General features: G+C 40.9%; 2 protein-coding genes across 6 annotated transcripts; one reads left to right on the top strand and one right to left on the bottom strand.

Moving 5' to 3' along the window:
* The first annotated feature begins 27590 nt into the window (after positions 1–27590).
* On the top strand, positions 27591–101029 carry WASF3 (WASP family member 3). 4 transcript variants are annotated; one of them, XM_071553533.1, is made up of 10 exons: positions 27591–27658; positions 49052–49145; positions 73467–73609; positions 80924–81058; positions 84481–84634; positions 85519–85636; positions 92389–92564; positions 95151–95414; positions 97023–97393; positions 98445–101029. In XM_071553533.1, exons 3-10 carry the CDS (start codon positions 73477–73479, stop codon positions 98600–98602), a joined length of 1509 nt encoding a protein of 502 aa, XP_071409634.1. In that variant the 5' UTR covers positions 27591–27658; positions 49052–49145; positions 73467–73476; the 3' UTR covers positions 98603–101029. The 4 variants fall into 4 exon arrangements, with proteins under 4 accessions (XP_071409634.1, XP_071409653.1, XP_071409645.1 ...); XM_071553544.1 differs by lacking the exon at positions 27591–27658 and adding an exon at positions 30454–30522; XM_071553560.1 differs by lacking the exons at positions 27591–27658; positions 92389–92564 and adding exons at positions 40357–40421; positions 94314–94480.
* A 32925-nt stretch (positions 101030–133954) lies between these two features.
* GPR12 (G protein-coupled receptor 12) lies at positions 133955–135883 on the bottom strand. 2 transcript variants are annotated; one of them, XM_071571252.1, is made up of 2 exons: positions 135796–135883; positions 133955–135208 (listed from the first exon to the last, which is right to left on the bottom strand). In XM_071571252.1, exon 2 carries the CDS (start codon positions 135191–135193, stop codon positions 134189–134191), a length of 1005 nt encoding a protein of 334 aa, XP_071427353.1. In that variant the 5' UTR covers positions 135194–135208; positions 135796–135883; the 3' UTR covers positions 133955–134188. The 2 variants fall into 2 exon arrangements, with proteins under 2 accessions (XP_071427353.1, XP_071427345.1); XM_071571244.1 differs by having other exon boundaries at positions 133955–135205; positions 135796–135876.
* Between the last annotated feature and the right edge of the window lie 8296 nt (positions 135884–144179).

Below are 144179 nucleotides of genomic sequence, written 5' to 3'. Positions count from 1 at the left end.
GTCCAACACATGGTGGCCACTTCTGCTCCTCCTGTGCCCTGGCACTTTCAGCAAATACTTTCAGCCACAAAAAGTCTTGCTGGAGGCTGCTGTTGGCTCCTTGGCTTTGTGGAATGTGTATGGCATCCCAAGGCATTAGGCAGAAAGCAGAGGGAAGGAGAGTAGCCTGCTGTGAGAGGTTTCAGTGGAATCCCCTCAGCATCTTTGCTGAGCCAAGGGTTTGGGCCTGCCAGACCTTTGCAGGGAGGCAGAAAGGCAATAGGAACTCAAGGGATGTCAGAGAAAGTCGGTGGGCAGGCACCAAGCAAGAAAGTCTCTTGCCAGTAAACCTGTGGGTTGGTCTCCAGCAAAAGAGTCAGGAGCAGGGAAACATTTGAGGGTGGGACTGCAAGGAGAGAGTGGAGCAGGTCTCTGGTAGGTTTCGTCTCCCCACATTCCTGTTACCACTTGCAGCAGGTCCTGGACAGTGAGAGATGAAGCAGTGATGATGATGCAGCCCTTCAGTTTAACATCGAGCACTTGCAGGAGGGGGAAGGATTCCCTCTCCCAGATCTCAGAGGGCATCATGTCAAAGCAAATTTGCTCAGGGGGATGAAGGCAAACTCATATATTTCTTCTAGGGGCTTCATGGAACCCTGCAGGTCCTACATGATGCAGTGGAGGTGGCAGAGGCCAGAGACACCAGCACCAGGACATCACCCACAGGATTTCACAGCTCAGCTGTTACACCTTAAGAAAGAACAATGAAGGAAAACAGCAAATGAGGCTTGACTGAGGCAGCAGGACAGATGGAAATAATCAGCAGTGACAGTGTGGCCTCAGCTTTCTCCTTCCCTGAGGTAACAGTGAGAGCCATCAGCTACAAGTATTCCCCAAGATCTTTGGCTGTCAGAAGTGGTGACCCCTTGGGAAAATTAAGTAGTTCAGTAGTCACCAACTTGTCAGTCAAGGGAGATTTTTATACCACTTCCCCAGTGCTGCTTGATGTCCTTTGCTTCTGCAAGATCAGGAACAGAGCAACTCCAGGATGGGCCCAGGAACAGCTGCTCTCCAGGCAGGACATCAGATGGGATGTCTAAGACAGCAGGAAAGAGACAGGCAGCTTCCCCTGGCTCTTTCTTAAGGCAGGACAAGGGAACAGGAACTGTAGCTATATTTTGCCAAAAGGTAGGATTTTATGTGGGATCTTCCAAAGGCTCTCACAGAGAAGAAATTCACCAGGACACTCCCCATGTGCTTTGCAGAACATGCTGTTAATCTCTTCGGCTCCTCAGATTGCTCTCCAAATGGTTTTCATCTCTCTGCAGAAGTCTCACTAGGTCACTGGAAGTTTCTGCATCATCATGCTGTGAACAAACCACGAAAGGAGAGGCCTGCACTTGCCTTCCCTTTATGGCCAGGAAGTCAGAGTTGTGAGCATTTGTTCTGTAGAGTTAAAAGCCATCATCCCCAAGGCAGCTCCATTTCTAGCATGCTGCTGGAGAAAGTGGCTGAGTGAGCAGCCTACCAGAGAGTTTCCCAAAAGGTAGGGTCACCCTGTTCCTAGTGAGCACCTGCCTAGGTCAGAGATCCTTTGCATTACACACTTTGTCAGAGCACAGCTGCTTTTCCAAAGAGCTGGTGTTAACATCATCTTCTGTTTTCTTCTTGTATTTCTTTCTCAGATCCCTTCTGAAAAAAAAACCAAACCCCCAAAACCAAAACAACAACAACCCCCACAAACCAAACCACACCAACCAAACAAAACAAATCCCAAACAACAAACAAAAAAATGTAACCCCCAAAAAGCCCCAAACCTTGAAACAAACACCCCAAAACCAAGCCACCCTAAACTTCATCATGTTAAATGCTATATGATATCAAATGCAGAGTTGCTTCCCCTGCTCAGGTGCTTGCAGTCAGTGTACATGAAAGCAACAACACATGGTTGTGATCAAGAGCCTCACTGAAGAGCCAGGAACCTGTGGGCCATTAGTGGGGCTATCTGGGAGCTGACAGCAATGCCACATTTCTCTCCCAGAAACACATGGTTCCCCAAGGCACACAGACAAGATAGAATTACTGGTCCAAACCCTGGAAAGGACTAGCTGAGGGCAGCAAAGTGAGAGGGAGCAAAGCCTGCTTTGAGCAGGGCCTGCTTTGTCTTTTTGCAGAAAATTGAATAATTTTGATGGAGGACAAGAGGGTGATCGATGCTTTGGTGCAGACAGGCAGAGCACTCATGTAGAGCTCTAGCACCACTTCTCTCTGACAAAGAAGGGGGACCTGCCCAGAGCCCACACAGATTAAAAAAATCTTAAATTCAGTATCCATCGCCTTTTGATATTGAACTTCTTATTCAATGTAGATTAATTTCTCATGATGTTTTGCACCCAAAGAAATTAATTTTCTTTTTATGAAAATATTTTCCTTATAACTTTCAGAGGGCTATCTGTTGAAATATCTCTTTTCCAACAAAAAAATAGGGTTGGGTGACAAATGTCTACCCAGAAATATAAGGGAATGAGAAATCAATACTTCCTCACCAGGCTGTAGTGTCCAAATCGAATTCTTCTTCCCAGCTGTGCCCTTGGCCCAGTTAAGGAATGATGGGAGCTGCTCAATAGTCTGTCAGCTGGACTGGGGCTCTGGTGAGCCTGGGCTTCATCACATCTCCATGAGGAAACAGTCAGCTTTGCACTTGCTTGAGAGCCATGAAGTGCATGAGGGCTTAAATTCATCCTCACTTCATCTGCCACTGCCACCCTCATGCAGGTGCCCTTTATTGCCATGGTCAGATATCAACTATCACACTTTAGGGCTGTTCCCCACAAAGAATGCAGTGTATCACCTTCTGGGAGGGAAACAGCTGCTTTGTCAAGCTTTGAAATTTGAGAATTGTTTGATTGCCTGAAACTCCCCCTAAAATACAGAGAAAGCTGCTCGGAGGAGTGTTTAGGGTGTTCTCAGGATTCATGGAAAGGTCCATGTAGCTTATCAGGAGAATCGTTTTTTTTTTTAAAGCTTGCTTCTGATCCAAAACAGAAAAACAGTGCAGACACATCCTTTGCAACTGCCAAGCATCCAGCATATCCAAGCTAATATCTACTGTGTCTACATTCTCAAAAGCCGGAGACTGCCTTGACTACAAAGGCAGAGCAGGCACCTTGCTTGCAGGTGGATCCTTGCCGGGGACCCAGATGCCATGCTACTCCACCATCCTGCACACCCTTGCACTCTGTGTCCCTGCACACACCTCAGTCCAGATCTGCTTTCAACTCCTCCTTTTGTGCACCCACAACTTTCACAGAGAATACACCAAAGCTGTGTGTCTGCAGGGATGCAAAATCAGAATTAAACACATTCTTCAACCCTCTGAAGACACCACACTGTGCCTGTGCAAGGCCACTGGAGTCCTTCCAGATGAGCTGATCTCTCCAGGATGTTTTTTCTTGCCTCCATTCTCTTCATTTCCCATTGGCAAAGGACATTATTCTAAATGAAGCTATTTGAGCCTTTCACAGTCCCAAACTGTGGCTATGATTAGACAATAGGTAGGTCCTTATCTCCCCTAGACAGCGTCAGCTTCTCTTATGTTGTCTCTTTGGAGAGATTCATAGATACAAGCTGGTCTGTGTCCCCAGAGAAACATCACGAGATGCTACTCTCTCCCTGTGATGGTCACGTAGCCCAGTGAGTAGGGCAGCCCCATGTTGCAGAGCAGGTCACAGGCTTTTGTAGGAGCTGAACAATAACTGTGTCTGGAGCAGCCATAACCCGTCTGGAGCCTGTGTTTGCTTTTTTAGCTGTAGCAGCAGCTGTGTAACAACCAAGTGGGCATTGCATCATTGTCTGAGCTTTAGCTTTGCTTTGTGCAAATGTGTGCAACACCTACTGCTCTCCGACATGTGGTACATTGTCATGGATCTCTGCACTGGGAGAATTTCCTATGATCCCATTTTGCTATACAACTGTTTTACTTTGTGCATGTGCTGGGTGTTCATCTCTATAGCAAATGCAATGCAGAAGTGATCCCTAGAAGAGAGTTCAGGTCAGTGATAGAAAAGTTTTTAGTTAAATGTGCTTGTAGACAAAGACAAATGAAGGACACTCTCTGGAGTCCATTAATTTACAGCATTATGTCATCTAAAGACTGCAGTACACAAGTACTGTCCAAATGTTCTCAGCATTTCAGCCTCAGAGCACTGCAGTTTTGCTTTGGTTAAGAAAAAGCCATCTCTTTAGTACTGCTGTCTGCTAACAAGGCTTCTGCTACTGCTCAAATTTGGGCAATCTAATTATGCATGCCTTTTGTTTGAAAGTTTATTTAACTAGCAAGTCAGAGCTTCCTTTCAGAGTGTTTGAATGGTATCTCTTGAAGAGGTCAAGGGAGGAAATGTGAGATAATAGAGCAAAAACCAAATCAGAATCAGCAGCTTTCAAGTGCATCCAGGGGTTACAGTGGCTTGAGCCTGATTTGGGAACCAAGGAATTTCTCAGTAGCCTGAAACTGATGTAGTAAAAGAGACAAAGATATGGGAGGGAGCTTATGAATAGAAACAATAGGTGCTGCAGTGGCTGCTGATAATATCTTTGCAGAATTAGGACTTTATTATTCCTGGTGCTCAATGCTTTTTTCGTCTGAAGAAGCTATTCTATGTATTTATTCACTTAAAGTTACAGCCTTGCTGTTGGAATGAACTTTTAGCTCGACCATGGAGTATAACGCACCATACTGGTCGTGTAGCCCCTTTCTATTACTAACATGGGTGTAAACATCTGAGTGCTGTTAAATTGCAGATGCATTGCTCAGACTAAGAGCTAGGAGGGAATTTCACAGCCATTAGCCAGCCTACTGAAACCAAAGCAGTAAAACTCACCCAGGCACTCACAGCCTATAATTCTCCGAGTGGCATGTTATCCCAGGGAATTTATACACATTTACCAGGGAGGTGTCAGTCAGGAAATTTATTGTGTCTTTTAAAACCAGCCTTTGCAAAACACAGTTATTTCTCTCTGTCAATGTGCAGAGAACTGGGGCACAGTCGGATGGTGCTGCAGGAGCTCATCGTTGCTGCAACAATACTCTGCTCCCTTTCTGCCTCCTCTCTGTCCTCCCTGAGGATGGATTGTCTCCATCCTTCCTTCCCCAGGATCCATCACTCTCCTGTGCCCTCACAGAGCCCATTAACCCCAGTAGGACAGCAGGAAAACATTCCCTGCTTGTTTTGCCTGTGCAGACTAACTGGCAAATGGGGAGCCAAGGCCTGGGTGTCTGACCCATTTCATACCATCATTTTCAGCCAAAGTGACCTAGAGATTTCACCCTGAGGTGATAGCCAAAGCTGACCCATGTTTATTCAGCTGGTTAATTCTCCTCCCCAGTAAAGCTTTCTGGCCACAGCCCATTGATATTATTTGGGTTGCTACATGCTATCAGGAAGGAAAACAAGTCCTTCAGAAGCAATGCTGTGCTGATTGTGACATTTGCTGGAGACAGAAGGACAGAAAAAAGGCAATATTTAAGTGGTCATCTGGGCTGCAAATAGGCAGCTAAGTATGAGTTTCACCATCTTTTTTTCTGTGATCAATTACAGGAAAATTATATCATAGCAATGTATTACATTATGGTGTCCAGAGACCAGGGAAAAGACTGTCTACAGATATTTAAGGTGGTGCTAAATTCAGTCTGATGCCTAAATACTCTCCTCAGCATTTGCCTTTTACCTCTGACTCGAGTCCTGATGTCTATAGATCAGCACTATATAAATCAGACTGCTGGTCGCTGCTTCTGGATCATGGAGTCTGACACCGTGATGGTGGGATAGTGCCTTCAGCCCTTTCTTTTGAGAGCAGGCATACGTCTTAGGTAAGAGAAACTAAGCAAATGGACACATTGTGTTGCAGGGCTGAGATTAAAATGGTGTTAATGCTTTGCTGGCAATTTAGTTGGCAATCTTCTAACAGAAACCTAAACTTATCTCTTGATGGTTAAATGGGCCTTTGTCTTACCAGCAGTGTCTGTGTTTTACTCTTGAGGTGGGCTCAGAGGAGGAGCCTGGTAAGGTGAGGGTGGGGTGCTCATCTGCACGTATCACAGATGCCTAACAAAGAGAGGAGAGATATGAGACAGCCTTCACCCTGAGATGCAATCAGGTCCCTCACAAAATATTGGGAAAAGGCTGTTCTTAGGGATGGTATCTCTTAATGCTGAGTTCTGGTAGTAATCTGACCTCAGTAAGCAGAAGCAACATCTGTCCCACCCTTTCTTCCCCTCTAGGGACTAGTAACTGAAGTGTGTCCCATTGTTAACAGCAAACCTGAAGCATCACCCCATCTAATCACGTCACCCCATGTTCTCAGTCATGCTGCCACAAGCCAGCAGCCCTGTGAAAGCCAGGTCTTCCAAAAGCTCTCCCCTGTACAGCCCAACCTCAGCAATGTGCTGGGTGCCATTTCAGGGGTCAGTCTGTGCTCCACTGAGAGCTCATGTCTCATCCTAGAGCTGCAGCTGCAATCACGTGGGAGAGGGAAGTCATGGCTTGTTGGTTGGACCGCATGTGGCCAGACATGCAAAGATGAGAGTAAAGACAGTAAATATTATGCAACTGGTATTTAATGTGTTATTCGTATGGGTTCCATGATGTCTTCTGGGGCTCCCTTCTGCTGTGGAGCTCTTAGCTAAATAAGGAAAGCTGGGTAATATCTAGACTATAAGGGCTGCCAATACAGGCCTTGCTGCCCAAACGTGCCTCTTACCTACACAGTTGCATGTGCCACAAATCCCTGAAAATCAGAGATACCACTTCCTGAAGAAATCAAAGTAAAATTTATATTTTAGAATACTCTAGGAGTTCAATAAAGCATATTGTACTTAAGAAATTACTTTAGTATGTAAATACTAATACTAAAAAAGTAAAAAAAGTCACACAGAGAACACTTATTATGTCTGTTACATTGCACTGAGATAGGGCCTAGCTAAAACCTCTGCTAGATTCACTCCTGGCAGATCACACAAAAATTATCAACTGAAATGCATTTAGAAAAAAAAGATTCATCCAAAGAACTGCTCTGAAAATACAACTTTTTCTCAACCAGTCTTACTCGTATTTTTATTTAAAACCATGATCTATCTACCAAAGCATTTGGAGAACTTTATAATAATGATTAACTATGAACTACTTTTTAGTTATTTCACCTCTCTATTTAACACCATTAGGATCACGTTAGCTTTACAAAACCTTACCAAAATTGCTCTTGAAAAATATATCCAAACTCACAAATACTATACCAGCTTGACTCCCTAGTCTAAGTTCATTCCACTTTAAAGGATTTATCAGATCACCAGCTTTTACTGACCTAGTGTTCAATTAAATATGGATAATGATTGGTATGAAAAATGTGTATCAATCATATTCCTGTTTCTGTTTTCTTTTGATATATATTACCAGAGTTAGAAAAACTTTTCTTGGCTGGACAGAGGCCATGATTTGGGTCAGTTCTCCAGGGAGCAGAAATGGATCTAGCCTGCAAGACTCCTATCTCACCACACTAATGTAGGAAGAAAGACATGGGATATAAAGATTGGGCTATAGTATAAAGTGGGTTTATAAACAGGGTGAAACAAAGACTCTTCAAAAGGCACTGGATATTATTTCTCTAGAGGAAACATTCATCCCAGATGGGGAAAGGAAACAATCATACTGGAACACAGAAGAGGAAAAGCTTAACCATTTACATATAACACTCTAGAGGATGCATTGGGTACGGGTAAAATGCAGAAATACAGCAACAATCTGTGAGCCATGTGCAGTGTCACAGATCCTAAGCAATTGCATGTGATCTGTGAATAATAGCTCTGCAGCAGAGCTGAGCACTCCCTCTTCCTCAGGAGGCCCTTGGTGACACTAATGAATGTTTCTGGAAGGAGTCATTGATGGGCAAACTCAACAAGGCCAATATCACAAATCAAAATAAATCTGGTTTTCACAAATCTAAATCCTACGTAGATTTGACCAGTATCATAATTTGAAGCAGATCTCAGCCTCTAGCCTAAAGAAACAGCAAATGTGTCTGCTTTGAGTTTTGCCTGAATGATTCTGTGCAGTGACTCTCAGTGTATCCCCCACCTCCCTCCTTAGAGGTAAGAGATGGGGTGTGTCTTACCTGGCAAAACAGTAAAGTGCAAATTCTTTACCAGAGACATTGCCTACTGGTGGGCAAGGGTGCACCTCCCCAGTCCATTCAAGGCTAACACAGATTACATACTCATAGCTGAGCCTCAGACCTCTTTGGGTAAAGCCCATCCTTTTAATCCAAATCATCTTCAGTTTTATCAGGAAAAAAAATCAGATATCTGGAACAGAAAAGTTCATTTTGAAACAATAAATTGCAGTCTCTGTTTGCTAAAGCTATTTATATTGTAACTTGAAGGACGGCATACAACAGATTTGAGTCACTGGTGAACAGCTGAGTTATAAAATTACTAATCTAAGGCCTAATTACACTGACAGTTTATTATGTCAAGTTGTATTAACCATGTGGTGTTTATTTGTTGCCTGACACAAACAAGAAGGATCTTTCCTGGCACCACCCACTCATTCCTTGTATTTACTGCCACTAGGGACTTAAAGAAAAGCTGCAGTAATAAAATTTTAAATATTCTTACAGTAATCTCTTGCTTGAGGGGCTAATGCTACTAAACACAGAAGGCTTTGTAAAGCATTGTGTGTAATGAAGGATGAGCTACATGAACAAAATTGAATGAACAATACCATTGTTACAAATTGCAAACTTCTTCAGAGTGATGTTTGGCAGTAAATTGCAGGCTGTCTGTGACTTCCTTTCTGCAGCTGTGAGACATTTACCATCAGAACATGCAACCTTAAATTAAAGGGCATAAGAAAGTTGGGAAACACATGGAAAATGCATGCATAGCATAAAGGCATATACACTGTGCATAGGAAATTGGTCTCCTGTCCCCAGCACTGTACTTTCCTCACTGAAATTCCTCTTTAATTCACTTCTTTGCCAAAGGATTTAGGCGCTAATCTGACGATGAAAACTTTTTTAATATATTTTCATAATTACACTTTTTTTTTTCAAAAACAACCTAAAAATCTATGCAGCAGTTAGATTGGACAGTCTTCTCTTCAGGGAATATCCTGTCTCTCTGAGACATTCTTTCGTTTCTTTCACCAATACCCTCTCCAGTGTGTCTGTACCCTGAGGTTTTGTTCCTTGTTGGACTTTCAGAGGCATTGAATTCCCACTAGAGCTGCTAATATTGAGTGAGATTTGCAGGCAGCAACTTTGGAAATTCAGTGGATTATCTCAGTGATAACAGAGGGAAATGTTGACATTTTGCCTCCTAAATTCATCAATTTCATCAGAGATCTGGAAATTTCTGAGCAAATGTTGGAAGCGCTGAAATAACCAAGGGGGAAACTGCTCCAGGTACTCAGTAGTAGAGGGAAGAATATCCCAAGGAGTATGGTGTAGCTTCAGAAAGGCTGTACTTCTATCTAGATGCTCAAATCCCTTTGAAACTCCAGGTCACTGGCCTCATTTCTTGGTGATGCTGCACCTGCTTTAAATTGCTCTCCTCAGGAAAAACGACCATAAAACCAGAATAGTTAAGAGCTGACTCTGCCTCTGTGGGCAAGAAACAAGGATAATGGATCCTACATGTCCCATATCAGCTGGGGCTTTCTTTTGCATTGTGATGCTTGGCTAAAGACCATCTTAATACAGTGCTACAGCCCCTTTTGTACAGTGCTAAACCAAACCTCATTCCGTCCTACTCAGGAAAGCACACTCAAACACAAAGCATATTGCTGCTAGGCGTTGGTTAGAATTATCTGCATGCACTGCAGAGTCATGGAAAAACAAGGTTTGTTACAGGAACCGGAAGTCCTTTATACCAGGGCGTTATGTAGGGCCTCAGTGAAGCTGCTACTCTGGCTGAGTGACTGTAAATGGGTGCTCTGCAACTGCTGAGCATCTCTTTCTCACTCTTACTCACATAGCTCTGGGAAAATGGTGATAGTGTTAGTGTCTTCAGATGCCTGGTGTGTGTAGCTGTTAACAGAGAGACAAATCAAGAAATTCCTTAAGTCCCCAAAGTATTGTGGATTTATTGAACATGTTAACCTCAAAATCTTGTTATAGACAAAAAGAAAACACACTGTGTAGAGCTAAGAATCTACTGTTAGGATAAATGAAATATAAATGATCTGATCAAACAATTTTTATTAATCCAGACCTAATTATTATAGAAAAGAAAGGAAAAAAACCCCAAGAATACTACTATAGAAAAATTTTCAGTAATAACAACACAGTTAAAATTGTTATATCTGCTCCTATTTTCTGGTCCTTCTTCCAGTGTTTTGCAACCCCTTCCACTGCCCTTCTGGGTGCTCAGATTGATGGCTACAGACCAAGGGGATATGGAGAAGGCAACAGCATCTCTGAGTACCTTGTCAGGTTGACAGTTTCTTCATCTCCACAGGAGCCAGTTGGGATAATTTCTGTAAGTTTTCCCATTTGGTTCACACCTCGTTTTACCACTCTGCATTGCAACCAAAATGCTTACGTAGAAACTTTTACTTCTATTAGATACATCTTCTTTGCTCTGCTTGCTACCCCTGAAACATGCTTTGTTCAGCTCCCAGATCTTAATTTCTTTAATTGGCCACTGGTGAGTTGTTTCCAGCCCTGAACTCTGCCAGGTCAGCCTCTGCCCCTTTTCTTATCATCCTGTTCCTGTATGCCGTGTCCTGTGCCTCGACATTCAAGGCCTCTGCTATCATGCCCAGCCTGCCTTCCTCTACAACATCTCGTTGTGTTTAGACATGAAGGCTTCATTCTGCATGGAAGAGCTCTTTGTTGCTACTGTCAATGTAAACATTATGGTTCAAGCAAAAGGCAAACTAACCATGCATAGCTGCCAGGTCATTAGGAAAAAAAATAAAAAGCAGATACAGCTAATTACCCTTAAAACAAAGCTCTAGGCAGGTTAAGAAAAGCTCAGATAAAAGAAGTGTGATGAACCTCAGCCCTGAGACCTTGCAAACTCAGCACTGCATGTAAGGGGCCATTATGAGCAGTGGCAGTGCCCTGGTCACAGGGCTATGGGTGCTGGTACTTCAAATGTTTAAGCCTCTCAGGAAAGCTTAGCACTTGTGACTCAGTCTTCATCCTCAGCTGTATCGTGCTTTGTGACAAATGGGCAAGCTCTCAACTTCTCAGCACTTCTTGCTTTCTGCCACGATCTGCTGCCTTCAGCCTTGCTGGAAAGACAATTATTCTTGTGGTTAATACCAGGCTTGCTTCCTTGGCCGTTCCCCTTTTCCCCTGGCTGGCCTCGTACCACTGGCTCACCTCTCTCTCCTTGCTAATCTCAGCCTCTGCTCCCTGTGGCGGCATCTGATAGCCCAAAGGATGTGCTGTGATGACTGCAGGCATTTCCATGTGAACTGCATCCACAGCCATCCCAAACCCAGGCTCCTTGGAGAGCCAAGCAAAGTAAAATAGCTCAGACCACATGTGGAGCTGAAAGACTCCCTCACTCCTTGCAGATATATGGGGCAGGGACCAGAACGGGGCTTCAACTTCAGACTAGAAAGATCCTTGCAGATTGTGTCTAGGAAAAGTTAAAGAAGAAAATAAAAACGGAGGTTGAGCTAATTTGACACCCTCACTCTCACTCTGTGTTGGCCTCTTCCCAGCAAAAGCTGATGATTGGGACCAGCCAGCTGCACAAACAGCTGTATCCCACACAGATATATAATAATAGCCAGCTAACAATGATACATTAAAAGGACGAATTTTATGGTTAGACACCGAAGAATCCATTAAATCTTTCCAAGATGAAAATGTGTTAGCAGTATATAAAAAATCCAAAGAGGAAGGAATAAGAAATAGATTAATCATTAAAGTGCTGAAACTGTAGAGAAGAAGAGCAAAAAAGCAGATGTCTTACCAGCAGAAAATGTAGCTGATGAACAAAAATGAGAAAAGGTTATTATCTTATCCATTGATTTTCATTTTTAAAACATCTAGCTCAAAGTTTTTATCAGTGTTTGAATACAGGAGTTAAGACAGTACCACTGGAGATCTTGAGGTAGAAATACAAGTGCCCAGGAGGTCTAGACAACAATAGAAGAGTTAATAAAGAAGTAAAGGCCTCTAGGGCAGTCTCAGCTCAGGTCAGACTAGCTCTTCTGCAACAGGTACAGAAATGGCAACAAAGGTTAAAAAAAATCTGATTCAAATACTGCATTTAAAAATTCATGGGACCTTCAGCAGTGGCTGAGGACAGACATTATGCAGGTGAAAAAGGCTTCTGGGAACCTCTGGAAATGTTTGTTAGAGGTTAGAATATGACCTTTTATTCAAGTTACTTGTGGAAACCTGTCTCACTAAAACCCAGCACTCAGAAGGGCTGGCTGAAACACAAATATTTCCCCTTCTCAGCTGGTCATGTAGTTCTTAGTGACAGAGTAGGTTAAGCTTTGCAAGTGTTGTGTTGGCAAGGAAGAAATTGCCAAATGCTGTGGGGATCACTCCAGGTTTCAGGAGTTGGCAGTCAGCTGTGCTGTGCCTGAGAGATGGACTTTCTAATACTTTATGCTGGGAATGTTGGAAATATTTTTGGACACAGATGGGTAAGTCCACCTTGTGCTTCTGCCCACGGCAACCTGCAGCACAGCCAGGTCATGTCTGTGGGGTGGGAAGGGAAGCTCTATTCAGCCCTTTCTGAGGGATGCTGGCAGTGAGAGGGGACTTGGGTGGCAGGGAGTGAGGCACTCTGCTGAAGACAAAAATAAATCTTGAAAGAGAAGGTAATTATGGACCTAAATGGGTAGGAGTGATCTGGGCCTGTGTTGTGCTGTCTTGGAAAACTTTCAAAACCTTTTTAAGCAATTGGCATGAAGGTTTCTGCTGGCTATGAAAATGTCTTTTGAGAATCATCTTCCATTTGTACTTTTACAATTCATGCTTTTAATGTTGAAAGTGCAGGCTTGCTTGACAGCCTGAGATAATGGACCAGGCAACATCTATTCCTGCCCTGCAAGTGTCATTCCTACCTCAGAGAGAAGCGTCTTGGGGTGAAAAAGCAGGTCTGTTCATAAGGCTGTTCCTATCCTTTGCATTGCTGCTGCCCAAGTATAAAATGAATCTGGGTTGTTGTAGTGGCTCTGATCCCAATATCTGTTGAGAAGGAGCTGCCCATGGCAAACAAGCGAATTTCACACTGATACAGTGAGGTTAGATAACTATCCTTCTTGGCTGCATTGCAATCACAGCCATGACCATGAGGCAGGAAGTATTTTCACTGAGAAGGCATTGTGTGTATGGTACACTTTACACAAGTTTCTGCTCCACTGAAGCAGATGGGAGTTCAGCATGGAAATGAGAGCTCCTCTGAATAAAGATGGATTTCACTGACTAGTTCAGTGCCTCTGAAAATGGAAATCTAGCTATGGAAGACCACAGACTTCATCCTCTATTTCTTTCTTGATGCCTTGCATCACTTAGAATTTGGAAAGTTGTCTTCATGAGTCACCATGAGAACTATCAGCATCCTGGAGCTGAGGAACGGAGTCATGTTCCAGCACCCTCCATGCTGGCACCACAGCGTGAGCACAAGGCTTCCTCATGCTGCAGCAGTCTCAAGGTGTTGACTTGGTGCCTGAGACAGCTGAAGATATATCAGAGTAGGCCTGAGGCTCCACTCAACTTCAGTGATGTTTTTAGGTAGCTCGGCTCCTTCTGTACTCAGTGGAGGAAGAGCAGGACAGTAAGTCAGACCCCTGCTCTGGCTCAGTTGCAGGAGATGCTGGTGTTTCTCCAGGACACTAATCAGACAAGCTAACTGATTGAGTTGCCTAAAACTGGTTTCAGCATCCCTCCTGTGCACCCAGATGTGCTCCTGTGCCAAGCCCAGCTTGAATAAACTGGACCTAGATACTCCACTAGCAATCCTTTAAGCTTTCCAATCTTCTCTTTTGAATGTACTGTATTTTTAGTACTATAAAGATAGTATATAATTCAGTGCATATGTTTTGGGAGTGGGGAGTCTGTGAGAATGCCAAGCAAATCAACAAAGGTTTAGCACATCGTTATTCATTGTTGTGATGCTAGGAGGCATTTATGTACGCCCTTTAGTGGGGAGAGAAAAAAAACAGAGGAAAGCTGTTATATGTGCAGTAAAATTTGATTTGAGAAATAGAGTTTGCATCTGAATTGCATGAAGTCTATTAAAATTTTGGTCTTCTTCAGACTAATAGGATTATGCCATTCCCAAACTGACTGTTTCCAAGCAACGATGCAGATCCTAGTATGTGTTTGCTTATCTCTTTAGTTTGCTGCTAAACCAAAGAAGCTTCCAAAGATAGCTGCAAAACTGATGGTATCAGGTGTTATACATAATTTCAAGAGATTGTTTTGAAAAGATGATCCATTTATCTTCTCTTTGGAAGCAGAAAGAGTGCATTGGGTCTTATGTAAGGCAATGGGCAAATGATTTTTATTTAATTTTTTTAGTAAAGGAAATTACCTGCACTGTCACCAGCACAGCATGCTCCAGCATGTCATTTTCATTTGTACACAAACATCTTACTGTGTTCAGGGGGAACTGCATTCTCTGAGGAACAAACCCTAAGTGGTAGCTACAAGTAGTGCTGCAAGCCTTCAGAAATTGAAGTTCCACAAGGCTTCTCAAATGCCCTCAAGCATGGCCATCTAAAGGGCCAAACCTTCCCTGCTTTACTAATTAAAAGCCTTCTTCATGTATTATAAAGGAATGCTATATAGTCTGTATACTAAATAATAAATAGCCAGTTGCAAATGACGTTGACATTTTGTATTCAAAACTGTCCAAATTGTGTGGAGATTTTGTAAGGTGCATTAAGAGGAGATCAGACTATTTTATCTCTTCTCTGGATGTTTTTGGACTTGATGACATCATGGGATAAATATGAGCTAGGAATCTATGTTTACTCCTCTGGCATTCAAAAAGGCTGCTTAAAGAACTCTGTTGCTAAATTTCATTAATGCATTTTCTGTATAGTAAGAAAATAGTGCATTTATACATAATTTAATATGAAGAAATGGCTTTGTAGAGTTCTCTGACAGCTGCATAAAGAATATAGTGCAGCTCTGTGGACATCTGAATTTCTCAGAAGAGAAACACATCAGCTATTTAGCAGTGTAAAGCAACAAAGCACAAAGTTTAGGACTGGAAGTGAAAAATACTATTATAGGTAGAAATTTTAGAAGGAATTTATTGTGGCAGAATGTAATTACCCAGCTGGATGGAGTGCTGTGATTTATGTTTGTGCCCCTGTAAAGTGCTTTGAGATGATTAATAACCAGCTCAGTCCTTTAAACTCATAACAACACTTCTGGCACAATAGCACTGTAATGATCTGTCACTCCAGCTATTGTGTTACTGGCTACATAAGACCCCTGCATTAAGCAAGCACAGAGTCTTATGGCTGGTGAATAGGTAGATGTAGCTCCCTTACTATTTGCATTGCAGTGTTACCAGAGATCTAGTAAGAGCTCAGAGCTCTGGTGGGCTAGGCGCTGAGCAGTATTTGAAATGAAAGATGGCTTTCCCTTTCAGAGTTCACAATTTAATTATGTGATGAGAATCAATAGATAGAGGAGAAAAGGAGGGCTGAATCATAGCAGTTTGCACTTCATATAATAAACACCAGCCAGAGTCCATCATCTGTCTGCATCTCTTCCAAGATACACTATTTGATGGAAAATGAAATTATCTTGCGCACAAGTTGAAGGCAGATAATTTCTTCTCATTTGTACATCAGCAGCAGCCAACAATCAGCTGAGGTTGTGCTGTTCAAAGTTTGACTTCCCAATGAGTTGCAGTCAAGATAAGTAAAATATAGAGAGAGCTCCTGAAAAGGTCATGTACGATGTTATGGTATCCACCTTAGTTTGGCTTCCTGAGTTTTTAAAGGAATGCCCTAGTTCAGCAGGTGGGACAAGTTTATCACTGTGTGGGGGTGATCAAAGCTATGTATTCTACCCCCTCTAGTCATTTCCCAAGAACAATGGACCATTTGCAGCAGTTGCCCAGGGCACACCTGACCCCTCAGGGTGTGAGCTGGGTGTGAAAGACACCTGTGAGATAAGACCTGAGATAACTCCCTTCCAGGGAGTCTTTAGCACCTTCACACCCAGCCTGAGGGGGCATGTCTGCTAATGGGCCACCAACGATTCCAAAATACCCCCTGACTCACAGAGTGAGATCACCCCTTGTGTGACTCCCTGCCCTGGGGGAGGCACTGGGTGCTCCCACCTGGACCTGGGGGTACATATCTTGGGGGAAGAAGACCTCAGGTGTCACTTGTTGGATTGAGAGGAGGACCAAAACCTCAACAGGAGGAGACCATCACTTTCAACCAGCCTGCGACCACCACTCTCCACCAGACTGCAACCATCATCTGCACCAACAGGTTTTCCACTTTGGACTTGGGGGAACCACATAGGGTTCAGCACAGGGGCTAACAAACCCCTTTGTGCTTGTGCCCCAGAGGTCTGGGTTATACTTCTGGGGTTTTGTGGGTTAAAACCAATTTTTCTCTTTGTGCCATTGCATTTATTGTAATATTGTTATTAAATTGTGACTCTGATTTATAATCTCTTTTGTGTTGAGTTCATTTCTCCTGCTGGTTTACCTTTAAACCAGCACAAGGAATTAGAGCAGTGAGGAAAAGGCAACGAGGCTGGAGCATTTTCTGTTCCATGTCTGGTTTAATGGCAGTGCACAACGACTGAAAAGAAAAACAAAGTGAGAGAGATGATGCACAAAAATGAGAATATGGTGGAGTAGAGGGAAGTAGAGATTGATGTAAGGAGTGTGAGGCTGAGATGAAGACTTTGCAGGGGATTGTGAGAAGACTATGAGCAGAGATTGAGTGTCCCAAGGGAAATAAACAGTGTAATGATACCTAGTGTTTGACAGTCATTGAAAACTGTTTCTTGCACTTGTTTAAGCCAACGTGGCTGCCTTGGCCTCGAAGCTGGCACTTGCCATGCTGAACAACAGGACTTATTATTTACAAGCAAAATTACATGGTTTCTGAAAGAAGCGATAATGTGTTCAGGATTTCCATCATGGCAGTGAAAGAAAATATTTGTCAGATAAACAATACAGTAGAAGAAGCAGGAAAAATTTTGCTGTAAAATTTATATTTTTTTATAAAATCTCCAAGATCAAATGTGATCTCTCTGGCACTGAAAAGAGGAAAGGGTTATACTGAAAAAAGTACCTGGATTTACACCATCATAACGGAGGAAAATTTGACTGATGTTCTCCTCCTCAGGAAGGCCATAGTTTTGAGGAACTCTGTGATTAGAATAGTCCAGAACCAGTTTTATTTTGTGCATGACTTTGACCCATACTTCCTCTCTTGGCTGAAGCACATACTGCTCTTTTTCACTTCCTTATTTTTGTGCTCTGCTTGTGTTGAGGTCTCCTCTCTCCTCCTCCTCCTGTTCCTTTGCAAGACTGCCAGGCTCTGAGATATGCAGCAATAAAAAATTTAAAAAAAAAAGAAAAAGAAAAGAAAAGAAAAGAAAAGAAATAAAACTGACAACCAATTCCACATTGCCCTTTTCAAAAGGGCAAGAGAAGTTATGGAAACTACGGTGCAATGCTGGCATTAAACACATGCAGCAAAGACAGACGTGTCTCGCCAAGCCTTGCTGCCCCTCCTGGCTGGCTGCCAGGCTGGCCCCGGGGGACGGGGGTGGCACTCTCAGAGGTCTGCCCGTCCCAGTCCAGCCCTGCCCGTCCCAATCCAGCCCTGCCCTCCGTCTCTGCCAGTGCGCCCTGTCCATGGTGCTGAGCGGCGGTGCCCCTCGCTCCGCGCCCCTTGCCCGCGCCGTCGGCAGGGAAAACACTTTCCCTTCGGGTTCCGAAGGCTTCCACCTTGAATTGCTGCTGCCTCTGCGGTGCAACAGATGTTTGCCAGCCTGGATTTTCCTTTTTGAGCCACCCTAAGAAGGCAGGGAGATTAATTAAAGCCAGGGTCCCCACAGGTGAATTGGCTCTCCATGTGCTCAGGAGGCTCCTCCACTTTCCCAGATTGTATCTTTGTCAGTTCCTTGCACAGGCGAGAGCATTAGATCAACACCGAAAATGCCTTCTGCTTTGATTTGTTTATGTGTTTACTTTTAATTTTTAAGATAACTACAGAAATAATGAGAAACAGCAGGGAATGAGAAACTGATTGAGATTGATCGTTTTGTGTATTTGGCTTGTGATGACCTTTGGGGAAAGTGGGTATTTAATTTTTACTCATGTTGTAAAGGCACAGACAAAGTCCTGACCTTTCTGATCCGGGGTGACCACTATGAGCATCCCACTGAGAATTAATTACAATTGCCTGGAGCGCCTCCAAGCAGCATTTATTAGAGCACTGTAAATGTGGTAAAAGCGATCAGTGTGCCTGGGAGAAGCCATTCCATGTGACTGCTGTGATATCTGAGAGAAGCTCAGACTTGTCCGTTTGTTGTTTTGTTTTGCTGTTCGTTAACAAGACCGAAATGGGAGAGACAGCCTTAGAACTCCAGGGCAAGCATTTCCCATCATTCTGCTCTCCACATAGATACTTTTGTGTTAGATTAAGGCACAATAGATAGAACCAGACAGAACAAAAATCAAACATCTCCCCAAGAGACAGGGCATGGTGCAATTCTCTGAGTGTACAAAGCACAATACAACAGCTTCTTCTAGTAGCCTCCTAGAAATGTAAAGTGGAAGTGAACAGAACACTTGACACAAGAGCTCTGTACAAGGAAGTACTTAAAACTCAAGGTATGCTATGATGCATTGTACTTCAGCATCCAGCACAAAACTGGGACTGTTACTCACATGGGACCTTGAAGTCCTTTTCCCCAGAGAGCAGCCTAAAAATGGAAGATTAATTACACATTAAAAGCATAGGTAGAAATATTTTCTATGAGATATGATGATTTTGTCTCTGCCAAAAGGACTGGAATTTAATAAGAAGGTTTAAATACAGGTTGTAAAACCAACAATTTTTTGTTTTGTTGAGAAAGATTTAATTGGGAATGATGATGAAAAAGCTAGAAATATGGATTAACCTAAAATGGAAAGGGCAGCCAAGTTGGAGCAGATGGCTTTTTCTTGTTCTTTAAGTGCCTTATAATGAGGAAAATATGCTATGTAATGACAGTTGTTTCTAAACTGACTTTTTTTTTTTCCTGGCTGGGGGAATGTGTATGAGATGTGGTTTCCCATGCAGCATTGGTTGAAAAAGGAGAATAAAAAAGACATAGCTGCAGACAGTCTGTATTGAACTGGTTTTGTTCCGGAGTTCCGGAGCTCAGTTTGATGTATGATAGGAAAGACAGCCATCTCCTATTCCGGCTAAAACCAAATGAGCAAATAGCCTCTATTTCTCCTTTCTGTCTCGCCTCCCTGAGCATCTACATTGTATAAAGGCTCTGGTGCTCTCTTCCTCCCACAGAGTCTCCCAATAGCCCTTTCTGTGGGTTGACCAAGATTTCTTTATTCTGAGATTTTTGTTCTATCTTGCTGTAGTTGCTGTTATGTCTCTCCAGTATCACTTAAGAATTCCTCTTCTAATGCTGTTATCCAAACAATAGGTTTTCCTACAACTGAAAATCTGCTGCTAGGATTTCCTTTAAATCTCCCCCTCATTCTCTTTTTTGATTCCTTCCCATCCAAAATGGGACTGGGGGGTGGAGGAGGAGGGAGAGAGTGGAAGAAAACAGCAGAGACAGGCTATTCTATATGACATATGCTCGATTTCCTAGCAAGGCTTAATTACCACTGGGAGTTAGCACTGCTGTTCGTTTTGACACAGCATGCACTCAGAGTGCAGTGCAATGCCTCTTGCCTATTCCAGTTTGCACGCACATGGATAAGATTTGATTGCACGTTGGGGCACATGTATATGAATTGTATATGAGAATGGAGACTGTAAGCATCTCCCCTGAAGCCTGTAGGCATCCTCGCAGCTTTCAGGCAGGCTTAAGACCCACAGAAAATGATACTTTTCATGCTCTTTTCATATAAGGTTTCACCCTGCAAAGAAATGAGTATGCTGATCCAGAAAGTACAGGTGGAACTTTTAAACCTCCATATAGCTGAACCAAAAAGTCCTACAATAACACAAAGGCGAGAGAGCCTTCCTGGACTGAGCTCATGAGTGATATCTGAAGGGACTTGTGCTTCATGCTTCATGGGCACACAAGTCTAATTGGGGACAACAGTAAGCTTAGGATATAATGTCCAAAACGGAAACCCATCATGGCGATTGCTCTTCAACTTTGCATAAAGACATGAGCGTTATGCTTTGAGGAAGAGCATGATTTCCCTTGCTTTTGAATCTAAAAAGGAGCTAAACCGAATTAGCTCTAGCCAAAAAAAATAAAGGGTAGAAAATTCATGTGTTGAAGCTATGTTGTTAAGGACAATAAAGAGTAAGCATCAAAAAGGTATTTGATAGATATAGCACTCTCAAACTTCATTACAAAGAAAGATAGTAATTTTCCAGATCAATCAAAGTGATGTTGACCCTCAGTCATGTGAGCAAACACTCAAATACAAATTATTTACTGATGCTCAGAATCTGAGGATGTTCTATGAAAATTCAGCTTTTGCCTACCTGGTATCCAAAATGCCCAACTTCCATTGTCAATTCTGAAATACTCATTGGTGTCTCTTGTGCAAATATAAGTGTTCCAGACTTGATACAAGAGAGAAGTAATCAAATTTAATATAAACATGAATTTTAAGGAAATGTTTTAACTTCAGCACCCTTGGTATAGATAGAGGTTTTTAACTTTGCTATGATGCTCTTTTAAGAAGCTGAAGCAGATTGTTTGGAAAGCAGTAATCAAATCATTGCAAAGTTTCACTACTACAATGGAAAATTGCCGGCTGAGATACTCCAGGGATGTGTCCTGAGTTTGGTAATGTTTTGTATTCACTTCAGTGATCTGGAAGATGAAGTAGAAAGTATGTTTAGCACATTTGCAGAGGTCACAAACCTGGTGGAGTAGCAATCAAAGTGATCCTGACAAATGGGACAGCTGGCCAAAAAAACTAGGATGAACTTACTTCAAAGAGGAGAATGCAAGGTCTGCACTTAATCTGGAAAAATCAAGTGCATTAACACAGAATGGGAAACAGCTGACTAGGCAGAAGTTTTGCTGAAAAAGATGTTGAGGTTACAGTGACTCACAAGTGGGATACGTATCAAAAATGTCATACTATTACAGTAAAAGCAAACATGCAGCTTTGCTACTGAGGGCTGTGTGTCTAGTTCTGTGCAGTGAACTTCAGTAAACATGGAGCCAATTCAAAAGAAAGAAAGGAAAATGACCAGAGAATTAGAAAACATCCAATGAGGCAAGAATGAAAGAGGTAGGGAGGGGGGTAATTTATTTAATTAATTACTGGAGAGACATGAGAAGCTTTCAAACAATCACAGGTTGTAATCCATTCTCCATGTCCATTGTGGATATCAAGAGAAAAGAATGTGCTAAAATGGAAGAGTTACACTAGACAATAGTAAAAGGTTTCTGACAATAGACACTAGGCAAGAATGCAGGAGGAAATTGTGAAATTCCCTGCTTTAGATTAAATACCTTAAAATAATTAGGCAGATATCAGTCCATAACCATCTCTCTCATTTATGCAGACTTGGCACAGGAGGATGGATTAAGATATCTCTTGCTATCATTTTGCTCCTGTTTTCCATGTCTCTATCACTACTCTCCCAATTTAATTTTAGTGTGAACTTTTCTATTTGCAGTTAATTTACATATATTTTTGAAAGGTGGTCTCCATAAAAATCCATCTCACCTCTGAGATTCATGCATTTAATTTTGTTCTGGTGCTTTTCAACCTTTACCTCCATACCTTAATTTCAGCTTTTCCCACTCTAGGACACTATATGTCAAGTCCACTGGGTAAGCCTAACTGGTGATCCATCTGTGTCTAGCAGCTGGAGTCAGCGAGTTGGAGAGTGGCATCTCAACTGGAAAATATGCCCCTTTATGAGGCAAAGAGAAAGTCTCACTGGCCTTGTGGTGCTCCTCTGCCATATAACAGGATATAACAGCACACTTATCATCAGACTCTTAAGAGGAAGCCTTGTACAATGGGCCATGGAAAGTTCAAAAGCATTTTGTACTCATTGTTGTGCAAACCTGTACACATATTTTGTCCCTGCCATCTAAATGGCTGTGCATATAGAGAAGTTGAGTTTGGTGAGGCAGACACTGAAGTCCTTAATTAAGCTGTTCCCATGACAGCTTTGCTCTGATGAGATATGTATACCTGCATGGTTGAAAGAGTGGCATATTTTTATATTTTATATATATATTTTTTTTTACTGTACTCTCTGTGTTTGTTTGCTATGTAATATGCCTCCTAACAATTCTAGGAGCATACTTGTTATTGACACTCACTATGATTTTTATAATTGAATAAAAAATATGGAAAATAATGTAATGTAACTAATCCTTTAATCAGAGCCATCCCCTTAACTTTTCTTCCCTTACCCTACCTTACATCCCAGGGTGCAGCTAATGTCTGTCCAATGAGGTGGGACACTGCTGGGACATTCCAAGATCTTGAAAAAGACTGGGTTTGGCTCTGAACTTTTGCACATTTTGAATGCGTCATTCAAAGTACCTTCATATCTAAGGCAAATCACAGAGGCTCAAACATAAGCCAAAGCCACACATTGGTCTGATAGGTTACCTTCCTGCTCTGGTTGTGTTTAACTATGCCCCCGCCTTTCCCTAAGTGGGAGATGTTAACGGAGTACAACACTGAGGCACTCACTCTTTCCTATGGACAAAGAGAGGTTTCTAAAGGGACATGAGGAAGCTAGACGATAACCTCTTGCTGAAAGTCAGTGGAAAATGGATGGTTGTAAACTGTGTTCCTAAATTTACCCTTGATACTATGAGAGAGACAATTCAGGTGGAGCAAGGCTACTAATAACTGTTGGACATCAGGCTGGGAGCAATCCAACATAGTTATCATGAATCTTTCAATGTCCATGTCTGCTTATGGGCTCAGTAGAGTGAGAATGCAGCTAGGGACTTCCCAGAATGCAGCTGCATAAATTCTCTGACACAGAACAACATGTTGCTATTCCTTACCCTTTTATTTTTATCCAGGAAAGCCTTTTTTACTTATATAAGCGATATCTTTTCCCCCTTGACATTATACCTCAGTTATGATTGGTGGCCATAATACAACAAGGCACAGATGTTTAGAAAAGGACTGCTGGGTCTGTAAAAAGTACGTAGTGAATCCAGAGAGGAGAAATAAAATTTGGCTCATCCTTAGCTCATGGAAAAGTGTTTGGTAAAGTATGCTTTGAAACATTTCACACAGTCCTTTTTGCAGAAACCCAACTATCCTTGTGATCTTCCCTTTCCCTTCCCCTTCTCTTTCCTCTCCTCCCCCTTTTCCTTCCCCTTCTCTCCATACTCCTGGTTCTTGATTCTTAGCTTCATCCCATTAGGCCTAGTTGTACTCTGCACTGTACTGTATCAACAGTGTATAACTAAATATAGCTTTCTGTACACAATTTTAAAATTTCTTCAGGAACTTGTAATCATGTCTTGAACTTGGAATAATGTCTTTCCTGAGTTTATTTTTATAAAGGGAGCTTGTTCAACTGGCAATACTGTAAAACCATTCAGTGACTATGTCCACTCCCACTACAGATCACCAGTCCTTGCATCCCAGGATGTCCTGTTACACTGCCCTCCCAAAATGTCAGAGCCAGCAAACCGAAACAAGTGTTTTGCATAGCAAATAGTTTTTATGACTTACAGTTAATGGACCTTACTATTAATTGGTAGAATTACAACTCCTGTTTAGTTGATGAAAGTGGCTGTCTTGAAAAGTTATTAGGCTTCCTTTTGTTCTTGCTTCCCTGCATTTTTTTTCTCAAGATTGATTACACAGTGGCTCTCTGAACATATATTGAATGTTTCCTTTGAGGATCTACTTGCATCTTGGTTTCATATTCTTTGTTAGTCTTTCAGTATTTCAGCAATCTAGGGATATTAGAGGAAAAATGATAAAAAAAAAACAAAATAGTTAGTAGTCTCAGTAAAGTATTCCTGAAAAATATAAATAGTATGGTAATATCAATAACATTTAAAATATGAATAGTATGAGAAATACATACATAGCCTTATCAAGGCTAAATAATTTTGTGATAATGGAAAAAAACCTCCATTAACAGAGATGTAGAAATGCATGAAGGATCTGAGTTTGTGCAATGCCTGTATGTGCTAGCTGTCCTAAATCAATTACCTCAGTCAAAACCTGGTTCCCCTTTCTCTGGGATGTGGCTGCGGCTGGAAGGAAAGCAATTTATTTCAAAAGCTGATTGAGCAAGAAACTCTGCAGGGGCCTATCAATGTACCATTAATAATCAGAGATGCTGTAATGATTATTGGTGGCATTGTAAATCATTTGCATAACACTACTTATTTTAACATTATTCAGCAACTTCGTGTTTTCTGAAGGAGAAAAGGTTTCTGTATCATGAAATACGCTCTCCAACAGGAAGCAACAAGCTGTATAACAGTCTTTCAAAATACTGTTTCTCCTTATGCTGTATATTTTTTTTTCTGGGGAAATTAACTGTTCAAGAAAAGGAGGTCCCTATAAATTTGATCTAAATCAGTGATATTATAAGCAGAGACTAAGAAAATGTCATGCTCACTTCTACTAACTCATCTTGGCTTCGACCTCCAGCGACCCTCCCTTTTCATTACTCTCTCAAGTCTGATTCTTCCTCCAAGTGAAATTAACAGAAGATCAGTCCTGGACATCTCTTGGTGTGCCAATCCAAACCTGCATCTACTGCCTTCAGAGAGCTTTTCTGAAGCATGATTTAACTTAAAAATAATATTGGTTCAGACAAAAGCTGATTCCATTCCTTGCATTTAATTTAACCACCAGTTCTCTTAATGAAAACTCAATAGAGATTCAGTGCAAGTTGTTTGGCAGATTTGCTTTATTTGCAAATTCAAAGGCAAGGTCAACACAGCAGTAATAAAGCTGTGCCTAAGTTCCTTTTTTTACAAGATGCAGATACAATTAAAAATAGCATAAAAAGTGTCATGAATACAGAGGAGAAAAATGAAAGCTAAAAGGGAATGCAGGAGCCTGGGAAGCAGCTGGAACGAAATAAATGTTAATTAATACCTTGCATCGCACAGGCTATTTACTTGTATTGATGGTGCAGAAAAAAGTACTGGTAGAGATAGGTCTGCTTGAAACTAATATTTTTCAAAATCAAGCTCCCATTTTCAGCATAAAAAAGTACCACTGAATGAGCATGAATTCAGCTGCATTTTAACCATACCAGGTCATTTCCTCTCTGTTTTATTTTACAGTCTCCGAAGAATTTCCTCTTGCTGCGTATGTGTTTTAGGGAAAATACTCTCAATTTGAATAAAGAATTACTTTTTCTGAAAACCTAGACACTATTTTCCTCTTATGATTTTTGTCACACTGAACCCTTATGCTGAGTAAAAAGCCTGCTGCTTCTTTCTTTTAGGGTTATGTTACTTAATGACTTCTATTTGCTTTGCTAGAGATCATAAAACTGTCACCATCTGCACTTCAAAGCTGGCTTGTTGCTTTTTGCCATGTAACCTTGAGTCATTACAGCAGTGGCTCTCAGCTGTTGCTTCTTACCATGACCAAGATCAGTACCTTAAATACAAATAATTTTTCTGAAAATTATAGCAGTACTGCATATTATTTCTGTGAAAAGGAGGTGCTTGTGAGTCCACAACTTTGCTGCAAGACAAAATGTGGGTAACTGAAGACAGGGGTACAATTTCTCCCAGTCCCTCCCAGTCTAGTCCAATTCCCTCCCAGTCCCTCCCAGTTTGTCCCAGTCCCTCCCAGTCCGCCCCAATCCCCTCCCAGTCTTCCCCAGTATCCCTAATGCCCTCTCAGTTCCTCCCAGTCCCCCCAATCCCTTCCCAGTCCTTCCCAGTTTGTCCCAGTCCCCACAATCCCTTCCCAGTCCACTCCAAGTCCCTCCCATCCCTTCCCAGTCCTTCCCAGTTTGTCCCAGTCCCCACAGTCCCTTCCCAGTCCACTCCCAGTCCCTCCCAGTTTTGGGTTTGAGTTCAGTAAAGTTTTGGTTGCCAAAGATGATTGATGTGAGATGGCATTGAATAACCTCTACATCAATATCTATATTTATTCAATATTATTTCACAGGGGTGACCTCTCGGGGTCCAAGTGTCTGCAGCAGAGCAGCCTGAGCCTCCCTTGATGTGGACAGACTGCTGAGCTGGTTAGATTGGCTGCTCATCGTCCTGGTGCGCTCTTCTATTTGGTGCTCATCTCTAGAGCATCATTCTGAGTCATGATCACAGTGGACCTCCTGGGCCGTCTGATCCAAATAAAGGCCCAGCAGAGCCTCCATTGATCTGGACAGCCTGCCAAGCTGGGCAAAGCAGCTGGTTGTGACCTTCGTGAGCTTGCTGGTTTTGGGTGTACTGCATTGGTTATCATTATTTGCTGGAGCACCCTGGGTCATTAGTTTGGCAATTGCTCCACCCACCCTGTCCCTTCAAAATCTCAAGTCACATGACAAAGTCCCACTCAACTTTGTTTTTTTCCCAAAGGCTTTGCAGTAAGCAACAAAAGACCTCGCTGCGGGGTAGCCACAAAGGACGGGAACTCAAGCAAAGCAGGGAAGGACACATTGCCGGGGCTGGGGCAGCAGCTGCAGCGCTCGCAGTGCACCTGCCCCGCCTTGGGGTGCCTGTCTGGGTAAACATCAATCTCCTGAAGGCCTGGATGACCAGGAGTTGGATCCCCAGCAGGAATTGGGTCGCAAGGGCAACCAAAGGGCAGGGCGGGTGATGCCCGTGGCGGTCAGGAATGAGGGCAGCGGCGCTGCAGAGGCTTCTTGGGGGCAGAGCAGGGGCCGGGGAGGTGGGTGGATGAGAGCACAGACCCCGCGACCAACGCGAGGGAGACGCCAGATGGCCCTGGGGGCTGCGAGGGACCGGGCGCCGTTGTCCTGCAGCGGGGAAGGGGCGGCTGCTCCCGAGGGGAAACGTGGCTCTCGGGGGCAGACGGGAGCCGGGGGGCAGCACCCACACCCCGGGGTCTTGGGTCAGCGAGCGGAGACAGCCAGGCCAGGGCTGGGAGGAGGAGGGAGCGGCGGGGATGCCCGCGCCGGCTAGCGGGAGGCAGGGACAAGGATGGAGGGAGGGAAGGAGGGAGGGATGGAGAGAGGGAGGGAAGGAGAGAACTGCACTCGCCGGCCCCAGCTAGCGGCCGCTGATTGACAGCTGTGCCCGCCCTCCCGGCGTTTCCATTGGGCAGCTCCCACGTCAGTCAGCGATCCGCGGTCCCTATTGGCGGACCCTGCCCCGCCTCCCCGCGGCACGGGCCATAACGGGGCCGAGGGGGCGGGGCCAGGGGCGGTGCGGGGCGGCTTAGCCCGCGAAGGCGGCGGCGGCCGGAGTGGGAACGGCGGCGGCTGGAGCGGGATCGGGATCGGGATCGGGATCGGGATCGGGATCGGGATCGGGATCGGGATCGGGATCGGGATGGGACGGAGCGCGGCGCCAGGTGGGTGCAGGACTCTGCTCCAGCCTCCGGCAGCCGCCGCGGAGGAGGGAAAGGGGGGCGGCCGGCGGCGTTCGGGGGTCCTTCGGCTGCCCGCGAGGGGCGCGGACCGGGAGCAGCCGCTCTTCGGCAGTCTCTCGCCCGCGGGGATAATCCCGGCGCTGCCCTGCGGGAAACCCCTTTCTCCTGCCGGCCGTGGCGGGGGCGGCGGGGGGTCGCGCCGGGGCTGCTGGCTGCGCTCTGCTCCGCTGGCCCAGGCTCAGCTGCCGTCCTGGGGCCCTCTCGCCTCAGCTTTGTTCCAGCCCTCTCGGCCCCTCGCTGGAGCCGCGCTCCGTCCCTGCCGGTCCCGGTGGGGGCAGCGGAGCCCCCCCTGCGTGGGGCTGGGGCCGGGGCCGGGGCCGGGCCCGGGCCCCCGCTCTGTGCCCGCAGCCCCGGAGCGCCCCGGCCGCGCTGGAATGGGATCACGGCGCCCGTTCCCGGGATTCGCCAGCCGGGGGTCGCTCCCCGCCCGTGTTACCCCAGGAGCGGCCCCGCGACGGGACACGGGCAGGGCTCGCTGCTGTCCGGCCGTCTGCAAGTACTTACAATTAATCGTCTTTGGCTTTGAAGGGCGCTGGGAGTCCTTGACAGCTCGGGAACTTTTCAACCCTTCCCCCGCCACCCCCAGTGGGTTTTTGTGGGTTAATTGTTTTTTCGACTTGCTTCTTAAGTAAATGTGTCGCTGAGAAGAAGCTGGAAGTCAGTACAGGCGTGCGAAGATAGAGATTTATCTCGGCTGCTGAATGTCTAACGCTGACCTAAAAGCAGTTCAGAAATGCTTTATTCTTTTTCTTCTCGTTTCTGATAGAGTTCAGTAATCGCTGCGGATAACTAACAGGAGAAGAGTTGATAAAGAGCTGATAGTTTTAGGCTGAGCAGCAATCTGTGGAGTGGGGCCAGTCCTTGAGCGATGGGTTATTGGATGCAGTTTTGAGGTTCCTTGGTAGAAAACACTTCAAAGCACAAATGGTTTGGTTGGGTGCTGTTTGTACAGGAATGGGAAAATGCTGTCTGTCTGTGGTTCTTTGTGTCTCTTGTAAACTACAGAACATGAGGGGAACAATATTCCTATTAGAAGAAGAGGGGGGCAGATTGTGAAAACAACCAGAACTTGAAGAGACTTTAAATCTGGGGATGATGAGGTTTGTTTTGTCTTGCCTATCGTGCAAGACTGGCCTTTTTTTTCTTTCTTTCTTTCCTTCTTTTTAAAGATTTACATAAGGGATCAAAAATGTTACATTTATAGGAGACAGACTCTTGTTTTGGCTTTGCCTGATACAGTATTTTCCATAAGCTAATAGTGAGTGTACTTGGAGAAAGGAATGAAGTAATGGAATAAGGCTGTAGTTGTTATTCTCCAGCACGCTGTCCCACACCACAGTGATCTGTAGTTCAGGTGGCTCATTATGTGACCTCCACTATATGGAAACTGACATGATATTGAATAATTGTATTAAACTAGTGCTCAATTTGGAAACCTGTTAGATTGAAGTTAGAGGTTACAGTGCTTGCAAACCTAAAGGATTTAATATTAAACCCTGTAGCTGAGCCATAGAATTGAGCTTTGTTGTTATGTTACAGCTTTTTGCCTTTAAGTTTTCATCAGGAGAAAATATGCAAAGATGGAAGGACAGTTATCTGCTCACAAGCCCTAAGTCATTCTTACTCAGGAAGAATGAGGCTTTCACTAAGTCCTTCAGTAAGAATTAGGATGTTTTAACTGCAGCTCTTCAGTTGAGACCAGGACCAGACTCTGTTCCCTTGAATGATGTGGGAACTTGATTTGTTTCCAGCTGAATTTTGGGGATGACTTGTGCAAAGCAAACTTTTTCTGTCCCTTGCTGGAAGATAAGTTTTGTGTTTATATAGCTAGCAGCAATATGAATGGAGTTATTAGGCAGTGAACACAGAGATTTTGTTGTACATGAAATAATACATAATTGAGCCAGTCCTCATTTTCCATGGCTATTTTCTTCAAATAAAGAGAAAATAGAAAATATTTTTAAATCAGATACCGAAACAATAGTCTTGATTATACACAATAGTTACTGAATAGTTACTGAAATTGAATAGTCTTTGTTAATCTTCCCATTTGTCCATGGAAGTATTAAAATATGAGTTTACATGTCAGAAATAGAATCACTCATGTTTTAAAAAGGTATTTTCATAGCAGGAGTAAGTTATTGAGGCTTCTTGTTTGATTTATATGGTACAACATGTGACATTTGGTAGTTAATAACAGCATTAACCCGCTGTTTTTCAGTATACGTCTTGTCTGTACAACATGCCTCAAAGGATTATGATTTTAGGAGTATCATTACAAACTTCTCATGGATCAGTTGCTCTTCGGTGTCCTTACTTTAACTTAGGTTTATTTTTGTTTTTCTTCAGTAAGAAGGTAGATGCTATATATTTTTCTGAAATAAGAATGGTAGTGTCTGTGGGCAATATTCCATATGGAGGAAAGAGGAAGGAAAGCCATTATGTGACAGATGATAGGAATATTATTTTGAAGTTTCTTAAACAGTGAGTAGTAGAAGGACAGGGTTTCTGAAAATGTAACCAAACTAGAGCAGATACTTAGGTGAAGAATTCCACAAGAGCTGGTGGTAGGTGAATGTTTAAGTCGCTGTATTACCAGTGTCACCTGGACAGTGAATTAGCTTTCATGCATTTGCAAGTCTCTTTTTTGATCAAACTTCTCACGGACAGTCACATCTTAATGTACTCTTTGTTCTTTTGAGCAGCCTTTCGGAGTTCTCTTGACTGCTTTTTGGGAGAAAGAAGCAAGAAATATTGTTGCAGTTAATTGCAGTCTGCCCTTGCAGGTTTGTGTTTAGTTGGTGTATGTTTAATGTTGTTTTGTAACTGAGCTTGAATCTGATATGGGTTGTATAATGCAGCCCTTCTTGGACTTTTTAATTCAAACTTGATGTGTTATCTTCCTGATTCATGTGTGCTCTAGTTAAAGTTTTCAGACTTCTTGTTGTCCTTACTGTGACTTGTTTTTATTTTATTTTTCCTTGCATAGGTTACTGAGCTACAGGCTGTGTATCATGTGAATTGCACTAGTAGTGTAAGTTACTAAACAGGCTGTGTGTGTTCAGTGGGTTATGAGACAAAATTTTCTTAATTATCTCAACAGTGGAAAGATACTAATATACAGGACTGATGGGGGAGCAATTGGTTTTATCAGACCCATTTCTTAGTTCTCTAACCTTAATGCCATTCAGTGTGTGGAGATCACTGATATGATCAGATTACAAGTGTCTTCCACTGGTGTACATAACTGTACTTTGCCTTCTAGAGCTTCCCTGTGTAAGGAGTATGACAGGGCACAGGCTGTGACTGCTTGTTCTCTTGAAGAAAAGATAAAGAGGTAGAGAGTGAATATTAACTTCTCCATATGGAAGACTCTCATGCAGAATACCTGCATGTGCCAGTTTAAAGGTAAACTGGCAGGAGAAAACAAACTCAACACAAAAGAGATTATCAGTCAGAGTTACAATTTAATAACAATATTACAATAAATGCAATGGCACAAAGAGAAATTGGTTTTAGCCCACAAAACCCACAAGTATAACCCAGCACCCTGGGGCACAAACACAGTGGTGTTTGTTAACCCCTGTGCTGAGCCCCACGTGGTTCCTCCGAGTCCAAAGCAAAAGGAAGTGAAAAAACCTATTGGTGCAGGTGATGGTTATAGTCTGGTGAAGGGTGATGGTCTCCTCCTGTCAAGGTTCTGATCCTTCTTTGAATCTGACAAGTCTTCAAACCCCGAGACTATGTACCCTCAGGTCCAGGTGGGAGCACCCAGTCCCTCCCCCAGGGCGGAGAGTTAAACAGTGGGTGATCTGACTCTGTGAGTCATGGGGTATTTTGGAATTCTTGCTGGCCCATTAGCAGACACGCCCCCTCAGGCTGGGTGTGGAGGTGCTAACGACTCCCTGGAGGGGAGTTATCACAGCTCTTATCTCACAGGTGTCTTTTTCACCCAGCTCACACCCTGAGGGGTCAGGTGTGCCCTGGGCAGCTGCTGCAAATAGTCCATTGTTAACAGTTCATGCGAAATGAATGGAGGGTGTGGAATACACAGCTTTGGTCACACCCACACAGTGATAAACTGGTCCCACCTGCTGAACTAGGGCACTGTACCCTTAGGGAAGATCAGTGTCTTGACTAAGAATTAAACTGAGGCTTAGTACTTACATTCTCTCCTGAGAATTTAGTCTGCTTTTAGAGGTAATAATGAAAATAACCTGAAGTTATGCCAGGTTTATTTATTCAACTTTAACCAATTGCTTTCCTTCACATTTGCCTGTTATTAAAGTCTAATTGTTCAGAAGCTGACTTCTGGTAAAACCTGTTGAAATGTTGCACTGGAGTGTGGTTTTTTTAAACTGGAAAAGTGTTCCTGGTTTTCACGCCTCTTTTGAAAACTTGCATAACTGAAATATTTTTAGCGTCTGATAGATGTAATTTTTTTTCTTCTGCCAAAAGGGGAAACAAAATATTTGGGAAGAAATAAAGAAACTTACTTGTAGAAACAGCTGGAGCTGAAAACAGAAGTCTTTGTGCTGATTTAGGCTGTAAACTTCGAGTTTATCTTGTTTGATTTCTTTATTTTAGGCAGGTGAGATAGCCAGAGAATTTTTGTTTGAGGCTTGTTAGTATGGTAAGAATTTGTTGGATTTGCTTGGTTCTTTTTCTTAAAAAATTCTGAATTTGTTTGTGTTAACGATTCATAGGTGTCTTGAATTTCCACACACTGTGAATTAGTTTTTCCTCTCACATACTGAAATATTCTGCCATTAAGCTGACGTTTGTTTCTGGATCTAGAACTGACCCAGAAGTATGGGGATTTTTTTTGGTGGACCTCTCCATTTAGCAGTATTTTACTTACTCTTTTTGGAGACTCTTGGAGCTTCTTCCTACCTGTTATTTATGAATATAATGTCTTTATTCTTGCAGAGTGTCAGTAGTTATTTGAATCTGTTCAGAATTCATGTTTTACAGTCATCATAATTGATATAAATAGAAGTAGCCTACACTAAGGCAGTTGTAACTTCCCTTAATTTGTCAAACCCAAATTTTAAGTTAACTTAAATGTATTTTTCTTCATGAGAAGAAAAAACCTGAGATTTTAAAATGTTGTGCACTGAATAACAGGCTGACATGATTTCTCTCTAATTCCACAGATCGAAACTCTATTTTACTGGGTCTTTGCCATGACCTTTTATCGTACATCCCTGTTGTGGAAATGTGTCCTTTGTAGAAACTATAGAATTATTTCTTGAGTTAAAACTCTTACCGAGTGTTGTTAATTTACACAGCAGCACATACAGATAAATTTACATAAAGGGAAAATATTTATCACCTTGAAGTTCAAACGAGACAGACTTTTTGGAGGTTTATGGAGGGGTTATGAGCAGAGAAAGTTTAGTTTGGATATTAGGAACAAGCTCTTTCCTGAGAGTGGTGGTCAAACACTGGAACAAGCTCTGCGGAGAAGTGGTTGTGACCCCAAGCGTGTTGTGGTTTGAGAAGCATTCGGTTTGGTTTCTTAGATATTTGGCTTAACCTTTAGGTTTCCCTGTGTGGAGTTAGGAGTTGAACTTGGTGATCGTCTCTTCCTACTCAGGATAATCTATAATTCTATAATAGATGAAGGGTATAATGTAATCGTATTTTAGAGGGCTTGAGTTTCACTGATTGTTTAAAAGATGGTGTGTGCAAAAATGTTTTCTTTTGATACATTCATAGAAACTAAAAGTGAACAAAACACCTCATCAGTGAAAAACACGTATAATCTAATAAAAAGTGTTTTATTTAAGCATGGTTGCCAGGGCCAAGAGAACATAAGGCTATGTTTAAAGGATGGTGAGTACAAGTGGGGAATTACTGGAACTCTGCTGTATTTTTAAAGGAGAACATTATCTAAAATATGACCATCAGGACTTTCTTCCATGGATTAATCAGTTAGCTGCTTGTTACTTGCTGTGGAGTGAGATACAGTTGACAGAGCTGTTGGTGGGATCTGGAGTTCAGATTAAATCTGGTGGTGAAGTTTGTTCCAATGCTGATGACTGCAATGGGCATCTTAGTCTGAGTATTCCCTTATTTGAGGCTTTATAGTTGAGATATGCAGTGATGGCTAATGTGTACAGCTATTGCCCATTGCTCCCTCTCCAGCAGCTTTTTCTTTTAGCTTGTTCTTGTTGCAAAGCCTTCCTTTGTATTTCCTCTTTTGTGCTTCTGATGTCCTGTAAGATGAGGACAGTGGTGCTTGGGTCACTGCTCTGTGCCTGAGTGGAAAGGCCGGTTAGAGAGGGCAAGTGAGGAGTGTATTGTATGGCCAAACTTCACGAACGCAGATTTGGGCAGGGCTCTCCCCACGTGGGTGTGCCCTTCCAGCCTGCGCAATGGATGTTTAGGTGAGGCACAGCGTGCACAGAACTGGCCCCACCGTTTAAGTCCTGAGGTCCATCTGCCACGGCCGAGCGAGCTTGGACAGTGACAGTGAAGTCCTCGGGACTGTCACAGCACCCGGTACTAACCGGGGCTGACCCTGCTGAGCATCCGAGATGTGACGGGATGGGATGGCAGGGAGGCATTGAACTGCCAGGACATGGTCCCACTGAGACTTGAATTCAGGTCCTTGGGATTCAGAGTCCAGAGTGCTCTCCATTACACCACGGGACCTCCCCGGCGTGTGTAACCCTTGGATCCATATGTGACTTAATAAAAAAATGTTGGTAAAGGTGTAAACAGATTGTCTTCTACGCTCCAGTGACTTGGAAGATGAAATGGCACGAGGACATGGACTTTCCTCATAGCCAAAGACCTTAGTACTTCAGCTAATGGATCCCAGGTTTCTTGTGCATCTTCACAGTTGCAATCACTTTGCTCATAACAAAAAGTACTTGGAAAGCTTGTGTGTACTGAGTGATAGGCATAATATGCCAAAACAAGTTAATAGTATCCAGTAAACATTGGAATTGATTTCTTGATGTTTTGGGATCCCATAGTTGAAAAGGTCAGTATCCAGTGATGCCGAGGAAAACCATTCATCTGCTGTGGACTTGGTTTTGTCCTGCCAGAGCAACAGGCAGCTGTGGGGACTAATGTGCTGGAAGACAAGGCCTGCAAAGCTTGTTTTATTTTGAAACTTCAAACAGTCTTTGGAAACACTTCTTTCAGAAGTTCTTCTGCCTCATTACATGTGAATGAAGTAACGAAGTTTGAACTTCTGAATTAGAAGGGGGCGTCAGTGGAAGTGTGGCTTTTTAGTTTGCTTTCCTGCAGCAGTCAGATCTTGCCAGTGGATTTTCTATTGAATGTTGGATTCTCTGGAACTTACATCAGCACAGCTTTACTGTAGAATTATTTCCTGGGAAAGTTGTGCTTTTCTTTTTAAAGCTTGGCTGCTGTGTTGAGTATTTAAACAGCTGCAAACATGGACAAGAATACATCACTTCAAATGAAGCCTTTGATTTTATGCTGAATTTGAAGATGCTTTTGTACGTATATCAACGGTTTTGTGCACACAGTTGGAATATTGAAGGTTTTTCTGACCTCTGCATGCCATCTCAGGAGCTGGAGTGGCACTGGTATTTAAAGAGGTTTAAAGAGGATGTCTTGATGCGTTGGTTACAGTTTCACGTTATCTAACCGAATAGTAGGAGAAGGGTATTTGCCTTGCTAGACAAGTAGATGTGCAAGCCACATGCTTTCTATCCACCTGCTTTTGGCAGAAGGAACAAGGAACTAGCATTTGGGCAGCTTTCTTTTTTTTTTCCTTTTGTTTTCCTCTCTTTTCTAGATGAAGGAGCTCCTGTCTCCTTCTGCTTAGTCAGCTTGCATCTCTCGAAACTTTCTGTTCTTCAAATCCTACATGCATTGTACATCTTCACTGTAGCAACCACTGTGTATTATAGCAAGTCAAGAGTCGTAAAGCTTGTGGTGCATGGTTAAGCGTGAAATACCTGAACGTGGAACTGTTGAGGTACAAATGCTTTCAAGAGAAGTGTCTTGGAATGCACAGAGTATTCCAGCCCTCAAACAAAATGTAGCTATTAGAACATATGCCTCTGTCATCAAACACTGCTCATACTTCTGTAGACTATCTTGAAATTTCAAGTATCCTTTGATTCAGGTTGAGTAATCACATGGATAAGATGACGAGCAACACCTTGTTACAGCAAAGCTAATAATGCTGCAAAAACAGACCTTGATGTCTAGCTGATAATTTTTTGTGCTGGATTTGCACTACTGATGGCAGGGAAAGCTTTCGTGCTGGTGGACTAGTAAGCTGGTGAGTTTTTAACCCTAAGGATTTTTATTATCCTGAATTAGCTGCATCTGAAATACCACTGTAACGTCATTGAGATTCTGATCTTATTTTTCTAGAACACTTGCTATTCTACTGGAGAAGGTACATGCTTTGCCAAAGGTTTTTCTGCTAACAATTTTGAGGCCCTTGAAGCTTGCATGGATCTGCAGCTTGCTGTCATGTTTGGGCACTCAGCTGGCTGAAGTATTGTCTGACTAGTTGGCTTGATGCTGGAGCAGGTTTAACAGACTTCAGTCATTTCTGTATCTTGGAGGATGATGGAAAGGTTCTGTGCAATGGGATTTATAACTCTATTTGCAGGAACTGAGAAGTGACAGGTAAAACTCCACAACTGGGGAAAATTTCAGAACTTTTGCTGTCTTAGATGTTCAAGTAGATTGAGTATTTTACATTAGTTAGTAAATTGGTCCAGTTACTATTTCTGCAAGTTATTAATGAAGGACAAAGTCAAATATTGTAGCAGATTGAGCCCTTGTCTTGAAACTGTGGCTTTCTGAAATGCACAGTGTATAGTCCAATTTGCATATTTCCATTACCTGTTTTATCTTTTAATGTGAAACCATTGAGGCAACAGTGAGATAACCTCCTTTATTGGGCAGGTAGTATTATTGCTGCCTGTGACAATAGTAGCTGAAACGCCTAATCCATCACCTTCTGTCCCTGTCCCATGTTTTAAGATGAAGCTGTTAATGTTCTTTGCGTGCTACTTCCTCATTTGCATTTTCTGTTCCACTTCCGCCTGCTGCAAACTCTCGCTGATGTATTTCTTCTGAAGTCTTTTACTTCCCTTTGAAACTCTCTTCTATATCCTAGTATTCCCTGTAAAAAGAAAAACATTATGATGAACTTCTGCTTTGTGTCATTTCTAGTAAAACCCACAGATGCCTTTTTTTTTGTTTTTGAGAGTGAAATAGTTGGAGATGTAAAAAAGCCAAATCACAACAAAAACCCTTCCCACTGCCACATTCATCCCTGAAGAAATTTAAAATGGAGAGAAGTAGATGCAAGACATGAAGTGTAAATCCTTGCCAAATGTAAATCCTTTCTCCCTTAACTGAGTGAGTTGCTTACTATCAAATTTCTTGAAGTTACAGAATGTTATTTTTGGCAGGAACATCAGAAAGAGTGTTCTTTCTTTTAAACAGTTCTTGTTTGGAAAATAAGCATATGCTTGGCATCATCATGAATTTGTAAAAGAGGAAAAAGTGATTTTATTTTCAAAACATATAGCAGAACTGTATTTTCAGCAGAATCAAATGTTAAATGCTTCTGGAAGCTTAAGTATGTCTGTACAGTTGGTTGTCAAGGTTGAAACAACAAGCACAGTTAGCCCTGAAGCTCTAAATGCTAATCAAAGCTTGTCAAGTTTTCCTCAGCCAAGTTAGCTGAGGAGGTTAGAGAAGCCCATAGGCAGCCTGTAATAGTTAAGTTTTTTAAAGCTAACTTTAATGTTTAGGTTCAAGTATAAAAAAATACTTATTCATTTTATGCTTTTAGTAATGATGATGGCCACTGTAAGACCTAGGGCTATAAATCTGTAGGTTGAGTATCCCTGCTCTTGTTCATCTTGGTGGAATTATGGCTGTTAATGACTTGGAATATGAAGCATTAGAAAATGTATTGAAGTAGGTTTTGTTAACCTAAGAGATGACAGTCTAAACCGTGAACAGCTTTGATGTGTTGGTCAGAGATAACTTTCTTTATGCCTGATCACAGAACAATAAGCACAGCATAAAATGGTCCTGGTTACTCAAAGAACTTGATCTGGTTCATTCAGTTCCAGGGACAGGCTCAAAAAGGAGAAAAATCGTGTGCTTTAGGACTGGGTGGGAAACATCAGGGAGATCTAACTGTGAGGGTAGAAAGGATGGGTATTGAATCTAGAGGAATAAAATCAGTGAATTTAATTGAGGCTTACTGGGAGTTGTTATATTCTCTTCAAGATGCTCAACCTGATATTTTAGAACTGAAATATGGAGGAAACCTTCAAACAAAGCCTGTCTGAAATACAAAGCTTGAAGGACAAGTATTCTTTTGTCAAAGTGTGTTTCTGAGCTTTTTAAATCCACTTTGAACAAAATACTGAAATATATGTAACTGTAGGAAGATAAGACTGTAGAAATAATTGAATTCCACTGTGGATTACTTAATTTGCATTATTAGTTGGGTTCTATAAAATATGCCTTCCATACTTTTTTTTGCTTATTTCTGCAAGTGTATAAAGAAGTGTTAATCCTCTTTTCTTTTCCAAAGCATACAAGGACTTGCTGATTTAAATCAGATTCTTACTGGGTGTTAAAAGAAGTATAAACTTGGCTGAAGTGGGAAGCTTGAGCAGTATGTTTTTCTGTAGGCTTGAAACAGCTTTTGGTGATTCTGAATAGAAAAGAACATGACCTATGAAACAGCTGGGCCATAAGTAGTATTTTGGTGCAGAACTTCGTTATTTACATGTTAACCTGGTAACAGACCACTCCTAAATAAATGTCTCTCTCAAAGGCAAAGCATCTCTGTAATATTGTTGTACTTGAAAATGAGGTAGTTGTAAAAACATTAAAAGTGTTGGGGACAATAACCTCTTTAAAAAACAAGTGTGCTACTTGTGGTAATCTGCAGCAAGAGTTTCTAAAATAAGAAAGGCAGTACACATCTATGCTATGCTGAAAGAAAAATTACATTATTTGTGATCAGGTGATAGCTTTAAGTGATACCAATACCTCATAAAAGAGGCTTTGGGGAAAAAAAAAACCCCAAACATGGAGAAAATCGACCCCAAAAACTAACAAGGTTCCATGCCTTCTTGGATGATCTGGTTTAGTTCATTGTGCTTGATACAGAATTTGCCAGGGATTTCATAACCTCAGCTCAGATTATTGTGGTGCTTATACAGTCTCACTGCTTGTTGGTCACAGAGGTCACGTCTGAAGAACTCCACGAGCATTTCAAACCCAGGTCATGTGTGGTAGGAGAGTAAAGGCATCAAGTTCTCCATCTGGTGTGGCTTTGCTTGTGAGCCTCCACACATCTGCAGTGCATGTGCTGGTGTACTTTGAGAAAAGGCTTAAACCACTGAATGTCAGTAGTTCTCAAACTTTTAATTGAACCTCTCTTTCTGGTTATATTTTATTCCTCTATTGTTCTTTTGCCAGCACCAAGCAGCTGTTAAGAGGGGAAGAGGAAGCCATGTATCACAGCTGTGCAGCTCTGCCCTCTGGGAAGTGGAATCATAGAATCGATTGGGTTGGAAAAGACCTCAGAGATCATCAAGTCCAACCCTTGGTCCAACTCCAGTCCATTTACCAGATCATGGCACTCAGTGCCACGGCCAATCTCAGTTTAAAAACCTCCAGGGATGGTGAATCCACCCCCTCTGTGGGCAGACTATTCCAATACCTGATTACTCCCCCTGGAAAGAATTTTTTTTCTGATATCCAACATAAATTTCCCCTGGCAGAGCTTGAGCCCGTGCCCCCTTGTCCTATTGCTGAGTGCCTGAGAGAAGAGACCAACCCCCACCTGGCTAGAACTTCCCTTCAGGTACTGAAGTCCCAAAGTATTGTGTGATTTCTGCTTTGTAACCTGGAGGTGGGAAGAGATGGATTTGAAGCTGTGCCAGGTTCCCTGCTGTCCCTCTTCTTTTTTCCCATCCCAGAGCAAAGTGGTCAGTAATAGCCAAAATGTCTGGTTGCTTCCATTTCCGGGTGTAAGTGACTCATTGCTTTGCTCATTGTCAGCTGCTGCTGGGGCAGGCATGGCATTGCCTTGGGACATGGCATACCTTCTTTGCTGTGGTACACTCTGTGTGTCCACTCCTGCCTGCATAGGATTAAAGAGAATAGTGTTGTTCTTCAAATGAAAAAACCCTGCATATTTCTTGGCAGCCCATGCCTTTCAGCAACCACTTACTGCTATTTCAAACTATTTAATGTTTTTTTTTCCCCCAAGTCAAGTTACTTTGCATTTTACATGATGTAAATCTGTATTTAATTATTGGAAATCTAAATTATTTACAGTTCTGGAAATGTTCAATACAGCAAGGCAAAGGGAGCAGAACTTGAAAATGTAGTTGAAATGGGTATTTTCTTGGTTCTTGGAAGACTGAGGACGGGATGCAGGCAAGAAACCGGTACAGAGTAGGGCACTATACCTGCAATCACATTATTGTGGAGGGTTAGGAGAGATCTTAGATGTGTGTATTGTATGTATTAAGTGTAATGGTTTGACCCATGGCTTCCTCAGTAACCATTGTATCTAAGGAAGTTACAAGTAGCTGGATGGGAGGAGTAGTTTTGGTTTCTTCTCTCTTGGCCGAGGAGCTGGTGGGAGGTGGTTGGAGTCTGGTCCCTCCGGTTGTTGGTGTTTCTCCTGTCCTGGGTGAGATTGTTTCATTCTTGTTCCCCTTCCTTGAGGTTTTTAATTCTGTTTGTTTTGATTCATTCGGTTTCTTTAGCTTGGGTTGGTGTCTTCCCTATTTTCTGGCTAATCAGTCCCCTTTTTTCCCTTCCCCTTTCCCCTGGGGGTGGGATCCCATGTACTGTGTGGTTTGTGAATGTTAGAAAATATAATTTATTCTTTTTATTCAGTTCAGTTTCTTTAGAGTGTGTTTCTTTTCAGTGGTTTCTTCTTTCCTTTGCTGGGAAAGTTCTGGGAGGGGGAAGGGGGGCCAGTCCAGGGTTGGCAACAGCTAGGCCAAACCTGCGACATTAAGTAATTCAGGTTTTCTTAGACTGCATGGTCAGATCACGATCTTTGTTATTGTTTCAAAATCTCTTAATGGAAATTACTTTTTAAGGTGCTGCATTTGTGGCAACTGACTGTCCCCTTTCCCTCCTCCCAGTAGAACATACTGAACGTACCTGTGAATGTCATAGTGAAATAATCTGAAGAATAGGATTTCTTGAATTTAAGAATATTTAGTGGGAACAGGCAAATGGATTCTCTTCAGTTAATATGAACTGCTTGGTGTTGAATCTGATGGTAGATAACCTGGATAGGTTATGTGGTTAGGATAAGGAAGTTGATACTTTTCATGACCCATATTAAAAGTGTTTTAAAATTCCCTTTCATGAAAAGAGATCTTAATTAAAATGATAAAAAACTAACAGTAACAGCAGACATGATGGTTTTAAGCCACTTCAACCTTCTTTTCAAAAGAAAAAGTGGACTTTATTTCACATACTTCTGGATTTCTGTGATTTTGTTTGATCTTCCTGAACTACTAAGCTCCTCTGTATTGAGCGAGATTTGAGGTCACAGATCCATGCAAGACTGCTTTGGTTTAACTGGCTTGTAAGTAAAAATGTTGATAACAAAAGAGACCCAAAGGAAACAAACAAAACCGCTTGTCTCATCTGGCGCTTTAAAAATAGGAGGGGAGGAAAAAAAATAACTCGAGAAATTGGCATAAACTTGAACCGTGTAGTTAATACTAAAATATGCCAAGCTCTTTCAAGTGCAGCTTTCCAGCTGGAGTGTAAAATGGAATAATTAAACACATAAGTGTCACCTGTTAAAATGCTTTAATTTCTTCTCTTTCTCTTCTCATCCTCCTTATTTCTTTATCTCAGAATGTTCTTAACTGAACCCCTTAGGTCAACTCTAAGGTGTCACTAACCATTTAATTCTATTGGGTTCTAGTTTTATAAATGGTGGCTCTTTAAACTATGATATCTATGTCTGTCTAAAAACAGTTTATATGCTTTCTGAGACTTTAAAACTGGGGGGGAAACCCCACAATTTTCACAAATATCTTCAAGTCTGTGTCCTACTGATAAAACACACTGTTTATATGTATATGGAGATATTTGTGTCTATACGAGGCTTTATGAATAGTGAGAACTAAACTGCAGTATTAGCTACATGCATATGTAAGTATGTAGATATGAGAGAGAGCTCTTTATAAGAACAGAATATTTTAATTGAAAGGGACTTAAAATGCTTGACTGCCAACTTCCTGACTGCTTCAGGGCTGACCAAAAGTTAAAGCATGTTATTAAGGGCTTTGTCCAACTGCCTCTCCAACACTGATAGGCTTGGGGCATCAACCACCTCACCAGGAAGCTTGTTCCAGTCTTTGATCACCATCTTGCTGAGACTCCACCTGCAGTGCTGCATCTGGCTCTGGGGCCCCCAGCATAAGAAGGATGTGGACCTCTTGGAGCACATCAAGAGGAAGGCCATGAAAATAATCAGAGGGCTGGAACACCTTTCCAGTGAAGACAGTTTGAAAGAGCCTGGAGAAAAGAAGGCTTTTTGTGATGGGAAGGGGGTAATGGATTTATATTGAAAGAGATTAGAGAGGAAAAAATTCTTTACTCAGAGTGTGTGAGGCACTGGAACAAGTGGCCCAAAGTTGTTGTGTACCTCTCACCCCTGGAAGTGTTCAAGGCCAGGTTGGATGGAGCTCTGAGCTGCCTGATGGAGTGGAAGGTGTCCCTGCCCATGGCAAGGGGGTTGGAACTAGATGATCACTGAAGTCCCTTCCTACTGAAGACATTCTGTAATTCTATGAAAAAAAGCACTGAATGCCATTGTTTTTAATTCACCCCTTTTAGTCATTTGACTATCTTCAACAAATATCAGTGCAATGTTTTCTTTAGACCCCCTCTTGCTATTTTGTGTACTTGTGTACTTTGGAAAGCTGTTTAAGGGATCATAAAGCATTTCAGAAAGGAAGCAAGCTTCATATCTCAGATGGGGTTTTTGAACAAAGGGTGTGGCCTCTGAAGAGGACATAATTACAGGGAAGGTGAAATTTTAACATGTGCCCAGCTCTGTACCACAAAGCATCGTTCTGTCTGCTAGGGTGAAGGATGTGCCTTCTATTCTCAAACATTAAATCTGAATGATCTTACACTTTCTCATTTCTCTTCCAACACCAAGCTATAGGCGAATTAGCCATGAAGTGATGTGAGTGGTTGCTTTCAGCTAGATCCAGATGCAAGAATATGCTTTGTCCCTGAATGGAGTGTCCTAGAGAGAGCAGCTGCTTTCTTGATCCAGCCTGTGACTATCTGCATAATTCTGATTCCATGGAATTGAAGCTGGCTGTCAGCTATGGCAGTGCTGGGTTGTTTAGTGTGACCTTTTTGCTGACTCCTTCCCTACTGCAGTTCTTTATAGATGTGATACTTCCCCCTCTTTCTAAAAATTACATAAATTCTATTTAATTTTCCTTTTTTTTCCTCAGAAACTCTGAATCTTAATAGATTTAATTTATCAGTCCTAATAGTTATGTGTCTCAGTGGTTTATATGTGCATGTGTGATATTTTTGACTAACACTTTTCAGCAGGGTTCTCTCCTGCACTGATTCATGCTTTATTCTGCCATTCTCTCTAATGTTATGAAACAGTAGGGTACAAAATGTGTGACCCTCTTCTATTTATGGAGAAGTATTTGCTAAAGAAAATCTTAAGTTTTGTTCAGGATAAGGTCAAGTCTGCTTTTTGCTTTGAATGTTGACTGTGAACTATCTGACAGTATTTTTCTGTTACTCATGTCACCATACTCACTTTTAGGAAAAACATTTAACTTGAAAGCCTTTACCTCTGTCTTTTCCATCATGTAGCCATGGACTAATCCCTTTAATGAGTCCACACAGGTTATCTGTCTGACGTACTTATGCAAAGCATGTTTAGGTGTTCATGCTTTTTAGCAGTCTGCTAACCACAGTAAATGAGGTTGAATGCTCCAGCAAGTAGAATTTAAGGGACCTTTTTATTTTAAGAAACATGTTCTTAAATCCTTAACTGCAAAACTATGCTGTGCTGTATAATGCTGGGTGGGTAACATGAAATTATGGAGCCTCTGCCTGCTGTGGATGACCCATTTTTAGTGTTGTTACATCGAGTGGGGATCCACTTGAGTAAAGCCATCAGGATTCCTTTATGTAAAGCACTAGGGGGATATCTCTGGGTACTGGGACTGGAGCTGAGAGGGAGCACTTGCCATTCTGTAAAGATTTATGCCTCAAACTTTTGGAGAAGAGTACAGGGCAATAGTGGCAGAAGGAGCAGGCAGATAGTACAGAAGACTTGTACTGTGAGATTAGGATTGTTACCTGTGAAGATTTAGGGATGGTAAATGGTGCCAACAAACCTTTTCAGGTGTTTGAGAACATTTTAATATTGACATCGCATTGAAATTTGTTCCTTCTCAGAGATACTGGACATTTTTCTTGGCTCGTGATGAGTGAACCCTTTCATTTGGGATCAAAGTTGAGAGAGAGATTCTTCCTGTCTGTTGTGGTTGGTACTAGTAATTTGTGGTATAATCTTTGTTTGGCTTAACTTGCAGTAAAGAGTCAGCACTGACCATTAAGAAGAGGGTGTAGTCCTGGGCAAGCCTCTTGCTGTTGAGGTGCCAAAGAGGTGATAGATGTGGAGGCTGGTCAAGAATGTCTGATAAACCAGCGTCCTTAGTATCTGGCTCATAGGCTTGGTAGACGGTCTGTTATAGATTGCAAAATCTCTGAAGATCAAATGTTTAACTTCAGATAACTTCCACAAGATGTTTAGGATTTTGCGAGCCTGAAGTTCAGATGAATCTCCTCTGCCCAATACTGAAGGGCTGCCAGACTCAGTCAAACAGTGAATATTTGTAGTGTAATCCAGTGAGTGGAAAGAGATAGCAGGTACTCCACATAGGTCAAATATTTTTAGTTATCTGCTTGTGCTTTAAAGAAAAACTTCAAGAGCTTGAACTTGTTTGGAAGGAATTGATGGTAAAGGACACACTGGTGCTGTGACCAAGTCTAACCATCAAAGTGCTTCTCAGAAAGATGCTGAGTAGAAAATTATCCCTTGAGGGCTTGTCAGAGAGCAGATTGCTCTCCACACTCCAAGTACAGTGTGTGTTCCAACTGCATTTCTGGATGTTTGCAGAGACTCAGAGTTCAGGCTGGACGAGAGCAAGTGAATCTTAAAGATCACCTGGAGAACATGAGCTGCTGTGTCTTTATGCTGCCCATGTTCTGTGCCCAAATTTAAGACTGGGATTTGGTTCAAGCCTAGTTTAAAGATAAACTTTTGAATTGTCTGGATCTATCTCATGATAACTTTTTATGATGGGTCACTGACAGGCCTGTTAGTCCTAAGTAATTGATTTTATGGCTCTTTTACAGAAAAGTCTCCCATCCCACTGTTGGAGTATTTATGATCAAGTGGGTCCTAACTGCTAATTGATCTGTGTTTCTGTACTTCGAAGACTGCAGAACCTGTCTGGGTTTCCCTGATGTCTGTTGCAGAGTTACAGTAGTTTCCAAGATTGTTTCATGCTTTTAAGATGGAATTACAAGGAGGAAGTTAACAAGAAAAACCAGTACTGAGGATTTAAACCACTTCCTTTTTTTGCGTGTGTACATTGGTAAAGCAGTTACTTGATTTCAAACTGCAGTAGTAAGCTTTGGATCTCGATATATGAAAGTGTGTTTTAAAACCCTCCCCCCAGCCCAGAAAGCAGACTTGAAAATAAAATCCTTTTTTCACCATTTTGATGATGACCTGCCATTTGGATACTTTTAATCCTCAATCTGTGTAAAAGTTATGTCTTACATTAAATCCTTTATGTTCCACCTCCCCCCCTCCCCCGTGGATTTTTGAAGTAATCCTCTGTGTACCATACAGCTTGTTCTTCAAATTGCTTGCCTACAATCTCTGCGTTTCTAGGAGTTCTTTCTAGAAAGCTTTAAAATGTTCATTGATTTTCAACAAAATTCAGCTGGCTATAAATTTCTGACCAGAAGTCAGTGTTACACATTCTGCATCTCTATATTCTTATCCCATTTAAAGTGTTTAGTACTTTATGTAATTTGGTCAGTGAATGAGTCAAATGGGGCACTTGGCACTTGGTTATGAGTAAGAATCTTTTTATGATGGCTTTCATTGGTTTTTTTTCCTCTTGAGTATTTTATGGCAAAGAAGAAATCTGTTCAAGAGGGAGAGTGTATATTTTTACAATTGTGGCAGTGGATCGATATTGCTGGACTGTTAGTGGTGTACCAAAATACATTTTCCTTTCTCTATCTCATGTTGCAAACATCTGACATATCTTTTCATCATAACTATGTATCTTAAATGTAGATAGCATAGTGAGAGAGTCCAACACTTCTTCTCTGAGTTACCCCCGAGTATTTTTCAATATTCTACTGGAAAAGAATAAAATCAAAAAATCTGATTAAAAAACCAAAACATTGACCATGCCTTGATGTGTTTGTTTAACCATGTAAGGATTTATGCAAACCTCTGGCATATATGTCAGGATAGTTGGTTTGACTTCATTTCACTGTGAAAGCTCAGTCTCATTCTCACTGTTTGTATGGTAATTCTCAGCTTCCTTCTCATCCCTGTATAGGTAAGACATATTGTTGACTTGAGTGAGGAGTTCTTTTGTCAGGATGAATTCAGTGATGCTGTTTGTGCAGCACTGCAGATGGTGTGTTGGTGTAACTGATGGAAGTGGTAAACTACACTGTGCAGATGGGTTTGTGTAGCTGATGTGGGCAGCTGAGAACCTTTTAAGGTGCATTTGCTACTGAGGCTAATGCAATGTGTAAATACATTCTTAGTCATACTGATAGCCCTAGAGGGTTTGTATGGATGTATGGCCAGCGTTCGCGAACCCAGATTTGGGCAGGGCTCTCCCCACGTGGGTGTGCCCTTCCAGCCTGCGCAGTGGATTTTTTAGGTGAGGCACAGCGTGCACAGAACTGGCCCCACCATTCAAGTCCTGAGGTCCATCTGCCACGGCTGAGCGAGCTTGGACAGTGACAGGGAAGTCCTCAGAACTGTCACAGCACCCAGTACTAACCGGGGCTGACCCTGCTGAGCATCCGAGATGTGACAGGATGGGATGGCAGGGAGGCATTGAACTGCCAGGGGATGGTCCTACTGAGACTCCAACTCAGGTCCTTGGGCTTCAGAGTCCACAGTGCTCTCCGTTACACCATGGGACTGCCCTTAGAGGGTTTAAGTTCTATATGAAGTCCCAATCACCTTGTTCTGTAAGTGCTATATGATGTCTATTCTGAAGTGTTTTAATTTCAGTGCTCATAGCTCTAAAACAGACTTACTGTTTCCTGAACCACAGGTATACTTAAGTAGATCACTGTTGTTGAAGTCACTTAGAGAATCATAGAATGGCTTGTGTTGGAAGGGAACTGAAAGACCATCCAGTTCCAACTGGATGCCATGGGCAGGAATGCCTTCCACTAGACCAGGCTGCTCAAAGCCCTGTTCATTCTCTCTTTGAACACTTCCGTAATGTCTCTAGGCAGCCTGATCCAGTGTCTCACTGCACCCACAGTGAAGAATTTCTTTTTCATATTTAATCTAAATGTACTCTCAGTTTAAAGCCATTTCCCCTTGTCCTATTGCTACATGCCCTTGTAAAACGTCATTCTCCAGCTTTCCTGTCAACCTCCTCTAGTTATTGGAAGGTACTGTAAGGTCTCCCCAAAGCCTTCTCTTATCCAGGCTCCTATGCTCATAGGAGAGGTGCTCCAGCCCCTCTGATAATCATGGTGGCCCTCCTGGAATCCCTTCAGCAGGTCCATGTCCCTCTAATGTTAACTAAGGTTAATAGGATCCTGTCAGGGATGGTCCCGTGGTGTAAAGGACAGCACTGTGGACTCCGAATCCCAAGGACCTGAGTTCCAGTCTCAGTGGGACCGTCCCCTGGCAGTTCAATGCCTCCCTGCCATCCCATCCCGTCACATCTCGGATGCTCAGCAGGGTCAGCCCCGGTTAGTTCCGGGTGCTGTGACAGTCCCGAGGACTTCCCTGCCACTGTCCAAGCTCGCTCGGCTGTGGCAGATGGACCTCAGGACTCAAACGGTGGGGCCAGTTCTGCGCAGGCTGGAAGGGCATACCCATGTGGGGAGAGCCCTGCCCAAATCTGCGTTCGCAAAGTCTGGCCATACATACAGGATCCTGCCTGGTGTAAATTGAGTCAGGACTGTCAAGCTGTATTTGGAAGGCACTTTCCCCCCTTATCATGGTAATGAAAATGTGAATGAACTATATGTAGATGAGTCCTTTATAATGTGTAACTTCAGAACAGTTAATCTCTAAGCACATAAATATCTAAGTGAGAATGAAGACCTTACCCAACTGGTAGATTTTGGTAGCAAGTTAACTGGAGGGCAGTATTATATTTGGAATAGGTGGTTACTGCACCAGTGCTTATTGGAATCAAGGTTTTTGATTACCATGATGTTAAAGCTGTAATATTTTGCTTGTATAGCTGCTTTGGCTTTCTTATAAATCCTGTTTTAGAATTGTGTCATTGAAATAGAGAATTTTTTTCTCTTGTAAATTTTGTCTAAAATGTTTAAGCAAGATCATCAAGAAATGCATAGCAACAGTATTTAAAAGTGTGATTGTAGTATTAGTCTCCTATGAGCAAGTGATCTAGTTTAGAGATTGGTTTTGTGCAGTTCTTGCAGAAAGACCATTTATATCTTAACAGCAAAAACCCTTAATTTATAAAATCTTAGTGTATGAATAAATGTTAGTCTATAAGTCAGAATATTCTTTGATGCTAAAAACTGTAATAGTATTTTCATGGAAATATCTCAATACTTAATTTTGCAAGAGATTCTGATTGCTTTTTTAGTCTGTCTGTTTTAGTGGGTTTGTGTTTAGTAATATTTAACTTACTGTGAAGTATCTCTGAGGGACTCAAACCTGCTGTTTTATTATGCTTTACTGCAGGCCGTTGCCTCATTTTTCCATCCCCACAGTCTTCAAGTGGGTAAATGTTACCTTCTCTGCGGATATTTCCAGTTAAAAACAGGACATTAATTATGAAATAACACAAACTATTCTCTTACCTTGAAAAAAATTAGGCTGTAGCATGAAATGTTTAGCACAAAATGTTTAAAATTTTCTGGATTTTGCTCATACATGTTTTACTGTGGTTTTTTTGCTGATCACCGAACCAAAGCCCATTTTTTTAAATTATTTTATTACTGAAAGACTAAGTTCAAGTTTGTCTTTGTTGGCAGGGAAGGCCACCTGAGTGGACTGGCAAGTTAGAGAACAGCTGTCTCCTCAAACGTGTGAACAGTGAAGGTATTCTGTGTGCTCCTGTTTTAGATGGTAAGTTGTTCAAGAGAGCTCTTCCTGAACATTCCTTGTCACTTACTTTGCATTTGTGAATCCATTACAAATACTTTTGAAGACTGTGCTAACTCCCTTGAACTGAAGATCATGATGAATTTTGGAAACAGTTCAGAAGGTTTTGAGTTAGTGTCGGGAAGGAGGTTTATATTTTTGTGATGCCGAAGATGTGCTGTTTTAGGCCCTGAAACAAATGTCAAAGGCATTGCCAGCCCAGGAGACTAGTAGCATTTAAGTACTAATCTTATTGTGTAGTAGAAAACAGAAATAAATTTCCTTTATTCATGGTTGTTTGTGAGATACTGGATTTATAAATTTGCATCTGTTAATTACTTTTACCCTGTATAATCTGTGCTTTGTTGATGTATTGTCTAAGAGATTTAAACTAAATCTGCTGAGGTTAAATATTTGCCTCAAACTGCAACGGATAATAAAAGATTTATATTTATTGATATTAAACTAGCTTTGCAGGGAAATATCCCCCTCCCCCAGTCTCAGCTGCCACACTCCACACCAAAGACCTCTAGGTGAGGAGTCTCTGTTGTGCTGGGGGAAGAGCAGCACTTCCTTCACTGTGTGACAGGAGATGTGGGACACACTGGGAGCTGGTAATGAAGGGCTGCTGCCAAAGTGCAGACAATTTTGTTAGAATAACTAAAGCAGATAAGCATATGTATGTATTTATTTAGGGGGCTGCAGCTTGTCAGCTACTGCAGTGGGAAAGAGAAACCTTTTGAGCAGGGGAAGGAGATGGAGAGCAGGTTTCTTGTCCTTCCTTCTTAGAGGGTGAGGTTAAGAGTAGGATTAGCTACCTGTAGGAGAGACTGTTTTCTTCCTGCATCGCCCCTCATAGTGCTGCCTTTGGCACAAAACACTTCCAGCCTCGAGGTCTGTGAAAAACTGCAAAGTACAGAGCTGTGTTTAGGGTACTGTTAGCTTTGCCTGCAGAGCTGACTCTGTAACCCCCTGGCTGTGATCCTTTGCCACAATTTGTCCCCTGAGCTGAAAGTCACATGTGCTTATTTTAATTTTGAGCCCCAATGGTATACTTGATGATATTAAAGATGCTTACCAGCATATATGTTCTGAAAGAGGTTGCATTTCAACTTTGGAAAAAAGAGGAATTCTGGAAAATGCCTGTGTGCAACAGTGTCAAGTAGTAAACTTTCCTTTGAGGAATGAAGGGATCAGTAAGCAATGTGGTGCACCCAGAAATGTGAGAGTTATGGCAACAGCCTTGAAGAAGAAGGATGAAAGAAAACCCATTCTTTTCCCCTTAACTCCTCTCACATTCCCCATTTAATGGTAAGGTGGCTTGATTGTTGCATTGAAATCGTTTGAGGAAAGATCACTCGCAGTAAATTTCAAAAGCGGAGAAAGCAGAGGAAGTGTCTCAGGGAAAGTAAATAGTCTGCAAAAAATTGATAAACCAAATGGACATGTCAAAGACTGAAAATATACTTCATTACTAGATTATTAGCTTAGCATATTGCCTATTATATAATGAAGCAGTGAATGTTGCAGCACTGTTATATTTCAGTTGTGTTTCTTGCTGCACGTAAAGGTCATTGCTTTTATTCATGGGAAGCTGTAGAAGTTAGTTATTACAGGAAGAAGAACCTAGGTTTTGGAATATTTTCCCTAGGTTATACTTATCCATGAAACTTCAAAAATTGTTTTGAGATATTTGGTGTTCATACTCAGTGTAGTATTATCAATTTTTTTCCTGTTTCTTTATGCAGGTTAAGCACAACTTTTATGTAGAGTTTAATTGAAGTGTCTAGTGCTTAATAATCTACAGTTTAGTGTAGATGAAGGGTATTTAAAGACAATGTTAACCATACTTGAAAATCAGCCTTTGATTTAAAAAAAAAAACAACCTAATTTTAGTAAACAAATTCTAATTTTTGGTTGAACATCGATCATTCATGTATGACAAACATTCTAATTGGAAATACAATTTGGAAACTCTACAGGATCAGTAAAGTGAGAAACTTGTCCTTAAAATAATCATTGGTTTCTACAGAAATGTTGGGGGTTTTTTTTGTTTTTAAATTTCTGCTTCAAAGAATTTCACTTACAAGGAATAATTAAAAATTTAAATCGTGCAATTCACCTGTTCTGCATGCATAGTTAGGCATTTTAATTTTAAATTATGTTACTTATTTTGTCACTTGGATTGTATTTGTGCCTTGTCTTTTCTTGCCTTTCTGGATTTCCTAGTGTGTTTTGCTTACATAAATGCCCTCAAAAGTTGTCAAAGTTGCTAAGAATACCATATTAAATGTTTGTGAAAGCTTCCAAATGTGTGGCTGGTAAATTAGGGAATGATTTTCTCGATTTACAATGAACTAATAGGAAAAGTTTCTTAAGAATCTTGGTCAGAAGACTCAAATCTCCACCTTCCCTGAAGGAAAAAAGCTTTTTAGAGTAGGGGAGAGAGTGTGAAAAGTAAGTGTTGGGCAGGAGAGATAAATAGTCTCAGGAGAACAATTGGAAGGGTTTTGGACTACCTGGGCAGCCAAAAGCTGAAGATCACTAATCACATAGCAGTGGATGGGAGGAATAGCAGGACAATTTTCCACACTGTCTCCTGGGGAATAAAAAAGGCCAATGAGAGAGGAGAAAATATCCCAGAATTCCTGCATTGCAAATGGTAAAGCGAAAATAAGGTGGAACTGGTTTTGGGAGAAACTGACTTAAAACACTATGGTGGAGTGATCATAGATTCTGACCTTGAGGTACATTTTCTATGTGCTTGTTTTCTGTTTGGTTTTGATAATAGAAAAGGCTGAATATTTGGGCTTAACTCTTACCTGTCTTGGGTTGAGCTCTATTCAGTATGCACTTTTGGACTTGACTCCATGGAGTTGAGGGGCTTTATATTTTTAAATTGCAGCCTGACAAAATAGGTTTGATGTTACTAAATTTCTTCTTTTGTGTATTAAAACTGGCATCTGCACTGTGAGGGCATTGGCACACTCATCATGTTTTCAAGATAGTGTTATGAGCACATACAGAAATATTCTTTGTTGTCACTGTCTGAGACTGGGAAATTCAGTGCTACTTCATTACTGCAAATAAATGCAGTCATTGGCCTCTTCTCTGAACTTTTTCTATGATTGGCATCATAATAACTTCCTTTCTGAATATGCAGCTAGTGTGTAGGGATCTGTGTGAAGATGAGGCTTAAATCTTGGTTGCCTGTGCAATGATTAACTAAATCAGTTTCTAAATTTAACTGATGCAGTTAAATTACGTCTTGAACTGTGTGTAGTTTAGTCCTAGCTTGGTTTTTTTTCATGCATGAAGCTTGCTTGTAGTCTCTATAAATCACATTGACTATTTTAAGGTGTAGTTATGAGCAGTGTAAGTATTGATGGGTTTGTTACTAAAGTTATAGGGTGTATGGAAGATCCATGAAATCAGAGATGCCTTTAAATGGCAGCTGTTGAGAGCTGGAGTCAGTGTCTTTGTGCCTACTGTTGCCCTATCAGTCCACAAAAAACTGGTCTCAGACGCAGCCGTGCAAGTCTTACTCTCTCTGATGTGATTGTCAAATAGTCTCAGGAAGGGTGCCAACAACCACAGCGTTGCCTCCTGGAGCCCCATCACAGAGGTGGCAGTAGCACTCCTCTTTGTGCTCAGCAGGCAGCTGGTTACAGCTGTAGCTAAGAAATCTGTTCCTCTTGGATTGTGGGATCTCATCACTTCGGTGGGTTTTAAACTAATAATTGCATTTCACAGGAGAAGATTTTATCACCAGTCTAACAGCAACAGCAGTGCTGGGAGGGGGACAAGTTCACAGTAGGTTCACTTCAGAATTCTGCATCTTTCTTTGTTTCTGTTCTTTGTTTAAAGGAACACAAAAGCATCCTGGACCCTAACATTCCAGGATTTAATTTTTCCCCCATTGTTTTCACTTCAACATGTTTTTAGGTTCAAAATCTACTTACTAATGTTAAGAATGAACACCTAGGAATTGTTCAAAGCAATTTAATGATAGCTAATATGGAAAGTGTTTTCATCCATGATGCTAAATATTTAGAAGCAAACTCAAGGCAAAGTTCAGTACTAACCATTGTGGAACTGGGCTGGGGAACATAATCAGTTGGGGGGTTTTTATTTTTGAAATAGGTGCTATAGTTAGTTTCAAGCTGCTCTGTTTAAGTTCAAAAGATCATCAGGAGGATGTAGATAGGTCCTTTCTTCTTTAAATTCAGGAATAAAATTAAAGTGTAGTTTATCAATACTCACTGCAGTCGTATCCCTTTACTTGTAAATAAAACATTCGCTTTTAAAGCTTCCTTATTTTGTTAATGTGCAGTTTGTATATTTCACAGAATGGGTAAGGTTGCAAAGGAAGCCACAGTGGATCGTCTGGTCCAACCTCTGCATGTTCAGGTGGAACTTCTTTGTATGAGTTTCTGCACGTTGCCTCTTGTCCTATTGCTTGGCATGACCAAGAACAGCCTTTATGATTAAACAGACTGTCCTTAAACTATCTGGTTGCAGCTACAATGCAGCCCCAGTAATGCATTAAAACAGTGTAACAAGATGTGTTAATGGCTTCTTAAACATAAAGCACCAAGTCTTTATAGATAACTGCCTGATCTCTAGCCTGTCAGCATTTAGTTAGCTCGGTACATTTTCCCCACTGTCTGGGGAGAAGGTGCATTTAGTTCTGAGGGCTTTGTAGAAAGAGTTGACCTGTTATGGGGCCTGCTGGAGGAGTTCTCATGTTCAAATAATATCACAGCCCTTGAATAAGAGATTTTACCCTGATAGTGGGAGTTTGGAATGTCTCTGGGGAGTGGATAGGGAGAGGGATGAAGCAGCCATCCTGTCCCATTCTTTTAGTTACTGGACTCCTCCTTCTGAGAGTAAGAAACAGTTGTTAGAATATATCTATGGGTAGCAAACAGTTCTAATAATAATAAAAAAGATTTTTTGTGCTGAATAGGCAAACATTTCATTGTGAAACTGCAGCAGAGAACGGGTAGTTGGAAGCATTAGTTTATGCCTCTCCTCCTAGTTACCAATGCTTCCAACTCTTGTTGGACCAGCTGGCAACTTGTAAAATAAGACATTGCCAGAAGTGAGGTGTGGAGTGCAGAGTCTGAGTCAGTAGAGGAGTCAGTGCAACGGGTGGAGGACACGAGTCTTCCCTGCTGTGTGGGTGGTGTGAGTAGAGAGTATGCACAAAGCAGTGGTGCTTAGAAGCAAAGGGGAAGATAAAGCAGCTTTCCTTTAAAGGAAGAAAATGGCCTGTGGCTCTAAAATGTGGGCAGGGCATCTTATCATCAGTATAAAACTGAGAAACTTTTTTTCATGTATTTGGCTAATTTTGATAGATGAATGTTTCTCTCTACAGTTAATAAATATGGATTTCATCAGTTCAAAGTGTAATCTACTTGCATACTATTTTATGATGTGATTAAAGTAATGGTGAACAAGTAAAGAAATGTTCTGTTCCCTGTGAATTGTAAGAATTAAGACTTTTTAGATCCAAAACATATAGAGAATGATTCCTTTTTTTTTTTTTTAATTGTTTGTCCTTGATTCTGTCTTACTCTCTTGGAAAAGAAGCAGGTGAACATCACAATTTACTAGGAGGTAAGGACAACTGCTTTTCATAAGGTGTCATGGTACCTTTCATCAGATTGATGACTTCTTCTTCCTGAGAAGAGAATACCAATTTTTGTCTTGATTTTCTATCCACTCTTTGGTTTCAGAGTACTCTATTTAAAAAAAAAAATTAATATTTCATGCTTGTAAAATGAATTTGACCTTAAATATTTATGAATATGTGCTGTTTTTTTTCTTTTTGTGAACAAACCACAGAAATCAATGTATACCAGGTTAGTATTCACTGAAGGCATATCTTTCAGGAAGAGATGGAAATGATGCAGCCATAAACCATTTACATGTCTTACAAGGTAGGCAGAATTTGTAATGCATATATGGGATGTTGTGTTATACAGTCCCTGGGACATGGCAGATGCTTCTGTGAGCCTGAGGAATAAATATGTAAGAAATATCTATTTTCTTCTATTCAGTGTTGAATTTTTTGTTGACCTTCTGGGGCTCCTATGTGATTTTGGAAAATGTGGCAACAGAAGGTGACAGAAAATTGTAAGAGCTCTGAGGTCTTTAGTGTTGTAGGTTTGTGTTCCTGCCAATAAGATGGACTAGGATAGAAGGTATGACTTTATGAGGAGTATTTGGACATACTGGGTTTAAATTGGAGAAGAAGGTACTGGGGTGTGACCTTATTGCTGTCTAAAACTTCCTTGTGAGGGAGGTGCTGATGTTGTTCGTATCTGGTGACCAGTGACAGGATGCAAGGAAATGATGTAAAGCTGCATCAGGGGAAATTCAGATTGGATATTAGGGGAAAGTTCTTCACTGAAAGTGGTGGTGAGGCACTGGAACAAGTTCCACAGGGAAGTGGTCATGGCCTGTCAAAGTTCAAGAAACATTTGGACAACACTTAAGTATCTGGTTTAACTTTTGGATCATCCTGTGTGGAGTTACAAGTTGGACTTGACTATCCTCATGGGTCCCTTCTGACTCGGGATATTCTATGACTAGACTAAAATTCTTTTAATATGACAATATTGATGATATTTCTTGGAGGAAGCAGTTTAAGTAAACTTTCAGGTCTTGTTATCTTGTCACTTCTGCGTAGCTTGCTATTCACCTGCACAACTAAACATTTTAACTGGTGTTTTTAATGGCCTCTGTCAGGTTTGGGTATGAAATGGGAGTTTAGCTGGAATTGCCTTTTTTTTTTCTTTATACTGAAGCAGATTGAGTGCTCTCACTATCACTTGCGTGCTCTCAGATATAAGGGCAGTAATTCCATCAAATGCTTTGACTTCTTTCCTCTGGATTAAGTTTCTGCTGATTTCCAATCTGATTCCAGCACTGGAAGCAGCTCAGCCAGGAGCAGCAGCTATAATAGCACAAATGTTGAAACAGGGAATGGGGGAAGGAATCCATTTAATTAAATCAAGGAGTGGTTGGCTTACAGCTGTCTTAAAAAGCACAACTTTCAGTGGAGCGGATCTTAAGGCTTTTGCTTCTGAGAAGGAAACATATCTTGTGGTTGAAGCGTTGCTAAATATTCACGTGATCTAGGTCCATTTTCTGATCCTTGTACAGGCATTATGTGCTGGTCACCATTGTCAGATGGCTTTGTGCTATAGTGGAGAATGCTATTTCTTGCCTTTCACAAGTTTGGAGAGTAAGTTTAATGTCAAGGTGTACAAATATTGTAGGAACACAAGTGTTAGGTAACCTCACTGTAATAGGCGTTCTAATGGTACCTGGCAGGTTTAGGCAGTCTGTTGCTCCTTCAGTGGGCGTTAGTTGGCTGTATTGCCAGGAACTTGGTGTGTGTTTCACTGCCAGCCACTGAGGAAAATGAAATCCTTCCTCAAGTGTTGGTTGGCTGAGTGCATTATAGGGAGGGAGAGGACCAGTGAAGATAAGACTTTTGTACACAGAATTGTTTTAGTCCCTGCTTTCCTGTGGAGCCATTGCTTGCAAATGTGGGAGGGAGCCATAAGTAAAAAATACAGTGTGACAGATTTTCAGCCTTAGATGATCAGGGTTTTTTTTAACCAGTATTTGCCTGTTTTCTTCCACCTTGTCCTTATAAAGTTAAAACCAAAATAAAACTCTTCTTTTTCAGCCTTTACATGACTAATTCAAACATGCTGCAACAACAGGAATTTTATGATGCATTATGTGATAGGCTTGGTTTGGATCCAGGATTATATTTATGATGCAGATTGCCCAGATGTGGAGTATATGAACTCTTCTCCTTATGGATGAGTCCAAAACCAAAAGGTTTTCTCTAGGACCATGGGTAATGGTTTCAGCGTCTGATGGGCCATGAGACTGGGAGTGTCCTAGTTTGGCACAAATAATCCTGCTGCCCTATGCAAAAAATGTATGCAAGATGGATGTAGGATCAGCAGCAGCAACTGCTCCGTTCTTCAGGTGATTGTGCTCCTATTGTGTACCATACAACTTGCTAATGCAATCTTAGTTACTGTTTTCCTAATTGCTTTTGAAGTCTTTGAACATCCCCAGAGGTTCACAAGCGGAAAACTCTGATGGATGGTGCGGCTGTCATGTGGACTCCATATATTTTGATCAATTGTGCTTTTATTATATGTGATACTATTTTCCTCCCAACTCAGGCACACTTGGCATTCGTCCACACTTGGCACTGACTAAAAGATGAGAGTTACAGACATAGCTGTGAATCAGTACGATGCTTCCAAATATTTATTGTTAGGTTCTGAAATTTCATAGACTCTTAAAAAGCCAAGTTTATGTTTTTGAGACATAAACATTCATGTCTTGAAGAAAACCAGAAAGAATTGGTTTACACAGGTTTCACACAGGATATTTAAGTGCATTGATTAAAAATGCTGGAATGAAGCAGACTTTAAAAAATATTTAGTACTATCATTAGTAACCTCTACATCCACAGTAATCTTAGCTAAGAGTTGATGATTTTAGCTAGGAGAAAAAGTTGCTTAAGCCTCCTTTTAGTGATTGTTTATACATGGTAAGAATGCTTTTTCCTTGAAGCTGGTTTCTGGAGCTCTTCTGCCCTGCCAGCTCCATGGAGATGTGTTGATACAATGCCAAATTTCATGGAACACAACTTTCCAGCCTGCAAGTCTTGAAAGGGGATTTTTACAGAAGACTGACTGCTGAATTCTGTCTGGGACTTACTATGGTTTTATAGTAGCTCGTTTGTCTCACAATGGGAGTTACTGTATGTGTAATGAGGAAATCTCTTTAATGTTGCAAATAAAGCTTTGTAAGCCAATGTTACTGTATCAAAGCATGTTACTTGTACTACTGCTGAACGTTGATTTTAGCTTTATTTAATAGCCCCCACCACAAAACCCCCCCAACCCAACCAAATAAAAAAAGCCCCAACAAAAAGCCCAACCAAAATACCACAACCCCAAACACTGCCAAAACTCCAAACCAAAACAACAGTAAAAAGAAAAGTCTGAGATCAGGATTATATGTTGAGTTATTAGGAAGTTAATAGTGGGCAAAACTTTGACATTTGAATTTGGGATGCTAATAAGAGAGAGGATCTGTCACAAAAGAGACAGAAACACAAAGAGAAGGTAGTGGTTTTTATTTGGGGAGATGTAGCTGCTTACAGTCTTGCGCTTATATATTAATAAGAGTTATATCAGGTGTGTTTAGATTTATTTTTTTATTGCAGTTCCATTTCTCATGGTATTCTGTTCCTGGTGAAAGGTATAAATAGATATCTGTCCATATAAGTCAGTTTTGAAAAAATGTAATTCAGTATTAATAAGGCCAGGGAAAGGAGTATGATCCATCTTGATTTCTGCTGGACCCTACTCGTTACTTGCTTGTGTTTCACTTGTTGGGGTATAGGGTCCTCCTGTGCCTGTGATCACTGAATGTTCTGCTGTGCCATCTGTAACAGTTACTATTTTACTTTATGAACTGAAAAATGACACATTGCTGATTTCTCACGCGTCAAATAGGAATGGTTTCTGTGATTTCCTTGAAGATAGCTGTGTGGAAGACAGTGAGGAAGATTACCTGGAAGAGGGAAATAACATCATTAGTGTTCAGGTGCACAGGAAGGTAACATGTAGGAAAGACAGGAAATGCATCCCCACCCTGGGAAAACTACAGCTCATCTCTCCTTAGGCACCAGAGTGAAATGACCAGAACACAAAAAGTTGCATTAATGGAGGGGCCTTAATAAGGCTGCTTGTACTTTGTGGTGACCTTTTGGGTGGTGGGTTGGTTTTTTGTGTTGTTTTTCTTTTATATTTTTAGTTATTACTGCTCTCCTGCACGTTGCTCTCTATCACTAAGAGTATCTTTCTTGATGTGGATGCCAGTCCTTGATTGCAAGGCACTTAGTGATAATTCTGTAGTCTGGTAGCTACCAAAAGATGGACTTCATGGGAACAGATGGCACACTTGGCTCAGGATGAAAATAGTTGGGAATGTTTGATGTTGATTCACTTAGACTCAGCTGTTGGTTCCAAACACAAAATATTTATTTCAGTTTTTCCATAAAAGCACCCAAAATAAATCTGTTTTTTCCCCCCCACATAAACAAGTTGTCATTTCCAGGTTTCTCATATATAAAGAAAGTGAAGTGTTGGTAGTAGTGTCATAACCAGGAAAATTTGGCAAGTCCTGTTTTCTGCTGCAAATTCATGGTGTGCGAGTAAAGCTTCACCTTGAGGAAATATGGGGATGTTGCTTAATTTTGTAATAATTCAAGTCTTAATGGGTTGTCCATGTGTTGCCTAACACATGCCAGGAAATTTCTGCTGTGTGATTGTTCAGGTGGACTTTGAAGCTGCTTGACTGAAAGGTTTCTTAAGGATTTTGATAGTGTGGTAGCCTACTAAAGCATCATTGCAGTTGTTTCTGGGAAAGTCTTTCCTGCCTGGTGGGAACTGGGAGTGGAGGAGGCATGTTAGGGGTTGAGGTGGGGAAGAATTGATGTTGAATTGTCAGTGATATGAAGTCCTTTTTTCTTTGCTGCTTGTCCTGTGTTATTGCTCTCTTCTCTTAGTGTGTCATGTATGTAATAATGTGTATAAACTGTGATTGTATGTGTATATATAAAACATATGTATATGAACTGTACTTGTGTGTATATGCAAATATGATAATCGAGAGGATTTCTTGTATGGGAAAGAACCATAAGAGAACTTGATACTTCTTTAAGACATTTTAGATTTTTGGATTAACTGAACTATGTGAAGTCTTAACACTTCTCTGTGATGTTTTAGATCAACTGCTATGGGGTAAAAGTTCTAAAAACAGATTCATTTTTTTAATCTGAAAAATGCTTTTCTAAAAGGAAATGGTAAATATTAGATATGGGAAATAAGGATCACTGTGTTGCTGTAAAATGGATATTATTGAACATGAACAGGATCCTTTATCCCTTTTGTACTTTTCCCTTCCAATTTAGGGTTAATTGAAGTTCTGAGAAACAAATTACCGACTTTCCTTCTGGTTTAGCTTGAGGTCATTTGAGGATCTGAATGGCATGTTCTCCCTGCAGGAGGGCTCCTGAGGCCTTACCAGGTGGCCTTTGTCACATGGACTGTGACCCAGACAGTTATTTCGAGCACTTTAAATCCAGTAAGGCTCTGTTAAATGGGATCAATGTAAGTCAGCATGCCCAGCTGCAACTTAAGTTTTCTTTATATAATCAAGGCATTTGCTTCTGGTAGCACTCCTGTTTGTGAAGGAAGAAGGTTGGGACAAATACACTTTAATGGTCTGCAGGAGGTGTTTGTGCATTACTGTAGTCTAAAACATTAAGAAAAAGCTTGTTTATAGTTTCAGACTTTCAATATCCTGTTGCGAGTTGTTCCAGCATTGTCTAAAGTAGTGTAAAAAATTACATGGCAATGATTCTTGTGTTACAAATTTTTTTCCATTTCTATAGCATAGATTAAATGTGACTTTCCATAAAATGCAGCTTTCCATAACCAAACTAAACTGTTAGAGGGGTGTGCATCATATAGCCAAATCAGGTTTAAAGTAAGCACTGCCATCATTCAAGGGACTGTGTTGAAAGAATCACACTTAAAATAGTTTCAGTTGTTTATCATAAATTTGGAAATGAAAAGCCACTCTTTGCCTTTTTATTTTTAATTGTCAGATGGATGAAGAAGGAATTTGTGTTTGTAATGCTGCTTTTTAGACTGTGGTCCAAAAAGATCCTGGAATGGGTGGGTGGGTTAGGGTATTTCCTGGGAATACTTCTGAGTTTTGTAATAGTGGCCTGTAGACAATTTCTCAGCTGTTTGGGCTGCTGAGTTTTGCTATGGAGAGTGCGAACCGTGTGGCTCTGTCTGCATAACAAACTCTGCTCACAACTGATTAAGATCCAAGCCTCTTTCCAGATGACATCTGGAAACATTTTGACCTGCTAGTGGAGGGCTGTTCCTGACCTAATTAGCTCGGTGGTGTAACTCGCTCTCCACTGCTTGGTGATTTTGTTCCTTTTGACTTCATCTGGTTTATACTCCTCACTGAATGTTACCGTTTAGGGTACTAAAGGTTAAAACAGAATTATATTTTGTAATCTGCTGCTTTTCCAGTCAGTATTTCAGTACTTCGAAAATTTCATACATGTAATCGTTTGTTATTCAAAGTACAAAGAGCTGAATAATTCAGCAGCTGTATGGTTCACACATGTCAAGATGATACAAAAGGGGGGGATGATCAATCTAAGTCTCTTTTTCTGTGCTGTAGGACAAAGCCCTGCTTCTTCCTCTGCTTCTTCCTCCTAACTCCGTGACGAGTTTCTTCTAGTTCTAACTGAGTACTTCTTTTAAAGGGGTGGCATTTTTAAAGGGTAAATGTTACTTGAGAGGTAGACTGTGTGGTATAGGAAGGTATTTATATTTTCATTTCTTTCAGCTCTGTTTAAAAAAGAAAAGCTACCACTATTTCTTCGTATGCACAGGGAAAATACTGTTGAGTTGCTGTGCAAAACTGATTAAATAGAATTTAAACAGGCTCCAACAAATGCATAGTGTGAATCTTTTCAGTTAAGAGAATAATAAAACTAAAGAGAAACAAATGGTGACTCAATTCAGTTCTGTTTGCTTGAATAGAAGGGTTGATAATAAATTCTTGGAGGATAATACAGATTTCAGGAAAGTTCATATGAAAGGGAACTCTGTTTTCAGTGCAGCATAAGTAGTTCCTGATTGAAACAAGACCATTCTTCAGACAGCAAAATCTAAACATTCTCACATGACTTGAAAAGACATTTTTTCCTTTCTCATGTGAATGCATAACATTTACACCGTATTTGGTGTTAGCATAGTAATATTAGGTTGAAATAGTCAAATTGATAGTGGACAGAAGGTTTTCATTGGGTTTTTTCAAATGTATGGACACAGTGGAACAGATGTTCAGAACAGCATGGAATATTCCTTCTTCCCCATCCCACCAACCCTTTCACACCGAGCCATCTGGAAGGGACTATGAGCAGGATGAGCAGCCATCGCACTGAGAACAAGATTAACATGTCGGCATCTTTTGTTAATATTTTAAACTGGTCACTGTTGGTTCAGCAGAAAGAGACAATGTGAGGTCTCATCGTTGCGTGTGTGCTTTGATTATTGTCTTGTTTTGAGATAAGGAACTGCCAACCCCCCAAGCACAGAGAGAAAAGCCTCCCTCCTAACACCAGGGAAAGGGAGGAAAAGAGAGGGGAAAGAAAAAAACCACTTCAAACCGCGTTTATACGAAAACTACATATATTTTCACAGAAAGAAAGAGACAATTAGAAGAGAGTACAAATATACACTCACACAAGTCTGGAACAACAAGTTCCCCACCTCAACTTCTTAACGAACACACAAATTCTACTGTCCTAACTACACATTACTTAAGAAAAACCTTATTCCCCAGGGAGACAAACTCAAGCAGAAAGGAGAGACCCAGAAGAACATATTTTGCTTTCCTGAGATACCCTGTGAGCCAGTGGTGGGCCTGGTCCTCTCCATCCCCCCTGGGACAGTATCGTGCGTCCTCCCAAGAGGAAGGCTGAGAAGTGACTGCCTTAACCACTCCCACACTGGTTCCTACTTCCCTGGAGTTGATGTCATAATGTGGTATGGAATACAAAATTACTGGCTAGAAGAGGTCAGCTGTTAGCTCAGCCCAGCTCAAGTCAGCTGACAGCTTCGGCCTAATCCAAACTCCAGAGCCCAAATCTAGGCCCACCTAGGTGAACCCATAACAATTATTTATGTGGATATGGAAAGAAGGCAGAAGACAAAATAGAGTGGAATGTACTCATTTGTGAAAGAGCTTCTCTACATATTTTTCCAGAGTTCCAGTTTACATTCTTCATGTACTTTATTTTTTTACCCTGATTTTCCTTTTTTTTTGTTTTCCCCAGCAACAAGTATACCATGTGCGGATGCCTTTTAGGCTACTCAGTTGGATGTCTTTAGTACCCTTTAGCCTTACATCTTTGGAGACGAAACGTAGTTAGTGTTTTGTCTTAATGAACGGAATTTAGCTTAGAGAAAGGACAGTGTATGGTCTAGAAATGAGAGACTCTAGTCATGTGTGAAGGTGCCCTGGATCATCTGTATTCTGATACAGAATGAGTAGAAAAGGGTGGGTGGATCTGATGCTGGCAGTGTGATTGGATTCACTACTGCAAGCTATTGTGTTGTGCACTCTGTGAACTTCTATTGGATTTCAGGTAAGCAACTCTTTTTTAAAATAGGTATCTTGGTAACATTAAGTGTATCAAGGAAGACTAAAATGTGTTAGTGAGGTAGAAATTGTATTTAAAAGCTTAACACGTGGGTTCAGTGGGAACAGTGTTTTTCTTCCATTGTTTTGTGTTTCTTTCAATGAAGAGAATTTTAAAGGAATGGAAATCTGAAATTAGATTCAGGAAGGCTATTTGAAAATTAGATACTTAAAGCCTGAAGCTATTACTACTACTACTACTGTAGTGAGCTGTAAGCTGTTCTAAGTGAGAAAGTAATCAGAGTAAAGTGACACAACCCACTATCTTAGTTTTCAGAGTAAAGGTAAGCGTGAGAAAAAGAGTAGACTTTAAAACTAGCTGAGGGATATTCATAGTTGCTCTGAGGAAGGCTTATCCTCTGAAGAAATGGGGTGGTGAAATAAAGTAAATGTTAGTGTTTAAAATAAAGTACTTCAGTATGAAATGTATACTGTGTATTTGGTTCCCTGTATTTTTATAAAATTCAGAAAGCCTCTTTATAAAGATTCAAATGACAGGTAAAAAAATCTGGTGTAATTTACTGGCCAAGATTTTTTCATCATGGGCAATGGAAGAAATGCTGTGAGTGTAAACTGCAGAATCCATTCATTTGGACAGTGAGTAAACTTAATACAGGAAATACATCCTGTATTCCATAGATACATTTTAGTTGGGCCTGAAAAGTTGCATACCTGGAAATGGAGATAAACCAGTATAGTAACTTTGGTTACTGGCTTTGGTAGCAGAGAGTGAGAAATATCTTTATTTTTTCCTTTAACAACAATGAAGCCATTTAATTGGATGACATGTATATGATCCCTTATTTTGGAGCAGGAGTTGAAACTTCACAATCTGTCTGTCTGTCCGTCATTATGATAAGAGTTTTATTTCCTTAGAAACTGCTGGTGAAAATTACTTTGAAGGAGAAAAGTTGCTCTTGAGATTGTAGTTTAGTAGTATTTCATTTCTGTTGAGAGGAAAAAGTTAATGCAATAACTCGAAAGTGTTCCCTCAGTCGTGTTCATTGAGGCACTCTTGGCAGTGAGCTGCAGACACAAGTACTTAAGCAGAGCTTAATGAGACCTTTGACACTATTGCAGAATGGCAGGTGCACAAAGACCATCTTGAACTACAGGCAACAGGTAATGCAAAGATGGGGTTGTAGAACAAGGGCAGAAAAACTCCTGAAATATCCATCCAGGAAGCTTTAGAGAAAATAAGGCAGATTTCTGACTGTATACTTGTTGATAGTACAGTTTGTACCCTTAAGGAAAGAACAGCTACTTCATTTCAGGTTAAATCATTCTGAGGGCCTCCTTTTTCCTGACTTAGTGCATGTTCTTTCATCTATGCTTGTTTATAGTTAATGTGAAATAAGATGAGAACTAAGTTTAAGGTACTTGTAAACGTTCGGTACTATGAAGATCCGTTTGCTTTTTTCTCTCTCAATTTTTTAATTAGTGGAAATTTCTGAATTAAGGCATTCACGTTTTAATGGGTCTGTAAACTTTTGTGTTGCTGACTGACTGTATGTTGCAGTTTTGATGTAAATTCTCTCCCTGCCACTAAATCCCCATGCCATTAGTTAACAAAAGAAGTAGTTAACTATTACTAATTCCTTCTTGATCATTTTGGGTGGAACATCACACAGCTCTGGAGGAAGGTTGGAGCTGTGTGTGTTGTCCGTCGGAGAGAAACTGTTCGGCTGCTCCTGTGCAGTAAGCTGGTTTTTTCTTGCCACTGCTGTTTCACCTGGTTTTCGGCATTTGGGGGCCCTGGTTGCCGCTCCGGCCTCACCATCACTGGCAGTGTCACGGCCGCCCACCCCACCATGGCAGGGACCCGAGAAAGAGGAGTCACAGCTGCCTTTCGGGACATACTGCGGCTCTGCACTCACAGCTTTCCTTCTTCGTTTGGGACAAAGGACAAGGGGAGAGAATTCACGAGTGCTCACCACTCATCTCCGTCTTGCTGGGAAAAGACTGAGAACTCACACTGCAGCAGCCAAGGTGTGACACTGACTCTGTCTATAAATATAAGTGTTCCAGGAGGAACCTACTGTTTTGGGGGTTGTTCTCTTTTGTTTTTACTTTTGGTGTTGGGGGAGTAGTTTGCTCTGGTCTGTTTGCAGTTATATCTGTATCTACATATATATATATATGTTAGTTAAGAACAGTTACCCTTCTTATATCCATTTTCTAATTAAAGTTTCTTTTTCTTAAATTTAATAAAGAGTGACATGATTATTGTGGAGGAATCCTCTCCTCTGCTTTTTTGGTAAACATTTTGGTTTCTTTCCTCCAACTAAGACACTATTAACAGAGGTGGCTGTTATTCTGCTTCTTATAGTGTTTTTGGAGATGTGGAGGGTTGACTAGGAAAAATATAAGTCCATAAATTTTATTTAGGTTGTAAGTAAATTAAACACCATTTCCCCTTCCTTGTTGTCCTTTCTCTTGTCATTGCTTAATGTCTTGATTTCCTTCATAATATCACTGGACCATAAAATCTGCCCTGAAGATCTCAGCACAAACAAAAACGCAGCGAAATAAAGGAAACAGAACAACCATCCAAGTTGGTGAACCTTAAGAAATAGCTCATTGCAACAGACATTAAAGAGCTCTGTTAAAAAAACAAAATAGCTTTAGGGATTTCTGTGCTCACTTCGTCATCGCTAATACTTAGATTGGTATGATGTGAGAGACAGATCAGAGTGGTGTTCTGATGCTAAGAAGGGAAAACCTGTTTTCATTCCAGCCTTCATTCCTTTTATGCAGATCTCGCAATCAGGAGGAAGATCCATGAAAATGGTGTTGATAGAATTGGATATAATTAAATTTTAGTGGGGTGAACATTTTCGAGGGATTTCACTTTATGTGTATTGTTGAAAGTTGTGGTTTGTTGTGGATAAGAAAAGAAATGTTCTTGATTTTTAGTTATCCTTAGGAAGAATTCTATTGGACTTTGTACATGCTTGTATCACAAGTCTGCCCTTGTGTCAACAAGCTCATATCAAAATTAAAGAGTTGCAATGAAGATTATATAAAACATGAAAAATATTGTATATTAACTAAAAAATACTCTGTCTTTAGATTGGGATAGATCTAATAAAAGGAAAGTACTTGGTGTTTAAGGTGTAATTGTTAAAGCATTATTTTGTTTTGATGTTTGTTACATAGTAATGTGGCCAAGAGAGGAAATTGCATACTTGATAGAACTAGAATAACTAGAAGATGCTATTAAAATCAGTCTTGTTTAGATACCTTTTGATAAATATCAAATAATTCTGGGTCATTGGAGCACTGTTATATAATAACTGATGGCTAAATATTTTATGTTCTTTTGCAGTATACAAATTCTTGTTGAAATGAAGCCAGTTTAAAAAAAAAACTAAAAAACTTTTAAAAGTACAGATGAATGACAGTAGACTAATCTTGAATTTAATACTTTCTAGATGATATGCTAGTTCCAGTTTATTTGGTTTTAACTTGTCATTACTGATAAGGTAGTAAGAGACATTCAGAGATCACAAATAGGAAAGGTTCACAAACATCAGGTTCCCAGTCATTCAGGATAATGATAAAACAGAAGGGGACATACATTAAAGATATATTTATTCCTCTCCTTCCTTTGTGCTAATAGGATAGCAGTGTATGCTGTCTGTGTAGCCTGTTCTTTGTGTCTTGGGAAGAATGAAGAGCCTTTGGAGGACAGGGAGATCCCTGGTAATGGTGACTCTGTAGGGGATAAACACGGGGATGGAGAGAATCTCCAAACCCAGCTCTTGGGGTCTCTCATCTTCCTGCTGTTCCTTCTATTCCTATTCAGCACATACATGAATTTTAAGGGTGGGTGATGGCAGGCTATCAAGAATTATGAACTTAAATAGGAAAATGGGCAATAATCTCAAACTGGGTGCCAGAGATAGAAATTGTGTGTTGAATTGAATGTTAGGATATTGACTATGGGAAAACTTAAGTGTCTGCAAATGTTTAAAATGTTGAAATGCCCTAGACATGGAAACTGTGATTAGGAGGTAGTGTAACTGGATTCTGTGGCTTCAGGTGAGGAAACTGACAGCATTTTTCTGGTTTTGTGGGGTGAAATGAAATTCTAGATTCAGACACTGAATTTTAGGTGGGTGCATAGCAGAGTGTGCACATGAGGTGCTTGAACTCACTATGTCGTTCTTGTATCTATGAAGAGAGCAGTGATTTAGTTCTCTTTGGGCTTCTGCTGAGCTCAAATATATGTAGTCATACAAATTCAGGTGCTTAATCTTGAATGGAATCCTGTCTGGTACATTACTTATGACAAGCTGCATATTTAATCCATCTGTTGTTTTCCTTCTCCATAGAAGGAAAATTATGGTATGTTCTCTTTCTGTGGAGATCTATGAGATTCAAAAATGAAAAGCTCTAAAGCTCTCTGAGAATAATAGAATGTATTCAGGGAGAAATTAGGAGTCATGTATAGAAGGCTCTTTTTCATGGTAAAATGTTCAGCTTTGTGGTATTTTACTAGAGGATAGAGGAAGAAACCTTTGAAGAGCTTAAGAAAGGGATTGAACAATGTCAGTGACAAAATGTAATAAGTAAACATTCACAAGTAGAGGGGCTGTTTAATGAACTGACATTTGTTTTGTGGTATTACTGAGTATATAAAGAACTTAAAATAAAGAACCATGAAATTCACCTATGTATTTTTAGCAGTAATGTAAATTGCAGTGCCTTTTTTGGGATGTGAAAGGACAAAAGGCAGGTTTGGGGGGAACAGCTGGAGCTTTGAGTTTTTGCCAGTTGCTCAAATACTTGGAAACCCATCTCGTCTCTTATAATAGCCATGCTCTGCTGTTGTTTGGAAAGATTGCACATTGTGTTTGTCATCTTGCATGTTTGTTACTGTACAGCTGCTTTCTACATGATTTTTTAAAAATCTGATTTGCTAAGGCAGTGTCAGACTTCTTCCTTCCCATTTAACAGCTGTTGTCCAGAGGAAGGTGGTCTGAGTTGACCTGGAGTGGCACTTCTGCAACTGCAGGGGAAGAAAAGCAAAAATGCTTTAAGTCTTTGTGTACCACACTTCCTTCCACAGCAATAACTACTGGGATAAGTGCCTTCTAATTCTAAGACAAGAGGCAGTTATGCAAGTTGTTGTGGAGGGTGTAAGGTGGGTAGAAAGAAGAAAAAGGGAGGTGAGAATACTGAGGGACTGTGCAGAATCTGATTTTTAATGGGTTGATCTAAGCTAATTCAAGCTTCTGATGTCTGTCCTTCCAGAATGTGTGTGGAAATAGAGTTGCTGATGCCTGTAGGGTTTGGGGAGCCCTGTCTGTACTCAAGTCAGGGTTCAGTCCAACCAGATGTTGCATCCCACCACGTCCAATGAGGCACACATGGGTTTATGAGATGTTAAATGACATCTTGCTGCCTTAATTGTCTTCTTTCCCCTTTTGACTCCTCCCCCTTTTCTGTTTTGGTGTTAATGTCTCATACATTTCTACTGCAGCCAGTTGTACGTATGCAATAGAGCATCCTTCTACATCCTGTATGTCTTGTGCCAGATGCAGCTGGTGGTTTAAAGCCAGCTGTCAGGCATAGGTGGCTCCACATAGGGAGTGAAGTTGGACCTGTTTATCCCAATTGTAAGTCTTTGGCTTTATTGTGTTCTTAGCTGGGGTAAAACATGTAAAAAACTATACATTTGTGATTGGGACCAATCTTGTGAATGGACACAATTTTTGAAAATAATAGCAACTTATTTGCCTTAGATTTTTCATTTATTTGTGGTTGGAAGGTCTGCTGGGTTTGGTTGGGGTAGAGTTAATTTTCTTCACAGTGGCGAGTATGGGTCTGTGTTTTGGATTTGTGCTGCACACAGGACTGGTAATGTACAGATATTTTTGTTACCACTGAGAAGGACTTACACAGAGCCAAGGCGTTTTCTGCTTTCCCTGCTGCCGTGCTGGTGAGGAAGTTGGAAGTACGTGGGAGGTTGGGAGGAGACAGCCAGGACAGGTGATCCCAGCTGACCAAAGGGATATTCCAGACAAGATGACATCATGGTCAGTTTATAAAGCTAGGGGAAGAAGGAGGATTGGGGGAACACTTGGAGTGATGGTGTTTGTCTTCCCAAGTCACTGTTATGTGTGATGGGGCCCTGCTCTCCTGGAGATGGCTGAACACCTGCTTACCCATGGGGACCATTGAATTAATTTCTTGTTTTACCTTGCTTGGGTGTATGGCTTTTACTTTCCCTTTCTTCCAACTAACGAGTTTTCTTTCTTTTACTCTTCTGATTCTCTCCCTGATCCAGCTGGTGGGGGAGTGAGTGGCTGCGTGGTGTTGGTTGCTGGCTGTGGGGTTAAGCCACAACAGAAGGGAAGACAAGTTATTAAACCTCTCTGCTGTAAAATTGAGTATCATTTGCTAAATCCCAATGTGTTTAATACAGCGATATCACAATGAATATCTTGTCTAGTAATAAACTGGAACTGAGTGTGACTCGAAACAGGTGGAGGATGAATATGGAAGGCAGCAAAACTGCCATTGCAAATTCCTGTTTTCTGCACCTTGTAACACACTCCCCTCAGCCTGGTTGAGCCTAATGAAAATCCTGTAATTCAGGGCCTTATTTTGTCTTGATTTCTTGTTTAAACTCCTGATACATAGATTTTGAAATAAATTTAACCTCATTTTTCATAATTTTTTATTTAAGAAAGATCACGTTCATTGAGTTGTGTGTGGTGAAGGAAAGGGTGGTAGTGCTTTAGTAGTAAGGACACAACCTTTTACTTACTAATGGGTTAGGATTTGAATAGGCCTATAAGTGTTTGATTCAGATAGGTAAAGGTTTTTAATTAGAAGAAACTTACTGCAATTGCAGAGTTCTTTTTTTTCTCTTTCTCTGATCAGGAACAGGTAATGGATTGCTTAATTTGTTACATAAATTTACTCATCAGTGTTTAGTTTACCTTTTGGAATTAAACTTCATACTGAAATGAGGTGGCTCCATAGTACTTTAAATCATGCATTCAAATATGAAAGTTGTTTATTTCCTGCTACCCTCAGCCCTGCTGTGTTGTGCTTTAGCCTGCTCTGGAAAGAAGTGAGATGTCTTGGGTTGCTCTGTCGTTTCCCCTGGTAGCTGTTGAACTCACTGGACCATTTCATAAAGAATTGATGAGAAAATGAAAAGCTCAAACTGCTGTTGTATGTTTTCTTCAAATTAGCTTTTATAGGCAAGGAAGAACATTATGTGGAGAAGGGACTTAAATTAGATCTCCTGATGAGAGGCATTCTGGTTGTACTCAGTGTGGTAGGTGTTTCAGGAGGTGGCAGGCAGGGAGCTGGGCAGCGTGTGGCCAACTTGTGGCTGTGCCCAGTGTGCTGTGTGGGTGAGTGGGGGAATGTTGGGTGAATGCAGGAGGTAGGAGTGGGGCCAGCTCTGAGAGTGCCACATAGAAAGCCGTGGGGAAACCAGGCTTGATTCTGGTGGCGTCCTCTTATAAACATGTAAATAAGATGGGTTAAAAAATGAGAGTATAAAAAAATGTAGTAAAATGTATTCCCATTCTTAAAAAAAACCAAACCCCCACAAAACCCCAAACCTGGTGAAATGGTTGCCTGGTTCTCCAGGGTGTTTTACTGATGAATTACACGTCAATAAGGGTGGTCCTGTGGTGTAATGGAGAGAACTCTGGACTCCAAATCCCAAGGACCTGAGTTCCAGTCTCAGTGGGACCGTCCCCTGGCAGTTCAATGCCTCCCTGCCATCCCATCCCGTCATATCTCGGATGCTCAGCAGGGTCAGCCCCGGTTAGTACCGGGTGCTGTGACAGTCCCGAGGACTTCCCTGTCACTGTCCAAGCTCGCTCGGCCGTGGCAGATGGACCTCAGGACTGAAACGGTGGGGCCGGTTCTGTGCACGCTGTGCCTCACCTAAAAAATCCACTGCGCAGGCTGGAAGGGCACACCCACGTGGGGAGAGCCTTGCCCAAATCTGCGTTCACTAAGTCTGGCCATACATACACACACATCAATACTAGTTCAAAGGAAAGACAACTTTTGTGAGATGTCAAATCACTCACCAGTATTTCAGGAATTCTGTTGTCATACCTGTAGGGAGTCTTTATGCCTTTAATTTGTATGACAATGTTGTTAATATTACAGAGCAAACAAATTTGTAGCTTGTGTGTTGAAATAATACTAAGATTTGGAATTGGCTGCTTTAGCACTAGTTTGTGCTCCTATTAATTTATTTCGTAGCAATTATATTTTCTGTGAAATATAAGTGTTACAGTGAAAGAATTCCTCATAGTGACTTTTATTTTGTTGTTACAGTGCACTAGCCTGTATTGCTGCTAGATGTTGCTCTTCAATAATAGTGAATTTCCAGTTTTGGCTTATTTTTGTTCAAGTTCAGAGAAGTGTCTACACTGGATATTAAGTAGTATTTTAAAATACATCTGTTTGTAGAGGAATTAAAAAACATAGAACACAAAGATATTTTTTCCTCAAGTATAAAATTACTCCTCTCTTACCTCTGATGTATTGTTTAAAATTTAGCAAACTCAACTGGCCTTAAATTCTGGCATACTCAAATAAACTGTCTCATATTAAGATGTAAAATATAATTCAAGACTACTGCTTAGAAGTCATGAGCCTTCTCCTTCCTGACCTGTTATGAAATAGTCTTACAGTTAAATAATTTGCTTTTTGTTCACTGAAGTTGTTAAGCTTTTAGAAATATTCTTGAGAATAAAATATATTAAATCTTTGTGGGGGAAGGGGGAGGGGGAAGTCATTCCAAAATTACTATGCAACATTTGAAAAGCAAAAAGATCTTTTTAATTTACTAATGTGATTTTAATTAGAGAAATTGAAAGGCTCCTTTAATTGCTTTAGTGAAGTTAAGAAGCAATAATCAAGTCTTTTCCAAATGAACTTATGTCCTTGGGTAACACTTCACTTCTCATTCCAGAAAATTATGGTGCCACATGGTCTTTAAACAGAATATTACTCATAAGTAATAGATGGATGTTGAGTTGTTGGTCTTAAAATAAAGTAGTCAAATTGACTTATAATTGTGTTAATGTAATTTTGAAGAAAACCGGTTTAGACATTTTTGTAGTATATGATTCCCTTTTGGGGTAATTCTGTCCCACTTGGGCATCCTTGCTCTCAAGGCTGCTCTCTGCAGGGTAGTGTTTTCTGTGCCATTGTGCCCTTTTGTGATGCTTTCAGATCTCTTTTTGTATTTGTCTTGTGCATCCTAGTTTCTTTTATTTTTCCAAGAAAACCAGTTCTGACAACCTTAGTTATCTCACATAAATGTCTTTCTGCATCTGGCATGTTCCCAAAAGCTGTTCAGTGCATGCCCTTACCCCATTCAGAGTGTCATTCAGCACCACCTGTGGAAAAACAGCTTCTTCCTTGTTCTCACCCAGCCTAATTCTGAGAGGCACTTGCCCTTATATGTCAGATGAATTATCATTTTTACAGAAAGATGCCAGGGCAGGAGTGGGGTAGTGCCTGATGTAGTCAGAGGGTGTAGTGCACACTCAGTCTGTTAGTGGCCAGCTTGCCAAGGCAGCAAGCCAGCCTGCTCCAGACAGGGATCTTTCCTGCCACTCCTGTGAGGACTGCCAGCTTTTTATAAATGCAAATGTGCACTGAAGTCCAGTGATTCTGGTACTGCAGCACAAGTCTGTGTGTACAGAAAAACACCGAATCTAAGGCAAAAAGCATACATTATCTACATCTGCAGTGCTCTTGTCATGTTCTGGCTTGAGTGCACCAGTCCAGTGCCTTGGTAGGGATTGCATGGGAAGGCTGAGGCAAGTGCCTTATAAGAAGAAAGGGGAATTATTTTTTGTAGAAAAAAGCCTGAAAGTGTGCTACACTGATTCATAGCTCTTAATTTAATTTTTGTGAATATCATACATATTTATATGTATATCTGTTTGTAAATTCCAGGTCGTGAGCCATGCCTTTGGTGAAAAGGAACATTGAACCACGGCATCTCTGCCGAGGAGCTCTGCCAGAGGGAATTACAAGTGAACTGGAATGCGTAACGAATAGTACCCTGGCTGCCATCATACGCCAGCTAAGCAGCTTAAGTAAGTATCTGTAACTTCCTGCAAGTATTTGATTGCTGATGAAACACTGGAGAGATGAAAGGCTTTAAGATGGCTTGTTTTAAATAGAAAAATTGCAGTACAGGATGTTACATTGTAATATGCTATTTCATTGCTATCATGCTCTTCTGTATTTTGAAGTTTATTAAAGAAGAGAAAACCCAGCGCTCCTCTCTGAAGAATGCATTCCAAAAACCAAACAAGCCAAAAAATACACACAGGGGAAAAAAAACCCTCACCAAAAAAACTACAGCATAGGAACCCAGAAATTTTTCTAGAGTGAGAGAAACTAGCACAAAAAACAAGACTAGCACCATTCTTGCCTTTCAGTTCTACAAGATGAAGCCAGCAAACACTTCTGCCTCTTGGCATTAAATGAGACATTTGACTGAAATTTTAGTTTTTCTTAATGTGCTAATATTTCTTAAGCACATTCTTCTCTTCTTTTTTTAATATGTGTTTGCTTAATTCATAGGAATGAAGTGAAGCACACTGAAAAAATGGCATTTGCTGAACAAGCCTGTAGGCTCCTGTTGAGGCATCAGCCCCATACAGAGTAGCCGACACACTACACCTGTCAGGTGACACCACCACTAGCAAATCTAGAAGGATGACTGGAGTGTTTGCAAGATGAACAGTATTTTTTAATGTAAGAGAAAAGAGATTTTTTTCAGAGTGTGTTTAGCAATCAGCAGCTGTTGTTTGTGCTAATAACTCTGGTCCTAGAAAAGAAATTACTGTTTCATCAGTTGCTTCACTTCATAATGGAAGTGGTTTAAGGATATAAGAGAGTCTTAGGAGCTTAGACCATGGGTCCCAGTACGTCTTGTGTTTAGTTTACTAATGACAGGGAAAAGCCTACACTTAGGGAAAGAGCACAAGAAATACACCTTTTCCGCTTTCTGGTTGTCAGTGATTTAAGGATTTTTCTGAGCTGGATGTCCATCTGAATCATCCTCTATAACAAGCATTTGTAAAACTGTCATCTGTGGCATTGCTTAGATTTGTTGAAATAGGGATTGCATGTTTTTCTTGTCCAATGACCTGTGGCAGAATGTCCTGCAGTAGAAGTTGATCTGTGTCTTCTTTTTTATACTTTCTCATTCTAGTGTAATGTAAAGTAATGAAAGGTGATTTCATCTTGTGTATTTCCATAATAATTTGTGATTTTTATTAAATCTTCATTGTGTTCTCCTAGTGATACCCTTTCCAGGTTGGAGTGTTCTGATCTGTGTGTACTCTTTTTGAACAGAAACCATTTTGTATTTCTGATCACTTACACAGTTTTGCTTGTTGGTAAATATTGTTATTTTCAGATAAGTTTCCAAGGGATTCTCTGATCTTTCTTGAGCAGTAGCTGCCCATTTAGTGGCTAATGGTACTTATAGTTAATTGATGTTTGTATTGTCATTGTTCCATTTACTGTTTTCTCAGGCAGTTGCTTAGTGTTGACATCCATAAGTTTCAGAAAAGTGAGAAGAATGGCTACTGCTCTAATTATAGTAAAGAATACCTGATAAGACCTCACTTTTGTGACAATTTGGTGATATTTGCACAATGATTGCCCAAGTGTGGATAATACACTTGTCTGACTTGCTAGGAATGTCTAGTTTTCATTCATCCAGATTTGGTTTTGGATCTAATCTGTCTGTTACGTTGCTTGTTCAGATCCTCTTATGTTTGTTGCTGAGGAACTGGCTACTTAAATTCATATCATGGAATTTTCCCATAGCAGATTTCTCAGGTCATCAGAATCTTTGTAGGCAGCTCCTAAAGTTAGTGTCAAGTTAAAAATCTATGCAAATAAACCGTATGTTCTTTGTTTTAACAGATGAATACATGGTATTTAATGAGTGAAGTGTATCACCAGACTCATCCAGTCTAAAATCTGTCATGTCTGCAGAGAGTTTTTTCTGCAGACAGTGTTTATTTTGCCTGTGTTTCAAGTCATCTGGGAGCAAGGAAATGAGCATAGAAAAATGCTGTGCTGCAGCTGAAGCAGTATGTCCTGTTTACAGCATCAGAGCTTGTTGGTGCTCCCACAGCTTGAGGCACATAGTGAGCAAGTACAGGTCTGCCGTGCAGTCTCACTGTTTTTTAATGGTGCACTGTGAGTTCAGTGTGGATTTTAAGAACTGGGAGGTGTGTGCTGTTGCATACAAATTTGACTTGCTTCTGCCTTTGCGCTTTTCAGGAGACATGAACAAGTTCTTGCCCAATGGGAATGTGCTCTCAGGGGAGCTTTTTTTCTCTTAGGTTTTCAGATTTGGGTTCATTTCCAGCCAGCTGGCTTGGAGTGCAGGCAGAGAAAGTAGCATTCTGTATGAGACTATGCACTTTATATAAGGCAAAATCTTGTCTAGGGCCCTCACCTCCAAGTGGGAGGAGAGAATCTGCTGGTGGGGGGAGGACTTGAAGCATTTTCAGCCCGTACCTTTATGTACCATGATGCTTCATCTAGTAGACATAGTCATGGAGCAGAGACTTGCAGAATGATTCCACAAAATACTTCCATGCTTTTGGCAGTCGAGCTCGGTCTAATGACTGCAGGACTTTAGCCAGTGAAAAAGCTGTTCTCTGCAACAGGATCTCTTGTAAGATGGTTTTGTTCATGAGTTTTACATGTGTATATATAGGGCAGAAATAATAAATAACATCTGATTGTTGTCGAAGACTAAATAGTAAAAATTGTAAGCACTCCTTCATTCAACTTTTCTTAATTAGACTGCAACCTGTACAATAACAATACTCACTGGGTTTCGAGTTGCATTATCACTTTCCTTTCTGTGCATCTTTAAATATTGTGTATTTTTTGTATTTTTGGCTTCTTCATTCATTCGGACTCTACCTGTCAGGCTGAAATCTACCTACATGGATATAAACCATCTGTTCACAGGTACAGAGCTACTTGCTTTGACCCATGTGCAAGTGATACCAAAACACTTTTTGCTGTACAACATAAAATGGAGGAAATGTCATCCGTGGAGAGTTGGAAGACTTCTTGCATCTAGAGAACAATATTCACCAACTTGCCTCCTAGGATTTTCTTGGGTAGATTGGCCATTGGCTCAGAGTTTTTGCCTGAGGACACTGCATCCAGCTTTGGGTCTCTCTGCCCTTTATTCCCACTGAATCAGGCTGGGTTGTAATGTTAGTGTTTTTGCTAGTGTCATGCCAGAGGTACTGTGAGAAAGCACTTGAGAACCAAGACATAGTAACAACCTACCACTTTTGCTTCTTTAGAAAAAGGGGAGGGGGAAAGCATGAATGAGTCTGTTTCTAATTAATCCAATTACAAATAGTTGGGTGGAATCACCACCTGGGTCTTCTGCTCCATGTTGTGATAAAATGATCATGTCCTGAATGAATTCCAGTTTGCAGAACACCTGATAGTTCTGTGAGACGTTTCAGTCCTTACCTGACGACCCAGAGGAGATCGGTAGTGCATCACTGGCTCCCTTTGGGGTAGCCTTGGTGTCATCTTTATTCCAGTGTCTGACAGAATCCATTAAGTCGGAAAAAACGTTTTGAGATTGAGTCTGACCTATGCCCAAACACCGCCACATCAGCTAGACCATTGGCACTAGGTGCAATGTCTGGTCTTTCCTTCAGCACCTCCAGACACACCTGAATGCCAGGGGATGACATTAGTTCTTTGCTTTCATAATGCATGTTCATGGTGGGAAAAATGGTAACCTTTCTAATGCACTTGAAGTCTTTCTGTTAACTTGAGTGTGTTCTCCCCAGTGCTTGTGCTGTGGAGCAAGGAATGCAAAGAAAAGCTGTACTTTTTAGACTCTTAATTATGTGAATGGAAACTAGACAGAGTAATAAACATGTTGGGTTTCAGTCTTTAGACAAGCCAGCACCATTGCTGAATTCCCCTTGTGTTATGGCACTAAGCATTTTGACTGTTGACAAAAGATACCTTTGGGGCAACATGTTCAACGTGTCAGTGCACACTTTTTTATACAGTATGTGAAAATCAATTGTAATTAATTCAGGTGATGTCTAGTCTCTGCTAGAGATATTATAAACTGGTGTGGCAAGATGATGCTTCATGTAATTATTGTAGAACTTGAGGTTATTATTTAAATGATTTGTGAAATACTGATCTCCAGAAATGTCTCATAATGCTTGGAAATTTATTTTACGAGCAATGAAATATGCAAGTCTATGAGCATGACCTGTGGAGGTGCTAGAAAGAGGTACTTTGGTTACTTGACATTAAAAACTATTCAGAGCAAGGATTCGCTGAGGCAGCATCATGACTAAGTTTACCCACAGCTACTTCAGTGGTTGGAGGGAGCTTTAGAACGAAAGACTGCATAACTTCTTTGGTGAATTTTTAAATTAATATATAGGTTGTCCATATGTTGAGCAACAGCTAATGTTTTTAAATGACTGTTTTATAGTACCAAAATCAGCTCTTAAGCTGAAAAATACACAATTGTAATTTCAGATAGGTTTCTTTCTGCTTATTTTTGTTCTGTTAAAAATCTAATTTAAGAGATGGTAACATAAAGTAATGCCTCTCAAGAGGTTTTTATTTCCAAAGTTTATTGTATCATGTTCATCAGAACAGCATGTCCAGTATTGCCTTACCATGTCACTGTTTTCACAGACAGGATATTTTCAACCTGTCTTTTGTGTGTCTTAGGGTAGCAAGCCTTGAAGAAAAATTTAAATATTAACAGAAGTATGTTCTCACTTTGCTTTCTGAAAGATAACTGATAAGCATCTGTCTCCTTGACTTCTCCAGAGGTGATGTGTTTAATCCTAGAATGTGGCAGTCCTCCCTCAGCAGGCTGATTTGAATACATTAACATAAACTAACATCCATTAAAATTGATTGCGCTCTGAATACTGGTGGCTGAAGAGCATAATAACTGCTTTATTTTAGCTGAAGAGTTGAAAAGCTTATTTGTTCCATAGCTTGGAACAACATCTTCATTTGGAGTAACTAAATCAAATAGGAATTATAATTGAATCTCAACTAGCTGCTGAGAAACATGTAGAGAACACTTTTAGCGTGAAGGTGGTTGAAAACTGGCATGAGTAGCCCAGAGGAGTTGTGGAGCCTACATTCATAGAAGTGTTCCTCCAAACCCTGCTGGTCAGTGTCCTGGGCAGCCTGCTCTGTCTGATGGTACTTTGAGCAGGGAATTGGGCTGAAAGATTTGCAATTCAACTGTATGTATGGCCAGATTCACGAACACAGATTTGGGCAGGGCTCTCCCCACGTGGGTGTGCCCTTCCAGCCTGCGCAGTGGATGTTTTAGGTGAGGCACAGCGTGCGCAGAACTGGCCCCACCATTTCAGTCCTGAGGTCCATCTGCCACGGCCGAGCGAGCTTGGACAGTGACAGGGAAGTCCTCGGGACTGTCACAGCACCCGGTACTAACCGGGGCTGACCCTGCTGAGCATCCGAGATGTGACGGGATGGGATGTCAGGGAGGCTTTAACTGCCAGGGGATGGTCCCACTGAGACTGGAACTCAGGTCCTTGGGATTCAGAGTCCAGAGTTCTCTCCATTACACCATGGGACCTCCTGCAATTCAACTATGCTGTGGTTGTGTGACTTGTTTTGGAGGGGCAGGAGATTAGGAACAGGTAGACAGCACACCTGGCTTATCCACCTTCCACATACACATGAAGCAGAGTTCGGATACAGCAGAATATCTAATGTTTTACGTCAGTTACTTCAGTGAAGATATCTGTTACTGATATTCCATTTGAAGGCAATCACATTAATTACTTTCTGTAATTCACAAACAGTGTTTTTGAATATTTTAATGTAGTTGTTGTTCCCTTCCCTCCAAATAAATGATCCAATAAAGGGGCAGATTCTCTTGTTTTACTAAGCGTGCCTAATTTTTTTACATTGATGTTCACAGGATGGGATCTTAATTGAAATTTTCATTATGTTTGTACTTGCCTTTGGGAAATATTTAGGTCTGTTATAGGACTCCACTTAAAATGTCAGTAATTGCTGTCCTTTTGGAAACCACTGTCATATAGGTGGTTATTGCATATTCCATGTTGTTCCAAATATTAGACAAGGTTTTACTTTACCCCTCCCCTTAATTTCTGCTCATTGGACTCTTCTAGACACAGGTCGTAACAAGATGAGTTTAATTCAGATGTAGGGTTTTAAAATATTTATTTTGTTTAAAAAGCACAGTTAAATGCAGGAGGCAGGGTTTTGCTTTCTGCAAGGGCAACTGACACAATAGGGATGTCTTGAAGGATTTTGGCTGCAGAAGTTGTAGAGGGGGGATCTTCAATGGAAGCAGCAGTATCTGGGTAGAAGGGACTGTCAGTTTGGTGGGAACAATACATTGAGGCAGAAACTGAAATTTGTAGGGGAAGTTCTGGGTCAGGAGATGTCCTAAATTGGAAATCTGGAACTACTGATCCAGAGTAGTTGAGAGTTTTGGGTTGGAGCATGAAGAGAGTCAAATTGTGGATGACGGTGCCCAGTACTTTGAGAGGTGGGAGGTCTAGGAAAGGAATGGACATGCACAAGGATCTGTGGACCAAGGGTTTATCATGAGGCACCTCCTGTCCACTGGAGGACTTTCAGAGTAGGGCCTGAAGCTGCAGATCTGGACTGGACTGTCCACTCTCACAAAGATTGAGAGCACACAGCAGCGGAATGGAAGGATGAAGAGGTTGTAGACTGCTTTTGGGGTACATTAAGTCCACTGTGGCTGTGAGTAAATGTCAGTGACATCTTCCTCTCTCTCAAATGACTCCAGCGACAGCAACATGCATGCAGCAAGCATTTGTAGAGGTAAGTGGGCTGCCCTGCAGGAGGATCCTGGTTTTTATCTGCTTCACTCTACCTTCATTTTGATGTTGGCTTGTGCTTATGCTTATAATTAAATCTTAATGACTATGGATTGCAAGATTTTAATTTCAAAATTTATTTCAGAAGCTTTTATGACCAGCAGTAATTTTGGGTCTTTTCTTCACAGAGGCAGGTTTTGATGATCAGTAATCTATCAGTTGGCAGTAGCTCAGCTGCATATAAGGATTAAAATTTGCAAGTCTCTGGTTTTTTTAAAGTAGTAGTTTAACCAGTATGTCCAGGAGAATAGACTTCAGACAGCATTATTAGTGTATTTTGAGATTCTTGTACAAATCTGTTGCCCAAAATTTTGCTGTATGACAAACGGTGCTGTTATAATCCTACAGCTACTGTTTTATTATAACTTTGTGATATCAAAGCCTTTTGTCTTGTGTTTTGTAAGCCACTAACAACAGTATTTTCCTGTCTATTTTCTTATGCAGGCAAACATGCTGAAGATATATTCGGTGAATTGTTTAATGAGGCCAACAGCTTCTACATCAGAGCAAATTCCCTTCAGGACAGAATTGATCGCCTTGCTGTCAAAGTTACTCAGCTGGATTCAACAGTAGAAGAGGGTAGGTAATTACCTGAAAGCACTGAGCCAGAAGTGATGTTGACAAGACCACAGTATTTGATTACACAACAGTCTCTGTATTTTCAAAGTAATCCTGTACCAATATTTCATCTTGTTGTCTCAGTTAAGTAAGCTGGGAAAAATCGTGTTAGCAGAGTGAGAAAAAGTATTCCTCAGTCTTGTAACTGCTGTCATTAGTGTTACTTCCAGAAGCCTCTGTAGTAATGGAGCCACAAAGCTGCTTTTTTCACAGGGAAAACTTTTAGTTTGTGAGTATAGTAAATCAGAAATGAGTCAATCCTAGACCTTACTGGAAATAAGTTAGAATATTGGAAAAAGTTTGAGACAGTAGGTCTATTTATTTTAGGGTAGGGTAGTCACAAATTGTGTTAGTAGTGTCTGTTCTGTGGTCTTCCAAGATCTCATAATACTCTATTTAAATGAGACACTGTGTTTGCAACAAATAGCTGAAATTCTCCAGGGAGTTCCAGACAAAATAGTATTACCTCTAAAAAATTGTAATTGCCTCACTTACATGCTTTGTCATTCACTTCATAAATATACAGTAAACCCAAAGGATTCAAGTAACATTATTATATTGTTTGAAGGCAGGTAAAACATTTTTCTCTGTTTAGCTCTAAAAGCTGTGACATACATCTTTGCGTTCATGCTACATGTCTGAGCCAGCCACTGCAAATATTCCTTGTCAGATGATTTGTGATGTTAAGTAAAAGGTACAAGCTTGTCACATCAGGGCAATAATATTTTATTTTCTCAGGAGTAGTTAATGCTACTCATGATACATTTAATAGTACTATTTATATGGCTTATATACGGTATTTGCCATTTATATTTGTGCAGTTTATATAAATACTACTGCTAATGCCAATAATAAATGTTATTGTTGATATTTAATAATGTAATACATAACCTTCCATTTTATCTGGCTACTGTCTGAAAATTATTACATGTCCAAGCATTTTTTTCTGATTTTGGACCATAGTAACTGTTAGAGTGTCACAGTTGATCACAGTTGCCCAGAGAAGCTGTGGATGCCCCATCCCTGGAAAGGTTCAAGGCAGGTTGTGTGGGCCCTTGAGCAACCTGGTCTGGTGAAAGGTGTCCCTGCCAGTGACAGGGAGGTTGGAACCAGATAATCTTTAAGGTCCCTTCCCACCCAAGCCACCCTGTGATTCTGTGATACAAACACCTTTATTTTGGTGTCTTAGGGGTCAGGAGCTAGATGGGAACATTAAACTATTATGGAATCACTAGCTTAGTTTTAAAGCCATGTTGTGATGTAATATGAGCAAACTAGATGATAACTCATCTGTTGTAATTGTTCTGTGCTCAGGTGGATGGTGTTAGTCTTCATGACGTTTAAGTCCAAGATTTTTTGGAAACTCAGTCCTCACTAGAGGTTGTTTTTGCTGTTTCTTTTCTTTTAATGTATTATTTGTGCTAGCAATACCTCCTGGCTAGTTTCCAGAGTTTGGATAGTAATCTGTTGGAATGGGAAACTAGTGTAAGGACTGAGGAATTTAATCAGTGTTTATTTTAAATTGACAGCAGTTATTACTCTTGCATTGCTAATTATGTTTCATATTAATAAGGTATATATACAAACTGCTGTCACTTTTATGTCAGTAGTAAATTTTATTAGCTATTTTGTAGAAGTTGAAGTCTTTATAATAATTCATTGTACTGTCACTAATAGTCAGTATGTTTCTGGATAGCTTAGGCATTTAAGTAAACTGTCATTTGCTTAGTTTGATTTAAAAATTCCTTTCAATTTTGGTGCATCAGTGATTTCTTACATTCTTAGCTATAACTAATAGTGTATATATAAAAATATTATATATATATTATAATAACAGTTGAAAAAAAATTATTGAGGTGAAGTTGTCAAAAGCCTATAAATACTTATGCTAAAAAGCCCCAGAAAAGTGGGATTTTTACTTTTTTGAATGTCTTCCTCCAGACGAAACCATAACAATTCAGGTATATGTATTTGACAAAGCTGCCTTAAGAACCTTATCTTATAGTCAGGTTTAAGTAGAACATACTTTCAAAGATGATGTTTTGATACTTCAGATAATGTGGAGGGGGAAATGACTAATTTAAATGAAATATTTTCTTAATTTATTGCTATTTTAAAAGTTATGGAACAATCTAAATGGTCTCAGAATGAGAAGGCGGGACCTCAGCGCAGATAACAATAATAGGTAGACAAGTCTGAGTGGGGTTTGGTTTCCACTGTGGCAAAGGATAAGAGTGTCACACTTGATGCCTTTCTGGTTTTTCAAGTCATCGGCATACTAAAGTTTTGGCCATTACTGTTCAGGTACCCTGTGAAACTTCTCACAGTTTGTTCTTGAGACTCTGTAAATTAAATGAATGAGCAAGAAATACTAGATGAAATATTCATGATAATGAACAGATGCCAGTGCATTTTGTTTGCACTATTCCTACAGCTTACCCTCTTAAGAAAACAGTTGTATCAATTCAAGAAGTGGTTGCTGTCATTGTAGACAACCCAGTGAAGGTGAAGACTTCAGCGTTTTGTTGAACTGCAGTAAAAAAACCTGTGTTTCAGGTTGCTTACAAGTGGAGGATGCTGTTGAGAGCTTACTACCACCCTTTAAGTGGTGATGAGCTTTGTTAACTGGATCTTTTTAGCAATGGTCACTTCATCTCATGAAAATTTGTATTAGAAATGAAAGAAGGTCTTTCTAAAAATGACAGGAACAATTAAAAGTGATGTAAATCTTTCATCTGAAAAGAAAGAATGAAAAGGCTAGTACCATTTCCCCCAGAACTTTGTATGTGTAAAGATAAAATGAAAGTATGTATACTGGACTGTGCAAAGAACGTAAGTATTTCTCTTGAGAAAAACTTACAATCAAGGAGTGTTGAATTATATGGAGAAACTTCGGAGCTGAAAGATAGTTAAAGATGGGGAACTTTTCCTCACAGGAAGTTATTCCTGCCATAATTTAATTATACTCAGAATGAGGATGAATGCGTGCAGATACCATGCAGTGTCATAGCAATACCAGACCTTGCGTTTCAGTCTTGAAGCCAGTCTTTCTGCCTTTATACATCCAGGATAAACCTTGTAAAAAGGGGAAACCATTGGACATTGACATGTGACAGCATTCTTGCATCATATTCCAAGACACAGTCCATGGTCCCATTATTTTAAGTGAGGTTCTGGACCAAGATGTACTTAAATCTGTTTTATTATGGTAATTCTTACATGCCTATAAGCTTAAATATCATGATTATCCACTAAAGAAAAATCTTTCCATTGTCCTTCTATATCCTGCTCAAAGTATTTTAAACAGCTGGTGAAAACTGGCTGTTTTTTATCAACTTTAGTTAATTTCAGACCTGTGGTAAATGTATTTTTGTTTCTAACAGTATCCCTACAGGATATCAACATGAAAAAAGCATTCAAGAGTTCAACAATTCAAGATCAGCAGGTAGTTTCAAAGAACAGCATTCCAAACCCAGTGGCTGATATTTATAATCAGAGTGACAAACCACCACCTCTGAATATTCTTTCACCTTATAGGTAAGGAAATATTGATTGATTACATTCTTGTTCTTTGCCCTTCATCTCCTACTTGTTTGCAGGGAATAGTTATAGCAGAAGGCAGAAGGTATATTGAATATTGAGATTCCATTTTTCAAGGACTTCCTGTTTATGGAAACAAAAATTGCTATTGCTAAGCTTAACTTGTACCTAAAAAAAATCATCATATTTCAACACAGATCTTACATGGCAGCACAGGATCAGACAGCAAGGGCCATTGATTATATACAAAGTGAAAAGAAAATAAATAATATGCTAAAATAATTTCTTTGGCATCTTTATGCAGAAAGCTGGATTTTTTGCTTTTGCCTTTCCACTATTCTTCCTCTTGTCCCCAGCATATATACACATTGTACATACACAATCTGTACCTTTTCCTTTTCCTGGTTACTTACTAGTGAATAGAAGAGCAGCAAGCAGGACTATGTTTTCTGTTTTCTTTTCCTGTTTCCTTTAAGCTTATTGTTCATGAAATTACTGCAGGTTGTCTGCCTGAAGGATTGTGGACAATGGAGTTTTACTGTGTTCTTCAGTGTTTGAGAGGTACTAGTTGTGAGGTGTCTGTATAAAACAGTCACTCAATCAGCAGTGTATTAGTTGAAATTTTTAAAGAGTAATATATCAGAGCGTTTGCAGTGTGTTTAATTTTTAAGAGCTTTTAATTGGAAGATAAATTTGTTGGATTTATGATTGAAGGATGAGGGGTTTGCCTCTCTGCAGAGGATGATGGTGTTTATTTACAGGCATCCAGTTAGAGTTGTTATCGATCACCCTGAAGCCTGGATGGTGGGCAAAGTTAAGTTTTGTGTGTTTAAAACATGCTAATTCATATATTCTTAGTTTTTCTTCTGCTGTGTTTCCAGAGATGATAAGAAAGATGGATTGAAGTTTTATACTGATCCTTCCTATTTTTTTGATCTTTGGAAAGAAAAAATGTTACAAGATACTGAAGATAAGCGAAAAGAAAAGAGGAGACAAAAGGTAAAAGCAGAAACATAATAGCATATGTATGTATGTATTACAATTTTGTGTATGATTGGCCAGGCATAAAAACTGCCAGGTCATACTTAGTTTTTGTGTATGGAAAGACTATTTATTCTCTTTATGTGTGATTGCAGATTCAGTTGGTTCCATTCTTACAGCTTATGCTGTTTATTTTAAGAAGGCAGCAAACTGAACTTTAGAAGTACTATGGTTATCTTCCAAGATCCTTTCTTGAGTCCTTTTCCAGTATCTGCTTATTGGTCCTAAGCAAAGTGGCCCTGTTGTGCTTCGGAAAAAGACACTGTGATGAGAGGGACAAGGAATTTGAAATATAATTTTGTTTGTTTTCGTAATTCCTGTAGCAAAACAAGAGCTTATCCAGAAATAAATATTTTTGTTGTTAGTAACATGATAATATGCAGCAAAATTTTTCTGTGATCCAGCAGCAAGAAAAGATTAATTTTAGGAGTGATATTCTTTGTTTCCTTCAAGTTTAGAAGCCAACAGACAAAAAGCTTTTTCATAGAAAAGAATCTGATGCAATCAAGATTTTCCTAATAGGTTTTAATTGTGAATGAAGAAATAAGTTGCTATTCCTGCAGCTTCTTTATGGTCAATATGTTTATCAAGTCTGAGGGCTGCAAGATTTTTGAAGGTAATTCGGGGGTGGGGGGGGGAGTGAACACGGAAAGTTTGAAGCAATTACTGCTGATGTTATCTGGTGAAAGGTGCTCTTATAGATGGGTTCAGTGAGAGATAAGGGATTTAAAATAAAAGGAATCCAGACAAGATGCGCAGAGTGCTCAGAGGAAATAGAAGAAAGCTACTTAATTTTCAGTACACATATCCCACATAGACATGTGTATGTGTGCATACAGATATGTATCACTGATGTTAGCACACCTAAACATATGTGTATGTAAGCAGTTACCCTGTGTTAGCAGATCTATGTGTATAATACACGTGTATGTACAGAATGTCTAATGCTTGACTATGCATGCTAATGTGTATTTCTGTATATACATCATGTGTATAATACAACTGCATATTGTCTTAGCTGAGGGAAAAACAAAAATGTTTACCAAAAACCAGAGGAGAGGATTCTTCCTCAATAATCAAGTCACTCCTTATTAAATTTAAGAAAAAGGAACTTTAATTAGAAAATGGATATAAGAAGGATAACTGTTCTTAACTACTACTATGTATATTACTATATGTATATATATAGATATAGATATAACTATAAACAGCCCATAGCAAACTATTCCCCCAGCACTAAAAGTAAAAACAAAAGAGAACAACCCCCCAAACGTAGGTTCCTCCTGGAGCAGTTATATTTATCGACAGTGTCAGTGTCCCACCCTTGGCTGGCTGCGAGGTGAATTCACAGTCTTTTCCCAGCAAGGCAGAGGCAAGCAGGGAACACTCATGTGGAGACTCTCTCTCTCTCTCCTTCTCCTTTGTTCCAAAGGAAGAAGGAAAAGCTGAAAGTGGAGGAATAGTGATAATTCCCAGGAATCTCCTTGCAGTCCAAGTCGGTCCCCAGGAAGGAAAAAAAAGGTCTGCAGTGTGTCCTAAGCAGCTGTGTCTCTCCTCTCTTCCCTCTCTCTCTCTGAAGCTCAGGGTTCCCAGAGATGGAGGGGGAAAAGCAAGAGCAGAGCCAGAAGAAAAGAGCTCTCACCAGCAAGCGTGGCTCTTTTTCTGCAGCTGCCCAGAGAAAACCCCAAAAACCAAATCAAGCCAGCACGCAGGGAAAAAGAAAGAAAAACTTCTCCCCACCCCCAGGTGCTGGGGGTCTGTTTTCTCACCTCCACCCACCATTAAGCTTGAATCTAAAAGTCATCAGCTATCTTTTGTCCTCACTTCTGGCACTCCAAGCCCAAACATTTTGTGTTGGTATGGTGAGAAAAATTCTCTGAGGGGGCTTCTCCCAACACCACCTTCCTGTGCTTGAACCTTTAAAACAAACAGACACATTCACACACGCGCGCGCGTGCGCACCAATACATATGGTACCTGCTTAGAAATATATTTCTAGGGTGTGACCAGGAAGCTTTAGCATTGTTTAATTGAATTTTATTAATTCTTTCTTCCTGTTGCTGGACAAAACTTTCTGACTACAGAATTTTTAAAGAAAGCATGAAAACTTGGTTTAATAAAACGTATAGTGAATTCATGATTTTAAAAGTTCTGGAAGAAATAATTCAGGTCTTCCTGTTAGGCTTAGGAGTCAAAAGTGTTTTCTGTTCTGACAGGTGTCTCAATATTGAAATACTGACTAGAATTGAAAAGCTGAATAGGCATCTTCAATAGTTACTCTGTAGCAAAATCCTGGAAAATTTTCAGTTGGTTATTTGTGTGGTTGTATAGAAATAAAATTTCTATGCAATGCAAGATTATAATCCGACTTTATTTTCAGTATGATAAGTCATAGAGCTGATTAAAAGACTGGAGATAATAAAAGCAGCTTTTATTCTCTAGTTTAGTTGAGTTTTTTTAGATTTCATTCAGTATCTCTTCATGAAAAATATATAGGGATAGTTGTAGTCTTTCATGTTTTTTTCCTATAACCTTTTCCCCTTCAAGTTTAGATATGTTCATGAAGCGGCAGAAGGGGAAGAAAAAGAAACTATCAACTGCTAGTTTTTTCATTCTGATTTAATATTAAAAAGGAAAAAATACAAATCTATAATATCACTTGAAACTTTTTTTATTCCTTTAGAGAGATTTCTACAAAACTACTTTATAAATCTGCTGTAAGACTTTACCTTGGGCAACACATCCTGATTATTTCCATCCATGATATATTTTTATAGATTTTAATTGTCTTATTACAGTCTACAAGCCAAATGTAAATGTGCTCAATTTCAGTCATGTAGGATTATAACCATACATCAGCAGAAATACCCCTTGATAAATTTTAGCTGAAGGGCTGTTTGATTTGATTAAATATATAACAAATCTGACTAAGAAGAAAGCAGCACAGATTTAGGTTTGCAATGGATAGCATTCATTTTGTGATTGGAAGAAATCTCAGTTTTAGCTTTCCAGAAGCTGGTTGTGCAAATGAGCATTTTATCATCTGGACCCTTTAGAGAGCTGGAGGGTTCAGGTGAGATGTCTCCCAGGCACACTTTGTTCCACAGGTTGCTGAACCAACTGTCCTTTTTCTTTTGTTCTTCTCCTTATGACAGCAGTGACCAGAAATAAATCCAGAGTGTTTATTAACAATTTCCTGGCTGAACTTGTATTTCGAATCTTTTAAGTGTGAATTCTTTACTGAATTCATACTTTACAGAGCACAAAACTTGAAAGCTGTTGAGAATTCTGCAGGTGAAATAAATGTATATTTTTTAGCAAATTACGAGCTGGAAATCCAAATGCCCTCCTACCTACTCAGCTGACCAAATACAGTTGGTTTTTTTTTAGCCTCAATTTTTAAAGTGCTCAGTGAAGTCTGAGAGTAGTCCTTGCACCAGAGAATCAGTTTTCCAATATTATTTTGGTAATTTGCTTTAAGTGCCTGAGCTGTTGCAGACAAGAGGTTTGTGAGGAGTTTCATTTACCTGCCTTCAAAATCCATGTAATTGTTTCTGTATTCAGTTCAATTGAAAAAAATGTAAGAGGCTTCCTCAGATTTGGCTCCTTCAGGTGAGCTTTTTCTCTGAAGAAAACTGTAGTTTGAATTCTATAAATTTAAAATCTGTATGGTCTGTTTTTTTCACTCTCAGTATATCAGCATCTAAAAGTTCAGTGTAGGTTTGACTTGTGTGTGTATCAGTAGTGTTGGGAGTTGAATGACTGTAGTAGGCCAGTTGTTAACTCTGTATTAACCAAATGAAAGTTTTTCTAATTTGCTTTTTATTGTTCCCCATTTTTTTCTGAGATTACTTAGCTATTTAAACAGGTAAAAATCTTTAAATTTGGAAGGCTTGTATTTCAGAAATCATTCTTGATGACTTGTGTTTTGACAGGATCTTACAGATTTGTGGTCAGGAAAATACTCTCACATTCCAGTTTTTTGGAAGCATTACAAATACTTGCTGAACGTGCTTTCTCTTGCTAGCTCTAATTCTTTATTAAGACACTTGAAATAGCATTTTCTAACTCTTGCGACAAATATCGAACTTAAAATTAACTCAGCTGTGTTTGAAGGCTCTAATGTGTTTGTGTTTGCTGAAATAATTTCCTGCCACCAGCTGAAAGATACACCTCTTTTCTGGCTTAACCTACAGCACCCACTTGCTTCTATTGGTTAAAGGAAGTAACTCTTCTTGATATTACCTAACTTTGCTAAGGAACGTTTCTAACTGTAGTTACCTTGAAAGGCTTCAGCTCCCCCAGAACTCTGTTGTCATTGCCCTTGGGTACTAAAACTGGAGATGTCACTGCTGTTTGTCAGGGTAATGAAACAGCTACTGCAACAACTTAAAACTACTGTTAGAGGTATATGTAGCTTTGTCAGCTGCTAGGAATAGGCCTGCCCCACTGTTTTGGAAGAAATTAAATGTTTGAGATGTATTTGTATAATATTTAATCAAAAAAATCAGCACAAGTAGGGTTTAGTAATGCTTGAGAAAAAGGATTCCAGCATATTTAGTCATTAGCACACATACAAATGCTGGTCTGGAACAACCTATCCCACTGAAATCTGATCCAATAAAGACAAACTAAGCTTTGTGTTTATTTTATGTTGCTATACATGTATATGTATTTACCTTTTTGTAAAAAACCACAGTGATGTCTTTAAACCAAGCTTTTAAATAGGTGATTATATATAAGTAGTCATGCAAGCAGTCCTGATGGTCCAGGAATTGTATCAAAATTATTGCTTTCTGAGTGGCATCATAAATTGGTCAAAAGGTGGATATTTACTTTAGTTAGAACCTTGAAGAAATATGTAGTGGTCACCCTTAGGTGATGAAGTTATTGTTCTGTAAGAAGAGAAAAACTAGGTGTTTTCAGTGAACCAAAAGGCTGACTTCTCTTTCAAATCTGGTATGATTTAGTAACAAAATCTTAATAAATGAGTTAGGATAAAAGTAAAAAAGTTAAAAAAAATAAATTTTTCAGCAAATAATTGAAAAAGACACGTGTAAAGCCTTTAACAACCAAATATTCAACCATGGCAATTAGCAAAACTTGTTTAAAATAAAACATGAATGAATTTGTCTCCTTTCTGCTCCAAATCCTGTACTAGGATAATTTGATGTGAAAAAGTGGTACTAAACATAACCTGGCTAAAATAAGTGTGATTCTAAAAAGTTTGTGGAAGAAAAAAAATTGAGGCGAATTCATTAAAAACCAAAATGATGATGTTCACTTAACATGAATCAGACCAAAAATCTGCCTGTTGCAAGAATGAGCAAGTGTAACGTTGGGATGTTGGACTTCAAAAAGACCTTTCTCCATCATTAATAATGTTGGCAGGATCAGCAGATCCCCCATGCAGACATGCATGAATGAAAAAGAGACCCCAAACAAGGGCAATGAAGCCATTTGATAGTTTTGGGGGGTTTTGTTATGTAATGCTACATACATTATTTCGAATTATTTACTCAGTACTGCCTGACAGTTGGAGTAAAAAACATACATTCATCTGTGATGTACTTTTTGTTGAGCTAACTTTTTGACTATTACCCCTTCCTTTGAAGGTGCAGATTCCACAATAAAGGGTTTGCATTCCAGTGTCTGACCAAACTCTTCTCTCAATAAGTTGTGACTGCATTCTCAGAGTAGCAATATAATTCTTTCCTGAGAAACCATTTTTTTAGCAGCCAAAGTCCTGATACCAACTTATTAATAGATAAAACATGTTTAACCTTTTTATGAATTAATATGCTAAGATATGGGATCTAGAGCTGATTAAAAAACATCCAGTGCCCTCACAAATACTGAGAAAAGGAGTAGCACATAAATACCCTTCTCAGTTTGGATTGAGCAAACTTGACATTTTCTGTATGGAAGCACCAATATGGTTTTTATATTCATAATGAGTAGTCAGTCAGAAGTAGGTGAGGGCAACATTTTGGAGATGGGAAGGCATTGAGTCCCAATATTAGGAAATATTACTATCAATAAGGTAAAGATAAATAAATAAGATGAACACTGAGCCTGATATTACATTGAAAGATTTGTCTGATTTGACTGATTTGTCATGAAGCTATCAAGCTGTAATTGCTGGCCTAAATATTACTGACATGTTGCAGAGAGAATTAATGCAATTAATTTTTATATAATATAAACAAAGAAAAATAATTTCAAATAGACTATGAAATGGAAAAATGTGTCCAATTTTTCCATACTTCCCCTGGTCCTGCTGATTGTGACCCTAAGAAAGAGCCAGAATAGCCCTGAGGATATTTAACTTCTTCTCAGAAGTCTGATTTGAAGGAGATTAAAATTAGAAATGCTTCAGGATTTACCTAAATAAAAGACATGATGTCAGAAGAAGTTCAGCTTTCTGGCTTTTAAAATCAGTCACATTTCTGTGTTGGGAAAACAAGGAGGTTGGTATCTCATTAGCGTGTGCATCCTACAGAAAAAGAGCACATCAACAGTCCTGCTACTAATGAGGTTCATAGCATAAGGAGACAGTCTCATTTTCAGTGCAGAGAGATTTTTTGAAGACTTGGCTTCATCTGTAAATCTGGTCTTGTTTTCATGCATTCTAACTGCATTTTAACCAGCTTTTTCCTTTCCTTTTTTTTCTCTCTTTGCATGCTTTATTTCTTTTGTTTGAATATTAGGAACAAAAGCGTATAGATGGCACCACCCGTGAGGTGAAAAAGGTTAGAAAAGCCAGGAACAGACGCCAGGAGTGGAATATGATGGCGTATGACAAAGAGCTTAGACCTGACAACAGGTTGTCTCAAAGTGTGTACCACGGAGCATCTTCCGAGGGATCCCTGTCCCCAGATACTAGGTCTGTTCACAGCAAAGCTGTTTGTTATACCACAGTTGTATGTTCAGAAGTACTGAGTAGAATTAGGTGTTTTTACAGGATCGGCTTAGTTAGACAAAACATACAATGCATGTTTTAAAGTTCTTTTCAAAATTATCTCAAAGCATAAATAATATAAATTCTGTAATGATTTTTTTTTCCTCCTCAGCTTCACATGAGCACTTTGTCCTTCAGACTGTTACGCACTGCAGTGAAAAACGTGTTTGCTGCATGCTTTATATTTGGTCTTAAGTAGTTGTAGCTACAAAAGCATTTCAGTCTGCCCCTAGTAGATTATGTGAGTACCTCTTCCCTAGTGTCTAGTTTGTAGTTTGGTGCGCTGCTGGTAGCTTAAATATTTTTCTGTGATCTACTCAGTCGAGCATACTTTTGCCTCTAACAGAATGCTTTAATGGGAGAAGAGTTCAGCCTTATCCATGTTACATTAGTCTAAAGGGCAACCTACAAAACCAGATGCAATGTTATTGCTTGAAATAACAGAAATCTTTGCTTAGAAACACCCAGCAGAATTCATCTTCATTGCCTGGGATTCCCTTGGAACTCAGTGGGACCTTTTCCTGGTGTGCGTGGAAGTCTTGAGTTTTTTCACTAAGCTGATATTATTTTATTTCCCGTGTCTGTCATGATAAAGTGCTAGCAGTAAAGTTAGGAAGAGAGTCCACTGGAAAAAGTGTGTAACAATTTAATGTTTAAATTGTTGAATGGCTAGGTTGAGGAAATAGCTACCACTGCAAAAGTGTGGGCTGATATCTTTAGTCCACTGTCCAGTGGAGATGAAATAAAAAAAAAAATCTGCTTAGGGCTGTGTAGATATAATGATGTGGTCTTTGTGAAACGTAATCAACTTTTAACTGAAACATAAAATTTAAAATAAGATTGCTACTGCTGTTTCAATAATGTATTCAGAACTTCTGTCTAAAAGCCTTTTTTTCCCACAGTTTCTAATGCAAAGACCTTGTTTCCTGTTAGTCTTACTGAAACGTTGCAGACTAACAATACTTTCCATAAATTGATCTAGTAAAAGATGTGAATTTCTTTAATCGGGAGTTCTGTTTCACACATTTTGAATCTTTGTTTAGACTTAACACCCTGCTTCCAGGATTCCCAAATTTAAATTAGGTTCATATTGAAGTGATTTGGTTTTGTCTCCCAGCAACGTCAACATGTATTTGGCTGTTTGCAAGTACCTGTAGTGCTTACAATGTATACGATTCTTTTTAAGTGGGAATTGTAGGATGCATCTCTATGTTGCATCTAGGTTTGGTATGACAGATAACCTGTACTTATAAGCCTTTCAAATTTTATAATTTATGGAGTACTTTACATTTCAGTGAATCAAGTATCAGAGACTGAATGTTGAAATCCGTTTTACATGCATGAATTCTGTGAATGGTAGTGAGGTGAAGAGAAGGCTTTCTGTTTTTTCGTCTTGGAGTAGTCTTAAGCTGTAAAAACCCCCATGCATATAGAACTAAGTACCGGTTTCAGAGGCATTCTTGTGCTGGCAGCTACTGCATGAGCAGTGTTATGTAAGTAAGGTCCAAAAGAAGTGTATTTGGTTATATTGTGGTTCTTTTTCTAATGTTAAAGGAAAAAAAAAAAGCTTTTATGTCTTCTTGTTTGCTAATTTTAACACACATTGAATGTTGATGTCCCAATGTTTGGACTGTGGCAATTTACAATGTATTTGTTATACTTATTGTACTTTAGAGAGAGAAACACAAGCTGAATCCAAACAGAAACCAGCAAATTAATGTGAGAAAAGTAAGAACAAGAAAAGAAGAGTGGGAGAGAAGGAAAATGGGCATTGAGTTCATGAGTGACGCAAAGAAAATGGAACAGGCAGGAAGCATGAAAGAGGACAAAATGCCCAAAGGGTTTGTTGTTTTGTTTTCCTCAAAGCCCTGGCTTTTTGTTGCTTACCTTGCTTCCAGTCTTACAGATAAGTGCATCAGTTTACTGTGTTCACTAAAAGCCAGGCTGCACCATAGTTCATTACTAAAACAGCTATTTGCAGTAATGGGATGAAGAGGTCCTTTTGCTCCCTCTCTTGGGCTTATTTGACAGAGCATCTTGGACTTTGTATCTTTATGAACTCTCTGCTCAACTAATATTTACATTTCCCAGTTTCACTAAGCCTTTCCAACAAAATTAATTGCGCAAACAAAATAAAAAGCATTTTCTAACTTTTGAAATTGATTTTCTCTGCACTGGTAAAACATATTCTTCTGTATAATTGCAAATGTTCGTAGTATTGCTTTCCTTTTTCTTCTACCATTGTTAACTTAAGGCAGGCCTGGTAAGTATTACCATTTCAAACAACAGACTGTCAAAAATGTTGACGAAAGCAACCTGCTTCCTTATGGCTACTAAATTTCTTGTGCTTTCTGTGGACTTAAAACAGAGTGATGCTTGATAATCAGGGGGTCCTGTTGCAAGAAAAACAGTGCTGATTGCATTCTTTACGTTTTTTTCTCAGTTATATAGATAATGCCCTGTTAACATTCACATAATCTGTTTTTCTGCATCCATTTACTTTAATTTTAGGTCCCATGCATCTGATGTTACAGATTATTCTTATCCTGCTACTCCGAATCATTCCCTCCATCAGCAGATAGCAATGCCTTCATATGGAGCAGGAGATGGCCCACAGTACATGGCAGCATCCCAAAGCCATGAGCATGAATACAGACCACCTTCCACCACTGTACGACATGCTACTTTAAACAGACCTCAGCAACCACCTCCACCTCCACCCCAGCCTTCAGATGGCCAGCATAGCTCAGTACCTGTGGTACCAGCAGAATATGGGTAAATCTCCCGATTTATTCTGGTGGATTCTTGACAAAACTAGAGGGATGTGTGTTTTTCATAACCATCATAATGTGTAATGCATCCCACAAAAAGACCCCAAATACATTAGTTACCTCCTTGGGAGGACAGAAAAAAATTGGTGTAATTTCTGTGTATGAACTGAATTTAAATCAAATAGTGAAAGCAAAAATAATGGACTGTATATTGAATGTGGTGAAATCAATATGCTTGTAAAATACTAAGGGTTCCTAATACAGTATTAAAAAGGGGATAATTTTTCTTTAAAGTGGAAAATAGTTACAGCATAATTTGAATAGTATTTTAAACTTCAGGAAATGCATAGGAAAGTATTGCTCATTGTGATTAATGGCAGTCTGTTGCATCCCTGAAATGACTTTTTAAAAGACCTTGTGATAGACTGGAAAGGGCTCTCCTCAGACACAGAGTCAAATTCCCTACTGCTGCAGGACAAATGCCACTCTAATTCAAGACAGGAATTTATCAAACTCCTGTGTAGATGTTTTGCCTGAATGCATTCTGAAGGAAGGCTTGCTCCAGAGTACTGGTTCTCCAATAGCAAGAAAACATCTGTTTTCTAGCCAATCTGTGTCTGTTCTTCTGTGCAAATGGCTTAAACTTTCAAGTCGTAACCCCAGGACAGTTGTGGTCATTCTTGCCTGTGTCATTTTATACTAGAGAAGCAAAGGATGGTCAGCCTTGCTTGATGCGTCCTGGGGTCACATTTGCCTGATTCGTGACTGTATCACGCTGCAGGTGACAGTTATGACTGACTGCTCCAACCTGCCCTTTCTCTGTTATTTCCAGTGTGTAACACATCATTGTGCTTAGTCCTCAGGTCCATGACCACTGTCAGGGTATTGCAATTGTCATAAACCTTGACGTGTCTTGCTGAATGTCATCAGTCACTTTCCTTCCACTCTGGTCTCCTGTATCTAGTTCTTTGCCTACTTCACAACTCTTATATCATTTTTTTTCTGCTTACCGTTTCTTTTAAGAACATTGTAACAAAGAAACTAGCTCTTCCCTGTGCCTCCCTATTTAAAGTGTCAATTAAATGTATCAACTTAATTAAATGGTATTTCAGTTGATAAAGTTGACTGAAGAAACACATGAGATGCATGATATACCTTTGGGTAAATCTTTCCATTCATACTCTCTTTGCCTGTATCCTATTATGTCTTAATATTTGTCTAACATTTAGTCTTCTGTGGAATTGATACATGTAGTCTGCAGGTTTCTTGGTCCCTTCTTCATCACAGACCTTGTACTGAATAATCCCACAGAGTAGGTGTTTAGTAACAAACACTTTGTACTGAACTAGGCAGGAGAATTAAGATAAAAAGCTCATTTTGTAGAGTGCGGAAACGACACTGTCTTTAACTCTGACATCTGTCTTAAAGCTCAGTGTATTACCAATACTTGACAGTTCACATGTTTATAATCGTTTGCATATATTTAATTCACCAGTGTAAATTCCTTTTGATTTTGGTTTTAGCTGAGGTTGGATGAGAGCAGCTTAAAAAGTGATGATTTTCTAAGTCCTAATTTTCAGTGCATTAAATGTTTTTGTTCTGTTTTATACAGGATGCTTCCAACTCAGATGGTGGATTATTACAATCCTACAGGTCCTCCCCCTCCTCCTCCTCCCCCTATGATTCCTTCAGCACAAACTGCATTTGTTAGCCCCCTTCAGCTTCCTGTGCCACCTTCACACCCTGGACTGGTGACTGGCTCTACATATGCAGCTACTCATCCTCCTCCTTCTACTGGGCTTGTTGTCACTGCTCCTCCTCCTCCTGGCCCACCTCCTCCCCCTCCAGGCCCTCCTGCTGCAGGTGCATCCCTCTCTTCCTCCCCAATGCATGCTCCTCCGGCATCAGACGCAAAGCGTCACGAGCCTTCCCAGGCACCCATAAGTGATGCACGGAGTGATCTTCTTGCTGCTATTAGAATGGGTAAGTGGACACCAAGCTCTTGGTATTTCTCTCTTTTATTGTGCTGTGTTTTGCACTGGTAGGAGTTCATGGCTTCTTTTCCCAGCTGGGCAGTGTCATTAGCCACAGGTATCACTCACCTGTTCTGACATTGTCAGCCATTGATTTTGAATATTTTTCTAATGCCTGCAGATTTACAACTTTGTCAAGCATGTTCTAGCATTTGTGCAAACATAATCAAATGGAAATAGCACTTTGTTGTGTGTATGGCCAGATTGCGAATGAAGATTTGGGAAGGGCTCTCCCCATGTGGGTGTGCCCTTCCAGCCTGCACAGTGGATTTTTTAGGTCAGGCACAGGCACTGGCCCCACCGTTTCAGTCCTGAGGTCCATCTGCCACGGCCGAGCGAGCTTGAACAGTGACAGGGAAGTCCTCGGGACTGTCACAGCACCCGGTACTAACCGGGGCTGACCCTGCTGAGCATCCGAGATGTGACGGGATGGCAGGGAGGCATTGAACTGCCAGGGGACGGTCCCACTGAGACTGGAACTCAGGGCCTTGGGATTGAAAGTCTGGAGTGCTCTCCATTACACCACAGGACTGCCCCTTTGTTACATAAAGTGCCCATAGATGTACATGGATTTTTGCATCTATTCAGAAGAACTGAGTTACCCAACACCAGGCTTCAGCCCACTCATTTTTTAACCATTGACTCTTCCTGACTTTGCTTACAATATGGCGCTGTAGGTCTAATGGTATTTCCAAATACAATTATGAAAACTTTCATCTTCAGAACAAAAGGACTCGTACAGTCTTGAGTATGTAGGCTTAACATATTGTTGGCAATTTTAAAAGTCCAGAAGCATTCAGTTTCTGAGAATGGATTCCAGTCTGCCTTTTCTGTCTTTCTCTCTTCTTGCTCAGGAAGGCTCTCTTTAATCAATAGTTTTGCTGTTTTTTCCCTCCTCCTTCCTGAGTGTGTTGTTAGAATACAACAAACTCACCAATAACAATGTGAAATCTAAAATCTCTTGCACTGAGACCTTTGTCTAAGAGCAATTGTCTCTACAGGAATCCAGCTGAAGAAGGTGCAGGAGCAGCGCGAGCAGGAAGCCAAGCGCGAGCCCGTTGGCAATGACGTGGCGACCATCCTTTCGAGGCGCATTGCGGTGGAGTATAGCGATTCCGATGATGATTCAGAGTTTGATGAGAATGACTGGTCAGATTGAATACGGCAGCCCAAGCCCAGTGGCAGCTACATTAAATACTTGGCTTCAGTGATTGCTCTCTCAGCAAGATGTAAAGCAGGACATTGATGTGTTAAGGCTAGTGATGGAAGTACTAAGGTTGAATTGGTATTATTCAGAATGCTGTAGTTTAGCAACTCTGGTAATAATGATGTGAGTATGCTTATGCAGATCAGAAATTTGTCTTACTTTCAGTATTTACTGCATTAATACTCAAGTGCCACTAAATGTAGCAACTCATGTGCTGCGTGCAAAATATGCTGCAGTTGTTGCACTGTTACAGAACCAGCATTTTATTTTACTTTCCTGATCTTGAAGGGATAAATTATATTTTTTGACTTTACATCTTATTCTTTTAATTATGTAAGAAACTTAGGTACTTGTGAATTGTTCTGGTTGTTAGTCTTTGAGGGAGTTAAGTATATGACTGAGTGAAGTGTTGAGTTCCATAAATATGACTTTTAGCTTTTTTATTAGATACTAATTATGCCCACCTTTAGGCTATTTTTAACCACTTCTGGTTAAGTTTTTATGCATACAGAATTGGTTTTATTTTATCATCCTTTTTATCTTAAAAATGTAGCAGATGATGAAATGTATACTTTGAAGAATGAATCCACATGATCCAAAAAGAACATTTGGTAGGCAGACGGAGTATGTCTGTAACAGTACCAGCTCTAGATTGCTGTCTGTCTGTTGGGAAGAGTGCTGGGGACGGGTGGCTCTGCTTGGTAGCAGATGCATGTCTATGTTACACATAAAAGTTAAAATACCTGTAATGTTTTTTGGTTTTATCATAGAGATGAACTGGATGCAGGATAGACCTGATTGAAACCACATGGTTATTGCAGTGCAGAAATGCTACTGTTACTACTAAGGATTGGAACAGTCTGGATCTAGCAATCAGATACATTTCACAAGTATTAAACTTGGTCTTTATGCCTCTAGGTATAAATGTGTGTAAATAAGTTCTGTTGTTGTTGATTTGTACATGTGTAGTCATGTAGCACATTTACTCAGATCTCTTACTTTGAATGTATTTCTTTTCCAGTACATCCCATGGATAAAACATTGGCAGTTAAAGCAGTTTTAATGGCTTTTGGGGTACTATGGCATATATATACACTTTTTTGCTTCTTCCCTAGGAATAGTTGCTGCCATAAAGTCTGCTTTGGCTGTCTCTGTTTTCTTTAAAAATAATTCTCTCTTTTTTGTTTGTTTTTTTTTTCTCCCCAGCAGTACAGTATTAAAACGGTGTGGTTTTTTGGTTTTGCTTTCTTCTGGACTGAGAGTCAGGCTGCTGTTTTGCCTAATAAGGCTTTAAAAAAATTTATTCATAACAGGGGGAAGAGCTCTTTCCTTACCAGATTAGTTTGAATCTTTGTAACGGAAGTCTGTGTAATTCCAGGTTTAAAATTTGGTAAAGCTCCTTTGTTCTGTGAGGCCCTGTCTGTTCTTAAAAAAAAAAAAGTATGTAAAATAAAAAGAGAAATGGAAGATGATTGTCTAACCTGTGTTTACACCACTAACAGTTTTAGTCCTGGGAATGTAACAGTCTAACACGATGTTTGCATGCAAACTGTTGGCTACTGGATTGCTGTTAAATCTGCATATGATTTTTCGATCCATGGTGGCTGCCCCTTTATGGTGAGGGGTGTAAGATGCTGCCTCAGTGTTGGTGTTTAGATCTATCACAAAGTATGACCAATCTCTGCATAGTGGTGAGCAACCACAGCTCTTGGTAAAACTGGGGGCAGCTGAAGGTACTCACTCATCTCCATCCCAGTTGGAGCTGGTTTTGTCTTTGCCTTAAAATGCAGAGCTGAAGTCTGCTTTATTTTGTGTCCTGGAGTCTGAGGCATGTCCACCAAAGAGGACAGAACTTAGGTAATAGCCTGATGGTGGCTTTCATCACTGTATGAGAGATGGCTTGTCCTTACCATCATGGTGTGCTTGCAAAATAATTCTTTGGATGGGTAGTGCAACTGGGACCTCAGTGTACATCACTGTGTATGTAGATGGGGAGAGAACTCTTGATATTCTTTTGATACATGCTGAAATGAAATGTCTCAGCAGAAAATTCTTTCCAAGCTACTGAAATTTGATACAACAGAAGATATATTTTATGAGCACAGAAGTTGGGTGCTGTGAAATTTTTTAATTTGTGCTTATTTTAAATAATAAGCATTAAATAACCAATCAGTTGTGACCAGTTAAGATAGTGTAGATTTTTCAGTCATAGTAGCCAACCTGTTTTTCTGAACCTGCAATGTTGTCATTTTCCTTCTGATATTTTATGAACAAAATGTGAATTGAATTTAGTGATGTAAACATGATTCTAGGCTGTTTTTATCAGTTTTATCGTACTTTAGGTTGTGAATAAGTAACAAATACGAATAAAATCTCACTTTTGAGCCTGTCTTTCTTTCCTAAGATTAAGATTTTGCTGTTAACTTACTGATAAAAAAGAGAAATGAAAGTGTAAGGCTTCCCAAATGCTGTCTGTGATCCCACAGAACCATGATATTTCTGGGATGAAGGCTGGAGTCTACAAACCAGATTCCCTTACGGTTCTGCTGCTGCTCGTAACATGCGTACTTTGTTCTTTTGCAACTTTGATTCAAGCTCCAAGTTCGAGTTCTTGGCTGGTCTAAATGGGTATTAATTTCCCTACAGGTAGCTTTAGGGTTTGGTTTTATTCAGTGAAATGCATTAAACATCAGCTTTGCTTCCAGAAAGAAAAAGGCAGAAAATATGAGTTATATTAGCAGGTCTCTTTTGACATTTTCTAATAACAAGGAGTCTTTGTAGGTTAATGACACCAAGCACAATACTGTAAAATGCAAACCCATGGCTGCTTACTAGAAAAATGTTTTTAATTTAATCTTTTAATTGTAATCAGATTAAAGCCAGGAGAGGCTTTTCATCCTACTGGAAAGAACTTACATAAACCAATTGTGTAACATAGTAGCCTCATTGTAAATTAAACAGATCTGTTTATGCATCTTAGACTTGGTTGTTTCCTGGGAAAAACAAATTAATCTTTACTCTGTTCAGCTGAAAACTCCAGCCCCTCTCTGCTACTCGCTTCTTATTTCTCTCAAATTTTCTATTTTATGATTTGAACTTAATTCAAGTAATTTAGAGCAAAGACACCAATTCTATGTAGGAACTGAATAAATGAGTTTGCAGTTTTTTTGGTTCAAAGGTTTCAAAGCATTTGTAACGGCTCATTGATGGGCTGGAGTTAGGACTGATGGGCACTCAGCGTGCTGCTTCTACAGCTTCTGTGGTTGTGTTTGAACATTAAACAATTTACTTGGAACTAAGCTAAACTGCATTTTTAGGTATTTGAGATTTCTCTTTACCAAAATCAATTGAATAGAGGAGAGAAAAAAATTTTATTGTAAGAGGGGCGCATGCTGTTGAGAACAAGATCCAAACTGAGCTTGTTTGAGTTGAGAGGAAGGGAAATGACTCCTTGGAAAATTGGGTCTTCAGGTATGTTCTCTCTGTCATCCTAGGCACCATTTTAATAATGAAGAGGTGGTCTCTTTCCCTTGAAACAACATACCTAAGGATACAGCAAATATATAGTTTCTAAAAATGGTTAAAATCTCACTGTAAACTGAACTGAGTATAAACCTGATAATAATGAAGACTTCATTAGACCCTTATATCTGGAAGCTGAAGTTACATGAATTAAATCCTGAGCTAAGGTATTAGTTCCAAGCAGAGGAGTAAAATAAATATTAGAACAGCTTATCCAGAGATGGTTTTGACAGTGAATTTTATTTTAAGGCGACATTACACTTTTTTTTTTTCCTTCTGAGAGACCAAATAAACAGAAATTCAGCCTGGTGTAGCCTGCTTTGGGGGAAGGTTTTTGCCCCATGGGAGCCTGAATTTTTAATTGAGACATTCTTGTAGGAGTGAGTTACATATATATACAGACACACATGCACAGGCACACAAAGTCCAAGGATTTTCAGCATGTTGAGGCTGATCTGCATTTAGGTACTCTAAGCACTGTCAATGGTATACAGGGAATTAAATTATGATCCCTACTAGAATCCCTCAGGCCCTGGATCTGCTGCAGAATAGTCAGGAGAAACTTGAGCTTGTCACTGCACACCCTTCCGAGTTCCCTTGGACTTAAAAGGCAGTGTAGGTACTCCAGAAAGACTGTGGGTTCCCAATTGACCATTGTCTTTCCTTAAAGAGATGAAGAGATAAAAACAAATACAATGAAAAGACAGGTCCTTTAGGTACAAAACTAGGAGAAGGGATTTCATATTTTGCTTTCTCTACTAACAGTAGAAGCAAAGACTGTTTTTTCATGTGCTGTCAAGTACCTGTAGGTTTCTCTGGAGCAGTATGTTCTCATCTGTGGGTGACACAGATGTGGAAAGCAGTCTGAGGTTCTGGCTGGGCTTTTCAGCTACATAAGAAAACAACAAGCCCCTAAGATTCTTTACTAAATATAGTAGTCTCTTTGAGATTAATTCTTACTCCTGCAGATAAATAGAACTTCTTATCTGATTAGCCAGAGCAGGGAGGAGTACTGTGATTTTCAGTCGGCAAGGGGTCATGTGCAGAGTGATCTGGAGATTACGGCTGATGGCAACTGTTTTGAGATAGCTTGTCTTAAATGTGTTGCCTTTCCAAGTCACTTGGCATTTTCGATTGCCTGCTGTTGTACCCTGTGAGAGCTCTGGCCTGTTCAGCAGCCACTTGTGTTGCCAGTGAAGTGTAGGTTAGAGGAAGGGAGGCCTGAGAATCTGATAAAGTTACCCTAGTGCCAGTTAATACTGAGTAGTCTGTCCCCTTTGTCTTTGGCAGCAACCCTAAACAGGATTCCTATCAACTGCACCAAAGGGCATGGCAGAACTTACCTGTTTTCTTGGTTCTTGGAAATCAGGCTCTCTTGATACCCACTAGTGCTGGTGAATTCCTTAGTCAGTTTAACTTGCTAGTCTATTTAACTTCCTAGTCCCCAGTTACTTTTCTCTGACCTGCTGAGATGCCAGTGCCCACTGCTTGTCACCCTTCACAAACCAAATGCAGTCACCAGCCATTGTAAGAAGTGCCCTTGCTCTCCTGAACTTAGCCCAGTGCTGGCCTTCACCTGCAGCCTGCTTCTCTCTGCAGGAACAGGCTTGCATCCTTCTGTCTTGATTCTCGTGTTCCTTGTTTGAAATAGATAGTTTGTATGTTACCAGCCAAGGATCTTTCCATTCCCTCCTTCAGCAGGACTTAGTTTGGCTGCTTGGCTGGCTGTGGTTTCTTTCCCTTGGATGGGTTCTTGTTCTGTGACTGTGCTGGTAACGGTGTTACAAGGGGTGCTGCTTCAGGTCACAGTGCTTTTCTGCTCCACTGGGTCATACCAGGATTGCTTATCATAGGCTTAGCTCAGTGATGAAGTGTGAATCTTCCTGAAGTTATTGCTCATTCCAACCATGTATGCCTCACCTTAACTTTGCTTGGGATGTTCTTGCAGATCTATTTGCATTTGTTTTTTACTGGTCTGGTTTTTTTGGTGTTTTCAGCTATAACTAGGTTGGCTTATGGTTCTGTTCTGTTTGGGTTTCCTTCTAAATTTAGCATGCTTCTCCTAAAACTCTCTCTTCTTAGGGTGCCTTCACACAGCTGGCTAAACTGCTTCTGATGTTGTAAACATTATTTCTGTCTTTGAGGAAGAAGGGATTTGTTTGTTTCATACTCTTAAAATGACAACCAAACTTACACTTTCTAGGGAGGCTGTAAAAGTTTCCCCATAAATTTATTTCTGTGTGATTTCTATTTATGGCACATTTTGCTCTAACAAAGATAGATGTTTTGCTTACAGCAGCTGGTGAAGTTTCAGGCTTTCTGTGAATAACTCTTGTATAGGCTCATCAAAATATTTTATCTGACTGTGGGAAGAGAACATTAATGTGTGCAGGGCCATTTTGCAGTGTGTCTATCAAAATGCTGGTGTTTGTCAACAGTTCCGTGGGGCATTAGGGGTTTATTTTAAATAAATGGATCCTGCTGGCTCATTGCTTCTCCCAGTAACCAGTCACTGATTTTGCCATAACTCATGCAAACCACCATTGTGACATTTCACAAATGTTTTAAGAAAGATAAGCAAGATCACTGCCTGGTACTCAAACAACTGCTGTCAGACAAGTGCTTATCTGAAAAAAGTATCCTATTTTTGATCATCCTCTGTACTATCCACAAAACCCTCAGTGACTATCAAGTCACCCCTTTTTAAGTTTTTTTAATAGCCATCTTTATTCTTTAAGTTGACATGGTCTGCCTAAGAAACCGAATTTAGGTCTACCACATGCTTTAAATAAAGGATGCTCCATCCCTCTCCTTGGTGCCCCTCCTGACCTATATTCCTTGCTATGTTTCTAGAATTTATATGAATTTTTTATATGGCTTGATAGATTTACTTCGTACTTTGCTGAAAGTGATAATAAATCTGTACTTCAGGGATTTTTCAAACCTAGTTAAAATATACCAAATGGTGAGGCAGCTGCCAACAGAATTGAGATAGGAGATGGGGGAGTTGTCTTGCTTATAGCATTGCTTCTTACTTACTGCATTAGCAGAGTAAAAGCATTTAAGTATGGATGCCTCACTTAAATGGGCAAAATAACACCACAGATCTGGGGCATTCTTAAACAGGAGGTAGAAAGATAATGATTTTTAGGGCAGAGATGGGGAAAAAGAGAAAGGTTAGGACTTTTCTAAACAATAGGAGAAAATGTTCTGGTGAATAATTGGTGATACTTCCCTTTGTTTTACCTCCATACAGAAGCCTCCAAATGGTGAGGCTAAGTTTTAGCCTTCTCCCTGAAGATCACTCTTCCCTATTTTATTCTCCTCACCTTATCTGCTACAGTATGCAATGACCTTTCTTTTCTATTCAGCCATCAGCCTGCTTCAGCTTTTATTTCCTTCACTGATCAGATGAGACATGAGGGTACAAATGACTCTGAGGGTGCTGCTGGCCTGGATACCTGATTAGATAAACAGACTTAAGCTGACATTTGAAATAGTAAATAGGTCTTTTTTAAAATTCATGAATATAAGAATTACTAAAGGAATCTGGTGAACTGGGAATGTTTTCTGCTCAGAAAGTGAAACATAAAATACTCAGGGTGTAGGATATGTAAGGAATACATGGGTAAGGCACACTTTTAAAGTGCAGGTCTATTTTAAGGCTGCCAGACGTCAGCTTTGCACAGTTGCTGTAATTACCAGCCTGCTGCAGGTATTGCTTCTTTCTAGGTTTGGGCAGCAACCACTTATTCTAACCCAACTGTTTGAATGCTAACGGATATCAGTGCTGTAGAAAGGAAGCATGTGTGGAATGAAAGAGAGAGGTAGGGGGATGGAAAATGCAAAATTTCCCTCTGAGAACATCATTAGTTTTGGCAGGACAGAACTGAAGATAGAGGAGGCACCATGAATTTCTTAGCACAGAAGTTAAAGAACTTGAAAGTTCCAGGTCTTGAAATACATGGCTTGAGAATTGTCTCATCAGTCTTAATGTCTCATATTTTCCCTTTGGGGCACAAACTAGAGGCGTGCAGGCAAAGAGTCCCTGGTAGCATTGCTTTCCTTTCACTGGAATTGCCTTGAGATTCATGGATGATGACATACCTACTGTAAGTAGGTGAAAGTGCAGCCTTAACAGCCAAGAGGTTAGCTGGCTGGTCAGAAGTGGGACGGAAAGGAAGGGAGTCTGGAGAGCAGGGTACATACGGTAGGTGCTGGTCAGCACTGGCCAGGCTTCAGGAGTTCTGCTTCATGCAAACTGAACACCTGCTGCTGTGGTGAGAACAGGTCTTGTGCTGAGCTGCGTCTGGGGGGAGGTGAATTCATGTGCTGCTCCATGATGGGAATTACAGTGTGGTGAGAGGGAGTGAGCAGATTTGCTTTCAAAGTGCTTCTGATCCATTGACACAGATTCCAGTGCCTGAGCAGTGTCTGTGCTGTATGCATGACTGCCAACCAGCCCTGTTCTCGTGGCTGTTTACCCTTCCTTGCCACACCCCCTCACCTCTGGCCGCCACTGTTGTCATCCTTCAACATCGTGTGTTGCTCAGCTTCGGAGACACAAACACCCGAATCTTTGTGCTGAATGTCTGGCAAAGTGTTGTCAGTAGCTGAGGAAGCCTCGCTAATGAGGGGGTGTTTCTGAAAGCAGCGTGGTTCAGCACCTCTCCTACGCAGCCTGTGCAGCAGCACAAACAGCCGCCTTCTCTGGAGCTCATCCTTGCAAACGAGCCAAGTAGGATTCACTAGATAGTAAAAATCTATGGGCTGGTAATCACACTTCAGTATTTGATTTAAATACAAGGCCAGATAATGCAGAAAGCATGAAAGTGTTTCAAGATGTTCACTCATCAGTTAGAAATTCCCTACCCAGCGAGATGCTTTTTTACGTGAGAGGGTAGCCTGGCACTTGGCTCCTGCAATGCTGCAGTGGTGGCAGGACAGCTGCAGGAGGGCACCAGCAGCATTTGGATCGAGCTTGATTAATATCTGGGAAAACACTACGTTTGAGGTTCCTGCAATTCTTTGTGTCACTTTACTTGACACAGGACCTGCAAGGACCTTACCATTCCTTTGGCAATGATGGACCTGCACTAGGCTTTGTCTTCATCATGTACATGAAACCTTAAAATCCTGCGACAGAAGAATGAAGTGCTGCTCTAAGATTTCTGTCACCTGCAAACCCACCAGGTTAAGAGGGACAGTCTTTCTGTAGAAAGACACTGACCCCCAGTGGACAAGTGGAGCAATCATAAGAACTTGTTCTAATTAAATTTAGCTGTATGAGGACAGAGAGTGGAGATGAAGAAGTTCAACTTATGGAAAGAGAGATACATTCCTCTTTCAGTAATTGAGTGGTACTTTGGTAAAAGTGGGTGTACAGCAAAATCTCAGTGCACGTAAAACTGTGCTGACTGCTAGAGGCTCAGAGTCTTGGGGTCCTTGACAAATTGGGAACAAGGTGCTCTGAAATGTAAAACTGCCACAAAGGTAAAATCACTGGAGAGGCAAAGTGTGACAGCTGAGGAAATTACTGCACCTTGGCTGAGATCCCACCTGTAAGTATCCTCACAAGTCCTCTCAGCCTGCCCTGGTTGTGAGGTGCTGTGACTTAGCACAAATGAAGAGGAGGCCTCCAAGGAAGGTGGCAGAGGGGTGTGAATTGCAGCAGCTTAATATTGGATGTTTTAAAGTTTTCATTCACAGAACCACAGAGGGGTTGAGATGGGGAGGAAACTCTGGAGGTCATCTGATCCAGCCCCCCCCCCCACTTAAGCAGGATGACCTGGACCTGATTGCACAGGAGCATGTCCAGATGGCTTTTGAATATCTCTGAGGAGTGAGACTCCACAGACCCTCTGGGCAATCTGTGCTAGTGTCCAGTCAGGCTCACAGTGAAAGTGCTTCCTGATGTTCAGAGGGAACCTCCTGGATGTCAGTTTGTGTCCATTGCCTTCAGTTGCAAGCTTGAGCCCTAGGGATACTGAGCATCAATGCTTATCAACTGTGTTGGTTTAAATGCAATGCTTGAGTTAAAAATCTTGTGAGTTCCTCCTTATACAGGGAAGATGATGTGTGGCTGACAGCGGATGTGCTATTCAGCTTCTGAGTGACATAGTAATAAAAATCACTAAGTGAAAAAAGTTAGTTGCACAGTAGGTTTCATCATTGGACTTCTGATGAAAATAGAAAACCTTGGTTGTTCCTCTCCAGCCTTACTTGTCTGAAGTACTTTGAATTTCACCATGCTGAGAGGTTTTCTAATGCCCATCAGCAGCCTCATGAGAAATAATCTGGCATTGACAAGGCTAATTCTTAAGGAGGAGAGAGTTTTGTCACAGCCCTTTATAAAAGGACTGGAGGATCAGTGAGGTATTGGCAGATGTAAGTTTTCCCACATTCTTTTGTGAGCAAGCATATGTTTGGGGGGAGGTATTTTGAAACCCATCTTCTAGTTAAGAAGGGAAGTAAATTCAGCAACGAGTTAGTGCTGTTTCCTTAGACTCCACTGCCCTTTGTGTGGGGGAATTGGGTCCTAGTTAGTAGAATGCCTTTTGTCTGCTCTTTCATACGATCATAAGGTAACTCAGGCAGGAGGGGGCCTCAGGTGTTCTCTGGTCCAATGTCTTGCAGTAGGGTCAGACCAAGCTGCTTGAGGCTTGATGAAGTAAGATGTTTTCATTGTTATTTCCCCAGTGTGATAAGGACCTTCATGATGGTGCTAAGCTTTCCCCTCCCAAAGTGCCTTGACTGAGAGGTGGGTCCCACCACTGTCTTCACTACTCTGAAGAAGAGAACGCAAAAGCTTTCTGGTCACTAAAGGAAGAGCACATAGGGAACACCCTTAGTGTGTTATGGGAGGAGCTGTTGGCAGTGCCAACATTCCCTGGTCTGCAGATGCGTTATCAGGGGAGAAGCCAGCTGGGGTCCTATGTGGAAGACCTTAGCATTTGTAAGCTGCTGCTTTGCAGTTCTCTTCTGGAACTTCTCCAAATATTTGAAGGACTTAAACAGTTGGTAGATGGAAAACATTGCTGTCTTCTTCTGTCCTCCTCAAGTGAAAAGAAAGAGGGTAATTATTCCTCTGGGACAATGACAGCGAGTGATGCTTTTTACATCACTGCTGTGTACACCACTCCTCTCATAAGAAATACATCCCATATTTTCCTTCAGATGTTTGATGTGTCTGTAGATGTGGGTGTTAATGGGCAAAGGCCTAACCAGATTTTGTTAGGTGTGTTAGTTATTGCCTGGAACTTGCCGCTAAGTCAGCCTGCTGGAATGAGAACAAATCAAAGCTTGAATGACAGCTAATCTATATTCTGAAATACATTATAGAATATTTAATTTACATAGAGATCAAGCCTGCTTGTAGGGAGCAGAAATCAATAGTGGCTTTTATATCATCCTCTGGGTGGAATATTAAGTCTGAAATTCCATAATATCTAAACAGCATCAAGAGATTAGATGCCAATAGTATTAATAGCATAAGAAGGATTGTTTTATCCTTTCTTAATAAACTTGATATAACTTCAGTTTCCAGAAGAGGTTTTCGTTCTTTCAGAACAGGAAATGTGTTGCAGTTTTTTCAGTTTATTAGTGTTTGAAGTTATGGCCAACAGCTTGCGATTGCAGGTGATGTTTAAACACAGAAAGAAAAGGTGGTCCCTGCAGTCTAACCTGAATTTGAGGGGTAGTTGGGGGGCAGCTACATTATCTGAATAGGAGCCTGTGCTTTTTTTTTGATTTAAAGCCCACCCCTGAACAGAGAGATCTGCCATGGAGCAAAGTGTAGTCAATTTAATGGCTGTAATACTGTCAAGTAGAGAGTGGATGCAGATCAAATCGAGCCATCTCACCAAAGACCCTGTTGCCAGTGTGTTCCTACAGCATATGGTGTGATTCCCAGTCCAGCTTGCTTCTGGTCTGTGTGTGCCCATAGCATATAAGCACAGCATCTGTCTCTGCTGTGTCTTGGAAAGGCATTGCCAGCACTTGATTTTATTTGTTCTTTCCTTTGAGCTGACTGGAGCCATATAACAATCTGCTTCAGCTGTTCTGTTCTTTAGGCACTATTTTTCTGCAATTTACTTTGATTCTGAATAGGTGGGAAAGGTGACAATGAAAGAAAACATTTCATTCAGAACACTGTTTCTTCCCAAAGCCATGTCACAACATGACATACAATTAAAACTGACTGAATGCCCATGGTTGGTACATGAAATCTCTGCTGTGCAGTTTATGGTGATTCACAGTAGCAGAGCACAGTGAACATGATATGCCAGAGTATTCACGCTTCCTGCTCCTCTGTAGGTTCTCCAGGTTGTGGTGCTTTTTGTCCTCCAACCTCCCTTCCCCCCACGCTCTCCCTTCTTCTGTATGATAAGTACAACCATCGGTCCAAGATTAACTTTATGCAGAGTCTTTATATCACCCTGGTTTTAATCAGCTTTGCACAACCAAGTTAGGTCTGTCTTAAATCTGCTGTGCTTACGAAGATGCAAAAAGAACCAGCAGGTACAAGAGGACTGAAGCAGGGGGAGGAGGTCGACAAAATTGTGGGAGTGGGCAAACAGGTGGCTTTTCAGGTGAGCTGTTTTAATAGCTTGAAAAATTAGCTTTTTCAGAGAGCATGTAATGGCTTCCAGGTAAATTACTCAAAACTATGACTTTTTTAGACTAAGGTTTTCTCAGAATTTCTTGAGGAGTGTTCAGACAGTTGTTAATAACCTTCTGTAATGCATCTGCTTTTGTGTGTACAGCAAAACCATGTAGAGACAGGCTATTTTTTTCTGTAAAACTGCATCTCTACTGCAGCATTTAAAGCCTGTATCAACTACACATTCCTTATTTCCTGCTGTCATGGGAAATTAATTTGATTTCTTTGGTTGTGCTCTATCTAGGCAAATAAAATACAAGAAAGCCTTAGATACTGCAAATTCCTTTAAATATATTGATGCTTTATAGAAAAGAGAGCATATTCTGGGTTTTTTTTTTACAATGCAGCCCTTTTAGTTATTTTAATTAATTATTTCTTTTGAGGTCATTAACTTCATTTATAGTAAATTCTATTGAAATGCTTAGAATTTTTGAGTTGTGCAATTATCATATCTTTCCATCTTTGTTGATCTCTAGCCAAAACATAGAACTGGGCTGACATTTAGATCTGTGTTTGCATTTCAGCTCTGCCAGATGACTGCAGTTTCTTTAAGTGAACTACGCTAAAAAAGCCTCATGTGAACAGGTGGCAAGAAATACAGCAAACAAGCTTCTTTGCATTCTTCTGTTCCTAGACTGCCTGCTCAGCAATGAATCCCTTTTAAGATTTAATGTGTACATGCTTTGTTGTATTTTCATTGGCATCCAGTAAAGATATGTTCTCTCTGGTGAGAGTCGGCCCCTGTACTGCCCACCAGGTGAGCACATGTACATGCCTGCCATAAGGGGTGTATTTGACACATCTGTAGCAACATACTTGTTTTTTCTGGCCCACTAACATTTTTAAAAGTGGACCTGAAGCAAAGCTTAGGTACATCACAAGTTGCAAATTTCACTTGTAACCACCAAAGATTAGAAGTGTCAGCCATGGAATAATAGCTTAAGAGGCATGAACAAAAAAAAATCTTTTTACGATCAGGTGACCCACCTGGTGGATGAGGGGAAGGCTGTGGATGTGGTCTATCTGGACTTCAGCAAGGCCTTTGACACTGTCTCCCATAATAGTCTCCTGGAAAAGCTGGTAGCCCATGGCTTGGACAAGTGTAGCCTCTCCTGGATTAAGAGCTGGCTGGAGGGTCGGGCCCAGAGAGTGCTGGTGAACGAAGCTGCATCCAGCTGGCGGCCAGTCACTAGTGGTGTTCCCCAGGGGCCTGTGTTGGGTCCAGTCCTGTTTAACATCTTTATTGATGATTTAGATGAGGGGATTGAGTCCATCATCAGCAAATTTGCTGATGACACCAAGCTGGGAGGGAGTGTCGATCTGCTGGAAGGCAGGAGGGCTCTGCAGAGGGATCTGGATAGACTTGAGAGATGGGCTGATTCCAATGGGATGAAGTTCAATAAGGCCAAGTGCCGGGTCCTGCACTTTGGCCACAACAACCCCCTGCAGCGCTACAGGCTGGGCACAGAGTGGCTGGAGAGCAGCCAGGCAGAAAGGGACCTTGGAGTACTAATTGACAGGAAGCTCAACATGAGTCAACAGTGTGCCCAGGGGGCCAAGAAGGCCAATGGGATCCTGTCCTGTATCAAAAATAGCGTGACCAGCAGGACCAGGGAAGTGATCCTTTCCCTGTACTCTGCATTGGTGAGGCCACACCTTGAGTACTGTGTTCAGTTCTGGGCCCCTCAGTTCAGAAAGGATATTGAGGTGCTGGAGCGAGTCCAGAGAAGAGCAACAAGGCTGGTAAAGGGACTGGAGCACAAGCCCTATGGGGAGAGGCTGAGGGAGCTGGGGTTGTTTAGCCTGGAGAAGAGGAGGCTCAGAGGTGACCTCATCACTGTCTAGAACTACCTGAAGGGAAGTTCTAGCCAGGTGGGGGCTGGTCTCTTCTCCCAGGCACTCAGCAATAGGACAAGGGGGCACGGGCTCAAGCTCTGCTAGGGGAAATTTAAGTTGGAGATCAGAAAGAAATTCTTTCCAGAGAGAGTAACCAGGCATTGGAACGGGCTGCCCAGAGAGATGGTGGATTCACCATCCCTGAAGGTTTTTCAACTGAGATTGGACATGGCACTGAGTGCCATGATCTGGTAAAGGAACTGGAGTTGGACCAAGGGTTGGACTTGATGATCTTGGAGATCTTTTCCAACCCAATTGATTCTATGGTACAGTGTATTCTGTACTATTAGAGCAGAGACTTGAAAACCTCTTAGCATTCAATATCCATCGAGAGGGTAACTGTTCCTGAAAAATCTGTTTTATTTCGTACATCATGGAAGTGTTTGCGATTATCTTCATCTGAGCACTTGTGACAGTTGCTGTATTACTAACTTAGGGAATGGGGCATAGTGTTGCAAAGCTAGCTGGTCTCTGAAAACAGAGGAGTTATGGTACTACTGATGCAAATATGCAACAAAGCCAAAAAAGTGACTCAGCACTGGATCTGGTAAGAGTTACTGTTCTGGGCAGCAGCACTGGCAAAGCCTGACGGCAAAGGAAGATGGTAAGTGAACTGCTGCACCTCTCAGAGAGGAGGTGGGAACGCCAGAACTACATTTGCTGTTAAGATATTTCAAGCACACTTGTAACTATGGACAAAGGGTGCAGATGGTACAACTGGTATGAATCTATCACTTTATGCTCTTCAGGCCTCTGGTTTGTTCTCTATGTGCCACCTAGTTGTGATGCACTCTGTGTGTCCACTGACCTTTGACAGCCGAGACCTACTGCATGTTCAGCATTTTTCCTTTTTCATTAGTTTTTAACCATCCTGTAGACTTTCCAGGTGTTCTTGCAGCTGTCAACTCTGTCTGTGCCACAGCTGCAGCTGCTGCTGCTAAGCCATTCAGTGTGATTCTCTGTGCTGCTCACTTCAGGTAGAAAAAGATCAACAGGACCCAAGAATTGCCTGTGAAATACAAATTATTCTGTCAGGTAGGACAGCAAAAGGAAAGCAAACAAGGGTTTCTTCTAATTAAATGTAATGACAAAAAGCATCCCCTGCTAATTCCTGAACTACTTTGGCAGGAGACAGAGAGGAAATAGAAGGGGAGAAGAGGATACCTGCCACAATGGGGGAAGGAAGAGCGAACCAGGAGAAAAAGCAAGGTGGCACTGCAGCTTGTCCTGCATGCCCTCCATGGCTTTGAAAAGGGTACACTGCCTCACTGCCCACACTCTGCCTCACTGCCCACACCAGGGCTGCCTCACAGCATCTTTAGGGTCCTTCAGCTCCTGGTGCTCAGCTTCTCCTAAGGAGAGTGTTACACAAGCAGTCTCTCGTTGGTAGGCAAATATTTAGGATGAGACAGCACCGTTAGTCACTGGTCTGGTTTTTAATCTTTTCCTAATCCTTGCAGGAATATGCATGCACCTAAAATAATTTTAGGAATGTAGTTTCTGTAATTCCTTTTTATTGGTTATATAGAGCTGAGGAAAACCCCTGATATCCTGGGAGCTGTACTCATAAAGACAAAACTTCATTTTATTTCAGTTTGTCTTTCAAGTGAGAATGTGCTCTGGTGCACCCTCAGATCTCTTTCTCAGCAGAGTGGATTAGCTCATGCAAGATTTCACGCCATACCAGAGGTATGTGGCAGGTACCCTACACCCAGCTAGTGTGCACACAGCTCTCCTGGGTGATACAAGCCATACTTCATTTTGTTGCACAGACCCCACTTGGGGAAAACACCAGTGCCAAAAAGGCTCTCCCAGGAGCTCCCCTCAGCTGCTTTACTTCCTGTTAGGGAGCAGAGTGGTGATGGACAGGCTTCACCATACGGATGAGTGTAAATGTGTGCTACTTTCGTATAGCTGGATCTTTATGTGTTCTCTATTGTTAGTCTCCACTGTGGAATACACTTCACACAGCCAGGATTCTCAACACACCTCCATTTCCACAAGTATTCAGGGAGTGATACAAGTGTATGCCCCCTAAGTCTCACCTTCTACATCTTCCCAGTGACTTCCCTCCTACCCAAAGCAAAGAGGTTTGGTGGCCCCTAAAGTAACTCAGCTCTGAAACTCGAGGTTTCAGTGGCAGGGAGGGGCAGTTTTTTAATCCTGTTTTGTGTGGGTGGTGTTTTTTTCCTACATGAGAAGTTAGGAAAGAACATTTTAAGGTGAAACCTGGCAGAGTTTATAACTCACATTCTTCTAAAGCCAAACCTCCCCCCATCCTCCCTCCTCCCCAGGCTAAGCGATGACCCTCACTGGAAGCTCCACACCCCACCAAGGCCAAGTTGCTGAGGGTCTGTAGGGCAGCTTGTCATGTTTCAGGGTAGGCTAACATGTCACTCAGGAATTAGTACTTGGGGTTTCCAGTGACCAGCTGGAAATGAACTGGGGAAATGTTTACCTCACTGGTTGGTGGGAGATGGAAGCTGCCAGAAGAGCAGGTTTTGGCTGGGCAGGATGGTGCTGGGCCCATTTTGATCAGTCCAGGCGGCTGACATGGAGATTTCCATCAGGTATTTTTTTGAGTGTGAAGATTTTAAAAAATGTATGCAATGTGAGTCAGGAACAAGCTCTTTTTGCGGATTCAAGGCTTTCAATGAAACTCTTCAACAGGACAAAAGCCTAAAAGCAGTTTGAACAGGATTCCTAGCAAGGGCTTAATACAAGTGGCTGGGATAGTGACAAATGAGCTGTTACTTCACTTACTCAGGTGGCTTGATCCAATGTCAAGATAGAGCAGGGAACAGGAATTTCTATAAACTGTTGATGTGTAGTATTTTATTTTGTTATAGCAGCAAAATTGTACTACATTTAGAGGCATAATGACAGACATAGTAATATGGAAAATAGTATTAAGGAATATATATTGGTTTAGCAAAGCACCAGCTGCCATAGAAATTGTTCATGTCACAAACATCAGTACTTGATTAGTAATGCTGGCAGTGGCAGGGGTTTTTTCCTCCCTTATTTCCCTCTTGTGACTTCAGCATTGGTAGTCCTGGCGACTGAGAGGTTCACTCTATCCAAAAATTGTGCAAACTTTTTCTTGTGCCTCAGTCCTAGGGAGGACAGGATGTTTAAGTTACTTACATGCTCTTGGTTCTTTTCCAGTCTATGAATAAATGAGTCAAATGTCACCACTAAGTAGACTGACACCCCCAAATTATTTCAAGTGGTGAACTCAATTATGACTGATCATTCTCTTTTTTAATTTGTATTAAGTGCAGGTTGTCTATGATTCTCAGGGGCAGCCTAGGGTATGCTGTGCCAGGTTCCCTGCAGACACAAGGTCCTGCCTTAGCTCTTTCAGATGATCTGGCCCTGCAGACTTGAAATATGTCTACAACTTGGGATGGAGCTGAGTAACTGTGAGCTCTTTGGTTTGACAAAGGATATGCTTTTAATGGTATTGGGAAATGTTTCCCACTCAGAATCCAAATGCTAAGGCTGCCTCATGCTATCACTCTGATCTTTCTGTGGTTAATCTGTTGAGGAAAATGATACCCAAATGTTAACTTTTTCTTTTAAATACTGTTTCTGCCTGTGATGTGACATAAACACATTGTGGGCCAATGAAGACCTTTATGTAACTTTAATTAATTTTATTTCCAAAGCTCATGCCCCAAGGCAGATCTTTCTCTAATACCTAAAATTGTTAAATGTTTGTGTAACCTTTTGTGAGCACCCTATGTTGTGAATAATGGGGAAAATACTTAAAATTATGAAGAGCATCATGTAAAAAGTGAAAAAAAAAATGGCTAAGAAGCCCAGCCTTTCTCTGCCCTTCTCCAAAATGTAGGCACCAAAGTTGTTACTATGTACGGCAGAAGATACCAAGAGATAGAGGAGGATCCAATAAATAATGTGTGGAGACTGCCCATGGCTGTGCTGTCACCCCAGTCATTGACTCCTATTGTTTAACATCAGAAATGTTCACTAGATCATCGAGCTATACCACCAGTATGTTACAGGCTCTCTTAATTTAACAGTTGTTTATTCCTCTACTAAGTCCAGTTTTTGGTGCTTGGCTCAAGCCATCCCATCAGCAGATCTAGATGTCAGGAGATCTAGATGTCAGGATCCCCCATTTCCTGGAGAGTGTTTTCCAACACTTGATCTCTACCTCCTTGTTATGAACTAATGCTCTGCTGAGGTCTAAGCTTTCCAGATTATGGTATGGACACCCATAGGTGTCTCATTCTCCATGAGGACCACAGGATAATTCAGGTTCGAAGGGACCTCAGAAGTACCTAAAAACAGGGTCAGATTGCTCAGGGTTTTATACAGTGGAGTCTTGAAAACCTCCAAGAGGGACTGCACCTCTCTGGCCAACCTGTCACTGCCTGGCAGTCCTGGTGGGGAAATAATTTCTTCTTATACCCAGCATCAATCTCACTTGTTTCACTTATGCCTGTAGTCTCTGATCATGTACCACTGTGAAGATCCTGGATCTGTTGTCTTGATAAGCTCTCCACAGGCACTGCTGGGTCCTTGTGAAGCCACCTCTTTTCCAGGCTGAATGAACTAAGCTCCCCCACAGCATCTCCTCACAGGCTGTTGCAAAACCTGTGACTTACCTGTATGAATGTGTGTTTATAAAACAAATCCCTTCATATCAAAATGCAGAACAAGTTTATGTTAATTTGCTGAGCAGTCTGATCTCTGTTATCTTGATGTCAACTTGGGTATTATAAAGCCTTTGTACGTGAAAGCACAGATGTCTGTATGTTTTGTATAAATGTCAAAGTTTCCCATCCCTCCCTAGTTATCTCATCAACTAAATTTGATTTTGTAACAAAAATCAGACATCAGCATTAAAACCCTTTCTTCCAGACTGGTCCAGGCTGGGTCTTTCTCACAGTGATCTCAAATACTATCTTCATACCTCATCAGCAACCCAGACCTCTGTTTCTCCTGATGGTGAACCAGAGGGAAAGCAGAGCTCACAAGAGGTTTCCACATTGCTTCCTGAATTCTTTTACAATGTTCACTGCAGAGAAGATGAGCTCTCACCTAATACAGGCACCATTCATTACCCCATTTATTTCTGAAACACTATATCCTGTGCACACAAAGGCACAGTCCTGCTCTTCTACTTCGCATGGACTCTGGTTTTACCATCAGCAACAAATCTGTAACATCTCCTGGGCAGGATTTTATTTCTGGTTCTGGTTCTCACAGTCAGCTGCTGCAACCCAGGGGCAATTACAGCACTTGACAACCGCTGCCAGGTGGTTTTTAGATGGAGTTTTAAGGACTGTTTTTGACTTGGAAAGCTGCAAATAGCCCGTGACCCTTCTGCAGGAATCTGTACCTCTGCTGCGGTTGAACCAATGGATACTGGTTGCAAATACCTCTTGGGCTCTAGCTTCACCAGGAAAAAAACTCCACCTGGTAAAATCCTATTGGAGGTGAGGTTTTCTGTACCTTTAATGGGTCAAATAAATGTTAGGCCTCATGGATTTTAACCTGATCCACCAGCTAGAAATTCCCAGTTGCTGCATCTCCTGTTGGATTTTTACTGGTTAAGACCGGAGACGTGTCTACATTGTGCAAGGGGAGGTAGTGTACAGTGCTCAAAACTTCAGAGTCTGTGAAGTATCCATACCTTTCAACTACACCATCAGTGGAAGCCTTTCAAATACTGCCTCTTTTTTATACTGTTGTTTGCTTCTGCACCAGCAGAAGGGTGGCACCAGCCTGTTTTACACTGTAAGCCTGACAACAAGGCAATTTTATGTTAAGCTTTACAATTGCTATGTGGTGATGCACTCTTGCAGGTGATTCAAGCTACTGTTAGGGAGACATGCAGGTAATGTGATGGAACTCTTTTTTTCAAGAGCAGAAATTGTTTAAAACTTTCAAGTAAATGTTAAACACATTGTAATAACTTCTTTTAGGCATTAATCCTGCAAATGCACAGTGACAAGAGCCTAATCTGCCACATTCTTAGAGCAAACATTTAGGGAAGCAAGGAGAGGGAGCAGCAGGTATTTGTGTTTGCCACATGCTTGATATGACCTCTTTCTGCTCGTGTTGCCATCTGCTGTGAAGCACTTTACATGTGTTCGTCCAGGCTTCTCTACCTTTGTAAAACAATACTGCTACTTTATCATAAATGGCCTGAATTATTCTATGTATGGCCCCATCTTTCCATGTACACTGACATCTTTATAGGTGCTGAGCTGCTGCTCAGAGGATTTTTGCTGCTGATTTTCATTGTGAGGATTGGAGCCCTGCTGAATTCTGTCTCAGAACAGCTTTCCAAAAGGAAGTGTTCTTTACAGCGATATCACATGGTGCAAGCAATCCACAGGGGAAACTTCACCTACGGCTGCAATGCAGCTATGTTTGATGTTAAGTATGGAATCCACTGATATTTTGACACAAGGGGAAGACCTGTGCTTGGGGAAGTCCTTTATCATATGATTAAGCTGTCATTTAAATGGCGGAAAAAAATAACATCTAAGCAGAGGAAAAAGGAACAGTCCTTTTTGCAAATGACTGCTGAAGGTGAGATGATTGAAAAGGACACAGAGCAGCATTTTGTTCTGGTTTTAGATTGACTTTAACAAAGCACTATCATTTTGTGAAGCAGCAGAAATTACGGAGATTCTGCTGTTTAGATCTCTGGAGACAGACATGTGTGTTTAATGACTGCTCATTATAACAGCCTCTAATAGAATCAAGTAGAAGCAGAAAAACACTGAAGAGAATAGTGGAAACTACTAGGCTCAGATGAATCATAGAATCATAGAATCAATTGGGTTGGAAACGACCTCTGAGATCATCAAGTCCAACCCTTGGTCCAACTCCAGTCCGTTTACCAGATCATGGCACTCAGTGCCATGGCCAATCTCAGTTGAAAAACCTCCAGGGATGGGGAATCCACCACCTCTCTGGGCAGCCCATTCCAATGCCTGATTACTCTCTCTGGAAAGAATTTCTTTCTGATCTCCAACTTAAATTTCCCCTGGCAGAGCTTAAGCCCGTGCCCCCTTGTCCTATTGCTGAGTGCCTGGGAGAAGAGAGCAACCCCCACCTGGCTAGAACTTCTCTTCAGGTAGTTCTAGACAGTGATGAGGTCACCTCTAAGCCTCCTCTTCTCCAGGCTAAACAACCCCAGCTCCCTCAGCCTCTCCCCATAGGACTTATGCCCCAGTCCCTTCATCAGCCTTGTTGTTCTTCTCTGGACCTGCTCCAGCACCTCAATATCCTTTCTGAACTGAGGGGCCCAGAACTGAACAGTACTCAAGGTGTGGCCTCACCAACACAGATACAGGGGAAGGATCACTGCCCTGGTCCTGCTGGCCATGCTATTTTTGATACAGGCCAGGATCCCATTGGCCTTCTTGGCCCCCTGGGCACACTGTTGGCTCATGTTGAGCTTCCTGTGAATTAGTACCCCCAGGTCCCTTTCTGCCTGGCTGCTTTCCATCCACTCTGTGCCCAACCTGTAGCGCTGCAGGGGGTTGTTGTGGCCAAAGTGCAGGACCTGGCACTCGGCCTTATTAAACTTCATCTCATTGGAATCAGCTTTATCTCATCTCTGAAGTAGAATGCAACATTCCCTGGTAACACAAATTAAGGGTAAGTATGAAGAAAAAACACTGAATTGATATGGGCTGGAAACCAACAGGCTGTTGTGACTGTCCTGTGTGCTCACTCCCACCAGCACAGCTTTGCTGCACGTCCACAGGGCAAGTCTGGCTTATGACGCATACCGAGCTAGCCAGGTAAATCTTCTCTTTGGGAGATGCATCATGAATGTCTAAGGAGCAAACGTATCCTAAAGAGGTAAGTAACTATTCCTGAACCTGCTTGCAACCTGGTATCACAAGGGAAGTAAAATCAGCCTCCCTGACCAGTGCCCGGTGCTGTCTGTCCCTCACACCCCACTCTTCCCAGCCCCCATGGGTGACCACATCAGCAGCAAACAGCACTCCCAGGAACACTCTCTTGGCCTCCCCTTCTAGTAGGAACAGCCAATTTCAGCAAATGCTCTGGAGGGTGTAAAGGTAGGTCACTGTAGCCCTCAGCAAGGGCTGCTGCTACTCCTGGAGCCCAGGGCAGCCTGTGAGTGTGACTCTGGAGCCAATATGCAGCTGCAGAATTTGAGCCAGCCCAAACTACCCTGTGATGGCAGACATAGGAGTCTGCAGATCTAAGACCAGATACATCTATTGGCAAGGCTGACTGTGTTTCTGTAAAGGCTGTGTGCAAGCTATGGCTGGATAGAAGGCAAACAAACACTGTCCAGAAAGAGTGTGATTAAAGAAACTGCCCAAACATTAGGAAGCTATGACATTTATCTGAGACATCTTCCAAGATGGGTAAAAAACCAAACAAAAACCAACCTCAGCACAGAGCACTCCAGGGGCACTAATATAGGCTGTTTAATTAAATAGCAAAACCCAGATGTGTTTTATTAGTTCCCCTAGAAAACTCTGAAAGTATTGGGAATTCAGCATTGACAATAAATCCTGGAGCCCATTTGAGCAAGAAAACTGCAGAAGGAGCCAAAGCATCAAGGGAGAGATGAACTGCTGCTGTGTGGCCCTGGCTCTGTGTAGCATATGCTACCTTGCCAGGCAGTGAACTCAACCATATCTGCAAAGTAAGAGAGCCAAGAGAGCATCTGCAGGCTGTAGAGGGACCAGCCCCTGCTTCTGGAGCAGTGGGAGCAAAGTGGGAGCTTGCCCTTGCTCCTCTCTGAAGAGCAGTGGGGCTCTGTCTGATCTGCTTGGATGTTAGGGAGTATTTTTTGTTTGGGTTAAACTGGCAAATAGCAAATGTTTCCTGCTCCTGCCTCATGCCCTTGCAGATGTGTGGTTTGCCTAACAATTTCCATGTACACCCTTGCACTGCACCACCAGTGGCACCACTGAGACAGGCCAGGTCTTGGAAAAAGCTTAAGGGGATCTGGAGGCTGAAGTACCGGATGCCATGTGAGAGAGAAGGAGGAACATGAAAGCTTTCTGAACACCAGCCCCCTCTTTGTCACCCCTCTTTCAAAGGAGAAAGAGTAGCAAGAGCCAGGGGAATGAAGGAAAGCCTGAGGTTAGTCTGAGATTTTGGAATCTTCTGCTGCCGCTTAGACCTGTCTGAAACTGGAGTTGGAAGGGCTCTCACCCGCTTTAGTTTGCCATATCCTCTGTATTCCCCTTGTAGGCTGAATGATTTGGAGTGTGTTGATCCTTGTTCTGGAAATTGTAAGAGTGTGGTTTTGAGCTTGACAGTTTAAAGTGATGATGATGGCAAACTCGATGTATCTTAGAAAATGTGTTTATATAGGCTTTCTGTCAAGCACCATTTAAACATCATACATCATGATAAAGTGAAGGTGAAAGCAGCTCTGCTAGGCCACTGGTGGAAAGACCATGTCCTGGTTACATTAAAATATCTTTTGTTGTCAGATACAGTGCCTGCATTGAAAGGCCACCAGCTTTATAATTAGCACAAAATAAGGCAATGAAACACTGTGGCAGATCTGAAAGAAGAAAATCCCAATAAAATCCACAAGCAGAGTGTGCTCAAGTAAGAGCTGATTTGAATGTAGTAACCAACTGTTGGTTGTAATGTGCTGTACAGCAGCGGAGTTTGCTCGGCTCAAATCCAAATTAGAGAAACAAAATTAGTAACAATTCCATGGAGCATTTTTGTTGTGGGGATGATATTTTAATTAAAATACCCACCAAAAATAAAAAACAAGTAAGCTTCAGCTGCTAATTCTAAAAGCAATTCTAGATGCCAGATTGATGACTTCTCCTATGATGTTTTCAGCAAGGAGTGTAAAATATTGATTAACTGCACAGGGCTCCCACTTTGCATACACATCAAAGATTCATGATATAGGACAGAGGTGAGGCTGTAGACACTCTGATATCCTGCTATAAATAAGATTCTTCATAAGTAGATAAGCTGTACCCTATCCAAAAGTCCATCCAGCTCAGCAGTTCATCTCTAATATGACTTACAGACACTTAAGTGAACCTAAGAACAGGCATGTGCACCTCATTTAAGCATCCTTGAACTTAAGAACACTGAACTACACTTCTTAAGTTCCAATTGTGTGCCTTATAGAAAGAAACTTTCTTTTGCTTACTGTAGCATGGAAACTATTTCATGTCCTGAAAGCTTTCAAGTATCTTCTCCTTTTAAGTACACTGGCCATTTATTATTGGCCACTGAATTTTCTGTTGCATGTCCATTACTAATAATTCTGTTACCCTCTGCCTAGTTTCTGATACCCAGCCACAGTGCATAAAGTGTTATAAAATCAGCCGGAGGCATAAAGTAGTTATTATTGCTTAATCTAAGTGTTGCCAATGCCTCAGGTTCCCTGTTAACCCAAAACACTGTTTAAACAAATTACAGTGCTGTTTCCTGAGCTTGTGATACTGCTGAATTGCTTCATAAGCAGGACATTACCTGCACCAAACAAAAATGCAGCCAGCATATATCTACCAGTTCGGTAACATCATTAATACTTCCACCATTTTAATAGGAATTCCTTTACAGTTCTGGCTGATTACCATTAAGTTTTGGCAGGTTTTTACTATTCTATTGACTTGGTCAGCCATTTTGCCCTCTTAATGCTAATTCTGTCCATTAGGCTGATGCTGATGCTGGGAGATGTGGAAGAAGCACCAAGATGCTTGAACCATCCAACCCTGATGTTCCTGGCCCTCCTAACCACAGAAACAGGTTAAACATCCATTGTATAGTCAAAACAGGTTTAGTTTATTGTCCTACTTTAGGCTCCATCAATCAAGCCCAAACTGATCCCCAAACAGCCATAGCCACATGATTTCAATATTGGCTTCTCCATTAGGTGAAACATTTATTTCCCCTCTCTCTCTCTTGTTTTTTTTTTACCCAGTTAGTTTTTATTTCTTTTCCAGTTTAATAACATGGATGGCTGATTGTTCCTAAGGGTCTACATTGTGTAGTTGTAGTTTGTGTTTATTGTAAACAAAAAGCACTTACCAAACACACCCTGATCACCATTGGGCTGTAGCCTTTTGGATGTAGTTTAACCACAGACAAACAAACTGGGTCTCTATTCCTGCACCATGATACCAACTTCTCCAGATAAAACAGATGGTGCCTGAAAGTCTGATGTGAGAGGTGGAGAGGACAGCTGTGTCTGGTAGAAGTAAACATCACTAAGATCTCTTCCAGGAGACATCTGAGCTGCAGGACTGTAGTTCTGGACTGTAAAAAAGGAAGAAACCTTGCTCTTGGTCACTTACCAGGATATCTGTCAGTCATTGGCCAACTTCTTTCAGAAGCCATATTTCAATGGCTATGGCACATAATAGTCAGTCTTATGGTTAGAGATGTATCTCATCCCATCAATTTATATACCTGGCAAATATGTATTTAAGAAAACAATTTAAAAGAATTAAGACATACATTTTTTTAAAAAAATTATTTGGAAAAGGAGCCACTCCCTCATTTTCTTTTAGCCTGCCTATTACAGCCAAACTGGAAACACAAAACTCTGATCATGCATCTGATTTTGCAGTTACTTAATTGGAGGATTAGGATCAAACTTCTAAAAAAAAACTTGGTTAACATAGTTTCTTTAAAATTTTACCTCTCACAGTTAACAATTGTTAACCTCAAATTTCAGGTATTTACATCCACTGAGCATTCAGATTTTTCCCCCCAAAACTGAGTGGTAATAAATGGCAGCATGTCAGAAGAGAGTACAGTAAAGATAAATTGAGTAAGAAAGGGTTCTCTGGCTTTCACTTGCAGGTCTACTTTCAAGAATTCCTCTCAGCCCTTCTTTCAAAGTTTTTGTACAAAACTGTAATGCCTGATACTTCCTTCTGCAGTGTTAGTAGACGCAGGGGATCTACAGAAGTTCAACTGAAGTTGGCACATCTGAATTTACCCTCCCAGGTTTAGTCAGTGTCACCTGTCACCTCTTTGCACTGGAACATCCTTAATTTTATATTTATATAAAGGATGTTGTTTTGTTATTTGAAATAGAATGTGAAATTCAGTGAAATGAAACAACCAACCATTCATTTTTTAAAAAGGAAAATTTATTTATGGTTACATACACCACATATAAAATTAACATTTAACTGAAACATGTAATTGTTTCCATCATTTATGACTAAACACAACGTTGACTACAAAACTGTACAGTTTATATTTAGTAACCAATTCTTACAGCATAGTGCAATTGTACCATTTTATAAAGAAAATAATTTGTGCCTTTTTTAAATAAAGTGCATTAAATTACTATCTTGTATACAACAAGAAGCTCTGTAGTTGCAATTCAAAGCTTAAAGCTTAAAGGAAACTGAGGCAAAGATGTTTCACTTCCTTTTAAAATCATTTCATATACTGGCAAGGTATGGTTCAAACTTCAACACAGTTAAATTAAAAAAACCTACCCTTAATTAGTATAAGAAATAAACCACAGGCCTTTATGCATGAAACCAGTAATTGGTTTTCATATGAAAAGCACAACATGCAGAATTTCAATCCATCTGGCTCCTAGTGAGATGTGTAGCATGAGAACTACGCCCCATGCAGATGCTTTTGCTAAGGCTTTTAGAATTCAGCACAGAACTACACTGCAGTCAGTAGTATCAGGTGTTTACCTGAATCATATGATGTGTCCTAGGAAAATTTCTCTCTGAAAATTTGATGAGATGAACATGGTAAACCACAGGTTATTTTTAATTTGTATTTGGCAACAAAAAATGTGGGGGTCTAGTTAGCAAATCTAGGAAATTATAAGTGGTTCTACTAGCCCAGGGTATTCCAAATTTCATGGCCCGAAGTTAAAGACAGAGTTTTGCAGCTTTATTTCAGAGGCACATTTTTAGCATCTTATCCTATGAAATTTCATTTGTAAACACATTTACAATCAACTTTTGTAGATTTTGGCTGCGACAGCAAAGCTAAGACCAAACAAAGGATGACTTTGGCCCCAAAGAGTAAAGAGATGTAGACATAAAAATGGATAGAGGTGTAATGTGGCTCTTTCTAGAAACAATGACAAAAGCAAGAATGCCCATTTCCTTTGGCTGGCTCTGGCTGAGGCCCAACAGAAAAGTCCATACTCTTCTCCTCCTCCATACATATATGAGACTGCTATCAGCTTCAACAAAAAATAAATTTGAGCACCTGCAAGTAACCCTAGAGATTGCCTGAGTATTTTGCTGCGTATGTAATCTAGGCAATTTACCTGCCCCTTCAGCTGCAATAGTCATTCCACACTTTTGGCACAAATCACACATACTATTTCTACATTCAGAAAAAGTGATTTTACTTCCTATAGGGACCAGCCTGCATTCAGAAGCAGACTCTACATTCAGCTGCTCAGCTCTGGGATAGCTGCTGTGTAAAAAGCTGCATGCTGGAGTGTGCTACCTCCCAGCAATGATGTGCTCTCCTAGAAAGTCTAGACTGAGGAAAGTCTGCTTACATTAAAAGAGTAATACAAAAGAAAGGAGCTCTGACTAGGCTGGATTGTGATTGAAGAAGGCTCGCTATTTCTATCATGTCTTCAGAAAGTTCTGTGCTGAGAGCACAGCTCCCTTCCAAACCCAGCATGCTCTGATCTGCAATCAGCCCTGTAGAAAACCCTTACCTCATGCTCTTTTCTTGTGAGCCCTCTGGGGCAGAGCACCACAGAGTGGACTGAGTGTTGCTCGTATATCGAGGGAGTACATTCTCAGTGGGCAACCAAAGCATGGCAAAACACAAACTCATGAATGGGGTACAAATCCCCACACTCCATAGGGACACAACAGTTGTCCCTATCAGGATGTGGGTACCTCAGTTTTTGAAGGGCCAGGTCATGCTGCTTTCATTGGCGTACTACAAAAATAGCTCTTCCCTGAAAACAGGGGTTGCCAAATTCCTGATTATTTTCATGGGTCTAATCGTAGTGAACACTGAAATAAGAGGAAAATTCTATGGGGATCATAAGTAATCAATGTGTTAAGAGCTCTACACCTTGGTGCTAAATCTTAGAGGTCCTAGACCCTTTTTTGGAAAACACCACTGAAGCATATATGTATTTTGTGTGCCCTTGAAAAATGAATGCATAACATTTTTTAGATACTCTACTATTCCCCAGGTTAGTAGCAGTCAGTGTGAAATGTGCACCTGTGTCACATAACTGTATGAACTGCTATTTAGACTCATGATACCAAAGCACCTATGAAATACAGAAAAAGAGCAAGAGAGAACAAGGAACAGTGTGTGCAGGAAGATATAGCTGCTATAGAGGCTCATGTTTGCAATAAATATCCTTTCTGCATTCTGTCCCATATGTGGTCATAGAAAACATTTCTGTAATCTCAAAGTTGGCTGTGGGGTTTGTCCAAATTAAAGACATACGAATTTTCCTCCCTTCCAAAACCTCTGGCCTCTCCTTCGTTGAAATATCAATTGCCACTGAATCTTTCATTGTTTGCAAGACTCACCCAAGTTTGGCAATATTTTTCCTTCAACAATGAGAAACTACCTCAGCAAAGAGGTTACACTTTGGCCATGTCAACACTGAAGGTACAGAGCATGAGATACATCCTATCATACAGTAAATTAAATAATTATAATAATTATGTATATATCTATTATATTTAAGTTTGTAATTATGCTATTTAAAAGTGATAGCTCATCATACCTAATTAAGCTAATGGCATACCAAAAAGAAATTCTCTATTCAGCATATAACTAGTACTTGAATTCTTTAAGTTAAGCCCGGACATAGGCATTTCCCTATAAGAATGAGTTTATACTTAAAAAAGAAAAGTCTATTTTATTGGCATCTCTTCACCCCTCCATTTTCTAAGGTAAATTCTTGCAGGATGCAGTTTTCAGCATGTGTAGTTAGCACTGGCTTGTTTTTAGCTTGAGAAACTGTGACTAGGCCTGTGCTCAGACATCATGGTAGATCATATGGTTGGGGAAAAAAGAATTAGTGTAAAGAAAACCATAGCAGTACACTTTCCTTCCAGCTTTCCCTTCCCACAGGTGAATCAGACACTTCCAGCTTAAGGCAAGTGATCACTAAAGTTATTCAATGAAAAAGTGCTGCTGATACATTTGAAAGGGTTATAACAAATATTTTAAAACTTTGTCAATAAGCTTTTACCTAAGAATACACCACTGCACTTGTGCAAGGTAGGCACTGAGAATCATAGAATCATTTAGGTTGAAAAAGACCTTTAGGATCATCTAATCCAACTATAAACTGATGTTTGTCTTGAAACAAAAAGGACTATACCAGACATCATACTGCTGAGGGGGTGTGGTGGTGGTGAGCTGAAGGAGAAAAAAAGGTGAAAAATCCCAACTCGTAAGGCTGTGGCCATCAGTTCAAATACTAATACCTACACTAGTAATTTAAGGAAGCCCATAAATATGCACTGAATGTCTGTAACTACTCTATGCTTTTTAGAAAGGTCTATGCTACTTAGAGATGTCAGATAACTAAATCAGTTCATTAGTTCTGGAACATAAGATTCTTCTCCTCTACCTGCGAGAAGGAAACCCATAATACTGTCTTGTTCAGTTAAATATCTAGCACGTCAGTAAGTGTGTAAAAATTGCCCTGGCATATGCAGAGTGCAAAAGGAAGGTTTGGGGAGGTGAGGACCATTTACTTAAAAGCCAATTCAAGGAGTTTGCCATGGCAACTTTAACTGACTGCTGTTTTAGAATAGTTTTACTCTCTCAACCAATTTGAAAAAAATCTGTGTGAGAGAAAATTCCCCTGATCCTTTTGGCGGCACTGAATTAGTTTGCATTACAGCAGTGGCACACTAATTATTAGCAATACAGTTTTATCTAACCTACATTCAAGTTTGGTTCTTTTCCTTCTCTTCTAGGAGAAGTTTGTATAACAGTGAAATGTGGAACTCTTTCTTTTTGGGTGCCTTACAAGATCACAATGGTTTTGTGAATAAACGACAGCATGGACTTTTTTAGTGCAAAGATATTGTTTTCAAAGAAATGTTTACTGCAAAGTCACAGGCTCAGCTGCTACTCAGAATTCTGAAACAGAAATACAGTGACTTACTGTAAAATAATCTGCTGGTAGTGCTACTTGCACATTTTCAATATTTTTCCACAAACCCCTCTTCTGATTTCAAGTGGAGCCATGCAAGACTGCTAACAAGCCAAGTAACAATCTGAATAAAGAATGAGGCAACATCTTCAAGGAAGGTGGACCTCACTTCTGATAATATCTCCCCCTCTCTGTTCTCTGGACAGCATTCAGCAGGAGCAACCATCCTGCCAGCCTCAAGAACACAGGACCGCTGCACTGCACCCCAGAACCAGAGCGGCCCCAGGGCCCCTCTCAGGTGCTCCATGTGCAGTGGGAAAGGTTTCAAATGGACAGTTCAAAATAACCTTCTCACAGGGGATGCATTTATTCAAGCATCCTTCCTATCCAAGCCCAAGCACTGAGTATCTGGCTGATTTACCAAGCCATAAAAACTTCTATCTCTCATCTTTCAGCATCCACCTAATATGAAAACAGATATCCTTGCAGTTCACCCAGATTTTCCATTAAAAGGAACTGTGAGTTCTTGGTCTGAAGACAACAGCAGCACCCAGTTTAAATGGGTAATTTCCTTTTGTATCAAAAAAGTATTTCCAGGCAGGAGACCTTTCAAGTGTATGGGGAGTCCCATCATTCCTTTACTGACAGATGAGGGAGATACATATGCCTAATTTATCTTTCCTGACCTATTGCTTATTCATGACATATAAATTACACCACTTCCTTTTAGTCCCTTCCTTTTAGTTTCCTATAAGCAGAGACTGAGAGATCTGATTTTTTTTTCTCCATTGAATATCCCTGGACTGCCACTGAGCTGAACTAGAACCATTCAGTATCTGATACAAAGTGGCAGAATAGCTAGTGGTTTTTAAAATAGCGACTACTGTGTCCAATTCTTATTTTTAAAATTTATTTACTGTATATAGAAAAAACAGACCACATACACTTTTTTCATAAAAGTAACAGCCAACATCTTGAAAATATTGTTCTGAATGTTACAGAACCACCTTTTTTTTTTGAAAAAAAGTAGTGAGTGTGTAGTTATTATTCAAGGATTTGTAGTGATGTTTTTCTATCCCAGCTTTCATTTACATGTTGCTTATCACCTTGGGGAAATGAAGTCACATTTATCTTATTTTTAAAAGCTAAAAAATCCCTAAGAAAATGAGGTAACAAATAATAGCTCTTTGAGGACAGCATGACTGGTGGTTTAAGCTAAAGTTCACTGCTGCCCTTGGAGGGGTTTTAGTGACTACAGGATGCCTCAAGTTTGGCCCCTGAGCACTAAAAGATGGACACAGCTGCTTATGTTACTGAGTGTCCATGGTAGGAAGATACAGCAGCAACAGCAGGCCTTTCATTGCTTCCAAAAGCCTGGGTATTGTCAGGAGTTTTTCTCACTGATACCAAAATCAAGCTGTCTTCAGAACGGGCTAGCACCACTGATCATGTCCGTCTTGATAAGTGTGGCAAATTTGGGTATTCTCAATATTAAGTTACAATTGGAAGTCCTGAACACAATGAATTTATCTACAGAATGCTGTACAACTAAATGCCAAACAATGAAAAGAATAAAAATCCCCACTGCAGTACATAACTTTTCCTTGCCAATAGAACAAATTTGGGACCCAAGAATTAAGGAAAAATGTTATTGCTATGTGACTTATTCAGGAACTTAATAATTGTAACACAAATCAACCAGCAATGATGTCGCCCATCAGTCTGATAGCATCTGCTTAACAAAGGAAGACATATGCTTATTGAAAGTCTTTATGCAAGTTACTGTTTTTTGTTTAAAGTAATATTGCTTCCTCTCTATTGCTTTGAGTTTACTCAGCAGTTTATAGTACCTGCAACATGGAAGATTTTATTGCTTTTGTGCTAAAAACATATTTCCCCTTATTGCTGAAATCTTACTGTTAGGAGAAAAGAGTAAAAAAAAAAACAAAACCAAACAAGACAACAATCTAAAATAATACTCTCCAAGCTTTGAGGATCAACATACAAAAAATGACCACAGTAAATTTTTCCCATTGAGATACAACCTGTTACTAACTTTGGGTCAAGTATGTTAATAAATAGACATGAACTTTAACTCTTTAAACTAAATTAGGTATTAAGAAAAAAACATTTTTTGTCATCACAATGGAGATATGAAAGTTACTTCACTGTATGCAGAATGGTGAGTCTAACCTCCCTGGTCCCATGCATGGGTGTTGTTTGATGGGACAACAACTGCAAGTGGGGGGGATTTCTGCCAGTTTTGGAGGGATCTCAGATGGATAGTGGCTCCTCACTATGGACAACTGGGGCCTACCCTGTAATTCTATGGGGACAGTAGAGAATTGCTTAATTCCACAGGATCTGAAAAGTGCCTGGCTGTCAAGCAATTCTTCTATGCAAGTGAGGTAGGCAGCTTTGTACACACAGCTCTGCCCCTATTCCCCTGAGTTCATTCACGGGTGTGTTCTATAGCACCTGTCAAGTACTGCAAACCATGTTAAAGTTTGGCCTGACAGCTGCAGGCAAACCTGTGTCATTGACTTCCAGTAGGCTTTTCTGGCCTATGCTGCACAGTCTTAATTTAAGAATATATTTCTGGAAGAGACAATGTCCTCACTGGAGGTCACAGCTGCAGCATGGGAGGCAGAATCATGTTTCTCATCTTCATGTGGTGAAAAGTAACCACGCACTACTCCTCAAACAAGGGCAAATCCCATCCCTGTGAGCCAGCCTTTGTGGGACTGCTATAATTAATCCTTCTTTCCTCTCTGACTTGTGTTGCTCCCCAGGAGGGAAGCTTCGAATTACACATCCCTCTGCTCTGGCACAAGGAAAAGGTTGGCTCCCCCAGCACTCTGGAGAGTCTCTGTGGATTTGAGCAGCCTGTGGAGTGAGGAAGATGACAAGAGCACTGGGTGAACCAGCATGAGAAGAGAGGATGACATTATCTCCCTCTGTGCTGTTTTTTTCTGGCTTCCCTACCACACAGATGTTGTGTAGAGAAAAACACTGATGCCTGTGAGGTTATCCAAGAGGATGAGAATAGGTATGCATAAGCAAAACAGCAGTTGCCCTCTGGACTGAATTTTGGTCACAGCTATAGCTTTTTATCATCATCATACTTTTAGCAATTTGATAAAGAAGAATAAATTTGAGAAAAAGAGGGGGTAAACTTTCCATGACTTTTTTTTTTTTGCTTTTAGAAGTGCCATTCTACATTATGCAGCCTCCCTACCTAATTCATCTCAAGACTTTTACTGCCATTAATTCCCAATACTTTGTACACTTGCAAAACTGCACACATACGTAGCATGAATATTTATGAAGTATTTCTTATACAAAAAATCATAACAAAATGCAATGACTAAAGTTTCATTAGCATTCAGAAGTAGATAAAGAACACCAATATCTTACACTGAGCAGAAGTCATAGTCTAACTCTGCTGAGCATCTGTAAATCACAGGGAAGCCAGGGGAGCTTCAAATTCACAGCTCTACTGGATCATGCCATGCAATTATTAAACTAATCAGATTACAAAGTAAGGGCCAAATATCATGAAGGTTGAACCAAGTAAATAATAGAATCTAAACCCAGCATTGCAACCAAAATTAACTATTGCTCATAAAAATTTCTACAGAGCCTTGTTTACAGACAACTCACAGTTGAGATTCAGCTTTGTGTATAGCATATGATTCTTAACATCACAGAAACTTTGCCACAAAAAGCTACAGTCATCTGAATGTCCACATGAAAAGGACTGATTCCATTTGGAAAAATCCAGACCAGCAATGCAGTTGTGTCTAGTATCTCTACTACACAGGTATATTTTTTCATTGAACTGGAAATATTGCTATTTTTACACTTGAGTTTGTTTGGGGTTTTTTAATGGAAGCTAGTGAAGCAACATACAGTATGCTGACTCTGACATTCAAGGGAAAATAACTTCCTACCGATGCCAGGGCATGAACACATTTAGCTCCCATCAACACTAATGGAAGAGGTACTCTAAACTCCCATGCACTGACATGAGGGTACACCGTAAGTTTCACAAAGACGTGCCAGGAAGATTTTCTCCCTGACAATCAAGTCTTCAAATTAGGAAACAATGCTTTATTTCTGGTGCATTCTAATGTGGCTTCAGTGAAAGGCTAGAAGCAGTCTGAAATTTAACCATTCATGAGAGGAAGCTCTGCTTTATAGACCAGAACCATAATGGAGTGAACTGACATGTGTACAGTGCAAAGAATCACATTCTGTAGTGGATGAAACTGCCAGAAAAGGAGAAAACACTGGTTTTGTTTCATATTGCAGTTCTGGTTAAATACAACTATGAAGCAGATATGCTCTGAGAATTTATAAATGTCAGCATTTAAATTACATAGGTGAACAACGAAAACAAGTGGGAATAGTTTTGACTTGATAAGAAACTTAGGGAAACCACTTCATGTAGTGCTAAATATGTGCTGCAAGCAATTTGTAGGTTTATTAAGCATTTTCTTATACTCTTCTGAAAAGACAAACTTGTCTGAGAAACTTACTGTTTGATCTATTACAAATGCATAGCCAAAAGAGGCTGTATTGTTTTACCAGTTTCAAAGACTTCCCAGCCCCCAGTCAGTTTTAAAATTAATAGTATAGTGAGTTCTGATGTCCCATATATAAGTGAAAACATATGGCTGACTTTTGAAAAGGAAAGCAATGCAACTGGTTTAACATCCAGCTGGAACTCATGAGAAAACAGGTAACCCATAAAACCAATTATCAACCTAATTCGTGCTGAGATGTAAAATAAAAACCTGTACAAGTACTTCCTCACTGAGAGCAAATTTGTTGCACTGAGATTATTACAATAAGTACCATATAAATCTGTACAATTGGCCATTATTTTGAAGAGCATTCTGATGATATACATATGCAGTAAAAGGACCTGTGTTTTCTTTATCTGTTTAAAAAAAATAAAGAGGAAAAAAAATCCTGACAACAGACTGCAACATGCAGTATGACTAAATTCAATCACATAAACAATTTCAAAGGATATATGCTTTTTCAATCTAATTTTAATCAGAAAGCTTAGTGTAAAATCATAGCAAACATGGCAAAGTCTGGGTAATATGACAAAAAGACCCTGAGCAACATTATAAATCTGTAAGAACACTGATTAATTTGATTTTGGAAATCTTCCTTAAACCACTCAATTGATTTTGGTCACTGGGGTTTTCTGTTTATTGAAAGGTCAGTCCATCCTGTGGTTTTTATCTGAACCCATCACACACCATTTAATGAATGCATCTAAACCAAAGACAGAATGCCTGGAAAGTAACATGTTAAGGAGCGTCCTCCTGGCTGCCAATCAGACATCACTGGGTGATCTTGCTCTCTGAGACAGGTTAGAAGGAATACAGCCACAACAGACGAGCCAAAGTGCTTTCTGTATCTCCTGGTTTCTAAAAGCATATATGACAGGATTGATAATGGAATTGTAGGTAGCTGGCAGAAGGGTGGCATAGGTGTATATAGAAGGATAGGTGTAATCTGCTATTAAAGAATAGAGTGTAAAAGGCATCCAGCAAGCAGCAAAAGTCCCCAAAATAATGGCCAAAGTAGACACTCCTTTTCGGGTGGTCACATAGTGAGAAGTGGCCAGGAAATGGTGTTGCAAGGCAATCTGATGGGCATGGCGCATCACAATTTTACAGATCTGAATGTAGAGCTGCAGCATGAGGGCAAACATAAGCAAGAAAGAGACCGAAAGAACAGCTGCATTATTTTTAGTGAGTGGTCTGATAACACTGCAGGTGGATTCATCTCTGAGGCAGTTCCAGCCCATTACAGGCAGCAGTCCAATACAGATAGATGCTCCCCAGAGCAATATAAGCATGACATAGGTAAAAGTGACAGTCCTCTCCGAATTGTAAGTCAGAGCGTAATACAGGGAGAGGTAACGATCAACAGTGATAGCCAGCAAGCTGCCAACAGATGCTGAGAAAGAGGCAACAATCAGTCCAATCGTAACCAGTTTTGTAGCTTCTGATTGCAGAAGGTAGGCAAAAACAAAATTGATGATCAATCCAACGCCCGCTAAGAGATCTGCCAGTGCTAGGCTGCCTATCAGGAGGAACATGGGGGCGCGAAGACTGGGATTATGGAAAATGATCAGAACCACAATGGCATTTTCGCAGGAGATAAGGGTCCCTGAAGTACACAAGACAATGTCCCAGGGGTTTACCAAAAGCTCTGGCTCAGGTTCTATGACAGGAACCAGGGAGGCGCCTGCAGCTGAGGCATTCTCTGTAGAGCTGGCTTCTACATGATCCTGAGGCAGCCAGCTCAAATTAACCTTCAGATCTTCATTCATTTTAACCCCTGGCTTCTTCAACAGAAAGACATTATTTTTAATGGTCGGGCACAGCACTGGATACACCATCCCCCCCGAACATGCATCGCCCTAGACAGCCACACCAGCCTGATGGGCAGACAGGCACTTGTTACATAAATGTGATAATAGAAAACAAAAACAGAAAAAAGGGGGTGGGGGTGAAATATTATGAACTGCCCGAGGTTATCCACCAAGGGATAGCCGGACGCACGGAAGCTCAGTGTCCCTTCGGCAATTCCCTTCACCTGCACAGGGATGAAGGCACGGGAGGCAGCCCAGGGAACAGCTGGAGACCCCTTAAGCGCCGGAATTTGGGGTGGAGGGCGGCGTGAACCCCGTTATCCAGCGGCCACGATTCAACCCGGGAGTATTATTTTTGGTCCCGGAGGGAGCGGACAGGGTGGGCAAGGAGGGGGGGGAATATGGTTCCCCGACCCGCAGTGAGGAAACCCACCCGGGCTGGGGGCGGCGGGGTGGGAGCGGAGGGAGAAGGGAGGCTTTACCCCCTCGGAGAACTCACAAACTCGACGCGGACACCGCACACCCCCCGCACACCCCCCACGCCCGCGCCCGCGGTTCACCTGGGCTTATTCCCCGGCGCGTCGGAGGATGGATGGAAGGAAGGATGGAAGGAAGGATGGAAGGAAGGAAGGAAGGAGGAGGAGGAGGAGGCACAGAGGGGTCGGCGCGGTCCCTTTCCAGGCGCCAGCGGGACCGTCGCTGCGCGGGTCGAGGGGTGCGGGGAGGGGGGGGGGGAGGGGGGCGCGGGCGCAGCGCAGGTGGGCGCACCCCGCGGGCGCGCGCAGGGCGTGTGCGTGTGCCTCTGTGTGCCTGTGCGTGTGCCTGTGCGTGCGTGTCTGTGTGTGTGTGTGTCTATGTGTGTGAACGGGCGGGGGCGCGCCTCGTGCGCGCGCGCCTGCGCAGGTGCGCGCGGCGGAGGCGGAGGGGGGGCGCAGGGCGCGCTCCCCCCCCGGCTCCTGCTCCTCCCCAGCACCAGCCCCGCAGCCCTCGGAGCGGCCTCGCGGCGCTCAACCCGCTCTGCCCTCGCAGCAAGAGCCTCCTGGAAGCTGTTCAAATGGAAGCTGCCGGCGGGGTCAGGTGCGGCGGGCATGGGTGTGCCCACGGAGGTTGTGCTGTCTCCGCCCCTGGAGATGCTCAAAGCTGATGGCATCAGTATCACTTGGAGTGCTCCAGGCCAGGGTGGATGGGGTCCTGAATGACCTGATCTAATGAGTGTCAGCCCCGCTTATGGCAGGGGGTTTGGAGCTAGATGGTCTTCAAAGTCACCTCCAACCCAAACCATTCTGTGGTTCTGTGATTCTATGACTTGGTCCTGAATGATGTATTCTAACTGTGTTTTGGGATGCAGGGCTGGACCAGACCACTGCCAGAGGTACCTTAGAGTCTCAACCATTCTGTGATACTGTAGTCTATAACCATGTGAAAATGAATCACAGAATGCCAGATTCAGGTTGGGAAAGTCCTGGGATCGCCAAGTCCAAGCTATGACCAAACACCATCCTGTCACCAAGTACCCCGCCCAGTCTTTACTTCAACACCACCGCTGACGGTGACTCCACCACCTCCCTGGGAAGTCCATTCCGTTTTCTAATCCCTTTCTGTAAAGAAATTCCTCCTTCCTAGTGTCCAACCTAAACCTCCTGTGGTGTAACTCTTTCCATCCTGTCTCTAGTAACCTGGGAGAAGAGACCAATCCCCCTCAGATACAACCTTCTTTCAGGTAGGTCCTGAATGACCTATTCTAGCTGACCCTGCTCTGGGATGTGGGTCTGGACCAGACCATCACAAGACACCTTAGAGCCTCAACTATTCTCTGATTCTGTGGTCTGTAACCATATGAAAATGAAAATATGATATAAAAGATTTGAAGGAGCAGTGCCCAGTGTCAGGTCTAGAGCAGGTAGCACCTGGCAGCGTGCAGAGATCTGGAGCAGGCTGGGCATGGTAATCCCAGCTGTCTCTGGAGGGTGACGTTAGGGCCACAGGAACAGATTTATAAAACTGTTACATATTGAGTTGTGCAGACAGGCCAGTGGGACCTGAGCTGAGTTAGAACCTGAACTTGCATGTGACACTGGGTAGAGGGGCTGCACCAAACAGCTTTAGACACCAGATGCAGGTGTTTGTGTGCCAAATATAGTCTCCCACGATCCCCTATAGAGTCAGTGGAAAGAAGTGTGTCTGCCAGGGCACATAAAAACAGTGGGGTGAGTTTATAGAAAAGCATGGGAAATTTTAGGAAAACATTCTTTTTCCTCATTTACATGACTATATACCTAAAGTGCTTTGGAAAATCTGGCCCTAGAGGGTGATTGGAATCTGGAGGGAAGATTTCCTTCTCCCTTGATGCTCAGCAAGCACACATGGTGCCATCCTTCATTCAGATAGACCTCAGTCATTGTGCTAAGCCTTGTGCGACTTTGTTGGATGATTCAAGATTATTCACTTGCATTTCTGGTGCCCCTCCTGCTTTATAACAAGGATTGCAATTGGATGTCACCTTGCTGCTGATCACTTTCTTCCAGTTTTATTCACTGATTTCTTATGTGACAGTGTGACAAATACTTTCCTGTGATCTGGACTGAGTATATTTGGTGTGTTTCATCTTCTGTCACTCTTCCATTTAGAACAGTTGCAATAAAAATGCAAAAGCTTTTCTTCAAATGTTTTAACATTTGTTTCACAAACGGGGAAGACAAGCGTTTCAATTGAATATTTTAATTTAGGACTGTGGAGAGCTGTATTTATTCACTTAGTTAATTTGTGAATGATTTCCATTCCAATTAAAACACATTATAAGCAAGCTAATGTTGTATCCTGTATTGCCAGTTTGTCACTTTTTAGTGAGATAGTGCTGTTGTTATTAGAGCAAATGACATTGACATGGATTTCATCCTGTAGCACTACAGAACAGCTGTAATGTAGAGGAAAATCTGTTTAGGCATAGTGAAGATTAACAGTTGCAAAAGAGCTAAAGAGCTCTTGTACCACTGCCTTGCTGCTTATTTCTGCATCTCTGATACAGATGATGTTTGCTGACCCTCAGACTAGCACAGAACAGCCTAGTTGCTGGAACAGGAAGCAGAGGTCAGGCTGTGCTGGCTTTGGACCCGACCTGGGATCCGTGTCTGACGCTATGACTGCCATGGTGATATATACAAAGATACTGTGACCTAGCTCAGATAACACAATGTGACTGCATAATATTGGCATATCCTGAGGCATCAGGTGTGAAGTCTAGTGCTTTTATCTGTCTTGGGCGTAGTTTGGAAGTTACTAACTCTTCAGGCAGTCTCTGACCTGCTGGATCCAGGTTTGGATAAGTATAGGCACATGCACTTCTTTCCTACTACTCCTCCACGACCATGCCCCAGCCATGTCCTGAGTGTCAAGTCTGCTTCCAGGATCATGGGCTGTGCCATGGATAGGAAGCCTCTTCATAAAGCAGAGGCATGAGAAACATCACCTGCTCCAGTGACTTCCTGACCAGTAGAAGCATCAAGCTTTGGGATGCATCCTGAGCTACCCAGCAAGTAAATATGGAGCTATCCACAGAAACCAAACAGCCCTATTCAAATAGAAAAAAAAGTTAGCCTGAAATAACACATTGAGATATTCTTCACCTGAGTCCCTACCATCTAGCAGGTCTCCCTTCACGAAATCCAACAGGGTCACATGCTTCTCTTATTCCATTCTAGGCACCCTCTATTTTAATCCCTTTGTTTCAGCTCCTAAGCTCTCATCCATATAACCAAAGCCAGCCTGAAGAAGCTCCTAGTCAAAGGACAGTCCTCATTACCTGGAGTTATTTTTCCTTTGCATTTTATTTTCCCCCATACATAGTCTCATAGTAACTTACATAAAATTAAGCAAGTTCATGTTCTAGTAACAACTCTTGCAGATAGCAATGGTTTGCTGTACAAAGGAAGTGTGAAAACCCCAAATACATGATCGCAGCCTGTGTGCATTTTAGAAATGGTATTTGTTAGAATTTTGCTTCAGATTTCAGTTTCACATTGATTTAATCTTCAGTGTTACATGAATGTCATTTAGACACTCAGGTAATGAACCAAACTCTGCCCACGTGCAAAGGTGCGCAGTTATTATTGACCTTTCAGAATCTTAAATTGGTGTACCCTGGGTACCACACAGTCCATTTAACTTCTTTTTTTTAACCGTCTTTTTTTTCCCTATCCATTGGTGAATCAGGTGTTGAAATCTTCACTCATTTTTTTCTGGATTGCTAGGTAAACTGAAAACAATTATGAAGTAAAGTAATTAACTGAAGTGGGGATTATTTAGAGAATATTTTGGTTTTATTTTAAATTTGTCTTTGTCCATTTCCAAAGGAAACAAAGAAAATGGAGCATAAAAGAATACTTGCCAATATATATCAATTTAATAGAAAACAAGTCTTGTCACACAGATATGATATTATTATTACAATGGGAATGTATATTTTATTCCCCCACAGGTACAACAGATTGTTGAAAGGCACTTGTCTTATCACGTGTTGTTATAGAAGTATCAATTTTCATTAAAATACTTGTGAAGGAGCTTGGAATCTCTTTTCCTACAACCTCTTAAAACACTAGCTTCCAACAGAGCCTGTGCCAGACTTGCAGTTATTCAATAACCCATGGGACCACTGGCAAAGAATGGACATGTTATATAGATGGATGTAATGATAAACAAAGAAGAAGGCAGAGCATTCAGAATGGAGGCTTGATACAGTTCAGGCCAATGTATTTTAAAAAGGTATGCAAAAATGAGAGCGAACGCAGGAAAGAAGCACAGAAATTATTCTAAAGACCTGCGAAAATGGCTCATAGTAAAGAATTTATAGAAGTTACTCTGTCTAGTCAGTGTAAAAGAAGATCAAGAGATGCATGGATTACAGTATACTTTCACCAGGATTTTGAATGGCTCTTGGATCTAACAGAAAAGGGTAAAATGTTTGAAAGTTGAAGTTAGAGAAGTTCAGATTCAAAATTAAGCTGAAATCTTTAATAGCAAGATAATTAAGCAATGGCACAATATATGCAGGGCAAGTAATGGTTCGATTTCCTCTTAATAGCTTTTTGGGAGACAGTCTTATCAAAACCAAGTCTATATGGGCACATGCCAGAATAAAAATCTTATCCAAAATTAGTAATTTATATAGCAATTAGCAATTTAATTTTTTCATTTTTGTAGGCTATTATAATGATGCCGAAGGGGTTTTTGATTTTTCAATTTTCATATTTTGTAGATTTCAGGAACACAGTAGATGTGTGAATTAATATTTAGCAGCTTGTAGCATAAAGTCCTTCTATCTCTACCCCTGCTCCAGAACAGGCAGCTAAGATCTGCCAGCTATTTAGTCTCTTTCTCAAGGTACCTGATTAAAGCGTATCAAAGGAGAACATAAACATGGAGCAGTGTGACCCAAAGCCCTGGAGAGCATCCAGAGAACCTTTGTGTGCTGAAGAAGAGGAGGTGGATGAAGGCAAAGGGTCCCAACGACCCCAGCCCCAATTCAACAGGGGTGGGAACTGGGAGGGGACAGAGGTGGAACTGAACATGTGGACAGTAGTGATTGGATAGGTTATGTTTTAAAAGCTATAGAACTTAGAGCTTGCATGCGCGCGCGTCGATGTATTCCTGGATGAGCGGGGTTGCTCATTAAAGTGCCTGCCCTTTATCTTATCTCCTACAAAACTTGGCTTGGAGTCTTTTTTACAGACTTTTACGGCAACAATAACAGGGAGAATTTTCTTATGACTCGCAGTTTGTTCTCTTCAGATAAAATAACATGATACTGTGATGGTCTTAGATGTTGTCCTAGTTCAGCAAGCTGGAACGAGTTTATCACTGTGTGGGTGTGACCAAAGCTGTGTATTCTAAACCCTCTAAGCCAGCTCCCAGGAACTGTTAACAATGGGCCATTTGCAGCAGCTGCCCAGGGCACACCCGACCCCTCAGGGTGTGAGCTGAGTGTGAAAGACACCTGTGAGATAAGAGCTGTGATAACTCCCCTCCAGGGAGTCGTTAGCACCTCCACACACAGCCTGAGGTGTCATGTCTACTAATGGGCCATCAATGATTTCACAATACCCCATGACTCACAGAGTCAGATCACCCATTGTGTAATTCCCTGTCCTGAGGGAGGTACTGGGCAGTCCCACCTGGACCTGAGAGAATATAATCTGGAGGGTGTGGGGACCTGGGTGACTACTCAGTGGATCCAGAGGAGGACCAGAACCTCGACAGGAGGAGACCACCACTCTTGGCCAGACTGCGGCTGTCATCTGTACCAACAGGTTCTTCACCTCCTTTATTTTGGACTCAGGGGAACCATGTGGGGCTCAGCACAGGGGCTAATGAACACCATTGTGTTTGTGCCCCAGGGTGCTGGGTTGTACTTCTGGGTTTTGTGGGTTAAAACCATTTTCTCTTTGTGCCATTGCATTTATTGTAATATTTTTATTAAATTGTGACTCTGACTTATAATCTCGCTTGTGCTGGGTTTGTTTCTCCTGCTGGTTTACCTTTAAACCAGCACAGATGTTTGAAAACAAACCCTTTTCCCTTGGGTGCCAAATGCTTTCAGTAGTCTAGGCTGTTCTGAGGAGTTGTCCTCTCCTAGCAGTCTTCTTGCTTTCATGGCTGAGTATTCACCGTCTTCATAATTGTCTGTCTAGGGGACATGATTCCCTGCATATGTAGCTTATGCTTTTCTTGGTAGCTGTTGTGTCTCCTTCCTGCTTTCTTTAAAACAACATACTGTTTTTTCTTTTATTTCTTCTGCATATGTAATTTACATAACTTTCTTCTCCTTTTTTTTTTTTTGTGATTTATCATGGATGGATTATTCTAGAACTGAGGACAGTAAGCTTTGTTTTTACTTTTGTGCAGCTCCTCACTATTCTTTTATTACACATACAAAAAGTGCTTTCATGACAGTCCTTACTTACTTACTGGGAATAAAGCATGAGATGAATGTGAGCGGCACTGAGCTTCTCTAGATCCCCACAAAGTACTTGAAGTTCTTCAGAAGACCACAGAGGACATGAGCACTCTGCTCACTCCTCAGGGAACAGAAAACAAGACAAGTGTAACAAAAATATTAAAAAGTATGTGTTGTCTGGGGAAAAGTCTGTGCTACAAACCATTATATTGACCATGCTTAAGTAGAAAGGTGGCTTGCAGCTTTATTTGGTTTACCGGCAAAGTAATATCCCACAGCTGAAAATTATTCAAGGCACATTGATTATTCTACTTATAAAGAGAGAATGGCATCATGACTCTTAAAAGCATGGGGAATATTTCTGAGAGTGTTCTGAAAAGTATGTTCAGTTACAATAGATGAGATGGCCAACTTCTCTGACAAAAGGGCAAGTTACCATATTGTTGTGACATAAACGATCATATAAATGTTCATGCTTACACCTTGGTGGAAATTGTGGTAACAATGCTTAAAGATCTGTTATCACACTGACTTATGTCATTAAATACATTATTGAAGTGAAATGTATGATAGTGCATGACATGGAAAATGTCAACTGTGTGAAGAGGATGGATGGAAGGGTTGTCCAGCTAGATGTACTCCTCCTGCAGAAGCATTAGCTTTATTGTCTGATGACTGCTTTGTATTACATGGGATGTCCAGTGAAAAGGGTTTAACTGTGAGCTTGGTTGGTGCCAAAATCCACTGAATGGAAGAGTTTGACTTGTTTTTTTGTGTCGAAGAAAAAAATCTCAGAAATTCTTGGTGGATCCAACATGTCTTTCACAGAATTATCACACATCTAAGAGTTATGCTCCACTCCAATCCATGTAGTCACATGAAAGTTCATTGGTTTTTTCCCAGGAACAAATCCACTGAAAGAAAACCTTGCAGTTACACTCTGAATGACAGTACCTTTCTGAATTGCTTATTTGCCAATACCAGTGTTGAAGATTGGGGAATCCAAGTGCACAATTACACAAATTCAGTTTAGGACAGGTCAGACAGAAGCTTGATTAACTACGGTCATAAGTGGAGAAGTGGAGAGTTGGAAACCATCACTGTTACCTTTTACTTGAAAGGAATACACTTTTGGTTATATAAATTTCTTAGCCAGACCTCTCAAATCTTGAATGTTAACAATGTGTGCCATGTATGACCATGTTTCTAGAGCAGAGTGGAAGAACTGTTTTTAAGTTTTCTGTCAAGACACCACAACAAAGACTAGTTAAAATTTGTGCTTTTTAAATCCAATTATCTTCAAAAGAAGGAAATACATGTATGTGTATGTATTCATGAGGGAATGCATAAGTGAAAGAAAGAATTCTGAGCAGGAGCAGAAGCTGTTCACCCCACTTTATTAAAGGAGAACACATTTAGTAATGTCATAAATCTTCCCTAGATTGGCATGGCTAGTCTCACCTCCTTACCTGACTTTCCCAGTTTTTTCCTGCCTTTGTTAGCAGTCACCATCATACTTAGTTTTTAGTGATTATTATCCGACTTGGACCAGTTTATCTCTTTGCATTCAGAATCAATCTATGCCCTTCAGATTATGATACTGCCTTTCCTGAACACCTGCATGGTGATGGATCTTGCCTAGTCCCTCATGACTGAAGCACAATTTTATCCAAGCTCAGAAAATGGAGCCTTCTCCAGCTGGTATCCACCCATATGGTGCTGCAGAGGTTAATTACCTCCAGCAGTGCTTTGAGCAATTCAGTCTTTTCTTAATAACCCTCCATTGACTCTTGCCTCTCAAGCTTCAAATATGACAAGCTGGTTTTCTCTTCCAAAACCCTTCAGGAAATGTTACATTTAGTATTGAGATGTGTTTATTACCTCTACTGAGCTTCTGGAACCATTCTCTGCAACCTATTGATTACATATCCTGTAATATGTAATTTTATATATATTGCCTGAGATTTGCAAAATTGCACACTCCTAAAACTCAAA

The sequence above is a fragment of the Pithys albifrons genome, chromosome 1 (genome assembly GCF_047495875.1).
Source record: "Pithys albifrons albifrons isolate INPA30051 chromosome 1, PitAlb_v1, whole genome shotgun sequence".
NCBI classification, from domain to species: Eukaryota; Metazoa; Chordata; class Aves; order Passeriformes; family Thamnophilidae; genus Pithys; species Pithys albifrons.
The sequence above is the reverse complement of the archived record's forward strand: the minus strand, read 5'-3'. Positions and strand labels throughout refer to the sequence as shown.

What these genes read in the sequence shown, in the direction of transcription:
- GPR12 (XM_071571252.1), bottom strand. Translation starts at nt 135,193, where the DNA reads ATGAATGAAGATCTGAAGGTTAATTTGAGCTGGCTGCCTCAGGATCAT.
- WASF3 (XM_071553533.1), top strand. Translation starts at nt 73,477, where the DNA reads ATGCCTTTGGTGAAAAGGAACATTGAACCACGGCATCTCTGCCGAGGA. An exon ending in GGATTCAACAGTAGAAGAGG is followed by an intron (nt 81,059 to 84,480) that starts GTAGGTAATTAC and finishes TGTTTCTAACAG; the next exon opens with TATCCCTACAGGATATCAAC. An exon ending in GTGGTACCAGCAGAATATGG is followed by an intron (nt 95,415 to 97,022) that starts GTAAATCTCCCG and finishes TGTTTTATACAG; the next exon opens with GATGCTTCCAACTCAGATGG.